This window comes from Colletes gigas, unplaced genomic scaffold, assembly GCF_013123115.1.
Source record: "Colletes gigas isolate AHSC1104 unplaced genomic scaffold, ASM1312311v1 Colletes_gigas_Sc00001, whole genome shotgun sequence".
Taxonomy (NCBI): domain Eukaryota; kingdom Metazoa; phylum Arthropoda; class Insecta; order Hymenoptera; family Colletidae; genus Colletes; species Colletes gigas.
This window is the reverse complement of record NW_025106630.1, coordinates 12,811,317-12,955,495: the sequence shown is the minus strand read 5'-3', so window position 1 is coordinate 12,955,495 and position 144,179 is coordinate 12,811,317. Positions and strand designations below refer to the sequence as shown.

The 144,179-nt window shown below is 43.7% G+C and overlaps 5 protein-coding genes across 13 annotated transcripts in view; 2 read left to right on the top strand and 3 right to left on the bottom strand.

Annotated features, from left to right (window-relative positions):
- LOC122397741 (proteoglycan Cow) overlaps nt 1–27,351 on the top strand; it is a 42,188-nt gene extending 14,837 nt beyond the window's left edge. For 3 of the 6 annotated variants that reach the window (XM_043397108.1, XM_043397153.1, XM_043397127.1), the window contains 9 exons: nt 10,021–10,078; nt 13,154–13,256; nt 13,365–13,496; nt 17,765–17,910; nt 19,612–19,769; nt 23,359–23,578; nt 23,991–24,150; nt 24,671–24,897; nt 25,118–27,351. In XM_043397108.1, coding sequence (XP_043253043.1) covers nt 10,021–10,078; nt 13,154–13,256; nt 13,365–13,496; nt 17,765–17,910; nt 19,612–19,769; nt 23,359–23,578; nt 23,991–24,150; nt 24,671–24,897; nt 25,118–25,248 — 1,335 coding nt within the window. In that variant the 3' untranslated portion in view covers nt 25,249–27,351. Of the gene's footprint in view, nt 1–3,956; nt 4,695–5,250; nt 5,414–10,020; nt 10,079–13,153; nt 13,257–13,364; nt 13,497–17,764; nt 17,911–19,611; nt 19,770–23,358; nt 23,579–23,990; nt 24,151–24,670; nt 24,898–25,117 lie in introns of those variants that run through there. The other 3 variants (XM_043397136.1, XM_043397144.1, XM_043397117.1) reach the window with 3 other exon arrangements.
- Nucleotides 27,352–27,485: 134 nt separating this feature from the next.
- LOC122397770 (alcohol dehydrogenase class-3) lies at nt 27,486–30,908 on the bottom strand. The gene is made up of 7 exons (XM_043397164.1): nt 30,752–30,908; nt 30,276–30,519; nt 29,931–30,151; nt 29,639–29,855; nt 29,203–29,333; nt 28,830–29,104; nt 27,486–28,746 (listed from the first exon to the last, which is right to left on the bottom strand). Exons 1-7 carry the CDS (start codon nt 30,770–30,772, stop codon nt 28,722–28,724), a joined length of 1,134 nt encoding a protein of 377 aa, XP_043253099.1. The 5' UTR covers nt 30,773–30,908; the 3' UTR covers nt 27,486–28,721.
- Nucleotides 30,909–32,234: 1,326 nt separating this feature from the next.
- On the top strand, nt 32,235–36,701 carry LOC122398029. Of its 3 annotated transcripts, XM_043397637.1 has the most exons (8): nt 32,235–32,603; nt 32,774–32,825; nt 33,052–33,098; nt 33,185–33,218; nt 33,679–33,785; nt 33,877–33,989; nt 34,059–34,222; nt 35,419–36,701. In XM_043397637.1, exons 1-8 carry the CDS (start codon nt 32,548–32,550, stop codon nt 35,425–35,427), a joined length of 582 nt encoding a protein of 193 aa, XP_043253572.1. In that variant the 5' UTR covers nt 32,235–32,547; the 3' UTR covers nt 35,428–36,701. The 3 variants fall into 3 exon arrangements, with proteins under 3 accessions (XP_043253572.1, XP_043253563.1, XP_043253554.1); XM_043397628.1 differs by having other exon boundaries at nt 34,059–36,701; XM_043397619.1 differs by having other exon boundaries at nt 33,877–36,701.
- A 1,271-nt stretch (nt 36,702–37,972) lies between these two features.
- LOC122398021 (ubiquitin-conjugating enzyme E2 J1-like) lies at nt 37,973–40,273 on the bottom strand. Its single transcript, XM_043397605.1, has 5 exons — nt 39,719–40,273; nt 39,192–39,397; nt 38,875–39,065; nt 38,701–38,818; nt 37,973–38,597 (listed from the first exon to the last, which is right to left on the bottom strand). Exons 1-5 carry the CDS (start codon nt 39,753–39,755, stop codon nt 38,331–38,333), a joined length of 819 nt encoding a protein of 272 aa, XP_043253540.1. The 5' UTR covers nt 39,756–40,273; the 3' UTR covers nt 37,973–38,330.
- Nucleotides 40,274–54,912: 14,639 nt separating this feature from the next.
- Nucleotides 54,913–143,737, bottom strand: LOC122397446. Of its 2 annotated transcripts, XM_043396601.1 has the most exons (14): nt 141,399–143,737; nt 139,466–139,669; nt 108,916–109,040; nt 102,803–102,914; nt 94,978–95,123; nt 87,286–87,425; nt 81,548–81,719; nt 81,304–81,430; nt 80,975–81,055; nt 77,533–77,565; nt 63,376–63,460; nt 62,646–62,743; nt 61,948–62,163; nt 54,913–60,216 (listed from the first exon to the last, which is right to left on the bottom strand). In XM_043396601.1, the coding sequence occupies exons 1-13, from the start codon at nt 143,587–143,589 to the stop codon at nt 61,970–61,972; spliced, it is 3,708 nt and encodes a 1,235-aa protein (XP_043252536.1). In that variant the 5' UTR covers nt 143,590–143,737; the 3' UTR covers nt 54,913–60,216; nt 61,948–61,969. The 2 variants fall into 2 exon arrangements, with proteins under 2 accessions (XP_043252536.1, XP_043252541.1); XM_043396606.1 differs by lacking the exon at nt 77,533–77,565 and having other exon boundaries at nt 54,914–60,216; nt 141,399–143,735.
- Between the last annotated feature and the right edge of the window lie 442 nt (nt 143,738–144,179).

Below are 144,179 nucleotides of genomic sequence, written 5' to 3'. Positions count from 1 at the left end.
GTAGATTGTAGCAGGTCGCCTGGTAGGCGCTGCTTTCAGACTATAAAAGCTGATTTCAACGGCGAAATCGAATCCCGGTACCGGCCTCTCCGATGGAATTCAACGGGGCAACGTTTTCTGGCCGTCGCAAAGCTAAAACCCTATTTTCCGTGTGTCGGCAAAAGGGTTTTATCGTGCCCTTTCACAAGGCCGCGTCCGAAAGGAGAGTTTCCCGATAATGGATCGGCTCGGCTCGGCCAATTGGCCGGTGGCCGGACCAATGTATCAGAACTTTATTCAGCCACAAGCTGCGCGACGCACGAAAGTAAGGCTAACACGTTCGAGCCAAAAAATAATCTCTGCGATTGTTGAATGGTTTTATCGACATTAAACGCATATACACCCATCTAAGTACACGGCCCACACTCTCCTCTCTACTCTTCTGCCGACATTCGTCAGTAATTCCAGCATGTCGATGACACTGATTGATTAGCCAGTCTCCCGTCAGCCAAACTCCGCCACTACTGTCCATCAAGCCACGATAATATTTCTATGGGGATGTCGGTAAAAATTAAAAGGCGACCGTCTGCATGAATCGGGAGCATCGCGGGAAGAAGCATCGAATAAATGAACTCTTGTGAAATAAAACTTGTCGATCGAGTCGGAATTGTATACCGTTTAATAGATTTCGGGTACTGGCAAAATTGTGTGAAACGTTCCTTGGTCGAGTTATCTCGCTTACCCACAAGCGGGAACGTTATTCCCACTTGTAATTTCGTGTAAATCAGGTTTTCGTGTCTCCGGTGCTCGAGCTACGCTCGGAATTATCGTCTCGTGCTCTCTGAAGCGGGATTAGCTCGAAACGCGAGCGCCTCGATGTCTAAGCACGAAGAGGAACCGCCGCGTGGCGTAGGGTGGCGTAGGGTGGCGTAGGGTGGCGTGGGGTGGCGTGGACTGTAAAGTTCGAGCAGAACGAAGATCAAAACTCACGTTGGAAATTGACATTTTCAACGTTGAGAGAAGAACGGTCTCAGCGCAAAAAGCTCAAAGGTTTCCTTTACCAAATCGACGCGACACCCCACCATAATGAAATTAATTTCTCGACTGTCTCTGTAATTGATGTTTCGAGTCTGGTCTCTGATCGAGTTGCTCTGACTCGAACGAGATAGAAAAGAGTCAAGATTTATTCGTTCAAGTATGTACCTACTCTTTTTCGATGGTACAGAGAGCGTCGAGAGGACTATAATAATTGTGAGCGTTTACTCGCGCGACCTGGAGGAAATTAAGTTGTTGCTATCTCCGGATCATAGTGGTAGATTCGTACATTTCTAGCGCAGAAATTTTTTACGGTCTCGTTCGTTGCAGCACTTTGCTTGATGCTCGAACCGCATTAAGGGGACGCGAACGAATAGCTCGTCGGCTCGGTGTCTCGTTATTTATTTATTAAACGGCAGAAACGTCGAGCCAAGTCGACTGGCTCGGCCCAAAGTAAAATCGAGAACAATATCGATGGAAGTTTACCCGTTCCTTTCCATCCGTGTCTTCTGCGCGGAGAAACAAGCCAGGTAAGAAGAGAGAGTGGAAGGTAGAGAGCAAGTAGGCCAATGAACGATTACTCTCGACAACATTCTTCACGAAATTCATGGACCCGACGTACGGCCAAACGGAGACGTTTGAAACAACCGTATTGTAAAATTATTATTGAAAACCGTATTGAAAATATAGAGTTACGAGCGCGAGCACGAGCGTTTTAGTAAATTTTATAGAAGCTTGGGATTCGCGAATGCTTGGAACATTTCGGTTTAAACTGCTCTCCGATCCGTTAGAAAATTCTTTTTGCGCGTGTTTGGTTGCCGTTGTTACGGTTTCCGATTGTTGTTTGGTTTCCCGCAGTCGTCGATAGGGCCTCGATCCTCGTCAATTGTTTCCGTATTTCGGTTCCGTTCTTCTTCCCTTGTTTCACCGGATCGGGTTTCTACCTACGCGTTCTTCGAATTACTACTTCCTCCTTCGAAGCGGAATCTTGATTCGATATCTCGCCGACTCTGCTCGGCAGTTTAATTTTTCGCACCAACAGCGATTCCATTCCGGTTCCCGACGATCTTTCTCGACGTTAACCATCGAACGACATTTTAATCATTCTAATTGCAGGACGTTTTAAGGAAAAGTGTGTGTGTTGTTCGTAGAAAATGTCGTTGAGTCGAGAGACGACTGTTTTCGGGTCGCGAGAGATTAAGAATATCCGGGACACTCGCTGACAGCGTCCCTTTAGTGCTTTCTATGTTCTGCTGGAACCCGATGCCTTCGTTTGCTCGCCTAATAGCGTGTCCTACATCTTCAATGTTGTCGCTTATACTTATCTTTTTCTTAAAGGGGTCGAATATGAGCGAACGATAGAAAATTAATGGTATAGTTTTTCTCATGATTCGGCGACGCGATAAAACACGGTTCGATTTAACATTATTTGAAGAATCATCTACGCGAACGATTAAAACTTTTCCCCCGAAAGTAGAATTGTAAATTCTTTTCTTTTCATCGATAAAGGCGATATCGTGTAGTTTTGATTAATTACTATTGACTACGTGCTTGCAACGGAACCGAGGAAAGCTACCGTTTCTCTCGATTCATAGTAACCGTTCACCTTAATAACGTTCGATCGTCGAAAGAATAGGATTGCAGGAAAGCGCGTTTTACAGTCCGATTATTCGACTAATAGCGAAACTAGCTCGTACGGATAGTGGGGGAATGGTGTGGACCAAGGGGGTTAGGATGGAAGTCGTTATCATCCTCATTCCCGTCGTCGGATGCTTCTTATCTTCCCAGTGGAAGCTGGTCTTCCCGTTTGTTCTGGTAATAGGTAGTCCGACCTGGCTCGGAATACTACTTGTGCTCGCCCTACTTGTACCTACCTGTCTACTCTTCCCGACCACTTTGCCTCTCTTTTTGCATTAAACGCACCGCGATGTCTACGTATACGCGCCTACGTATTCAATACAACTATTCTATTTACTTAATTTCTTTTTTTTTTTGTTTCTTCATGTTGAATCATGTTTTCGCTTTGACGCGTATATCTTGGGGATCTTGGAAACTCGTGTAACATCAAAGCGTACTGTACAATAAATGAAAAATCGCCGAGTATGAGTGAACCGCGGGGGTAGATAGCGTAGTGAAATCCAGAATTCACGGAAATCCCAGGAGTAATCAAAGAGACTCGATCCCGTTTTGCGAACAGTACAAACGAACGACGTGGATGAAATTTAAACGGGCCACTTGGCGCAGATTTCGAGCAGAACGTCTTGGACGTTCGACACACAGATACCTTATCATTGTAATTAAAGAAAAAAAAAAAACCTTAAAGCTATACGAAATCTACGAGACTAGATTATTATGCTATAAGGTAATTGTTACCTTAACCTTTTGGAAAGGTCCAAAGTGGATTCGTTGAACGCGAGAGAATCGTGTCCAATAAGAAGACGATCGATCCTTCCGTACATACAGACGCCGCACGGTCTTGTTGTAACAGGCACAGACGTCTGGGACAAGAATGTCTATCTACATGGAGAATTCGGTAACGACGCTGGTTCTCCCTTTCTAATCGCAAGCGCGGTTAGAAGCTACGATCCGGATATCGACAGGCCGATATAAATGGGTTTGCTAGAACGGAATTGCGAAATTGTAGGGAGCAAAGGTGAAAATATAGCTTCGTGCATACGTGTGCACGTATGCCCCTAAGTTCGTTACAGCGATCGGTTGTTGTTTATTGCTGAAAAGTTTCGCCAGAAATTGGTACAATAGTGGTATCAAAGTCTGTTGACAATTTCTCGCTATACGACGAAGGTATCTTGTTTTGATAAAAATCTCGATCGTAGCGATTTTCTCAGTTTTATTAATCATCATTTTAAACTGTGAAACTATCGTTCGATCAGCCGCAAACCGATCCATCGATAGGCTGAAGAGATTTCAAAGTTATATTTGGAACGATTATTGCACCAAGATAGACTTTACGGCGAGTAATTAGAAGCACTTCAATTTTCAAGCAGATGCATCGATCGAAAACATCGACAGAGGGTGCAGCCTGTTTGCTTTCGACGGTGCATCGACCTATTATGCGGTAATTTCGTATTCGATGAATCGGTAACTTTGCCCCTTGAGACTACCTTTGTTTCCAAAACTATGGTTATATCTCGTTGAATATCGTGTAATAATGATTCAACGAGGAAAGTTTCATCGTGACAAAAATATAACTGTAGGGTGAAGGTAGCAGCCGTGTGTTTAGGGAGATTTTCAGGGAACGTTGGAAAAGATTTCGATTCTAGTACCGTAACGAAAGAAATGAAAATACATATATTATGCGTCGATTGGAGAACTAGCGAGGCACTGTTGGTGCGTCACTGTTTTTGATGTCGCATAGGCAAATTGATGTAGGTCGGTTGGCAGTGTGTAGCCGTGCAGAGGCATACAGTCTCGTGTCGGTGACCTAAAAGGGAAAAGGGAGAAGGTAACGGCGACAAGGGAGGAAAGAGGTATTTCCATTTGGCAGAGTGCAATCGAGACGGAAAATCGCCGCGGCGAAGGCCCTCCATTTCCGGATGAGTTTAGCTCGGTGCGGCCTGGTGGTGACTATCGAGAATTGATTTGTCCCAGGAAAACACACGTATTTTCAGCGTTCCGACACGACGCGGGGCAAAACCACCGCAGGCGATTCACATAGGCAGGTGCGTATCCCTGTGGAAAATATATCCAACGCCCTTCGTGCATCTTTTCTGTTCCCGTGCAAACGGATCAACCGAATTGAACGTCCTAACGCTTTTATTTTCTTTTCTTTTTAATTGCAAGTAGCAGCGTGAACTTTGGTTTCGAAACGATGCCAAGAAGATATAGAAACGAATAAAATTTTGCGTCGCGAACAAAGTGCTTTATTCCTTTCAAATAGTCTATAAATCGTCGTCTATACATACATGTTTAATAGGGAGGAGAGCACGGTGCGTCGAGGAACACGTAGATCGTTGAGGCGTAACACCGTTTCATATTTCACTATCGAGAGGTCGATCGATCCGAGTTTGGTCCGTTCTTATTTACAGAATCCCGAAGTACGCCTCTGTGAAAGGTGTGCACGTACCATGTACGTGCAGTTTTCAAGCGCGACGCGTACTCGGAACCGTAAAACATGTCTCAGATTCGTTGCAGCAATTGTAGACGATGAACGCACGCTTCGTGGCTACTGTGTGTCTTTACAGTTTGCGTGGATAACGTTTATCTCTCATATTTAAGATCGTTGCGATGTAAAGGATTCGGAATAAACGAAGCATGTTTTTCATCCCTTGGGACTAGATGGAAACATCGTCGAATTTCAGATCGCATTCCGGTACGCGCGTGTGCAACATCTGTGGCGGAGCATAAAACATAGTCGGCGTTCCTTGGTCGTCGAGAAGAGGTATGCGATAAAGCATAGCGTGCAGGTGTATTTTAGCTTGGCATGGCGGAGAGTTACGTGTACCGAGGCACACCGTGGTGGTCGCTTTATCATCATCGCGTACTTGCGTGTCCACCGATCGCGAACCGAACAATTAACACGTTGTAGCCTCGCGCGATTCGAAACGATTTTTAATAGAATAATTCCCGTACGCGTCCACGTTTACAACAATAGAGAGATACGGATCCATTTGCCCTACAACTACTTGGTCCGTTAAATTCATCCATCGAGAATCAGATTATTGCGATTTGTCGCCAAGTAGGTCGCGTTTCGCATCGGCGAAACTGCTTTTCGAGCCCAGGTGCCCCGAAACTTTTACAACCGAACGATACGGACGGAACAACTTTTATCGCCATTATCGGGGATGGATCGGCGGTATCGGTCACCTTCGATTCTTGGTACGCGTAAAAATAAAACGTGACAAAGTGTCACATTATTATAATAGGGGTTGTCGACGGCGAACGTGGTGTCAGACTCCGGTTTCGATCGATTTTCCAATTCTGCTAAAATAACAACGGCTTTCGCTCTTAATTGACAATCGGCTGACTCGCTCTCGCGGCTCGTCGCGTACCTCGGGATTTCAAAAGCTTTCATTTCTTTTCAATTTTCTTATTTTCTATATCGTTTAATTTTCGATCAACGATGATCGATCGCGTAAAGAATTTACGTGTTGTCGATTCTCGCGTTGAAGAAACGACCGAGACATACCCGAGACATTTTCTCACCTCGAGGCTCCGGATCAACAGATTCAGAGTCCTCGATGCTCGAATCGTTAATCGTTTATGTTGCTCGAGTATTTTTTAATCTGTATTTTCAAGGTAATTTAAACGTAAAGTTACAGCGATGCATTTTTCTGGTCGTTTCTAGTTTCGAAAGGGATAAACAGTCGGCACAAACCTATTAATAAACATGATCTTTCAAGGCGTGGCGAGGCGAAAATTATAACCAAGCATTTACATCAGTTAACCTCGCGGTAGCGCGAGGTACGTGTAAATTATGGATAATGTGCATCCAGTACATTAGCTCGTTCCGACGCAATTAACTTGTCGAGAAACCCGCATTTTATCTTTGCGGCCGCGGAGCTCCACCTAATTTCTTTCTTCTCGTTCCTTTCAATTTTCCCTCTATTCCGTTCTTCTTTCCTGTTTCTGTCTCGTCGATATCTTTACACTTATCTTCGAATCGCTATAATAGAAAGACGCGTATTCGTTAGCGGTGCAGTATTCAGCATTCAACGAGACTGTTCTGCTTCTTGGTTCTTTTCTACCAATATAAATCTAAAATTCTAATAAAAGTATTTAGCCCCCTGAATAATGAACTCGCCTAGCTAGCCCCGTTTCGCCGTCCGTAATCCACGAGTTTCGAGGGAGTGTGAGCGTTACACGCGATTCCTTCGTTCGTATTAATTTTCTACCGGTTAATTTCTTTATCGTTCGACCGTGGTTGACCCAGTTTCCGTTCCAGCGAAAACAATATCGGTCGCGAACACATTATTTTAACGGTGGCCGCCGTGCGTTTGCAGGCCGATTAATGACCGGTGTCATAAAATTCATAAGCGTGTTATTGATATAAATTTTTTTCTATCGAGAATTGTTGAATGCAGTCTCGAAGAGAGAATTGCAGAGATACAAACAAGACTTGGAGGCAATCGTTTTGAGGGGTTTTTAAACATAATTGAACTTTGTTCGATTTGTCATATTTTCTGCCAGCCTTGGTAAAGAACTTTTAAATCGCAAAAGAATAACTTTCGTGGTATGTACCTTTCCGATTGTTCGCGAGAAAATTCTTCGAGGAAGAGTCATAAAAGGAGGCCTTGGATGTTTAAAGACGCGGGAAACTCAATTTTCTTCCAAGTATCGTGGGAAAGGAACAACGGCGACCGAAAAATCCCCTGCACCCTTGTTTTCGCCGCAGGAAAATAAGACGATCGAGATTTAATTTTCTTCTAGTTCCTCCTTTTCTTCGTCGACGAAATTCCATTTTCTTAAAAACGATCGGACGCAAAAACAATTTTTTTTACTTGCGCTCTACGTCATGAAACTTGATGATAATTTGTTCGAGCTAAGTTAAAAAATACTCGACGTTCTTCGAATCTTTCCCGTACGATTTATTTTCTGTTTGATCCACGGTATATTACGTCAGTATTACGTCAGGTCGAGTCCGACAGGTTAAGTCACATTTTTTTTCTATTTAATCAGATGCCCACAGGGACGTAAAGAGCTATTTCTAGACGCCACGCTGCGTCGCGCCGCGCCGCGGCGTATACAAAGTAGGCAAAGATCTTTGAACGTTGAAAGCAAGTCGAACGTGCATTCGTTCGCGCGAAAGGGTTCGATAAAATCGATGCAACACCCGTACGATAGTTTGATAAATATCTACCTATCTGTCGAATTAAATCTCTCCTCGACTCTTATTCTATTCGACGAACGCTCGATCCATTTACATACTTTCTTTCCAAATTCCTTATTCATCGTTGATTCTTGTATCGCCGGAAGAGAAGATTTAGTTGTTTTTTTTCCACCTAGAATATCATTGAATCGCCTTGAACGCAAACTACTAAGGGCTTCACCCGTGGACATCACCACGGATATAGTCCCATCGGATAGTTTTGGAAAAAGTAAAGTCTCGGCGGGGATGCAGGTATACTAGTCAGAGTATCCGGCCGATTGTAGGTGACGGTTAAGGCTTTGGCTACGTTTCAAAACTATTACAGACACAAAACTCCTGTTCTCCCTTCCTCCGAGAGGACGTTCGTTCGTTGGGTATGCAACCGATTAATCTAAATTCTCTCTCCCTTCTTGGAATTCATAGTCAGGCCGATATCGAACGATCAGATTTAGCTCGATCGATTCGGATCTCTGCGAGATGCGCGCACCAGACGGAACTAGGTCACGACGTTTCATTCTTTAATGCACATGCATATACATACATAGGTATATCTGGGCATGCCTCTTCTGCTGCATCGATTTCGGAGAATTTACGAATTTCTTAATTTACTGTGCGATCGATTGCTGTAAAAGTTACACGAGGTGTCTTTGGTACCATGTCGAACGATTTCAAAACATAGTGGTAAAAAGTTCGCTTAACGCGTTCCCATTGTTTCCAACGATGCAAGGAAATGACCACCTTTTCGAACGTTATGAATTTTGTCTATCACGCGGCAGGAATATTTACTGGAAATTTTATTCCGTGAAGTAGCTGTTTGCCTGCGGAAGAAAATTGCGCGTTTGCGGTTCAGAATCCAAGTTCGAAACAAGTAACTGCGGCGGCAGCAACTAAAGGTTGCTTAATTGCCCAAGTTCGTGGCCTAGTTCGCGCCTGCGCACGCCCTTTCTTCGGGGTTTAGTTCTCGCGCGACGACGCTCGAATTTCGATTCGAGGAAACTAAGTAAAAACGAGACCCGCGCAACCATTTTTAGTGACAATAATTGACAACGATATTCGACAGCTCGTGGCAGTCGCTCACCACCGGTCCAATTTGACAATGATAAAGTCGAGAAACATGCAATGTCTGAGAAAAGGAACTCGTATCGACGAGACCGATGGAAGAACGCTTCGCCGGGCTAGAGGCCGAATAAACGGATCCATATCGTTTATCAGGCCGGTAAAAATGTCTCGTAGATCCAAGTATACGGGGGCACGTGAAATTACGCGATACGGTCATTTGACCGTTCACGAAACGAGTCGTAAGTCGCTCGACTACTCGCCAGTTTAAAACTGAAACGCGATCGATAGTAGAGATTTTAGCCAGTATCTCCATAGGTATTTTCGATATTATCCTCGAATCGTTGAAAACTGGCACGTGAACTATCACGCGAGCTGCGCACCCTTCGCCTTCTCGTCTAGTAAGGTACCCGTTGTTACCTGCACCTACGTTGTCGGTCACGATGACCTCGGCCTGAACTTGAAGCTGTTCTCCGTTCCTCCGCTCTTTTTAACCGTGCAACCCTGAATTTTATGCACGTGACGAGCGATCGTTCATCACGTCACGATTCCGCGCGGTCGTGCGATCGCGTTTAAGGTTGCTGCTGCGCCGTCTGACAATGACTATTTTGCCGCAAAACGAGCCTCGAGCATGAATTTCGTGACAGGTTGTAACCTTCGATGCCGCGTTCTCTTCGGAATATGTATGTCTATCGGGGGAAAATCGGTTCGCGTCCGTTTCCATCGAGCGAAACGAGATCCATCCTTGCCAGCTTTTGCTTTTCGTTATTTTTCTTGACTCGATGTCTTTCTAACAAAATTCAGTCGATTTTTTATCTTTCTTTAGTAACAGATCGGTCAAATAATTCCTTCGTGGTCATAATTTGATATGTCTCTGTAACCTGACACGTGCATCACCGAGTCTTTTAATGGCTTCACCGATTCTATCGCAAGTATAATGCTTATCGTGTACGGTTGCAAAAGAAATGTCCTAAAAATTCATTCGGTTACATAATCATCTTGGAAAGATGTTTTAAAATATGTATCAATGAGTATAATCAAGACCAGAACAATAACATGGAACAAGAGCTTCTTGTCTAATTCTAGTTTGATAATTCAACAGGAAATTCGTGTTTTTGTTGCAGGATGACACGCGGATAATGAAAGTGGGCGATAAGAAAAGATGGATACACGACCCGAATAGTAAGTTGCCGTATTAAAAGTACTCTAATTACCTACATAATTTTCGTTGTTTAAAAATTAATAGTGACGAATACGTTACAGTACTCTCTACTACACGGTGCTGTAATACTATTTTAATCGATGATAATAATTTAGACATACAAAAAAACAAAAGCAAAAATAATTTGAATCGGTCCACTGAAACCGAAAATAATCGTGTTATTCGTGATCGAGTACGCGATACACCCTGCCTTCTGTACGCTAACCCTGTCAGATATCGGACGTGTCTTAAAAATCGTCAGAGCGACACGGATCCAATTCGCTCGCTTGGCGTGAAACCTAACGCGAAAACTGTCAGCTCGCGTTATTATTCCCTGCTGTCCTCTTACCAAGAGATACGCAAACTTCCAGCGAACAAATTATCCTCTGTCGGAAAGTTTTCTCGATTCGTTCGTAGTCCAGTCGAATTCGATGGGACTGTTGGTTGCATCGTTCGAATTTCATCAGCAAATGTTTCGCGAAATTCGAAATTCGGAAGCTCGACTGCCCCCTTAAATTACACCCTCGAAAGCCTATTAACCCTATAAATTATTGGTCTATCTTAGCGTGAAATACACGGTGACCCATACACCACCATCGTGTACCATCATCCTTCTAGCCATTCCGATCGGTTCGAAACGGCATTGCGATATTGATTACAACGTACATATATTATACCAGTGACAATTACGACGTACAATTTACAATGCATCCAAAGTAGGCGCACACTTCTGCATGAATTAGACGCACTCGAATCGTGATATACCTCGACGATCGACCATGCATTTCGGGGATTGTATGATCGATGACGCTAATGGCGAAGATGCTCGATAACGTGGCCAAACAACGTGGAATAGCGATAACCTATCGCTACAATAACGCGCAGCTTTGTTCGAGGCGGTGAAGGAGCTGCACACGGTGAATGATACCGATGAGCTATCATGAATCACGTACCTACACGGTGCATATAGAATATCCTGCATACAGGATGGGAATCGATTCTATTATATCCTATTATTATTGTGGTTGTTGTTGTTGTTGAACATTTTTATTCACAAGTACGGTGTACGCCTGAATTGCGAACAAGCGACACTAAAACAGGTTACTCGATCAAAGGGAAATTCATTTTTAAGCTTCATTCATTATTTAATCTGTATAACGTAACGTTACCTGTATGTATACAAACGGCCACGTATAATAACAATAGCAGGTACGTAAAATCGATTATCCATGCAGAAATAATCACGGAACTGTCAGTGGTCACGCTTGTACACGCGGGACGCTTGTTACAGCGATCGTAATTTTTACCAGGCAGCGTCGCATCATCGGGAGGAATATGTATAACGCGTCTGGTCAGGTAGTCAGAGCGCAGTACAAAGGGTTAACCCACAGCTATTATTATGACCACCCTCGAATCACCGACAGGCTTCCGCGGTTATTTATGCTGAAAGGGGGCAAAGTAATTGCGGCCAACGTACCGACGCGACGATTCCCTCCCTCTTTCGTCCGGCGATTCAATTTAACGCGAACGCACGGTCGTTACGTACGAACGAATTTTCTTCTTTTCCCCTTTTCCCCTTTTCTCTTTCCTTTTCTTTTAGAACGTAATACGAATCGTACGAATTATAGACAGTTTTTTTTTACGAAGAAAACCATAGGAAATATTAAACGTGCACAGAGTTTTGAAACCCGACAATGCAATGTTTTAGTACGATTTTCAATCGGGTGTAATCTGATTTTAAGAATGAAGTAAATTGTTGTTGAAAAAAAAGAGAATCATTTATAGATTTATAGATTTTCAGTATAGCAGAAGGAATCGGTTAATTAACCGAGATCAACGGAACGAACGTATTTATTTCTGGATAACATTCGTGTCTGGCGGAGCCGAATATGTATTTATGGAATTTGGCACAACGCAACATTGTGTATATTAAACGGACGAACGTGGAAACATATTGTTCAGAATTGCGACGGAAAAAAAAGCACAATGTATACTTTTCACAGGGCTTTTCAGCGTAAATGACAGAACGCGTTGATATTACGTTTCCGGGGAATTTATGCTCTTTTTCCGCCGATAAATCCACTCTCGGTCCGCTCACCAAAGGTGCTGCAATGGTTTTTAGCGTGGAAAATCTGGGTCGTGGAATTTGCGACCACGTTGAGAATTCGGAAACATTCGATTGCAAACGATTCGCGGAATCGACGTGGTTCAGAAACGTATAATAAACTATCTTTCGAACGATGATGCGTAGATAACGGGTGGGGAATCGCGGTGGAACGTTAGGACGATTCCTTATCGGTTTTACACGTCAAAGGGCAATCGCGATATTCTCTCGATCGCGACGCCAGATGCGAAAGGACGCCTCGACCGGCCACGCTCGGATTCGGGGTTAATGGAGAAGATAGAAATTCGATCGAATGCGGTATGCTTCGAAACGACCAATATCGCTTGTCGACTGTTTCCACGCGAATGCAATTGCACCGGGCATTCAATGCTCGACGGCTCGCCGCATCGGTACATCAAAGAAACGAATCATTGCGCTCGGAGAAAATTCAAATTGCCAACTATGCAACTAAATTTCCTCGTTTTCTTAACGAACAGCCAACTTTAACACCTTCGCAACGTTCAAATTTACTTCCTGCTCGAAAGTAAACTCCGATCTCTAAACTCGGTTTGTTCGATCAATCTCTGGTAAAATTACTCTACGAGATCTAACGTTGCATCGATAGAGCTAATTTACTTTTCACTTTCGTACCTCTATCGGAACGTTTTCGCATTTCTTCAACCAATACTCTTTCGTTATTTTAATTTTACGTAATTCTTAATACTTTGTCCGCTGCGTGATATTTGGAAATACGCCCGCCTGGATAAGGTCGTTGCTCTCCGGCGATGGTGTGCCCATACCTCGAGTTTTCATGAAAATTTATGTTAGATTGAAACCATGCATGCCTCTATTCTAGTAAAATTTTCATGCGCCACCGGTGCAAGTTTTGCGAATAACGAGACTTTGATCAGCTTAGTTGTTCCGTTTATTCTTCTTTGTTTGTTTGTTTCAGGCGAACTTTGTCGGCCACTAAATTGCAAGAAAAAGGAACTGTGCCTACTCGAGGACACTTTCACAGCCGTTTGCGTCTCGAAGAAAGAACTTCACAAATCAGGGTGAGTGCTCGGGATGATCAGAACGATCCTGGTCGAAACTTCTCACCTGGTCGTCAGTCGGCGACGTCGCTCGCATCGTATTCCTATTTGTTCGTTACTATTTTTCAGCGACATAGTGATCCCGAAATCCCGGGCAGTTCAACAGAACCGACGAATAAGAACGGAAACTTCGGTCGACTCGGAGGACGACGATGCTTTTTTCGATTCCGAGGACGATGACGAGGATCAAGACGAGCCGAAGTAAGTGTTGGTCGCTTTCGTTAAAGTACCTTGGACATTATAGTAGAATGGCCATTTTCCGATCTGACTATTTATCAGCGTTGGTCGTAATATTTTATCAAAAATTCCATAAATATCGATACAGGATGCTGCCACTAACCGACTGAGAAGTTTATATTGTAACCAGCTATTTTGTAGAATCGTATAAAATCAGGCTAGTCGACGTATCGATTGCTCAGCTGATTTTATTACAATTTCGTTGGACTTACGTACATACACACGTACCATATACATATATGTATATGTATATATTTTCCAGTTTTTCTTTGCATATCTCTTTAACCCCTTCCCGTACTTTAACGAGTCTGACTCGTGATGAATATTTTCGCCCAAACCAAAACATCACGAGCCAGACTCGCGAACAGAAAGTCGACCCAAATGTAAACATCACGAGACAGGCTCGCGGACAGCAAATTACGATCGTGATTGAGTTTTAATTCTTATCAGTACGCCGCAAGAGTTGGTCACGATTCTTATAATCTCTGTTAGCATCAGTCTGGTCTGTTTACCGCGCTTTGTTTGGCCCACATTTGGGCCCGGATTTCGTCGAGCTAAATGACTCGGGAACGGATTAAGGAATCCGTGGACCGACACGCGGTATTCCAGTGCCTAACGGTTCATCCACATCCCCGCATTACAAATTGAAGAGAAACTCATTCTATAATATACTCGTCCATCGTACTGTAAGATAGTTGCGATTCTTTTAGAAAAATTTTAAAGAAATTTTATCACCGTACTGTCCGCCAACTATCGAGTTTGTTGATACAGTTTCGATAGCTACCAGTTTAGTATCGGTCCTTCTAACAGACTAGCGAGCACTCGCTTGCAACGTTCCCAATATCGGAATAACTTTTAATTTTGTTCACGAACCACAAACAGTTACTTACCGTAATTTAATCAGGGTATTTATTCTATTTAACGAAAATATTTTCTCGACGGATAGCCGGTTAGCGCGGCCGTCGAGTGAGTCGAGTAATTCGGTTTAAATTGGTTATTCTGTGGCGTTTCTCACCGTGACTCGCGAATACGATTGTAAAATGAAAAAAATGTTTCGAGGGGCAAGTATCGAAGCGAGTCCCGCAGGGAAAAGTAGACGCGGCCTGTTTTTGTTCTTCACGAGACATTAACCGAGAATTATTGGTTTCGCTGTTCACCGCACATCGAACGCGTTCTCTCTCCCGGGAGATAAACTAAAAGGTTAGTTTTATAGGTCACGTTTTCACGGATACGTGCCTCTTAAATTTCAATGCGATCATCGAAACGACGAGAAAAATAAATGAGCTTCGTTTAAAAGTTTTCCGCGGCACGAGAACCGGTGCGGCGCGGCGGATTTGAGTATCTTAAACACGCAGAAAAACAAGAATTGTCTCGTTGTCTGAATCAGTTAATTATCAGATTCGGAATAAAATTATTTAGTCTCGTGGAGCAAGTATAATGCCATTGTTGTACATCGCATAGTTCCGGTAGCTTGAAAAGGTAAGAAGGATAATAATACGCATACGAGCGAAGGGTAAAAAAATGAATTTCGTACGACACCGTGGGGAAAAAGACAAAACTAGAGGGGATGCATGCGTTTACTTTAGCGGCGACGCTAAGTCAAACAGGAGTTACTCTCGAGGCTGGGAAGGATGTAGGAAGGTTCGAGCAGTCGCGGCGCGCCACGGAGGAAGAATATTCCGCGGGGATAACAGCTCGAGACGGAAGACGAACGAAGAGAGAAAGGGCCGAGAGAAAAGAGGTGAGCGTCGCCAGCGAAACATTTCTTCCTACTTAAATTTGCACGAGCGAGCAGAGCAAAGAGGGTTTTCCATCCGCCTTCTTTCCGCTTCTTTTTTCTCTCTGTCGGTTGCTCTCACTCGCTCACTCGCTCACTCGTCCGTCCGTCCGTTCGTTCGTTCGGTCGGTCGCTTCTCTTCTATTTCAAACTTCCCTTCTGAAAATTCTACACGAAATGTTGTCACAAGGATTACGTCGAACAAGAAACAGTCTAATTGCGAACCAATCTTCCGACGAGCGACACGCATCAAACCTGGATTGTTCCGAACCACATCTACGACTATTCGAATATTTATAGATATACATATTTTTATAATGTAGCCTGTTCATCTATCCATGATAAATATTATATTTTATAAGGTGATATAAATTTGCAAAATCGTGGACAGGAAAAGTCGAAAGATATGGGCGGCGGACAAATGGAGAAAAGAGTATCTACTCGGGGAATCTTTAGTCGATAACCAGCTAGGTAATGCGATGATGGAAGAGCTTCGAGGCTCCGACGAGCATTTTGTCGCCAGTTTCTAGCCCCTTGTGGAAAGAGGGGTCCTGACCCGTCTTTATTGCCGAGTAAGCTTCGCTCTCGAGTTCTATCTTCACCCTGTGTCCCCCTTTTTTCGTCTTCCCTTCGATGCGGCAGACGCGGCTGTCGCGGCGTCTGCTTTTCTCGACTTGGTTTCTCTTCGTCGCAGCTGAATTGGCAAATCGTTGAAACAAACGGCATGTAAAATTTCATTCGGCGTTCGAAATTCGCGGCCAAGCTACGTCATTGATGTTAAATTTCTTGTTTCGTCGGAACGGAGTCGTAATTTTCTCTCGTTCCCGTTCTCCAGGACGTCGAGAAAAAAAAGTACGAGCTGGTACGTTGGTTGATCATCGTTACTCCGCGACTGATTAACAAATAACGGGTGTATATCAAACAGCCGACAGTGCATTAACTTGTGTAAGCGCGGGGATACGAAGCACGGCCGCAAAGTACATCCGAGACCGCAGTCTATTGCAGCCGGAATTGCATGCGGCGGCATTCATTTTGGCGTCCAGTTAGAGGATACACAACGCTTCGGGGCAGCCTAATTCCGCAACCCGGCGAGCGTCGTTGCTCGAAATACGCGCGTATAGAGGATAGCAAAGGGCAGCAAGAAATCCAATCCGATAGACTAATTCGTCTATCGAGGTTGCTACACGCCGATGCGTTTCCGCGTGCAAGTACATAGCCCGGGGAAATGAGCTGGACGTTAATCCTGTCCTCTACTGCCGGCTTAATTCGCATTTCGATGGAAATTGTTGCTTGTGCGTCTCGTTCGACCGCCTTGCCTCGCCTCGCCTCGCCTCGGTCCACCTACCGTTGATGCGTTTCGTAAATTATTCCATCAACAACTTTCCATCCTCTTAAACTCTTTATTAACTTTTTACTTTTTTATCCGAGCTAAGTACATTAATTGATCACTATACATTTCCCACTATTCCTCTGCCGTCGGTCTTTGCTCCAGCGAAACGGTTACAATGATATACGTTTTCAGAAAATCGTATTCCTTACTCTTGCCGCGGTGTAATTTAATAGCCGAATCGGGCGATCGAAAGTCGAAAGTTTCCACGAGTCACTGGAAATTGTATAGGAGGGTTTGAACGAGGATCGAGGAAAATCGAGAGAGTCGGGGAATTACATTTCGCATTCATGAAATTCCGTCGAGTCCGCGTAAATCAAAAGTTCCGGGCAAGCCTTCGAAAAACTCTTGGACAGAATCGTTGGTGTATACCGGAGTTACGCGTCCCGTTGTATAACAGTGCCGATAGTGTGCGTTCGTTTTTGTTCGGTTCGTTTCAACGATTCTAGACTCTTGGCTCTGTCGTCGGTCTGGCGAATCAACAGTTGCAGGACGAACCATCGCGAAACAGGAATTATGAGCGGTTCTAGAGGAACGCGAAACTGCTACTAAAGAACCTTTGCCGTTCGTAGAAGGGTCCCCTTGTGAATTCGGCCACAATGCCGCCGGTAGCTGGTGCTTGGAGAATTTGCGGTCGTCGGCAAACGTGTAATTAATTTAAACCGAGTAACGCGGTAATTAAGCTAGTTTAACTCCTTGATCAAGACGAAGCTGGTCTCCGTATAAGTATGTGTATACCTTTGGCTTCTTAAGTAATATATAGTTATTGGAAATTTAATAACACTTAAACATTATCAGATCTTGTTTAGAGTTCTGACAAACTAATATGGAATCAAAGATGAAATAATTGAAAATATTTAAAATCCGGGATAAGCGTTAAGACGACGCGTTTAAATATTTTAAATTGTACGGTTTGTGGCTGGCGATCGGTATTTAATATAGGTATCGTTTAGTAAATATGTATAAATAAGAGAAATGGTAAAGTCGATGCGTTTACTCGCGAACGAATATGCATTTCGTCGTAGAACGGTTTCACGTAACGACGCGAACTCGTCCCTTTTGTTGCAGATGTCAAGAATGTCCTGTGGTGAAGCCGACGTTCCTTTGTGGAAGCGATAATCGTACGTACAGTTCGTTGTGCCGGCTGGTATACCACAATTGTATCCACCATACATTGATGAGCATTGCCTGCAAAGGTTTCTGCCCATGCAAAGGTAAAGATCTCCAAAAATCTTCTTCAACGTATGCATGGATTTCTGTGCACAACCGTTGTCGAAGAAAATATTGCAGTTAACCCGTAGAGTGTATGCCATCGGATTGTTAATATTTCCGAGTGAAACGGTGCTTCTATTAATTTAATTAAATGGTGCGTAAGGATAGAGTCGTAACGGAGATACATATGTAGATATCCTGTCGGCCCGAATCTCTAATATTTTGACAGACGCGAGTCGGCACTGTGGCTCTGATTGGCTCATAGAAGACGATAACCAATGGTTACCGGTAAATAGGATTCCAGCGACAATCGTGTCCGACAGTCCAGGCGGATTCGCGTCGACAGGAAATCTGTCCTCTGCTACTACCACACCCTAACGCTACTCAATTACACTAATCGAATTAATGTTTGCTTTGCAATATTTGAAACGCTTCTTAAATACTCGATACGCTTCTGTTTTACTCGATTCTCCGTTCGTTAGCAAATATCAATATAGTCGAAGGAAACTTGATTTATTATTCGGAAAACTGGCTCGATTTAACGTTCGAATGAACGGTAAAACGGGTTTCCATCGACCCCGGACCCCTCCCCTCCCTTTTCGTCAATCTTCCACTCTTTCCTCGTGTTCTTTTTCGCAAACGAAAACGATCCCGAGATATTTTTCAACCGTCTGAAATTCGTCAGTCAGCGGATACGTTTAATTGCGGTAACGAACCGTTCCTAATCTCAACTTTGCCCAGACATTTTCTGATTTTACACATGGCGTTAATTCGTTAGTTTATTCATAGGCGGCAGCGCGTAGTCTGTTTAACAATGGACCCGTGTTTGCGTCTCTCCGCTTGGACTTGGGGACAAGCGTATCCACCATGAATATTCATAATTGACTGTTAGAACAATAATGCCGCTGTTGAAGCATACGAAGCCGCGCGCGACCGCGTCAGTCTCGTGGAATTCACACCGGGGACAGAATAATCGAAGCTCAAGGAACCCTATGTTAGGAGAATCATCCTCGACCGTTTAACAAATACATAACTTATTTGGGTAATTTTTAAAAGTCGCTGCAATCCCCGATAACTTTGGCTAATTTACGCTTTGAGGAAAAGCCTAATCGATTCGGTGAACAAAGTAGAATATTTCTGGGTAATGTCACCACGCATTCGAAAACCACGTTCGACCTCGAGTTACGCTACATCGTGGATCCCAACCAAGTGAAATATCTATATGCACTTTTTTGTTTACTTTTTTTTTTTTAACGAATCTAAAGCAAACCGTTACTCGCTAATCACAGTCCAAATAAACGTCGATCGATTAATACATCGTGGGTAGTGAAGCTTAAAATATTTGAAAACGGACGTGTAAACGTTCACGATCGAATTTTGTTGTCGCGTTTGTTTAAAAATCATTTAAATGTCTGTCTGCGCGGCGCGACCAAATGCAAATGCTAATTTCGGTCAGTTTGTTTATACGCGGTTAATGAGTTGCCGTTTCGTTGCTCGCGTTTCCTCTATTTTTCGACGATTTTAAACTTGCAGTTGTTTCGACTTTTCATTTCTTTTCAAGTAAACGTTTTCTTTTTTTTTCGTTACTTGCCTAGTATTGTTAGTAGTTACTATGTTACGAGCTTCATGATATCCCAGAATGTGTACATATGTATGTGTAACGATAGATAACGCATTAACAGACTGTGAAATGGGTTTTTCAGCGGCCGATCTGCGGGCGTACAACAAGAAAATGCAAATAGAACGACAAAAGTCCAAGATGGGTGAAATGATGCGGAATCGCGATATTACGCTTACCCCGCGTGATTTCAATTACGACAATCATCATTACCAATACCTGAAATACACCAAACGTGCCAAGGTAGGTCCGGCAATTTCTTACCAACTGTTTGATGGAATCGTTTCTACGAATGGTGACGGAACTTGTTGGCGGTCGAGGTTAATTTGTAAGGGGATGGCCGGGATTCGTGGTAAAGTGCAGAAGACTTTCGCCTTTGACATACTGCCACGTGTACCTACATGGCGGCTGGTCGGCCAACGTCTTACAAATTAGATTCGGTGATCAGTGATTTTTCTGACAGATAACTCGCATGCGATCTAGCTAAACTGTCGAGTTCCTTGTATCTCTGCAAAGTTGTTGGAAAAGTGACTTTGGGCGACAAGTGGTTCAAGTAATAACGAAGGATCAAGGGATCCATTTAGCGGCGCAATGACGCAATAACGCGCGCTTACACCAAACCAATAAACAACCGTAACAACTATCGTCCTGGATCGTTATTACGCGCGATATATTCTGTGGCGAGAATATTAGTCAATTAGGCGGTAATTATGATGTATAGTCGTCTCGAAACACGACGCGATATCTTCTAACAACAAGACCGTGCGTTGTACCTACGAATTATAGTATAAGTTAAACGATAAGCATTTCTGTTGATCGTGCTCGAACCTAGTTTTTCTTCGTGACGTAACAACTTGTCCGAGATGCCTGTACATACGAGGTGTTGTATAGAACCGATGACCTTGTAATTTAAGGTTGAAGGTGGACTGAGCCATGGAGTCGCTCGATAAAACACCGCCGGTGAACTCGGTGCTCGGACTCTTGGTTGTTCAGATCAAAAACAAACTAAATTTATTTAGTCGATCACCCTCTGATCCCGTTCGCCCTCACGAATTTATCCTATTTCCGTGTTTCCGTCACATCGCAACCCACCGCGTGGTCTTTTCATTAATCCCTTCGTGCCTCGAAAGAAATAAATCGTCGTGGATCGTTTTATCGGAACAACGAGAAACGTTGAACAAACTACCAAAATCTTGGACGTGTTGTTTTATTTTTAAAAAACGAATTTAATCTCTTGAAATACTTTGATCGAATATTACAAACCAACACGCAAATGTCGTGTCGTTTAAAGCGAATGAAACGTGTATCTTTCTAAACACAAGGTCTAGATGGTTATTTCATTCGTTACCAGTTGCTCGACGTATCAAATATGTATTTATTTCTCAAAGCGTGTACGTATAATATGTGTCAGGGGGTCAGAGGTAAGCGAAAGGTGGAGGTTACCGCGCGAGTGAACGAAATATAAAGGAAAAAGGGAGAAGGGCAAACAGGATATCGATAAATAAAAGTTACGAACTAGAGGAACGTGTCTACGTCGGCCGTGGGTAGTTGCGTATACAGGGAGCTGTCTGAAATTCCCTGCCACGGAAGCTACCACCCTCGCCTGGAATTGGAAATTAGTGTGTTGTGTCGGTAAATCATAACTTTCCGCGGGAATAGTTTCCACCCCCAACATACAACATACAACGTCGCTAACAGGCATTAGCTTATGCTTCGAGTCAAATGGACGACGGTATTACTTAACACTGCGCCGACGATTGTTGCGGCGCGGGGCCTGTCTTCCCTAATCGATCGTTCGATGGTGTTAGTTTTTTCTCTTAGTTGCCAGGATTGATCGTTGCTTGTATTGTTCTTTCTGAAAATGGTCTCGAACTTGATTTCGCACGGATCTCGAACAACGTTCAGGAGGAAGTCGGTGTCTCGTTAAAAGTTCCGTTTAACTCCACGGCAAAGCCAGTTTTCAACGGGTGCGCCGCAAACGACATCGTACCTTGAAACTTTTTCGAGACACTGTTTGCCTGAAATTGAATTTTACCGTACGATCGTCATCGATCGATGTCGCCGACTTGAAACTTTACCGAATCAACATACACATCTGCATAGCACGTAGTCGATCGATGTCGCCTGTCTATTCATTTCTATCAATTGAAACTTTTTGTGAACGACGCTTTTGAAAATTCTTTCCTTTATGGAACAACAGCTTTTACCGCGTCGTCCGTACAACGAAACCAAATGTACGTATGTTTCCGACGGCCGATTATTTCCAAGTATACATATACGAACAATCTTTGTCGCTTGTTCCGAAAGCTTTGCGGATAATCGCGCCAGTCGCATTCCGTCGACGTTTTCAACGAGAATTATATTAAAAGCTCTAACGTGTTACGGTTCGTCTGAAAAAGCGATGCATCCGCGCGCATTCATCAACGACAAAGCCGGACGATTAATTAAATGTTCACAGGGCACGCGTTAAATTTGCTGGCCTCGAGCTTGATCGTCGGACTGTGCCGCACGCGGTCCGTGGTGTGGGCCCGGATTTCGAAACGAAACGAAAAGGATTACTCGATGCATCAATCATCGGTTATAAGCCGGATTTCCTGGACTGCGGATGCTCGCGATTCCATGGAAGATCATCGAGGAAAATTATCGACCGATACACCGGTATCGCCGAACTCTCTAGTAATTATCGGACTAATTTTACATCATCGACAGGGGATTATTAAATACGAATACCCGTACAATTTCGCTTAATCGTGTGCAAATCCGGCAAACAATATAAATTATTACCTACTCGGTCATAGAAAAAACTAGCATTTCTCAACGTGCACCGAGTAACTTTTCGATTTAAACGTTCACGCACAGGAGCTTCTAATTGTTATTTCTCCAACTCGATTCTGATTAGATTTACGTATCTACGCGTAAAAAATTTAACAGAAACTACGATAAAACCTACCTACTTACTCTTACTTAACTTACTCTTTGCTATCGCAATATTCCATGTATCTACTAGGTCTACTAAGATCTTAGAGGTATGGCTGGCAGGCAGGCAGGCAGGGAAGCAGGCAGGTCCCTCGTTTTAACAACTGTTTATCTCACATATTATTTGAAACAACTGAAAAGAACAATAACCGAGTTACGATTTAAATCGTACACGCAGTTGGGTTGAAAGTCGGGGTATTGGTCGTTGCGAGGACGTAAAAAGTATCCTTCGATGCCGGCGGTCTGCTTCTCATTGGTCGACCAAAACTCCCACGTCGATGGCTCGTATTTTCGAGTAGCCCAGACGAGGCGTCTTTCTCATCGATCCGACGGAAAGCGTCGCCAGACGACGAGGAGCCGTAATATCGTTACGGTCGGCTGCAACCCTCGCAAGACACGACCACCACGTACACGAGTACTTACATACCGTGACTAAAGGCTGATCCATCTTTTCATTTAAATTCCAAGTGGCTCGATCGATGCAGTCATTTTTCTCCGCGCTTAGAATTCAACGTAAACCGGTTAAATCGGCTCGATTCGATATCGAAGCATATCTTTCAACGGACAGTACGTTTAAAATCGCACGTGTCCCGAACCAAACTAAAACGACAATTGGAAATACAGCTTATTAATAAAAATCTTTTAAACACGTTCGTCGCCTTGGCAAACTACGAACGAAAACGTATTGGTTTCGGCCGAATTGTTTTTCAGCCCTCTTACATACCCACCTTATTATCTACCTCGTTGTATTGTAATTTTTTGCAAAATATTTCATGTCAAGGTTTTTTATAGTGCGATTGCCAACCGACGAAGCATTCACGCATTTGTTGCTCACGCGTTTCATTTGTTTCTTCAGGCACTAGCCGCTGGAAGCAAATACGACGACAAACATTTGACGAGCAACGAAATCATAGAAAAGACGCCGTCACCGTTGAAGTCAATGTATAACTCTCAGTCATCGCGGAACTCCGATTGTCCGCCGTCCTCGAAACCCGCAATGGCAAATCGTTTGTTGGACTGGTTTTCCGTCGTGATGGCAGATTCCAAGCATCGCCGTTCGCATCCTAAAGCAAAAGGTACAAAAGCATAACGCGGTGTAACTTTTATAAATTTCGAGTCTACGCAAACTCATCGAGCCCGATTTTATAGTTCGCCTTATAGTTGTCGCGTTTGTCACTGTATCGGAAAACTCTTCGTCGGATAATCGAAACATATTGGACAGCTAAATATTCTATAAACTTGTCCGTCCGTTTATGTACTAAAATTTATCGAAAACGATTCATGATGCTTTGCGCGAATCCCTTGTCGATACATACGCGCGTATACGTATAGTAAATAAGATGCTAGAATACCGAAGTATGCAGGTTTACCCCCCGGTGTACACGGTGTTCCGAGCCAGGGAAATTTATATTTCATTCGGTTCTGTTCGCCCGAAGACGACGACGGGGCGGCCATTGGGATTCATATTTCGCATGCGGCCGTTTCCAGGTCACTTCCCTATCGGTTGCCAGACCGAGGTCAGGTGGATGTTCGGACATTTGGACAACGACAACGATGGCCGGCTCTCTCTTTCCGAGCTGTACGGACTCGAGCACGATCAGAACGAGCCGTGTCTGAAACCGTTCCTGGACGGTTGCGACACCAACGGGTGAGCGAGTTTCGTGCCTGATCCGAGTTGTCTGCCCTTTATAATCTCCACTTGTCACATCGCGAATCAATTTTCGAACTCTCCGCTCTCTTTCTCTCTCTCTCATACACGCGTGCCTTCCGACCAAGTAGCTAGAAACTTTAATTTCAAGTCTATTGCTTTTTGCGTACAAGAGCAGAAAATAATAAATGTCTGTTGGGTTCAAAGAATAAAGAATTGCGTACAAATACAGAAACTTATCATAATCATAATTTATTAACGATCGTTTTCGTTACATAAAATAGAATGCGTAAAATATTGATTCGTATCTAATTATCGAGACACGCAATCGTATTCTAGATGGAGGTCTTGAAAGCATGTGGAGAACAAGTCAATATAGTTTCATAGAATCACGAAACTACGAGAACGAAAAAGCTGCACGTTACGGAGTCGAAGCAAATAACGTATCGCCCCAAAATGATCTACTCTCTTTCTAGTACGAAGCTTTCTCTTCAACTATCGCTGGTTCCCGTGTTTTCAGAGACATATTTGTGAGCGGTACCGAATGGTGCGGATGCTTTTCAAAGGCTGAACGTCCCTGTGCCGCCGTACGCAAACGATCATCCCCCGACGTTGCACCTGTCTGCGACTCCCGAGGATATTATCGAAGTACTCAGTGCCATCGTAATCTTGGACTCTGTTGGTGCGTCGATCCGCATGGCGTGGAGTTTGCTGGTACCAGAACACGCGGCAGCAAGCCAGATTGCGGTAAATGTCATCCGTTAGTTGCAACGTAGTTCTTGAGTAATTATTTTACTCGTCTATGCCAAATTAAAAGATATCTCGGCGATGGAACAATATCGATAGAAATTACACCAGCGACTCGTCAATATTCCGAGCTTTATTCTCATTAGCGTCGTTCGTTTAATCTTGCAACCGTTTTCGTATCTGTTCGCCGGTATCCATCAACGAAACGTTAATGTTTCAGACGCAATTGTAAACAAGATCAGCAACGAAGGACTGAAGACGAATAGCGTGGACCTGGACGACGACGAAGACGGCGGTACAGACTCTGCACAGGATCTCGAAGGCTCTGCCGACCAGCCCTTAGATTTTTAGATTTCTTAGGATCAGTTTGTTACACAGCAACAACAGTGGCGGTGGCAGTAACCGGAAGCAGCACTTGAACGTGATATCGAACAGTCGGACAAGGAAGTTTACTTGGTCCGAACGAACATAAGAAAGCTTGTCCGGTCATCCGTTTGTTTCGGGTGTCGTCGTTGTGATTCGAGGTGTCTTTGGTGAATCAGGCCGGCTAAGACTGCGAACCGCGCGTGCGAGCCTAATATCAGTTCGAAGAGCAACGAAAAAAGCATGTCGATCGATAGTCGTGCTAGCAACGGATACCCTGGCATCGAAATTGCACGTGGAGCAACTTTTATCGCGTTCACTTTGCCGCGATGAGAAATCACAACCGAGCACGGTTGTTGTTCGACGACCGGTTGTAACATTAACCCGGGAATAATTACCTCTTAAGAGCTAATTTGGCATACTATTCGTTCGCGTTATTCGTCGTACCTTTCAAACAGACGAACAATTAATAATAAACGTTTCTGTTTGATCATCAGTGTCTGAAAAAGTAAAATGTCCGAATCGTCGATCTATCGAAAATGGAAACTGTGTGCCAAACGGGTTAAAGAGCCATCGAATCGGAGAATCTTCCAGCCAGGAAACAAGGAAAGTCAAACACAGTGCAATAACCAAGGGGCTACTTCGTGCAATAGCGATCCCGTGCAATGTTACGTCTTGATCTAAGCGCGAAGACCTTGAAGAGATGTATGCGTTCGATGTAAATCACAGAGGTAGAATACCAGTGGCCCTTCACCCTCTACAGGAACGTTTATTTACCCTACGTGCCCTTCGAGGTACCTCCATGCACAACTCGTTCTATAAATAATACAATTATACACTATTTATGCGTATACAAAACTAGAAAAAAAGAGAACGAGAAGAAACGGTTTCGAGGAATTAAAAAAAATTGCGGTGCAATAGGAACAAGAGAAGCTCATCCTCCATCAGGTAAAATTCATCTCAATTCCACACGACGCGTACAAGTTACGATATCTTTAAAGAGAAGATGAACTAATTAGAAAAAGAATTCTCAATATAATTGATTTTTAATCGCGTGAGATTAACGATGTCTCAAATTGTAATGTCTGAGCATTTATATATGTATATATATATCACCATATGACTGGATATATGACGGATATACATATATATATAATATGTACACACCCACACACACACACACACACACACACACACACACACACACACACACACACACACACACACACACACGTGCCCGCGCTCTTAAAGTTTACGATTACGATAATACGACGGACAAAAATATGCTGGCTGAGAGAGAAAACCCACCTTGTGCTGATCGTCAGCAAAAACGAGTGAAACCCGTCAACGCACTCTTAGAGTGGTGCACGCTTGAAGACGTAGAGGTCAGAAGTATTTGCATAACCTCCCCGTGTCACACGAGAATAGTTTTAAACGAATCCCCCTTACGCAACATCTTCGTTGTTACACGGTAAAATATACAAAGTGTTTCATAAAATCCAGGCATCGTTTAAAAAGTAATTTCGAACTAGAAAAATAACGGGCAAAGTTGTCCAATGGTTCGTCCTATTCCTTTCAACTTTACCATCCTGCCTGTTGTACTTTTGGATAAGAGGAAAATTCAAGAGAGAGAACACACTGATTTAGAAGGATAAGCTTACACGCACTATTTCCAACAATAGAACGAATCGGAACGATTCATTCAGCACTATGAAAGTGCCTTCGAACGATTAATAAAATAATAAAAATCGCTATGAAACATTAGTTACAAATACCCGAATAGAACGAGCTATTTTACCTCTCAGCTTGAAAACAGAGTTCCTAAAACCAAAACCAACGGTGTATCTCTGAAACAAGATCAAATAGGACATGTCTCTACAGAATCTTTCTTCATTATTTTTGTACACAGAACTCTGTCCCAGAATTATGCCCGCATTTTATGAAACACGCTACTGCGTACAACCGAATAGATTTTCATCGCTTATTTATTTTCTTCGCGCTGGACTATTCTACTTGTTCTTCTCAAATTTTTTTTTTTCTCTCGTAGCCATCTTGCGTTGCGAGGTCTAGTGTAAAATATACTTGCATAAAACAATGACCTATTTCATACTCGCTAACTACTAAGCAGCAGTTCAATCACGACGATGGAAGAAATTGTACATTATTTCGCGTCATGAATCGTACTCGACGGTTTCGTTCCTTACACCGATATAAAACATATTTTCGGATATACGATATATGTTATACGCGTTACAAGTTGTTTTTTTTTTTTTATCTCATTTGGTAATTATAACCCGATTTTATGGTTAAAGTAACGTTTACCGAAGCTTACTCTCCGATCCACGGTACGGATCGAACAAAGGAGCGTTTTTGATATTCAACGGGCACGTCGTGATTAGTCTGCGTTTACTTGTAATTATAAGCATTTTTACTTACGACTTTTACTTAAAGAGTGTGTGGTACACCGTAGGTAATAGAGTATAACATGTAATCCGTAGAAAAAATGATCGGTGTGACTACGCGAATATGCCATAGCAATTAGAAAACACTTTACGTAAGAATAGCCAGTGCAAATTGTACATGCATTCGTATTTTAAAAAAAATGAACGCATGCCAGTTAAGTTTTTAAACCTAGGCTATCTCACTTCGACACACATTTTTCTATGAATTTTTGACCGTTCAGTATCCCTGGTGTATTACCGTTAATTAGACACGAGTATATCCGAAATTTCGGTACTTATTCTTATCGAGCAGCAAGATTTATTATATCCCTCAGTGAATACTATCATCGATGATATATATCGAATAGGAAAACACAGCGGGTAATCTGTCCAAGAACGATATATTGTGTTTTAACGAGCAATATAGTACGCCACATTATTTTAAAACGTCAGAGTATAAATAAGAATTGGTAGAAATTTTCAAACCCCGTCTACGATGGATTAATTAAATAACTCACGCAAATTCTTTCCTACATTGCGCGCAATTTCGAATCCGCCTGAATTTATTATTACACCGTTCACCTAGATTAACGAACATAACTTGGAAGAAAAAAAAAAAATATGCATAGTTTTATCGAAACGTCGTATCGCATATTGTATATACATAATTATATACAATGGGAAAATCATCGTCCATGATCTTCGCAACGTGATGATTTTTGTAAGGTATGCACCTGGTCGAAACGTAAAGAATTTTTACTTCATTCCAGAGCTACTATTGATATTTCACCAAATTGGTATTGTGCATGTGGCTGTAAGAATTCTTTATGAATAAAGATTGTTGTAGAAATCTGCGCGTCGCAGTTATTTGGAACCTCTTTATTCGCAAGTACGCGAAACTATCGCTAAGAAGAAATATATTACCTTTATTCGAAAAATGTATTACAAGAAACAGTAGTTGGCACATATAAAATACAAATTGTATAAAAATTGACACGAAACAACGTTACACGATCCCTCTTAATATTTGAGTACAGTACGCAAGCTATAAGGGAAGAAAATCAGATTTTTACAAAAAAATAATATTAATATTTTACGTTAGTTACAATTGCGTCGTTAAGTACTTACCAGTCTCCCGAGTGTAACAAGTCAAATCCATCGTTAATCTTATCGAAGGGAAGAGTGTGTGTAACGAATTCATCAAGAATCAATGTTTTCGACATGTACTCCTTTACTAATTTAGGTACGCTTTCCTTGGATTTCCAACCGCCAAATGCGGTTCCCTTCCAAACTCGTCCTGTCACCAGCTGGAACGGACGAGTACTAATTTCTTGACCCGCTGCAGCTACACCCACTATAACGGACATACCCCATCCTTTATGACAGGATTCCAACGCAGCTCTCTAAACATAAAACATTATATTCCACGAATTAAACGTTTTTGTAATCGTTTATAATTCAGATAACCATACATTATCTTTTAAGAGAACAGAAAACTTACCATAGTGTTTACATTGCCCACACATTCGAAAGTATAATCTAGTCCACCATCCGTCAATTCTATTAAAACTTGTTGAACGGGTTTGTCGTAATCCTTAGGATTAACAAACTCTGTGCACCCAAAAACTTTGGCTATAAAAAAAATGGTAAATAGCGTTTATAGGCAATGTTTTTTGATCGAGAAGAACCATACATACATACGGTCATTTATGCGAGCATGGTTAGTTCTCAGAATTGAACGGAGATAAGGAAAGAGGATAAGTGCGAGTGAGATACAATAGCCGGCACCCGAAACCATATACATATACAATGTATCGATAACGACCGGCGTCAAGTTACACTCGACACGCTCGATGTTCGAAGCCGCTTGGCTTCTAAGAATTACTAGGGACAACTCTGGTCATTTATGTGGTCACTACTGTACAGTCTAATTTTACCTTTCTCAAATTTACTTGGATTTACATCTATTCCAATAATACGCCCAGCACCAGCTTTCTTACAACCAAATGCAACTGCTAGCCCGACTGCGCCCAGCCCCCATATAGCACAAGTGCTTCCAGGTTCTACTTTGGCGGTATTAAGGGCAGCACCATACCCAGTAGATACTCCACATCCCAGCAAGCATACCTTATCAAACGGTGCAGCAGGATCGATCTGAAATCACGAATGCATATACATTACACACGTTTTATACACGCGTGCACGCACACCCTATAAAGCGAAAAGTACCTTTGCAAGAGAAATATCTGCCACCACTGTATATTCAGAGAAAGTAGAACAACCCATGAAATGGGCAATCGTTTGGCCTTTACAAGTAAACCTGGAAGTACCATCAGGCATTACCCCCTTCCCTTGCGTTTCACGAATTTTGCTACACAAATTTGTCTTTGGAGATTTACAGAATTTACAATCCTTGCATTGAGGAATGTATAATGGGATTACATGGTCACCTGCAAATACAAATGTATAAACACTTTAGATACTACATGTTTGGCCCCTACAGCACTGATCTTTGGCAGAATAAAAAATAAAATTATTGAGAAAAAGATCTATTGTAATACGTATTGTAAATACCAGGTTGAAATTCGGTGACTCCTTCTCCAATACTTTCAACAATACCACTGCCTTCATGACCAAGAATACATGGAAAGATTCCTTCTGGATCTAACCCGTTTAAGGTATAAGCATCTGTATGACACAAAGCAACAGCAACAATTTTTATTCTTACTTCATGAGCCTTTGGTGGTGCAACTTGAACCTCCTCAAGCGACAAAGGTTGCTTTTCTTTCCATGCTACAGCAGCTTTGCAATTAATTACCTACAATGTACAAAATTATAGTTAAATTTTATTTAACCATATAATTCATTAGCCAAGTACATAATCTTTATTATTGATTTTATTATGGAGTTCTTATGATAGGATGAAAGTAACGTAATTCCTTACAAAACGTGTAAGGCAACTCGAAGATGACCTCAATGTAATCTCAATGAAAAATTTATTACGCATTCACATATTAAGGAAATTTACGATGAAATAAATAAACTAATACCTTTCCAGCAGTGTCCGACATGATTAAATGTTAAGAATAGTTAATCCACGATGTAGAACAGAGTACCTACAAATCTAAATGTCGAATTCGATAACGGTTAATGGTTTTCTTTCTCCACGTCGGCAGACGGACACGATACAATCGTGATAAACCAACGAACTCCAGCCTCGGGGTTACGATTTACGATCACGTGTTACAAACAACGCGAAAACGCATATGCCGGCACTCTTCGATTTAGAAGCGCGTTTCTATTTCATTTCTATTGTCTATGCTCGTATCACGTACGAATATCGGAGATCGTATACGTTACCATCGCATTATGGATTAGAAGTAATAGCTTTAGAAAATATTGTAGAACGAAGTGTAGGTTTAAGTGACCATTTAGTCTATAGCTCATTCCTAAGTTTTCTAAGAAAGTATCGTATAAAGGACAGTGTCGGGTGCGTCGATTCGCTTCCCCTTCGATTGGACTTGCCAAGAGGCAACGAAGTTGAACCTTTTGACCAGTTACTTGGTTCGCGTGTCGCATATCTCGTCCCTTGCGTCGATCATTGCTGATCGACATCGCGTTGCATATCCCACAATATACCTTCACCCCTTTTTAATAACATTGCTTCCTTCTATCTCTCTAGTTTAGTAATCTAGCTAAGCTTAGCTAAAAGGGAGATCGATGGAACTTCGATTCCATCTATGTCCCTTTGGGTCTCCACTCCGCAGCAACCTCCTCGTGGTGAGACCCGGGTAATATTATTTAACGTTTAATTAATAATCGTATCGCTCTTAGTTGGGTGATGCAATTATTAATTAAAAACTAAATAATATTAGCAAATTGGCTGCGATCCGCCTTGCATAGGTTATCATGAATATAGAGCTTCTTCGTTAGGTTAGTTTTGGTTCTCATTGATTCATCAAAGATTCTAGAGTATTGTCACAGACAAGGTATACAGGTAGATCTTTCACCCAATGGATTCTTTTGACCCATTTTTATGGGGTCTCGAAACCCCATTACCATTTTCGTGTCATTCGAAACACTACAGCTGTTTGCCTATCAATACTAATTCAGTGAATAGTTTCTCAACTGACCGCCATCCATGAGAAGAGGACGCTAAAATCTTCTCCGAATTTTCAGGTCGGTATGGCAGTCAGATTGGGCCATGAAAGTCCATATGGTGTAGGGTCTCTCGTATATACCTCGTCTGTGGTGGTACCATAATAAAAAAAATTTCAAAAATTTTTTTTAGCGGAAATTCGTATGCCATTAACATGATTGCGTCTAAACTTTACATTTAAGTCTTATGTCCTGTACGTGCACGCTGTAACAATCTAAATAGGAGAACGAATTGCTACAGAAATAAATTAATATTGTCATTTCCCGCTGTTTTTCAATAACCGCATCAATTTATTACACAGAATCAAATGTTATTTATTTGACATACTAACTTTACATAACAAAATAATTGGAATATTGGAAAAAAGAATAACGTGCACGTTACCGTGCCCCACCACTCCGTTAGACGCTAAGGAAGTTCGTCGTTACTAACGTCGATTTCGATGCACTCGATTATGCCAGATCTGGCCACACTAGTGACACTGCATCAGTGCATGCGAGTATGCAACTGACAGACGCTCCGTGCGCTCGTATTCGACAACGATGAGTCACGTTTGATATTTCTGCAGTTTTGTGCGGAGGGCCGCCTTTTTGACTATTATCTTTCACGTATCACGTGGAGTTAAATACTGATATTTGAACGCCTATATCAGTTAGATGACGGCGGTACGCCGTGTGTTAACAGGTCATGGGGGCCTGTTTCGGCCGCTGCATTTCCAAAGTTACAGACTCCTTGTCGTACAGGTTAGACATATCCGAATTGTTTTGAAATAAGGGTTTCCCAAGAAATCCTGTATTCGTATTCACACGCTACACTCCTGCTATTCCGAGAAATTTCACGTAACATATTTATGCTTTCTCCGCGTTATATGTACGTCTTTTGTTTTCTGACGCTGAACACCTTTAAATTTAAGGTTTTACCAAAGGCACACCAGCATGTCTTTCCAAGGAGACGAACAAGTTGAGGTATATAAAAACTTCATCATACGAACAATGACATCAGTAACAAATAAAATGTCTTATAGCTTGTAATAACAATATACAGAGGATGATTTTTTAAGAAGGCTTGGTGCAATTACCCATAAATCTAAAGATGATCAAGTTCCATGTCCTTTCTAAAAAATCATTCCATGTAATTTTTTGTTTATCAATGCAGTGGAGGGATAATTATAACTTATCCATTTCTTTGTAGTTTATGGATGACAAAGGAGATGCAGACCAATCTAGAGGATCAAAAACGTAAGGAATTGAGTTGAGCTTTTGGGCAGTGTTTCACTTTTTTTATTGTATTAATTATACGCTTCATTGTTATGCTTCCTGGATAGCCTGTTATCGTTTCTCTCCTTAAATCGATTCAAGGTAAATGGATTAGATTATCAGGATTTTTATATATTATTTTATTGCGAATAGTAAGTCTATCTGCATAATGTAAATTATTCTCAATTGCAATATACCACTTCCAAGATTTCTTGTTGGTACAGTTAACTACAGTAGTGGCTACTTAAGTGTCCGCGGTTATCTCCGCTGGCATCAATTCTTGGAAGCCAAGCGGCTTCGAACATCGAGCGTGTCGAGCGTAACTTGACACCAGTCGTTATCGATATATTGCGTATATGGTTTCGGGTGCCGGCTATTGTATCTCACTCGCACTTATCCTCTTTCCTTATCTCCGTTGAGTTCTGAGAAGTAACCATGCCCAGGACCGCGGTCGGTCCCGAGCGCGGACAATTAAGTGGGCACTACTACTGTATATTGGATAAAATTCATGTAATCTTTATGACAATTGTATTCAGCAATTGTACTTGTAATGTATTTGTAGAAGAAACATGGAGTTCCTGTAACATTGGAATTGTTGGAAGATGGGGGTTGGTCAAAGGGTACTAATAAATATGCCAGATTAAAGTCTAGGAACAATGCTTCTACAAGGTACGATGATTACCTCGAGTAATGTGATATGTTTATAAATATCAACTCTGTAATAAAAAAAAAACACACACACATTGAAATAATTTATTAGTTCTGGGTTGGATACACCGCTTCAAGTTCTTGATGCAAGGACATTAATGAAACAACAAGCATGCGTTTCCTCTACTCCCGGGTCTTCGTTAGATCTAGAATGGGAACACGAAGGTAATTGGTCCGAAACTACGTTCTACGAACATAAAGGGAACGCGATAGAAGAGTATTGGTATTTTTTAGGATTAGCTGTACCAGTTGTGGATGATGAAATTGCGGAGAGTAACGATGGTTCTATGACCCAAACGTCGGTGAACAATAGTCAGCCCTCTAGTTTGACGGCATCTCCTTGGTCTAGGGTGTCTACACCAAATAGTTTAGAATGGGATCCGGTTGAAGCAGATATGGTATGTGTTGATTTAGAGACTGAACAGTTATTGACTGAGATAGAAAGATTAACAGATAGAGCATTACAAGAGACAGGCGAATGGACTAGTACTAGCTGATAAATAATGTATTTACAATTAACAGGATTGTTTGTATTTTTGTATTATAAAGAAAGGGTACACAACGGAATTAAAAGAGTATGAAATACTTTTAGAAGACAAAGAAAAAGATTCTACTGTTTCAATATTTGTATTGTTGAAACAATATGAAGATATATTTATATTGTTTCAAAGAATATATACATACGTGTATAACTTAGCATAATTAACATTTTAATAGGAAGGTATATTACTGAGAATACCTTTCATAAATTTATTATAGAAGAAAATGCCAATGATTCAAACGAAGAATTTTTTATATTATAACATATGTATATAAGTCTTACAGAAGTAAAAAACGGATATACTTTTGTTACTCAGTTCTGAACGAAACATTTGCAATGTTGCACATTTTTAAACCGTTTCTTTCTCTTAATGCATTTTTCATTCTACCCTAATTATGTCCTTTCAAAGTATTTCACGAAAAATTTTTTATTCTCAACTATCTATATTCTCATTTTATATAACTTCCGCAGGACAATAACTTTCTTCCTATTAATGATCATTATGTTCCATTTTGTCATTTTATTCCAGAAGTTCATACTTTGCTCCAAGATTACAAGTTTGATATTAAAATTTATGTACTTTGAAAGACACTGATCTCATCTTCTTTTGTAGAAACATTAATTCATAGTATTATAACGTATTATTTTAATCTTTTGAAGCACATAAATAGCGCATATATAATAAAATTTCTTTCACGAATTTTTTTATTTTTTTCCATGAGAATAGTATAAAGAAATTTTATATAAATGGCCAGCTGTGCTTCAAACGGTTAAATACATGCATATCATGTATGCGACAGTGTAAATTCTTATGTTTGTAAAGTCTACTGTTCACGATTTAACTTAGATAGGGGAAAAAGTTAAAAGAAAAAAAAAAAAAAAGAAAATTAATTAAAATGCATCAGGTGCTATCAATGCAATATATTTTTTGCAAACGGAATTTTAAAAAAGCGGCTTCTTTTGGGGGAAAAATTTCTTTCAGAGCTTAGTATATCTTAAATTAATTGTATTTTATAAAAGAAAGATTATCACATAGTCTATTTGTAAATCTAGTCACAGTGAAATCTCTCGAATCTCTGGAAGATTGAAACAAGGAAGCAAACAGAACACGAGGTGGTGCTGGTGTAATGTTAATGTTAATACATATTTGAGTGTACAAAACATGTTTCTACTGTGGTTAAATTATTACGAGGTAATTAGGTTACAAGTTTAGATAGACTGTCGATTAATGAAGTAAATGAATTTTAAGACCGAAATAGGCTGCCTTACAATAGATACAAAAACAAAAAAAAAATATGAAATTCATAACTGCTAACATGCTGTTTGAAACTTTGATTGCATTACATTCGCGGGTATACCTCCGTTATAATTGCATAATTAAATTTAAGATTATTACCTTATGAATAATTTTCGAGTGAATCAAAATGTATGCGGCAGTAGCGCAGGTAGTTAATGATAATGAAGATAATAATAATGGCGCAGCATGTTAATAACGCCGTGCCATAGCTACGTATACAATTTATAGATTCCGTCTATCGTCATCGTTTATTTTACACTCCGAAAATTCATTCGCGTCTGTCGGAAATATTAAATGCCGAAACATTAAATTTTAATTGCATGATAAACGCACAGAAATATTAGTTGTGCAAAACGTATGTGGTTTGACATTATAATACCTATGTTACTAATTTAAGTATAACACGTGTCCTGTACGTACATAAATAGTTTCATATGTATTGTTCGGTTTGAAAATAATGAAAAAGGTGCTTGAAACAAGAACAACAAAAAATTATAAAACGCTTGCAATCTGTCTCTATATCAAAGATAAAAGATGGATACAATATTTATTGTATAACAGTCAAGTAATGTTGGCATTAATGTCGTAGTTCTGGTTGGAAATTTATCAACTTTGATCTTAAAATGCCTTTTTATTTATTTCGATTTAATAGCATATAAAATAAAGTATTTAAATTGATCGTCAAATATTTATTTAACAAATGTTTATGCTAAAAGCGTTTATTCGAAAATTTTAAGTGCTCTGAAATAATAGGGACCAAAAGTGTTTTCAGTATTAAGTCTCCTCATGGCTACTACTTTCTACCACAATGATCATTTTGCGTAAGTTACACTCATGTGTCTAACTTTGCTTGATTAACCAGCTACTTTAAATTAATTATATGGCTGATTTTTATAATCGATTCGACGTATTAATGGCATTATATGGATAATTAAATTGTAAGGATAATTTTAAATTATTGTATCAATCTTGAAATTGTAAACAAAATTTATCATTGTTGGCTTTAAAAATATCTTTATCTGCGCCTAGCATTAATAATCTAAATGACATTGTTTATATTTTATGTACAGACGTTCATTGTCATTGTCAATTTGCAATATGTAAAAATGAACACTATACATTATTTGCTTACGTATTAAACACAGATATTATCATTGTACCAGTTATCCCTTTATTTAGCAACAATTTTATATACGATCACGGTAATAAATTTCGTTAATATTATTAAATAATAATAATAATAATATTACGCACCTTGCGACGTACAGATTTTTATCTATGATTCAGATCATTAACGGACATTCTAGAAATATATCGATCTATCGTTTAATCGACTTTTAACGAGTATAAAGAAGTTGAACGTGAAAGTGATAACATTATTATGCGTGTATTAATACTAATATGTTTTAATAAACAGTTGATTTATTACATTTCTACATGCATGCAAAAACCAATAGAAAAGATATTTGTACTTTCTGCATACATGAATGTCTCTTTGTATGTTTGATTAACACCGTGTGAATTGTAAGTGTGTGTAGGTTAAAAGAACATCGCACACAGGTGTAATGAAATTGGTTCCATATGGTCCCGTGGTAATGATACAAAGTTTTAATTAGTTATTGATAATATTTTCTTACGTCGATGGTGCAATCGTTTCTTCCTAACCTTTGTTCAAACCTGAGTACATATCGAAATTTAATATAGGTGCCTCCATTTAAGTACATACATATGCATTTATTAATGTACCTTTTTAATTACGAGATTAAACATTCCGTAAATATTGTATCAATTCAATGTACAGAATACATTTAAAAAATGTTGTTCGCGACGAAAGAATTTATTAATTTATATTAATAAAATTAGTGGTATTATGTTTGTATTGCAATTACACACGGGGATTTTTTTACACTGGTGTATATTTTACTTTTCATGTGCACAGTTTTGCGAAATACAACATAATGAATTGATCATGTAACTTATATTAAATTTTTATGTTATATACAGTTCTATTGTAAGAATTATCTACAATTACATAAACGATTAGAGAAAAAATACGCGAGTATTTCAAGACCATAGCAACATAAAATTAAAACATATTTTGACAGAAGCTGGTTCTTTGTTATGTTATGAAATAAATTTTGCTTCATATTTGGCAGTTTTTGCAAATATAGTTGATGTTTGTGAAAGCAATACGATTTTATGTTATATTGGGTTAATTGATATGGAACTATAAAATAATAATTATTATAAAAGTAATTGAATACAAATGAAGTACATATACATATATATACTAAATGCAAGCAGTAACATTTATAATACTAAAGATTAACAGTGTGAGTATATGTATAATATATATATATATATATATATATATATATAAAAAAAAATCTCAAAGACTAGTGAATACAGCCGATGAAAAATAATAACAATGGAATTAAGATTTTGAATTTACATTGTTTCCAAGTAACAAAAACAATTTTTACAGTAAAATGAATATCCTCTGTAGGATCAAGGTAGATATGTACTAAAGTGGATATATCAGTGCAGTCATATCTCTGCCATATATTGTGTTTTTATGGAAATCAGATTATTGTTAGCGTGTATAAATCTGTTGTTTTTCTCTATGTTTAAAAAAGCTATCCGTAAAATGTGTTACATTTAGATTAATTTAAACAAGAAACAGTCGTCTCAAAACAAGTAGAATTATCGCTGACACCAAGGAAGCAATAAGAATGTTCCAGAATAAATCGTTAGAAAATGACATTGTCTCTATTTGTTGGTTTAGTATTATGTCTGATTGTTGCCGATCTTGATTCTCGGTACAAGTTGTGTCAATGGTCATACGTCGCCTCAATTCATCGACTGAAATACCGTCTTCGTTATCCATGAGAAATGTCTCGGATGTCGGTGAATCGTCGGCCTGAAAATATGATTTCTTGAACAGCCTTACACGTCATAATTAAGCAAATTTACGGCTATTACGGTCACTGTATTTGTTGCATTATCATTCCGATACCATAATTCGATTATAAAATTACCTTTAAGGCAATCGTATTTAACATAGTTTGTTCCTCTTCCGTGATAGGTTTTTTGACTGTAGTTTTGGATAACAAGTTGACAACCTTTCCACAAGTGTCACACTGCCAATTCAATGATCTGCAATGAAAGAATCTTTTCCAGAGTCTATACAATTTACAACTTATATAAATTACTTTTTTGCTAGTTTCTGCCTTTCTTCTTTACTATAATCTAAAGAACCAATTGTCCCGTTTCCTGGTGTTGGCATGAAAGCAATCAAGGCCAACAGAGCTGTTCTAATACTCCAAGAGGGCTGCCATGTTTCAGGATGATGTCCAGAAATACTGAGGCATATCTTTGTGTTGATTTCAAACCGACCATTTGGCTGGAAAAATGTGTTGTATACTTGCAAATTTTCTTAATGCAAATGCAAAAGTAGATGTTTATCTGGCATTATGCTAGATCATTGAAAAACAGATATTAAAATATGTTTTAAGTTATAATCACTTACCGTTAACAATATAATATTTGGGGGTTTCATAGGATATTCTGGTGGCAACAAGATTCTGCCATGATAAACACCACCTTCAAAATCTGTGGAAGGTGGTCCTTGTACTGTAAAATGCCATTCAAACAGATTGTCTTCCAATGGTGATGCATAATATTCCTCGGTTGCTTCATAAAGCTCCTGAGCCTCTCTCATTAATCTTTTCACAGCTGGAATTTTGTTAAATGACATTTGATGATCGATATAAGTCTAACATAATATTGTTTGCACCGATAAAAGGCAATTATCAAATTAGAATTAATATTTTTGATTAACTATAAGTGATTGATTTATTTAAACGTTACATATTGGAAGAGACTGCTTGGAGATATGTAGCGCGAGATAACGTATACTTAACGTTCAAAGATAATGGTTTTCAATAAATGGAAAAGAAGGAAAACTCGTAAAAATATTGCAAGTCTACTGTGTGTTGTTGGCGGAATCCTGGCATGATCGAACGTATAGAATTTCGTTTTCTGGGACCGACTTACCGGGACTTTTCGCATTGTACTTTCCTTCGAATGACATTTTCGGGAGCGTGTCGGTCGAGGTTAAAAACTGGAATAAAAATAGTACTCGAGCTGAGTGGTATCGCCTTTGTCATACGGCCTCGATGTACCGACGTAGCCAATCGTAGTGCATTCTTCACATTTTTCTTCGCTGCATCCTGACCATCCGAAAAGGAATAGTTGCACAGCGTAACGACGTTTAAATTGATTAAAGTTAATTTTGACGTGGCCTAATAGGTGCGGCGTTATACGTTTGTACAAAAAATAACGTGAAAATGGCCGCGCTTATCGCGTGCTCGCGCTCGCGCGCATAGGACAGTTCGGTCCCTTAAAGTTTGTTCGTAAATGCGTACAGATATGCTCGACGTCTCCAGAATTTTCCAAAACGGGTCAACGATGGATGTCATCGTTCAACGAGACGCTATTTAGCGGTCACGTTGATCACGTCCATCCAGAGATGCCAGACGGTGCACCGGGTGCACCTCATTCCACTTTCTCACACTATGCCAGATCACGCGTACGTGAGCTCGGACGAGTTTCGGAGAATCGACAAAGGTAAACTGACACATGTCCTCTTTCTCCTATTCCTATGTATGAGCGTACATACGTATATTATTACCACGAGTTTTCAAAATCAAGATACTTTGAGATTGAAAGTAAATAAATTAAAACGAGAGTACACTCTTTGCCAGTATCGTGCACGCTGTAGCATTTTTCAATAAGAAGTGTTCGTATTTTTATAATATGAACAAAACAGAAGAATTAATTGTTACAGAAATTAATTAAAGTATAAATTAAAGTATAGGTCGGATTATAAATTTTAAAAGGATATAGACGAATATTTTTTCAGGTACAAACATAGCCTTTTATTTTAGAACAGTAACTTGAGTTAACAGGTAACGTCATAAAACTGTTTTACCCAGTTATACCTCTTTTTACCTGAAGTATAAGGTAAAAAATACGACGTATAAGGTACGACTACATATACTTTTGTATTTTCCTACAGACCTCCGCTGGCCTCTGCTGACCGCTGCTAACCACACCCGATACTTCTGACAACGCATAACGAATCCTACGGGCTACTGACAACGTCCCCCGGCTTCTACTACCTTCCGCTGGCCTTTGCCGACCACCGTTTATATTTCTGACAACGTATAACGATTACAACTTGCTATTGCTTGCCCCTACAGGTCTCTGCTTGCCACTGTTTGGCACTGCTGGCCTCCACAGGTCTCCGCTGGCCTCCGCTGGCCTCTGCTGGTCTCCGCAGGCCTCCGCAAGCTTCCGCTGGCCTCCGCTGACCACTGCTGATGCTTCCGACAACGTATAACGATTACTGCTTGTCCCTGCTGGTCTCCGCTTGCCCCTGCATGCCTCTGCTAACCACTGCTGGCCCCTGCTGGCTCCTGCTGGCCCCTGCTGACCACTGCTGACCACTCCTGTTACTACTGACAACGTATAACGATTACAACTTGCTATTACTTGCCCCTGTTGGTCTCTGCTTGCCACTGTTTGCCACTGTTGGCCTCCGCTAGCCTCCACAGGCCTCTGCTGGCCTCCGCTAGCCTCCGCAGGCCTCTGCTGGCCCCGGCTGGCCACGGCTGGCCTCCGCTGGCTTCCGCTGGCCACCGTTGGCCTCTGCTGACCACTGCTGATCACCCCTGATACTTTCGACAACGTATAATGATTCCTGCTTGCCCCAGCTGGTCTCCGCTTGCCTCTGCATGCCTCTGCTTGCCTCTGCAGGCCTCTGCATGCCTCTGCAGGCCTCTGCATGCCCCTGCATGCCTCTACTATCCCCTGCTGTCCCCTGCTGACCACCCCTGATACTTTCGACAACGTATAATAATTCCTGCTTGCCCCAGTTGGTCTCCGCTTGCCTCTGCATGCCTCTACTATCCTCTGCTGTCCCCTCCTGACCACTGCTGACCACCCCTGATACTTCCGACAACGTATAATGATTCCTGCTTGCCCCAGTTAGTCTCTACTTGCCTCTGCATGCCTCTACTATCCCCTGCTGTCCCCTCCTGACCACTGCTGACCACCCCTGATACTTTCGACAACGTATAATGATTCGTGCTTGCCCCAGTTGTTCTCCGCTTGCCTCTGCATGCCTCTGCAGGCCTCTGCTCTCCCCTGCTTGCCACTGCTGGCCTCCGCTGGCCTCTGCTGATCACCCCTGATACTTCCGACAACGTATAATGATTCCTGCTTGCCCCAGCTGGTCTCCGCTTGACTCTGCATGCCTCTGCTTGCCTCTGCATGCCTCTGCTTGCCTCCGCATGCCTCTGCATGCCTCTGCATGTCTCTACTATCTCCTGCTGTCCCCTCCTGACCACTGCTGACCACCCCTGATACTTTCGACAACGTATAATGATTCCTGCTTGCCCCAGTTGGTCTCTGCTTGCCTCTGCATGTCTCTGCATGCCTTTACTATCCCCTCCTGACCACTGCTGACCACCCCTGATACTTTCGATAACGTATAATGATTCGCGCTTGCCCCAGTTGGTCTCCGCTTGCCTCTGCATGCCTCTGCATGCCTCTACTATCCTCTGCTGTCCCCTCCTGACCACTGCTGACCACTCCTGATACTTCCGACATCGTATAATGATTCCTGCTTGTCCCAGCTAGTGTCCGCTTGCCTCTGCATGCCTCTGCAGGCCTCTGCAGGCCTCTGCTCTCCCCTGCTTGCCACTGCTGGCCTCTGCTGGCCTCCGCTGGCCTCTGCTGACCACCCCTGATACTTCCGACAACGTATAATGATTTGCGCTTGCCCCAGTTGGTCTCCGCTTGCCTCTGCATGCCTCTGCATGCCTCTACTATCCTCTGCTGTCCCCTCCTGACCACTGCTGACCACCCCTGATACTTCCGACAACGTATAATAATTCCTGCGTGACCCTGTTGGTCTCTGCTTGCCTCTGCATGCTTCTACTATCCCCTGCTGTCCCCTGCTGACCATCCCTGATACTTTCGATAACGTATAATGATTCGCGCTTGCCCCAACTGGTCTCCGCTTGCCTCTGCATGCCTCTGCATGCCTCTACTATCCCCTGCTGTCCCCTCCTGACCACTGCTGACCAACCCTGATACTTTCGACAACGTATAATGATTCGTGCTTGCCCCAGTTGTTCTCCGCTTGCCTCTGCATGCCTCTGCAGGCCTCTGCTCTCCCCTGCTTGCCACTGCTGGCCTCCGCTGGCCTCTGCTGATCACCCCTGATACTTCCGACAACGTATAATGATTCCTGCTTGCCCCAGCTGGTCTCCGCTTGACTCTGCATGCCTCTGCTTGCCTCTGCTTGCCTCTGCATGCCTCTGCTTGCCTCCGCATGCCTCTGCATGCCTCTGCATGTCTCTACTATCTCCTGCTGTCCCCTCCTGACCACTGCTGACCACCCCTGATACTTTCGACAACGTATAATGATTCCTGCTTGCCCCAGTTGGTCTCTGCTTGCCTCTGCATGTCTCTGCATGCCTTTACTATCCCCTCCTGACCACTGCTGACCACCCCTGATACTTTCGATAACGTATAATGATTCGCGCTTGCCCCAGTTGGTCTCCGCTTGCCTCTGCATGCCTCTGCATGCCTCTACTATCCTCTGCTGTCCCCTCCTGACCACTGCTGACCACTGCTGACCACCCCTGATATTCTCGATAACGTATAATGATTCCCGCTTGCCCCAGTTGGTCTCTGCTTGCCTCTGCATGTCTCTGCATGCCTTTACTATCCCCTGCTGTCCCCTGCTGACCACCCCTGATACTTCCGACAACGTATAATGATTTCTGCTTGTTCCAGCTGGTCTCCGCTTGCCTCTGCATGCCTCTGCAGGCCTCTACTATCTCCTGCTGTTCTCTGGTGACCACTGCTGACCACCCCTGATACTTCCGACAACGTGTAATGGTTCCTGCTTGCCCCAGTTGGTCTCCGCTTGCCTCTGGATGCCTCTGGATGCCTCTACTATCCCCTGCTGTCCCCTGCTGACCCCTGCTGACCTCTGCTGACCCCTGCTGACCCCTGCTGACCCCTGCTGGCCCCTGCTGGCCCCTGCTGACCACTGCTGACCACCCCTGATACTTCCGACAACGTACAATGATTCTTTCTTGCCCCAGCTGGTCTTCGCTTGCCTCTGCATGCCTCTGCATGCCTCTGGATGCCTCTACTATCCCCTGCTGTCTCCTGCTGACCCCTGCTGACCCCTGCTGACCACTGCTGACCACTGCTGACCTTTGTTATCAACTTCTGACATGATGTATAAGTATTCAAGCCTTGTATAATGTGAATTTATGGCAATAAATGATATAATTTAACAGAATTCTGTGTTCTCATCATTTTTACCTTCCTTTTCCTCTCCAAATCATTGCCTTAGTTTTAAGAGACCGTTTTTCCGATTAAAATTGGATTCGCAAAGTGTCCAGCTCTCGTACTTGCTGCCAAAATTAAAAATTAACTTTTAAATTTTTTTTCTCTAACCGTCACTCTCGTACCTGTTGGCAAAATCGAGAATTCATTTTTTTCGTCAAAAAATTTTTGCTCGAAAATTTTGCCGATTTCCGAAAAAGTCCTGAAACAGCTGGAAAGTCCTGAAACAGATTGAAAGTCCTGAAACAACGAAAAAGGCCTGAAACACCGAAAAAACCTGAAACAGCTGGAAAGTCCTGAAACAGCTAAAAAGTCCTGGAACAACGAAAAAGGCCTGAAACAGCTGGAAAGTCCTGAAACAGCTAAAAGGTCCTGGAACAACGAAAAAGGCCTGAAACAGCTGGAAAGTCCTGAAACAGCTAAAAAGTCCTGAAACACCGAAAAAGGCCTGAAACAGCTGGAAAGTCCTGAAACAGCTAAAAAGTCCTGAAACAACGAAAAGGCCTGAAACAGCTGGAAAGTCCTGAAACAGCTAAAAAGTCCTGAAACAGCTGTTTCAGGCCTTTCCAGCTGTTTCAGGACTTTCCAGCTGTTTCAGTACTTAGAAAGGGGTTCAGGGAAATCAAGCAAGGAGTTTCTGGGAGTCTTATAACTAAGGTAATGATTTGAAGAGGAAAAGAAAGGTAAGAAATGATGAGAAGACATAGAATTCTTTGTAATTATATCATTTATTGCAATAGATTTACATTATACAATGTTTTAATACATATATATCATGGCAGAAGTTGTTAGGGGGTCAGGGGTGGTCAGCAATGGTCAGCAGTGGTCAGCAGGGGACAGCAGGGGATAGTAGAGGCCTGCAGAGGCATGCAGAGGCATGCAGAGGCAAGCGAAGACCAGCTGGGGCAAGCAGGAATCATTATACGTTGTCGGAAGTATCAGGGGTGGTCAGCAGTGGTCAGCAGGGGTCAGCAGGGGTCAGCAGGGGACAGCAGGGGACAGCAGGGGACAGCAGGGGATAGTAGAGGCATGCAGAGGCATCCAGAGGCAAGCGGAGACCAGCTGGGGCAAGCAGGAATCATTATACGTTGTCGAAAGTATCAGGGGTGGTCAGCAGTTATCAGGAGGGGACAGCAGAGGATAGTAGAGGCATGCAGAGGCATGCAGAGGCAAGCGGTGACCAACTGGGGCAAGCGGGAATCATTATACGTTGTCGGAAGTATCAGGGGTGGTCAGCAGGGGACAGCAGGGGATAGTAAAGGCATGCAGAGACATGCAGAGGCAAGCAGAGACCAACTGGGGCAAGCGGGAATCATTATACGTTATCGAAAGTATCAGGGGTGGTCAGCAGTGGTCAGGAGGGGACAGCAGAGGATAGTAGAGGCATGCAGAGGCAAGCGGAGACCAGCGGAGACTAGCTGGGGCAAGCAGGAATCATTATACGTTGTCGAAAGTATCAGGGGTGGTCAGCAGTTGTCAGGAGGGGACAGCAGAGGATAGTAGAGGCATGCAGAGGCAAGCGGAGACCAGCGGAGACTAGCTGGGGCAAGCAGGAATCATTATACGTTGTCGAAAGTATCAGGGGTGGTCAGCAGTTGTCAGGAGGGGACAGCAGAGGATAGTAGAGGCATGCAGAGGCATGCAGAGGCAAGCGGTGACCAACTGGGGCAAGCGGGAATCATTATACGTTATCGAAAGTATCAGGGGTGGTCAGCAGGGGACAGCAGGGGATAGTAAAGGCATGCAGAGACATGCAGAGGCAAGCGGAGACCAACTGGGGCAAGCGCGAATCATTATACGTTGTCGGAAGTATCAGGGGTGGTCAGCAGGGGACAGCAGGGGATAGTAAAGGCATGCAGAGACATGCAGAGGCAAGCAGAGACCAACTGGGGCAAGCGGGAATCATTATACGTTATCGAAAGTATCAGTGGTGGTCAGCAGTGGTCAGGAGGGGACAGCAGAGGATAGTAGAGGCATGCAGAGGCAAGCGGAGACCAGCGGAGACTAGCTGGGGCAAGCAGGAATCATTATACGTTGTCGAAAGTATCAGGGGTGGTCAGCAGTGGTCAGGAGGGGACAGCAGAGGATAGTAGAGGCATGCAGAGGCATGCAGAGGCAAGCAGAGACCAGCTGGGGCAAGCGGGAATCATTATACGTTGTCGAAAGTATCAGGGGTGGTCAGCAGTTGTCAGGGGGGGACAGCAGAGGATAGTAGAGGCATGCAGAGGCATGCAGAGACCTGCAGGGGCAAGCAATAGCAAGTTGTAATCGTTATACGTTGTCAGAAGTAACAGGAGTGGTCAGCAGTGGCCAGTAGAGGCCAGGGGAAACAGGCAGAAGTCGTTAGTAATGGTTATACGTTGTCAGAAGTATAAGCGGTGGTCAGGAGAGGCCAAGAGACGCTGGGCAGTCGAGACTTGGAATCGTATGCCGTCGACGTGAGGACTTTATCTTTCCATACGAATTATGAACTTTGTTATTTGTAGAAGCTGCCATTTCATTAAATGTAGGTTAAGTATGCGAATTTAATGGAAATATAATCGGCTATATTGAATTTTAACGATATGTCAATTGAATGTCATTATCTCCGAGCTGGCGATTACGTTGAATCGAATCAGTGTTCTTGAGGTTGCAGCAATTAATATGAAACGACAAGATGGTACTCGTGCGATCAAGTTATTCGACGAATGCTAGGTTCCGCTTGATCTGCAAGATCCAATTACAGGTAGTACACATAGAGAGACAGACAACCGCGGGAAATTAATACCACAGTCGATTACATAAAGCATGCTTCCGCAAGTTGATTGTTCATTATCAATAGTATGCAATTAAGTGATTTCTAGAGAATCCTCGCGTATACTATTACTAAATTTTGAAGAAAAGTATGACGTTTAGTCATACACGAGTACCTACCTACGTTCCTCTCAATGGAGGCGTAGAAACACTTAATTCTTTTTCTCAAACGATCAAAGGACGGAAAGAAACGCGCATGTTCGTGGAAATTATAGACTTTATTTTTAGAATATTCTGAATATCATAAAACAACGTAAACATTCACAACAAATGGGAATAGGGTGTTATTTATAATAGTAATAATAATAATGTCATTACGTTATCGTAATAATTAATTGTTATGAATATGTCGTCATGACGTATTTATAATTATGTATAAGTAAGATCTTTTATTTAATTTTAGCAATTATCCACCTGTACCTTCATCGTTTTACTGATAATAATCATAATAATAATAGTGATGGCCGTATTTAATGATAATGATAATAATCTTAATGGTAATAATAATAATAATAACAACGATAATAATAATAATAATGGCGATGATGACGATGACGATGACGATGACGGCGATGATGATGATGATGATGATAGTAGTAATAATAATAATAATCGTAATGTTTCTATACGCATGTTTGTCATGTATATGTATATATAAACAAATATAATTATGCTTATCTCGTAAGAAGGGATAGAGTTCACAATGGCGCTAAACAATGTATGCAATGCAATTTCGCTTTCATTTTTTTTGTAGTTGTTGTCGTCGTTTCCTTTCGTCAGAATTAATCTCATTTCGATAGAGTCGTACAGTCGAAGATCTTAAGAGTAAGATTTCTCGTAATAGTAAATAGATAAATAGTAAACGTGCGTATGTACAGTTTTATCGTTGAATGCCATTCTTCGAATGCCGCAAATATGAGTTCGATTACGGTTCATGCAGTGTTCTTTTGTGCACGTTCGACGGACACACCTCACGATCGTGTTCGATTTTCAATAATTCAAGTTATTATCATTACATTTAATCCCGTATTAAATGTTCGTTCAAACTATTAAATATTCTGTTACGTTTAATCGACGCTTCGTGTTCCAGAGTTTATCTTTCGACGAGTGCTATCGACGTTAAAAAGATCGTTCACGGGAGCACACGTAAGGGCCTTACAATACCGACAATCGTTTCAACGCTTCTTCCGTACTCGGGGCTCCACGTGTTCGTGCGAACCATACTTGGGTAAATTTCATTTCAAACGAAAATAAGAAATAATTACTTGAAATAACATTTCAATTTTCGTTTCCTGGAATAACCGAAACATTGACTTATTCGAGGTAATGGGTGCCACGAGTAAGCTCCGAAATAACAGTGTTCTCGTTTACGTAACGCATCAATTACTCGCTTGTATAAAAATTTATTCACAATATCGACAAGTTAATAAGTAGCTCGAAATCGTACGTATCGAAATGGTTTCTTATTAAAGTTTGCTCGGCAACTTATTGTACGTTTTACGACAAAGATTATTTATCGATGTTATTTCGTGAGATAATATAGCTCGATTGTATTTAAACAATGAAACAAGACATGTTATTTAAAATAGTATTCACTTTTTCTCTGAATTCGGTATTCGTTGGCTTTATTTGTGGTTTCGTGAACGAGTGTATCCGTCGAACGACCTACGGCGTACAACTGACAAGAGAAACGAAGTCTAAGGCTACGGTTTCCTTGGAAAAAATTGATTAAAATTCTCCGTGCTTGGCCGACGTTTTGCCACGATACATTTTCCTCGTCATCGATTCGCCCACGCTTTCGTTAACTCCTTTCGTTTCCGTCGTGTCCTTCTAATTAACGTGTTAGCTAGCGTCGGATTAATGTGACCACAGACGCGTTCTGGAATCGATGTATCTGCCCTGCGCGAACACTTTCTCCAGATAGTTGTATCAGAAATATTTGACAATTGGACAGATACATACGGAAGCAAGGAAACCTTTTCCGAAATACCGATAACTGACGTAAGATAATCGCACCAGTAGTCGATACAGTGCGTCAGTAATGGACAATTGATCGCTTTTCTCAAACTGCAGTACCGCGGTACTTTGTTCCTTTGACTTATTCGATACGCGAAGGTCTGAATAACGATAACGTCGTTAGAAATGCTAAACAACCGTTTGATATTTCTCTTTCTCGTTCAATGGATTGAACAAGTGTCGAGAACATTGCCAGATGTGAGAAATTGGCCCGTCAAAGTGTTAATTACACAGCCGCTGGCTCGTATTCGAGTCGAAGGTCGTTTCGGTTGAAGAAACATGAACATTGGGTGGAAATAATTCCGTTGCAAGTATCCCTAATGCAGATTGATGGCCGAACCGTGGCAATACCGTACTAGCGAATGTCGATGCATTGGACTCAAGACGGCCGTTGTCTTCTCTCTCGGATCTTTTCCCAAGCGTCTACCATCGAAACGAAAAAGTTGCCAACTACTGAAACGATTCTTAGGATCAGGAAGAAATTAGACAATATTTTTCAATCGCATTTTTATATTATCTTAACCACACAATAAGATAAAGAACTTTGATCGTTTTGATATGTCCATCCATTCGGAGGCAAAGAGAATGCAGTGACTTTCTTAGGGGCGGAGAGGGGTGAGGGGCGAAAAAAAAAGTTTTTATCCATTACTGGTGCTCGTACCTTACTTTTGATTACTTTTTTCTTTCGTTGAGGGGGCACGTTTCCGTTCTCGTTGTACCGAAATTGGGAGTCTCGAAAAATCTCTGGTCACACTATGGAAAGCGGTTTTCATTGCACACGCGGGTAACGAAAGAGCCCACGACGCTCTAGCGCTCTCCATTTCCTCTTCTCGTTTCAAATTTTTCATTTTCTTATCGTTTTGCAATTCGATATGTACATACGATTACCGATATAAATGTACGGCGGATCACAAATCGCGGATAGCAAGCAGTCAATGACATTTAACGATAATTACAAAACAATGGCGACGATATGGTATATAAATATACACACACACGCGTATGGTTAGCGAAGGCACACGATAATCGGTAGCAACAGGTACATAAAAGTGGTTTTCTCGTGACCGATTCGATCGATCGTCGTCCCTCCGTCTGTGTTTTTGTTCTCAGAAATTTTTTAATTGTGCGCTTCGTGGAACGGTGACGTAAATATCTCATCGTCGATCGGCATCTTTAGCCGATCGTTCGGCCCGAATATTCCATCTGTTGTATTATATACAAGAATTATGCCCCGAGAGAGAGAAGATACTGAATATTCGAGGTCGCTTCCCCTATTGCGAATCGCTCTTTCGAGGAACAGAAGATGGAACAGAGGGGAACGGAGGGGGACAGTCGTTTGGTGACCCAGAGCAGCCAATGTGTCTTGTCTCGCGTCAACTCGACGAGAACGAACGATCGATCGATCGATCGATCGATCGAAGTCGTCGGTGAAACGCAACGAACGCATCCATGCGGCAAAAACTTTCTCTCGAAATTGCAAAGCCACGAAGAACCATTCGTTTTCTTTTTATTTTCGCGTAGCGAATCGTAAGATCGTTCGTATTCGTCCGACGACGGGAGCGAGTTTCCCCCCTCCCTCTCGAGAGAAGATTACTTTCAAAATTTCACGGCAGAAGCTCCCGTCGTACGTACATAGGTTCGTTTCTATACACATTCTACCATATCCTGGGGAAAATTTTAATGGGAGATTTTAGAAGCTAAAATAAGACGAAAATCAAGGATACTGATTTGTCGATCGAGGCTTCGTTAAAAAGTTATAGAATTTTTCTCTCGAAAGTACGTAGGATTTTGGGGGTATGTCTATTCATCAAAAATGATTGTAATTGACCACCGCAACCGAGAATAATTTGAAATTTTTTAATTTAATTTTAACGAAGCGTCGGTCAACAAATTGATATTCTTGATATTCGACTTACTTTGGCCTCTAGAATCTCCCATTAAAATTTTTCCCAGGGATGTAGAATTAGTTTGTGGTCTCGTGTGTGCCTTATTGCGTGCGTTCGCTTCCCTGCGTGTGCGTGTATATACGTATACAAATAGATGAAAATGCACGCAACTTAACTCGGTATGTATACCTACTATATGCGTATATACATGTATATAACCGCCTATAAGTCGTCGCAAAAAATGTGTTCCGGGAACGCGCGCCATTTTCTATCGAGTCGTACGCGCCGACCGTCGAGTATTGCTTGTCGATTAATCGAAAGAGGTTCGATGGGTATTGAAATCCTAGATTCTCAGAGTTTCGGTGAATGGAATCCTCGGGGGGTTAAAAAAGTTATTAAAACATATAAATATAAAAAAAGTCTTTACAAGTTCGAACATTATAAATTTCGGTGCCGTTGGTCGTCAATTCGTATCGACAACTTGCTACAATGTTCTATCAGTACAAGTTAATATTCATTGTAAATTCTACAAACTATTCTCGCGCGGGACATTTTTGTTACGATTGGTACACAGCATCGAACGAAAGTATTGGCTCAGAACAGTCCTTAGGATATAAATGCTTATGATCGTGAAAAGTTTTCTTTGTAAATCTTTATTTTATAATATTCTAGTCTACCGTACGAGAGGGTAAAACAGATAAACCGATCGAAACGTGTAATTATTTAGAAAGAATGCTTGGGCATCCCCACTGTAAAGTTCAAACAGGAATCCAATCGACTTTGTTATAAGCATTTGCGACCCAAAAAGTCATTGCTGTACCGACGCCTTCGTCCAGTACCGTACAATTCCTCGAGAATCGATAATAGAATCGAAGTTCCCTTCGATTTAATTGTCATCGAAAGTCTAGGCGTAGCATCGTAGACGCGTACGACCTCGGGTGGTGGCGCCACAAATCGCGGGACAACATCGGACAGAAATATAAAGTGATACAAAGAGAGATAGAGAAAAAGAGTGCGTGTCTGAAAAATGTAGATAAAATGGTAAAATCCTCAATAGCCGTTCTTGTTCGCATCACGGAGGGACAAAGTATCTCGAACGAGTTTCGTAACAATCTAAGAAATCGCTAGTCCACCGTTAGCTGCTCGATATTCCCGATCGATCGAGTTCTGATCGATACGACGCGCGTAGAATTATTTTACGCGGTAGCGTTGATACGTGCATCGCGATCTAGGGACTTTACGCGCGGAGAAATCGGTTATTCCCCTTACCCTTTTGCCGGGAAAACCATCACGCGTCGTTTCATTTTCTCACCGCGTTATAAAAACGAAACGTTTTAACGTCGTTTTCGTTCGTGAATAAGTTACTAGCTTCGTAGATGTTTTTACGATCGGTAGTAGAAGGAGAAGCGTGTCGTCCACGCGTTCGATGTGTTTTAAACGTTCTGAACGCGACGTACACATCACCTAGCCGCGTAACGTAATCGTGCACGTTCGATCGCGCGTTTTTCAGTTACACATCAACGCACGTTGTTCTCTTTCTTTCTCGTGCACGATAAAGACTCGATAAGCGCGGGGAAAGGAATCGATACGGGAATCGAGACAGACGGTTTCGGTGGACGCGCACGTAAGTCTAAGAGAAAGGCTTTGGGGGTTCACCCCAATCGTAAGCTTAACGATATACACGCTTCTACATTATAATACAGTTCTCGTTTCCTCCGGGGCGAACTTTGCGTCGCCGAATGCGATGCAACGCTTTTCGATATCGGTTCGATACTATCGAATCGTTCGAGAACAGAGACGGGCAAAGTCACGTTCTAATATTAGACAAGGAATAAAAAACACCTTGAATCGAATACCCAACAGTTATCGGAGGCCAGCTTTCTCGTTGGCCTTTAACGCGAAGTATAATTTCATTTTACAAATCAGACTGCAATGTTTATCGAACGAATAACGGAAGTGGTTTTATCTTCTGCTCGTTACCCGACATTTTCTAATCTAGACGATAAATTTGTCCGTCTCTGCGCGGAAATAAGTAACAAGAATCGAGAGGTTCGTTGGATTTCGCGTGTTCATTTCTTTATCAATGGAATTTTAGTTCGTTCGAAGCATCGATCGCGTCGGCATAGAACACATGGATCTGTCGTTACGAAAAGGGGAACGGTACGCGTGTAACGAAAGACGAGAGTGTCGTCCATTTTTCTTTTTGTTTTTTAAACGTTCGATTTTTCAGTACATACGCCTTCGATGGTAAAAGGACACGAGCTTCGAGGACGATCCTGTATCCTGTATCCTGTCCAACGAGACGTTTCTCTTTCCGTTGATAACAAAAGAAACAAAATAATTGTAATCGACGATACACACGCGACAGAAAAGTTCTACGATTATAATCGCGTTCGTTCCTATCGCAATGAAGGCAACGATTGCACTTCGCCCCAGAAAGATCGATGCAAACGACCAGCACTGATATTTCGTTACAGGATCGATCCTTTCCACGGATCGATAACTCGTTAATGATCCGCGACGATTCGAGCCCGGTCGATAAGGTTCCCAAATGACTTACCGACGATCGATCATGATTTTTCACCTATCTAAAGAGATTCTACAACACGATATATGTAGGATCAAGACACACGCACAAATATGTACAATGTTAAGAGGCGGCTGCATAAAAACGTACGCTGGGACACGGTTTGCGTTCAGGAGATCGTATCAACGTCTGTCCTTCTGTTTTCTTTTCCATTATCTTATCGCAGAGCCGGGCAAAACTTCTATTCGCATAATGCATAACCAACAAGACCGCGTATACCAATTTATTCGATCAAACAGTTTAATTTTTATCCGTTCGTTGTGGAATATTTTATTCTACGATTGAAATTTTTATTTGTATTATTCGTTACTCGAAGCGTCTACGCGCATAAAAATTTTGCCCGTCTCTGCGTTATGCAAAACAAAAGATCATAATGGCGAAGATGATAATGATCGCGATCTAACGTCTGCTCCTTTCCGACTGTTCGACAACGATTCGAGTACTATGTTCCGTGAACGATTAACATTTTTAACATATATGTACATATTACAACTTAAATGCAAATTAATTTAAACGAAAATACGCCAAAAATTTTGATGTTTTGCTGTCTGTAAATACTTTGAACAAAATGGAACAATGTTATTTAAGACTGCAAATGTTTTTTTGGAGAAAAATAAGTTTGACGTGCCTGTTACAGCGTCGAATGTCAAGTTCCGTCATTTTTGGCGAACCTGACGCGACCAGATGAGAAATAAAAATCTGTTTAATACTTTTCGAATTTATTACGCGAACCGCGCGTCGTAAAATAGGCGAAGCAGATTTATCTGGCTGACGAATGAAGAAAGAAACAATGATATTGAAGTTTCTACAGCAGAAGACATCCGACAATCCCGATTACGTCCTGAATCACCATGATCGTGTCGCCGTCGTCGTAACGCAGTTGAAACGACCATCACAATAGTGAACAGTGGCAAAAGATAGTACGCGTAATTGTATTATCCATACCAACGGTTCTCGTCGCGCACCGAAAAACTCACTCACGCACTTACGTAAGTACTTTGTTTTTCATTTTCTTTTTTTACTCGCGTTCGATAGTGACGATGTGACAATAGTAAATAGCATCGGTAAACGCCGTTAATGGTAACGATAATAATCGAATAGGAATAATAATAATAACAACGATAATAATCAATAATAAAATAATTAAGAATAACCGTTATCTCGCGATGACCATAATAATAATAATAATAATAATAATAATAATAATAATGATAATAATAATAGTAATGATAATAGTTAATTAACACTATATTATATATATTTATATATTTATAATATGTATTATTTATAGATGTATATTATATTATGTATTTCATTATTATTTAACACATTCTTTTGTACAAGTAAATCAATTAAGAATAAGTACAACTTGGTAGCAAAGAGAGATAGAATTATTATTCACTGTATATCTTTATCATAGTGAGAAGAGAGAGATATATATATATAATATTTTTTTTGTGTATGTATATATATATATATACACACATATGTATATATATATGTATATATATATATTTATATATATATCTTATTTAATTCATTTCATTTTATAATAATATTCTTTCATTATCTTTATTATGTTTCAGACCGTAATTCTTACACTGCCGCCGATGATTGGCTGACGGAAGTGGCCTTTGACTACCTCCCGTTTTCATTTTCTTTTCTTTTTCATTTCTCGCGCGTGGTCCCCCCCCTCCCCTGTTTCCCGTTTAACCGTTACCTCCACGTGGTCTTTTTTTCTTTTCTTTTGTACCCCCGCCCAACCCCTCTGAGTCCGTGACATTCCCAATTCCGACTTCCGCGCTAATGTGCGTCCATCGTCGCGAATCCCCGTCGCGCCCACTTCCGCTGTTCATCGATTCTTAAGAGAGAGGAGGTAGAAAAAACAGCGAAAACGACGAGAAAGGCCCGCGACGCGATCGCGGCGCCATTTTATTACTAGAAATATTACACGATAAGCAGCGAGGCGGACTCTCGATTCACGATCGTCCGTCGAGACGCGCCGTCGCCGTGGAAATCGACGCGCCGGAAACGCGACGATGAACGGAGGGCAACGCGAAAACAAACGCGGTAGTTTCCGGGATGGGGGTGGACGCCGCGAGATATTCGGGGGTGGGAAAAATATACACAGACGCGCGGGTAAACAAAGAAACTCGGTGGAACAAAGTAAACGCGCGTTACGGAGGATTTTAGACATCAGAACGCCGTAAAAAAACGCGGGAAAACACAGCAACCCCTTGCAGGCTGCAATTTCGTCCGAACCTGCTCGTTGCAACCTGCGAGGGAGGTACGGTGGAACGTAGGTACACGCAGGGGACAAACAATTCCTTGAAAATAGGGCGTACGTTACGCTCCGACACACTTTTTTATTTTTTTAAATAAATAATAACCCACTAAGGGGAACGTGATTCGTTAACCACCATTCCACAGTAAAATGAAGTTGATATACGTCCTTTCTCCAAGAAACTGTTCGCTTAATATTCATATGGCGAGGGTAACTTCGTTGCAACCTGCGAGGGAATACTGCATACATAGTCGAACTCGATTATAACGATCAACAAAATTTCCTTGTTAAAACTATTACTCACTGATTAGCGGCGAGTTAGGTTAATCGTTCAAATTGTCAAGAACTCGTTAAAGACACAGATTCAAGAAATGTTGATATTGGGAGAAAGAATATATTTACACGTGGGCATATTATTTATATCAATATGCTTGTTTAAACTACGATACGCTTAATATTAAACACGATCAATACCTTTGCATTAAACGCAATATATTCGTAATTAAGAAGAATATTAGTAATAAATACGATGTAAATTAGTCTTTTTATTTGCGAGATCCCTTTCAAGATATCACGAGTTTCCCCGAGCACTGTAAAAACGAGTGATTTGATAAGAATACGCGTGCATTAGAATCAATATGGCTTTTCTTGCTCGTTACAGCCGCGACTTCGATACGTCCGTGCTCGTTATAACCAAGTTCGACTGTACGTGAAAATAATAGACGGTACTTTTTCGCCGGGGGGAGTAAACATACGTGTTACAGGGGTGTTTTGTTTTTGCAAAGGACGAAGGGATCGATGGGGTTGTTAGGGAGGCTCTTTGAAACGCTTTAGAACATCCCGAACGGTCGTGTACTCGCGTCGAATAGGTCCCGATTTTGGGCAACGACCTTTCAACTAAACGTTGACCTAACGCACGGAGGCCTACGGAGAACGTCGAGCGCGCAGCGCCACGAAAATGGCAGGAAAAATCTATTTCTTCTTTTTGCTAAAAAAAATTAATACCACGCGTGCCGTACGTCTTTCCATATATTCTAACTAAAATTTTTGAAAATACATCTCGATCACGCGCTACCTTGTAATAAAAAAATAATACCATGTATATTACGCCCTTGATATACATATATTTAAAAATTTCTAGAGACGACGTACTACTGCTTCTTCGTTAAATACAGTTTATAAGAGAAATAATACCGAATGGTTTTCAATTCGAACCGAGCACACCAACGACGCCATTCTACAGAGTGGTAATAAAGTTTCAAAAATTACCCCGCCGTTCAACGACTCGAGGGGCTCTACGGAGAACAAAGTGACCGCGAAGAACCGAAAAATGATCGTAGTTTGGCACTGACACCCGTCAACACGAACTAAACACGTTCACGGGACCGAAAGGAAGCGGCAATTGAGAAGTCACGTGTTTCGGATCGAGACTCGACGCCAAAAATCGCGGCGCGTCGAGCGTAGGATCGCGTTCGAAATGCTTCGAATTCCATCGAGATTTCATCTCGCTTTAACTCGCGACGCATTAAAAAAACAAAAAATAAAATAAAAGAAGGAATAAAATAAACTTAAAAATAAAGGATAAAAAAGAAAAAAAGAAGAAGATACGACCAATGTCCGATTATTCGTCTTATAGTCGTTTCGTTCGCATTCTCGCGTAAACCGGTCCCGTTTCCGGGACCGCAAAGGCTCCACTTCCGGCGCCAGGCGCGAGCAGCTCGCGGCTGTGACCCATACTTATGTCGGATAGTAGCAAGAACACACATTAAAATCATAGAAGATCAACGTTATTAGACGTGTTACGCAAAATGGCTGTCCGTTTGGTTTTTCCTTTCTCGTTTTTACTCCCTCGAACTCGTCGTTCGAGGAATTCACAGACCATGGACAATTCGTTCGCCCCCCTTCTCGCCTAAAAAAACTTCTTTTTTTCCTTGGACAATATTCCTTTCGTATTTTTTTTTTTTTTATTCTTTTTTACTTTCTCTTCGTTATATTCTCTACTAGCCGCGCGGACGATCCCACGCGGCCATATTTGGTCGAGCGTTGTCCCATTAATTTTTTATTTTCTGGTCTCTGTGCGTACCTCCTTTGAAAATCGGTTTTCTCAGTTCCCACAATAAACTTCTGCGACTGGCTGGAGCAAGGGTTTACGCATCACACGTCCAAAAGGAGCACACATGTCATGGGTTTACTGATATACGTATAATATGCGTTATAGATCCTTCGTTCGTGCGCGATCGAGGCCCGCGAAGCCTCCGCGAGAGATTCCCTTGTGTCTCGTCGAGCGTTCCGTTTCCTTTCGACTTTTCGAAATCGCCGCCACCCGTCTCCACCCTCGTTTCAATAACTTTTTAATACGCGATCCGACAATCATTTTTATTTCGCGTGCATTCAAGGGCGCGTTTCGACGACTGTTATTTTCCAATTTTTTAAACGATTGGTAATCAAAGTCCAACGCGCAACGATACCATTAGACTAAAATAAATCGAACGATATTCGAGATTAAAAATTTTCGATTAAAATTACACGGTCGTTCGAATTAATGACGGAATACCGAAGCAAGTGGGAGGATTCTCGATTTATTCTGTATTCTTTGACAGCAAATTACGAAAAGGAGGATCGCTTTCGTGCCAATTTCACTTGGACGATGTCCAATCACCGACTTCCATGCACGTTTTCAAGAATTATTCCCCGATCTTTGGAAAATCCGACCGAAAGTCTGCACTGCGACATTTTCAAACTGCTGAGTGGTGAAATGTGTTCCGTCTTAAATACACGTGAAACGAGAGATATGTACCGCAATTACAACTATAAAGAAAATCCGTCTTTTGTTCGATCAATAGCGAAACGAGCAATATTCTCCCCAGTTCTTGCAATGATTTCCACCGGCCATGCTTGTTTCAAATACACGTACGGGACTTTGGTTTAAAACGACGCGCGAAGCAAGTTAAAATAGACGAAGTTAAAACCAGGAGGGTGATCGAGAATGATTTAATAAGAGAGTCGAACGAACCTCTCCTGTGCGGAACTAGGAAAAATTTCCAGGACGTTGCGTTTTGTTCTAGTAGATCTTAAGACATTGACAACCGATCGAAGTGTTTATAATAGAAGTTTAGCAGTAACTTTGGTCATCGAACTAACAAAATCTTTCCCCTTTTTCAAAATCGATTCGTAGAGACTATAGGACGCTAACGAACGATTAAACAAAGTCCGTGGGACGGGTGGTCCAGCGAATCGCGTAATCGTACCGATGATTCGTTTAAATTTCACGAATCACGTATGAAACGACGCGCTCGACGTGCATTCGTGCGAACGGGCGTGCGCGTGCACGCATTCTGCGGCGAGAAACACCGTATCGTATTAATATTAATAATAATAACGATAATAATAATAATAGTAATAATAATATTAATCAATTAATAATATATTTATCGTATATGCGTATATTAAATAAATTCTCCGATATAACTTACGGCTTAACCCTAAGCTTATCTCGACTTAAGATTTAAGTAACCCCACCCTGTCGCGGGGATGCCCTTGCACCACCCAGGGCGGACTCCTTAAGAACCTAGTAAATCCTAAAACCGGAAGCTCCGCCGTACCGACAGGCCAGCTGCCTTTTTATTTTATTTACCTCTTTTTTTTTTTTTTATTTTCATTTCACCTTTGTTTCCGTTTCCTTACTCCTTCTCGTGCTTCATGTTTTTTTCTTTTAATTATTTTCGTTAAATCTTTGCTTCTCTATTCTTCGATTTGTTCGCCTCGCGGCGCTCGAGGAAACGAGAGATATCGTCGAACGGCGTCGTTGCCGATCGAGGACGACGACGGGGACGATTCGTCCTCGATACCCGGAAACCCGAAACGCGACGTACGTCGTCGACTCCGCGTACCCCAGGTCCGTGTCTACGCGCGATCAACATTCGAACCACCGCGGATCCATCCGTTGTCTCGCGTGTGCCAGCGAACCGGAAACGGAACCGGAACCGGAACCGGGCCGCGCGTACACACGGACGATTCGCGTATTTAAATAATAATCTCTCCTCTGTCGTCATTGTTCCCAAGCTAGCGTTCTCTAAATTGCGATCCAACGCGAGGAGGGGTCCGCCGCGCGTAACGCCGGGGCACCAGGTCACGCGAGTCGTCGTCGTCGTCATCGTCGTCGTCGTCGTCGTTGGATGGGAGAAAGAGGACGAAAGAGACGAGGGCACGACGGCCGTGAAGCGCCTCCCGCGAGGCGAACAATCCCCGTTTGGTGCGCGCGAAACGCGCTCTGAACGGTATCAGACCGGCGACGGACCGTCTCCATCGTCGCCGGGGACGCGAGTCGCGACACCGGACACGCGAACGACGACAACCGTCCCCGTGGCTCCCGCGTCGATGGACGTGGCAGTCCTCTCCGGGTTCCAGATCCTCCACGCGGCCGCGACGATTCCTTCCTGGCTCGACGAACAGTGCACTAGTGATAACAACCGGGGGGGAGAGACGAGCAATGGTTTGGATCTTATGGTGGTGGCGGCGGCGACAGCATCGGGATCTTACGATCCATCCTTGCCACCTGAAAGAAACGTTCAACGGAGCCTCGTCTTTATTCCCTTACTCTTTTCTCGCTGACACTTTGTCGACACCGTGCACCGCCATCGCAACTGGATTCTATAGCTCGAATATTTAGAATCAAGCCCCATCATTTTCAACGACATGTACTTTAAGAAAGTGAGATTCTAGAATGCCCCCTTAAATTGCATTGGGGCAGTCGATACAGTGCAACGTGATACGGTAGTGATTCTTAAAACTAACACCTGGACGTGATAGATATTTAGCTACTGAATCGAACCCGGTACCCGGTTTTCTAATAACGTATAAGCGAGAGAAGAGGCTGGTGCAGCTGGATCCTCCACCACAGGGACCATTACTAAGTAGTCGAGCTATATATCCGTTCGTTCATCGTTGACGAAGAAAGGGGCACGTCGAGACCGATTTACGAGTCTTTGGAAGACTTCGTTGGGAAGTTTTTGCTGCGCGCGGACTCGCGCCTGCGAGCGTTTCCAATAGCTGGTCTGACAATAAACGGTCGCAAACTACTTTGACTCTAATTCTATCGAGGACAGTTACCGTGAAGACAACAATACCGTTCGAACTTTGGGGAACGTTAGGAAGTTTGGCAGACACTCTCCGAGTTTATGGACCGGGAACGGGAGACGCGACGATAGACTCTGAATTGGCTATCTCGAATAAGCAACATCGAATTTACGCAATTTACACGGTCTCGAATTCCTCGATTCGAATGTACGCGAATGATATTATTTTTTTGCACCGCCACGATCAATGATAATTTAAAAATTCAACGACCAAGTTACCGGATGCCCGGTCGACAAAGTGTCCCGATCAACGTGCAACACAACACGAAGCTGTGAATCCACGTGTCTCTCTTGGAGTTAGTCGTGAAGCAGAGGCCATGTTAGTCTTCACTTTGTACAAAACAGTCCCGAATCGAAACCAAGTCTCGTGCGTTACGTGCGTGAAGCTAAGCATCGGTGTCGAGCAGGTTTCGTTGTGATTTATTCGATACACGATCACTCGTGGAAACGTTTCTGTTTGGAAATCCAACACATGAGAAAACTTGTCAAGTATAAAAACATCGGCCCTTTCAATATTCGTTACGAGCTCATTGAGGTATAAGCGGTGGCCATTTTCATCGAATAGAAACACGGAGACAATTATTTGTACGCAATGGAATCTAGAGTAGCAACACGCGAAGCACTGTTATAACGTGTTTCTATTTAACATGATTCATAAATTTCCTTCCATTTACAGTATTTGAAAACGACCACATATTTATTAAGTCCACGGGAAAATTCTAATCGTTCACCATACGATTACTTCAGGTCTTCCTCCATGAAGATGGGGAAGAAATTATTTAACTGAATTAAATATTAATACCTTTTGTTTATAAAACGGTGAGGATTTTCCAATGGGCCTAATACGAGCTTGAAACGAAGATTGAAGACAGACTGACGTTTCTCGATTTTATGCATCGATTTAATCTTTCGCGATGCTTGTAACAAAATGACGATTGCTCTGTCAGCTGGAAACACTTTCAGCTGGTTTTGCTCGCGGCCCGCGTTGGCGAACGATCCTCGTGGCGAAGATCGTTAGCCAGTCGTGGATCCCTTTGTCAGGATGCACGCGGGGCCGTGGATCCTGATCCATGTAGAAATCGGAGAGAGATCGATCGTGAGAGGGAGCAATCTCCCCGAGTCAGGATCATCCACGTGGGTGTGATGTGTACCTTGATTGGACGAGTGTGAGGCTCACGATTGCGGTTGCGGTGTGTTGTGGTCTCGCTTGTCTCCCGCAGGAGTCGGCGGCTTTATCACGGGCTTCTCCTCGTTTACCGGCGTGGGCGGGGCGTCCTTTCTTGGCGGCATCCTTTCGTTTATGGCGTCCAGACCCTTTGCCTCTGCGAACGAGGTGATTTTGTGGTTCGGCGAGAAGCCTTGGAGAGCTGGAAAAAAATAATCCCAGATCAGTGGGAGAAATTTCCTCCTCGCTTTTGTATTTTTCTCCCGATTAACCCCTTCCTGTGGCATTTACCTCGACGAAATCCGGGCCCAAACGGTAGGCGTAAACGCGCGGTAAACAAACCAGACTGATGCTAACAGAGATTATAAGAATCGTGACCCACTATTGTAGCGTACTGATAGGAACTAAAACTCGGTCATGACCGTGATTTGCTGTTCGCGAGTCTGGCCTGTGGTATTTATGTTTGGGCCAAAATCGAGTCGGACTCGTTAAACGCGTGCTGGTGACAAATTGTCAGCCACGAGTGGTGCTCGAAGTGGGCTAAATTTCGTTCGAATAACAGGCAACCCATAAGACCAACCGTAGTGATTTATTCGATCGAAATTTGGATTTTTACGAGTTACGAAATTTTATCCAGCTTCTCCCTGGGATTCCAAGATGCCAGAGAAATTTAGATGAGCTCACCGTTTTTTAGGGACGTCTTGCCACCAGATAACGCACCAAGTGGCAAAGCTCCGGTCGGTGTCAGTCCTTTCAGCTGCAACACGCTCTCGCTCTCCTCCCTGGAAGAACGATCAAATAATAATAACTGTCACGAGTTCAGTGATACTAAAGTTGCCCCATTGCTCGAGGCTTTCGAGCCTAAGCGGCGTCCTTTTCGAAAAGCATCGCGACGTTCTCGCGTGAATCGAAGCTAATTTCATCAGGTTTGATGATGCACCGATACACAGGACCATGGGGTCGGATAACACATTGACACTGTGTATAACGTGACCCCTTGATGCAGCTGACTGCCACAGAAACGTTGGAACGCTTTACCGGAAGGACCCCGGCTCTATACCCGAGAGCCACAAGCAGTATCAACAGAAACAGAATTAATTGCAGTACCTCGATTCGCAATGAGAATGATCGAAACCCTAAACTCGATTACTGTCTGCAAACAAAGTCGAATGGGATTGTACGAATTTCTTTTTTCGCAAATTGCGTTTTGAACAGTATTTTAAATTTTAAAGAAAGAGCTATATCGGTTTCGTTTTATTACAATTTATATATCGTTATCGAGGAGTTACGAACGCTCGGAATAACTTTGCTTTATAATAATCTTATACTTGGGAGAGTTTCCGGGAGGAAATAACGCGACTTTGGCGAACGGAAGTTTCGGTGAAACAGTAATAAAGAAGGATAGTTTACTGACCGCAGGACGGAGAAGACGCGCGCCATCTTGCCAATGGCTCTGATCTTGTTTCTGATAACCTCCTTGCGTAGATTGGCTGCTGCACCTAGAAAATCGAGGGCGTCGATTTAGAACAACCGGGTTTATCGAACGTTGAACAGACGCTCCCCCAGTGATCGACGAAATCGCGAAGGCAATTCTAAACGATAAAGGATGAAACGCCACGGATATCTCTATTGGTTCGAGTAGCGAGTACCAAACGAAGGAACAACTTTAAATGATTCGTAAAGATGGAATCGAATGATTCTTGTTGGCCTTCGCGAGATCGCGATCACGGATTCGTCCTACGATCCACGGTCGTAGGATGAATCGATCTCGGTGGTAACTACGTTATTCATATCACAGCTTAACCGGTGATTATGTTATTAAAAAAATAAATAATAATAATCACTCGTTATCGTCGGGTCTCACGGCAAACAACAACGGCAAAACTACAGCCAAAAACTCGGTGCACGCGACGAGCGTGTGCGTATTAGTCTCGATGTACAGCGATCGACATTTTCTTTGGTCGTGTCTCGTTTCCGGTCGCGAGTCGACGAAAGTTTCCGTCAGACTTCGCGCTCGAAACGTGGAAAGGAAAACCGTCGACGTTCGGTGAATCGTCACTATTATTCTTTTTACCAATCGGACGTATTATTGCGTCGATACGAACTAGTCTTTGTTTGCTTCGAATCTCTTGACTATCCAATTTTGCTCCTCCCAATACGAAATCATTTCTTTTAAAACACGTTCTTTATAGAATTATTGCCATTACTTTTGGGAATTATTTACAGAGGAATTGGATGGTCGAAAGAACGAATCGACTTGCTCGAATCGACTAACATAATACGTCCAAGTCTGATCAACATTTATACAAATCACTTCCATTGCTCTTATGTATATCTTTTATGTTACGATCGTTATTCCGATGGAACTTTGAATAACGAAGCGAAACCGGAAGAGGGATAAAATTATACGAATTAACAACAATTGAAATTTAAAAAGAAATCCCGTAGGTTTCGTTCCGGGTTCCATCGAGATCAACTTCCGGCGCGAAGAGACGAAGAACGCGAGGAAATACCTTTTCCGTGCACCGGCTGTCCCAGAAGTACGCGGTCATAATGTATTATAGGAAACGATACGAAAATGTTTTCTTTATTATTATTTTAGTTATCTATTTACATATTAAAAATACTTGATTGATAACAGATGTCAATGAACTCGTTTCACCACAAAATGACTCTGCAAATTCCTTAAGAGCATAGCAGACTAAAAACTTAAAACGTACAGAAACAACGCGTGGGTTTTCGGGACACCCTGTGCACACGAGTATCGTATATTTATATATGCATATAGAGAGAGTATGTGCACGAGGATAATAGCACAAGCTCATTGCATACAAAATGCACGCAGCTTACGTACCGCGTGTGCGCGTGCACGTGTAAACGAAAAGCCGTGTAAACGTGCGTACGTGTAATATGCGTCTACGTGCAGGCCACCGGGCTGCATATCCGGGTGGGTGTAATAGAAGGGGGGCAGGTGGGGTGTTTTGTTATGCAAAAACACGAGATGCAAGAGAAAGAGGTCGCATGCACATGCAGGGGCTGAGCGCGAGATACGTACGCACCATCGGTCACTGCGGCGCTTTACCGCTACTTGCCTACTTTCTCGTTCGTATTTTTTTTTTTTTTTTTACTCTTTCGGATCATTTTTTTATTTATGCTTTCTGTTCTAACCAGTGACCCACGCCTGCACGCCGCGATTACCCGCGAAGCTCGATTTTTACTCGAATACAGAGCGGTTCACAGCAATTTTTTTTATACAGCAACACCCGAGGGCTCGAAAACTGTTTCAATACACTTCAAAACTCTTTGTACTTTACTATTCCGATAGAATTTAGCGTATCTTCAAAGATTTCTACAAAAAACAGTCAACCAGTAGAATCTTACGACCGTAGGATGCATACGTCATTGACGATGTTTTAAACGTTCACCCGAGCGCGTGATAAATTGTAAAAGAAAGGCGACACCTCGTTAAAATAAAGTTCGTCAAGTTACTTGGTTACTCTTTGCTCCGGAAAGAAATGTTTCGTTTCCTCTTGCACGCGTTTATCGCGTTGTACGAAAATGTGAAAATACATGGCTGGTTTCGACAAGGTGTTTGCAAATTTTTTCGCGGAGGTTGTAGAAGTCAAACTTGCTGAGAACCGAGCTGAAAACCGATCTAGAAAAATATGAATCGTTTCTAAAGCGAACAGCCACGGGTCAAGGAGCTATAGTAATCGACTAAATGCGAGAATAAAGAGCCTGATGGACGACGTCTTGATTTTGCAGGGCAGAAAAAGGAAGCCTTTGGAATACTGTATCACAGTGGTCATATTTACCGGAACTCGCAGAGTTTTGCTAAATATCGAGAGTGGGGGAGATTAGAGACAATTAACGCGACCTTTTTTTCGAACCGAAGGCAACCAAACTGGTAAATTCGTGCTGCGTATCTTTCGCCGTCGAACAATGGACGTTCCGTACACGTCGGGCTTAAATTTTCATTTCAATGGACGTAACGTTATTAGTCGTACTAGCGGGGTGGTCTAACAATTCGGGTTTCTCGCTTTAAGGACATATCACACGGGTCGACGTACGTGAAAATATAGTTCCGGTGTCGTCGGGTTTCCGCTTCCCTAACCATTCGCGAGATAAATTTGCGGACGTCGGGGGTTGCGACGCTACAGCAAATTGGGCAATTCGTCACTTTCAGGGAAACGCAACGCTCGTTCTCGGTGCTTTGTTTAGAAATCTACGACGGAATCAGCGAACGAATCGACTCGTGGAACCGTTCGAAGGCTACCCCATCGTTAACAACGAAGATCAGCGACGGGATCGAGCATTTTTTCGTTTGCAATCTTACCAATCTTCTAATGATCGAGTCGATTCTTTCGTTGACTCCATCGAAAAGTAACGATGGGATACGATCAAGCATCGATGATACTTAAACTTTGATCAAAAGAACACTAACTAAGAATTAAAACGTTTATATTGAATAATCTATGCCTGTTTGTACGATATTATAATACTTCATACTGAGAGAAACAAAATGCACGAGAAAACCCTTTACAATTGTAAGATAAAATTGCACAACATTGCAGCACAATGTATTTAACGATATTTTAAACTGATATCGATTCGGTATCGTCCCCATCGCTACCGTGTCTCACTGATCCTATCAGTTTTAAATAAACAAACTCTAATCGACAAATACCGATAAATTCTTCTCAATCGTAATTAACCGACGCGACCGGGGCAGATGTGTCAATTCCGCGTTGCGTTTTAATTTCACGCGAACGAGACGGCGGGACGAAATTTATTTTCTCGGCTATCCTGCGACGTGAATTTTTTTCCTGAATCGAGGGAATTCCGTATCACCGATTTGCCCGAAGGAATTCAGCGAATTCGCCGCGCGAACGAATATTTATCGAAACCTTTCTTTTCTTGGATCTCCGACCACGCGGTTTCCGGAATATTAAACATTTCAATCTAGCAGGGGGTTTATTCGAACGTGATTTCCAGACGTTCGAATTGTTCGATAATTCAGTGAAATTAAAATCCTGAAAGGCGAAAGCACCAGCGGTGGACAATTCGAGAATTTTCACAATAGTGTCTCCATCCAATTTAAAAATGTTTATTCTATATTTGCTTCCCCAAAAATTGTTCACCGCTGCTGCGATTCTCTCGATCTCCAGGAACACACAAATGAGCGACAAAAAGAATCCCGTGGGACGGAGGGGAAAAGGGAAATTCAGATTTTCGGCCGAGCGGGTGTATGTAAACACTTATCGATCATCCTTTGCATCCTGCGGTTCTCACGAGAAGGACGATGCGGCACATACAACGACGTACGTCACTACTAATTTATACAACAGATCAAGCCTTTGCTCTCTAGACATTTACGTGTCAGCGCATGATTACGCACTCGAGGCCTGTCGCAATGGCATTTTCGAACGCGTCGAGGTCTCCGCAATTTCCAGCGAAACGTCGATACAAACAAAAAAAATCCACACGAAATAATAGACGAAAGAAACGCTACCTCGATCTGTGAAAACGATTCTAAATGTCCGATGCATGCTCTTTATTAAACGATTGTACGAGGAGCTTGTACACTGTGTCGATCGTGGAAGCTTTCCCAAGATCGCGAAACGCCATCGGAGAAACGATCGATCAAGCTTGCGTATGCGTAAGGTAGATGCGCGGAAGATCGTTCGAATCTCGAGGTTTGTACTTTTATTCCGGGGTATTTTTGCACAACACTCGATTCGCCAAAGAAACGAAGACTGTATAGGAAGGTTATTTCGGTATTTAATCATGGCGCCATTGCGACAGCCTTCTACCGAGCTAACATTTATCGTAAGGTGGTCGAGCCTGGCACCGAGTTCCAGAAACGAAGATCCATCGTACAACGATTCTGGAGAAGGAATCAGGCAGAATCACGGATTCGAAGTATCCGGGACACGGAAGTTTCGACGGATCTGTGCTCAAAACATTGTTGCACAGGGCTAACTAGTGCTCTATCGCTGTTTCAGAAGCGTTTCTAGGAGGCGCAGTTCGCCCTTCGAGCCGAAAAGAGACTAAAACTTGGCAAGAAAAATAGTTAAAAAAGGTTTCGAATCGCGCGAACCGGTAGAAAATCGAGATGCATCTGTCTCTCGAGTGGTTAGTCGGCTCGAAGCGTCGAATTCAGAGTGAGTGAAAAATCGTTTTGAATACAGGTCGCGTTCTCCGAATGGATCTTCGTGTCTTTCGATTCCTTCGATGCCCTCTCACGCGGTTGTCGACGATAGGAAGCTTCGCGTACCCAATGGTACTTCCTTTTTACGTTTCACAAAAAAGTAAAAAAAAAAAAACTCTATAGAAAAAGTCGACGCTTGAATTGTCCATACGAAGCGTTTTATTTTGACAAACGTCGAGCGTTCTCGACAGGAACCATTGGGTGCTAGACGTGTTCCTATTTCGTTCTGCGTGATCGATTCGCGGAGGATCGGCTCGAGGAGACCTGACTGTCCCGGGGAAAACGGAAGATCGATCAGAAGCGTTCGTTTGGCAAGGCTTTGCAGTCTTCCATCATCGTCTCGAGGTTAGACCAAAAATTGTCATCTTCGATGGTGGATCTGTTATCGCGAATTCTCAAGATTCCTCCATGCACCGACGCAGATTGACTCTGGCTACGAAGGAACGCGAAAATAGGCGAGCGGATTACGAGCTTCCAGGTGAAGGTTCGCGAGGTCAGGTCTTCTCGAACGCCTGGATCTTCCACGGTCGAGATCTATGCGCACTTTCAACAGAAATGAACTCACCGTACGCGATGGTAGGTGGGGTCGTATTCGGACCAGACCGTCGGGTTACCATCGGGTTACCATGGCGGCCATGGTGCCCATGGTCGGTTTACCGATGGTGAGCGTGGACGTAAGTAAAAGGACAGAAGTAACCAACAATGTGAGAGCAGCGTCAATGCGGCCGAAGAGAAGAGATAGAGAGAGGCGGTGATGTATATACATATTTTTTTTGATTTTCAAATTATTTTTTTTCGATCAGTCGCACGGACAGTCCGACGTAGGAGATTCGAATCGTACGTTAGACAGATTTTGTTTGTTTTGGCAGTTTTAGTTTCGGATGGTTGATATAGTGGTGGTTGGTTGGTGGTTGGCGAAGGTGGTTGTAGAATGTGGCGTAAAGAAAAGAACACATAGAACAGACAAGAAAAAGAGTGCACAGCGTAAGTGGCGTCCAAGTCAGAAGCGTGTGCGTTAGAATTTTTGGAAATTGTTGCGCAAGGCGGTCCTTGGACGCGTTTAAAAATTTATCAAAGAGGAACTGTTCTATTAGTTTCTTGTTGTAGAAAATATTTTATCACCGAGTCTCGGAGGAGCAGGAAAACATAAGTGTTGCGTACTAAGGAACGCCTTGTATTTCTTTCTCTCTCGTACAGACTGGGCCAAAGGTCGCGAGGTCACGTGGAAAAAGAGGACGATTAACCCCTTGTACGAAATTTTTTTTTTCGAGAAGGACGACTTGAACAGATTGACTCCGTGGTGAAATTTGATTTTCCACTTCGATTCGAGTCGGAACGAACGACCACTCCTATTTGGCCCACCCTGTACGCAATGATTTTCAATTGCAAATCAGTATCTCCGGGGTCGAATCTACGGCGCAAAAGACGAAAAGAATGTTATATGGACCGTAGGATCTTCCAGGCCCTGGTTCTCGAGTTACGACGAATCGAAGAAACTGTTCGCTGTGTCGCGATACTGTGCGATTCTATGTTTCGTAAATGCGTTCTGATTAAGTATGGAACTGGGTTCTGTAAATCTAGCGTAAACGAGTTTATTCGCTATAATGAACAAATATATAGAGAAAAAGTAAGCTGTACATGATTTTTAAAAGAAATTTTAATGTAAGGATCTTGTTCATATTTGAATTTGTTTAGTCTTGATACTATATTTTATATAAATACTGTACCACGACAAAAATATCAGATTAAATTGGAACACCTCACAGCGAGCACCCTCTTTTAGGCCACCATAACTCGAAAACTAAAACCTGCACAACCTGGGTTCATACAATATTTTTTTATGAATTTTCCCTCTAGATTCACCTCTCGAGGTACTCAAAGGCAGTCAAGAACTTTGTACACAGTAGAACTTCCATTATCCGAGTGTCCATTTTTCTGAAGCTCAAGAGATCTAGATTTCCAGTATTCTCATAATTTCTACATATTCTTCGCTAAAATACGCGTCGTTTGCCTGTTGAAACATTAAAATCGTCCAATCCGTTCAGGAGTTATGATTTTTTAAAGATACGCATGAAATTTCAGTGAAACATATCAACGGTATGGTCAGACATATTTTCGGTAATTTTTTTCTCGAAAATGGCTAGGAATTCGGGGGTATGTCTATTCACCAAAAATGATTGTAATTGACCCCTACACACGAAAATAATATTTTCAAAACGATTTGAAATTTTTTAATTTCGTCGAAAATTTCACCACCTATTCGAATTTTTTTCTGGAAAGTGGGTAGGAATTCAGGGGTATATGTATTGACCAAAAATGCTTGTAATTGACCTCTGCAATTAAAAATAATTTTTCCAGAACGATTTGAAACTTTTCAATTTCGCCGAAAAATTTAGGCACCTACCCCCTGTCGATTTTTCTTTAAAATTCGTTTTTCATTTTTAATTAATTTGTTTGACATCCTACAGAAAAGTTGTCTAATACTTTTTTGTAGGTACCCATGAGCTCTACTTCAGAAAAAAATTTCATTGAAATATATTCACTATTGTAGGAGTTATGGCTGTTTGAAAATTGGACCACTTTTATGTGGTTTTTCTCATTTTACGGGGTCAAGGAACAACTTTTCGAATATTTTTACAATTTCTACATATTCTCCACAAAAATACGCGTAGTTTGCTTTTTTAAACATTGAAATCGTCCTATCCGTTCAGAAGTTATGACGTTTTAAAGATACGCATGAAATTTTCAGGGGACATTTCTGGCCATACATTATGCTTTCGGTAATGAATTTTTTTCTCGAAAATGGTTAGGATTTCAGGGGTATGTCTATTCACCAAAAATGATTGTAATTGACCCCTAAACACGAAAATAATTTTTTCAGAACGATTTGAAATTTTTATTTTTCGCCGAAAAATTTGTCCACCTGCCCAATTAATTTCTGTAGGTATCCAATCACCTCCTAATTTTCAGACTGTTATGGCAGTCAGATTGGGCCATGAAAGTCCATAAGATGTATAATTCGTCTATGGTAATACTTTTAATAGCAATGCTCGAACGTTTTCTCGTGTCGCAGAGCATTCGCGGCGCCGTTAAAAAACGTTCTCTCGATCAGAGGCGCAAAAAGAGCGTAAAACTCCATCGTTCTCGCGTTAATTCAGAAAATGGAAGTTCTTCTGCGTGTTTGCGGCCCGTCTGTCGAGGATATCCGGCGCGGGAACCGTCGTTCTCGTCGCCCCGTAAATTTTTCCATCCAGGAATCCCCGATCGTTTCGCGCGAAAATAATTCCCCAAGTACCCGGTGCGTGAATCGAAACCGTTCGGGGGTCCAAAAAACATTCGTGCTTCGCAGAATGTCGAGCGAATTATTTCCATCAGCCCCGGGATACACGGCTGTTTCATCGCGGAACACGGTCGCGGTGCAAGTGGCCACTGACACAGAAATATTCGGACCGCTGGCGTAATAATGGTAAACGCGGTCACGGAGTTTCCGGATTTTACGATTTCGCGGAAAACGCGGAGAGAGACAACACACACAGAGAAAGAGAGAGACAGAGAGAGGCGTGCTTCAGCGGTATTCCGACGCGAAATTATCGCTCGAAGGATTTATCGAACGCCGCGAACAGAATTATACCGGAGATCCTCGATCAGGGCCGCGGATAAAACATGGATGATCGAATTTCATTAGTCGATATTAAAACGGTGATCGCTGAAAGCATAAGAAGGTGATTCGTTAGTGGGATACGTGGGCGGTCTGCGTTCTCGTAGACTCGGTGGCTGACCCCTCTTTTCGATCGACAAAATATTCGTTGAACGAATCTGGCGATCGACGCTCTTCTTGTCTTCGTCTTCCTTAGAACTTTTGATATCCGAAAGATCGTTCGTTTTTTCAAGATCGCTCACGGACCGCGGACGATGCAAATCTAGTCTACGAATCCAGTTGAATTTTCGATAATTTAATACTTATTTTCGAGACTTGAGAATTAATTTTAGTTTCAGAGTGAAAAGTGTTAATAACACAGAGTTGAGATTAGTTTGAATAGAAAGAGACACCGGTTACAATCATATTTATGTACGCTTCTCGATCCCGTGGGTCGACAATTTTTATTCCAGCCGCGACTCGTCGATGATTAATTTATGCGCGACGCGTCGCGAGATTAGATTTGCATTTCCCGGTGGTGGCGTTCATGGAAAAGGAAAAAAAAAAAAAAAAATGCATCTTATCGGGAGGCAAGATAGATCGTTTCGACTTCCGATGGTACGCAGACCGCCCCTCGATAACTTCGTGATTACTTTCAGCGCGTCAAACGATTTTTTCTCTTCTCGTCTCGTTCTTTAAACTAAATCGCGACGGTATCTAAAACGAGGGGAAAGTAATCTCGATAGCACGAGTATCAGGAGGTCACGCCAGACATTCGAAACGTGTTCTCCGCGCGGTAATTAACCGCCACGCAGACGCTACCTGGAAAAACTGATTAAGAAAAACCTTTTGATTAATAAAAAATTGTCGGTCGATCGTACGAGAGTCGCCCTGATTCTCGTTTCGAGGCGCGCGCGCGCGCGCGCGCCAACGAGGTCTCTTTTCTCGACTCGAGACGAGATTAACGTTAACGTCGAGAGGCGTTACGTATCGACATAATGTCCCGGGCGTTTGCTGCGAGATCAGGCGAACTCTCCGACGATCACCGTGCGAAACACCGATCGATCAGTTCGATTAAGTTTAATCCTAGGATCTACTTGACACTAGCATGCGCGAACAAAATAACGCGTCGCCGCCGAAAGGAGAGGATCGGCCGCGACGCTTTTGAAAAATAGGCGAGTTCGTAAAAAGAACGCGAACGAAAAGAAGTAAAAAAGTTGGTAGTAAAGTAACGTAAAACGATTAAGAAACGAGCAAACCAGGGAAGACAGTCGGAAACAGAGTTCAGGTGGCAACGTAACACCGAAGGACAAGTCCGCCGAGAGGAATTTCAGAGGGTACGAGACGGATGGGCAAAACTCTTATCCGAACGTGGTTCGTCGAAGAAAAATAAACATTTCGATCGAGTAAACGTCGCTGATAAATTTCTGTGTCGTTCTCTCATCGACTATCGTTCGAATAAAATTTTGCCACAACTCTGGTACAAAGCATTACGTTTTCGACTTATTTTTGTGCGTTGTATCGCGTCCTGGGATACACGCTGTATGTAGAATTTAGCATTTTTCGAGAATTATGAGATTTCGGTACCCCCTGCACACCCCTCTCAGGGGCCCCGCTAAGGGAGCAGGCGTGGTTGTATGAAAGAAACGACGAAGACACGATATAGATATATGTATGTCGAATGTCGACGCGACGATGGGTGTAACGGGTGTTTGACGTTCATCAGGAACAAGGTACAGTGTTCTTGGTGTATGATTCTCTTGCTACAGGGTTGCTGATACTAAATGCAATCTCTCTAGGAAGACACGTGTGGTTGTTTCGACTGGCGTTCGGATCATGGGAGGACGAGGGTGATTAATTTCTTACTGCTAATTTTCATTTCGAGTTTGAGAAACTACCGCGCGGAACGATCGGAAAAATGGCGAGCTTATGTTCGATGCAGAAGACACAAGGTATCCATGCATCGAAGCTTTCACCTCGTCTCCTTTCACGCGAACGCAGCCACGGGGAAAAGCGTGCAAGGGCTGAAAGGGGGAGCACGGGTGGTTGTCGTGGGAGGATTCGGAGAGGATCGGTGGTCGAATCGCTAGTCGAGACGTCGTTCTGTCCGAAGATGTCGCGTTGCCCTCGCGATTCGAGGAACGCGAACTGGAACGTCGCAGTCTATTTGAACGAACGAAAAAGGGTAAATAGAAATAATAAAAATACACATAGAAAAGGGAGGTGTAAAAGTTCCAAGGCGACTGAAAGGTAGGAAAGTGGCTCGACGCCATTGGCTGTTTTCTTTGCTCCTGGGCTGCGCGGGAAATGTCTCCGGCGAGGCAACGACCATTACGTTTCATCCGGTTTCTATCTTCGAAAGACTTTGTACGGTTCCTCGGAATTTTATGGCTCGATCTTTGATTTCGATTCGAGCCAAGTTGTTCGTCCAAATTAAATTCACCCTTTCGAAAGACGACGAATAAAAAATTCTGTTTCGTAGGATCTCTAAAAAAATGAAGTTCGAGTGTTTGAGGAGCAAAGTGTGACGACGCTGGGGGGTGGTAATCGCGGCGCGAGGACGCCGAAAGAGTAACAGTTTGATCCGACAACGGGGTTGAAAGGATGCCCCTGGCGTTCGAACGTGGGAGGGAGGGGGGGTTTGTGATCGATGCATCGCGGCCTTCCTCTGGTAATCTCAGGGAAACCCGGTGCGTTCGATCGATCCGGACACGTTTTCCCCGGGAGAGAGAAACGCACACCGCGGAAAGACAGAGTCGACGTTGGCTCTCGGGACCGACAGTGGAAAACAATCGACCGGCTACCCTGGCCTGTTCGCGGTGGAAGATTAACCGTGTTTCGCCCGGATTACCCGTACATCCGTCAACGCCTGATCCGTGGATTGTTCATAGAGGAACGTATTGTCGTTGGTCGGGCATCGATCGCAGGGAATACGAGCGTCCCCTGCACCTAATTCGGGGGTTTTCCCCAGCCGACCCGACCGATCGGCCCACCGAGAGCTTCACGAAACTCGAGAAAGAGGATCGCGTTTCGTAATTGGTTTTCGATGAGTTCGATCGACGCGCCAACTCGATTACCGCAACTTCCGCCCGGCAGAAACAACTTTTCCAGACGCCTTTTACTTTCGCGACGCGCGAACAAAACGCGCCTTAACCCCTTCACGATCGTCCAAGTCTGATTTTAAAAACGATGTTTGTTTTCCATCAAATTATACGTTCGATGCAACAAAAACTTGGAAACATCTTTCTTGGTTGACCCGACAAATTTTAGCGTTGGGGGGGGGGTTAAACATTTTCCACGAGAGTGAATTCGACATCTACGTTGCAATATTATTTGTTCTTACGATATTGTTATACAAGTGGAAACTAAATTTTAGAAGATCTATCTACGAGAAGAGTGTACGAAAATTAAACAAGAAATTCTAAATACATGTGCAATGTTTGAACCGACTAAAATTAATACTTATCAAATTTCTACGACCATGCATTATCCAAATTATCCTTTCGTAATTACTGGTGGAGGGGGATGCTTTCTACCGAGTTTTAGTTGAAACGCGCTTCGCTCGCATGAAATATTCACGAAGCACCTCCTCCCCGATTTTGATGAAGCTTTGCAAGTTCGCAGCCCGGTCATAAATAAAGGATGTGTACATTTTTCTAACCGCGACGGTTAAAAATTTAGAGTACTCTCCAACTGTCCACCTCTCGAGAAGAATGTTTTCCAATTAAATTCGATATTCGAAAGACCAATCGTTGCTCTACTCGCTGGACGCGATCAGACGGGCGGCTAGAGTCGCGATTTTCGCCCGTAAATCCGGAAATGGGTGTCGGTGCGCCATTTTATGCGGACGTCGTGCGACGCTACGTTGGCCAAGCTGTTTAGAGTCGCGGTATCCTCGAACGGGGTCGTAAAACGCGCGGATAAAACAAACTGTTCTCGAGAAACTGCTGGGCCACGGTTACTTAAAGCCCTGCTTGAAAGCTGTAACTCTCGAGAACCTTTTTAATCTAAATGGAAAAGTAGTAACGCGCCACCGGAGAGAGACCTCGGGCCAATTAAAAAGCACTGTTTAGTTTCGAGAATAAAAAGTTTACGCTTGCTGGCGATATATTCCAAATACTGTCATTCTTGGAACCGAGAGAAACGTGAGAAAATTTTGAATGAATTATTCGATCGGTCTCGCCTCGAATTCTCGATGGGATACGCGAAGATCTATCCTCCGATGGTTGCGTGAAATCGTCACGACGCAGAGACGCTATTTGCCCGAGGTTCTATGGCGTTGGTGTATCAGTTGGTCGATCTGGTCGCCACTGACAGAGCCGTCGGTCAATGGGCAGCGAAAACCAGGCGGGGATCGGAGGCGCGAAACGAGGAGAGGAGATGGCGTTTTTGACGAGGGTGACTGGTGAGCGATCGTGTTAAACGCAGCGTGTCAGTAGATACGAGGGGGCGGGGGTAGGGTGGCGGTGGTAAACCAGGCGTTAAAAAGAAAAAAAACAGGCGGTCGAACGAAACAGAACGTTGTAACACAAAGGGGCAAAACCAAGTAAAAGAACACAAAACGAAAGACAGAAAAAGAGAACACCCGTTAAGGAGAGCGTGTTCTCCGATTAATCGTGATCTCAATTCAAAGACTCAACGGTTACAGAGCACGCGCAAAAAGGAACAAGAAGTAGATGAACAAGTAGACACTGTATATACACAGGGTGTCCCGCTCGAGCCATTCAATCGTCCTCTATAGTTGCAACGACGCGAAACGACGCCCCAAAGGGGTGAATACGATCGAATTTTCTTTTCCCTTTCCAACGCGAACAACCAGGTTTCTTTCGTTTCGCGAGCTGCTAGCGCGATATGACGTTAAAACGGCGTTGAAAAATTAGAAATAAAATCGAGTTCGACGAGGGAACGACACGACCGCCACGTTTCTCAGATTTTGGACTGGAAGATTTACCAGAAAACACGAAAGAGTTTGTATCGGGGGAGCCCGAAGAATTTATTTCAGAAATCGACAGAGGAATATTAATATTTCTAGGGACTATCGGTTGAAGAATTTCCCTGGAAAATCGTTTTTAAAATTCTTCCAAGGCGAGACAGTTCGTATCGTGGCAACGCAGAGTGTAAATCGGGCCTGTTTCGAGTCGGACACCTCGCGTACACGTATACACGGAGTCATGTAAGTAGTTATACAGGAACAAAGAGACAAAACAAGTGAGAAAACTATGGCCTGCGCGGAACGCTCGTCGCGAGGCCGTTCTGCTGGCGTCGGCTCGTTACTTTGCTTTTCTACCTCCCCGTCTGGTTCTCGTAACTCCCATCGAGGATCGTTCGAGCGACTCTTCTCTATCTTACGAAATCGAGATTCGAAACGGGCCGCGAAGGTGCGAATCGTTGCTCGTCGATCGATGGCGTTTCGCGAACGACATCGAAGATCGACGAACGAAGGATAATTGTACAGCAGAACGGACCACGTGGACGTGTTCGCGCGCGCACGAGAAAGAAAACACAGAAAAACACGATTCAAAAGTTACTTTCGTACGTATATGTATACATGCACTGCGTCATATATGTATACATATAGCAGGCGCGACGCGAGCGCAGAGAGGCACCCGCGTCGATCACTATGCGGATTTAAAACTCTGATGGGTTACTTGTGGCTTTGTTCAAAATAAAAAAAAAAAGAAATTCTTGCGTCAAGTAAGTCGTCGGCTCTCTCGGGGACTTACCATTCTTTTTTTGGACAACGACTTTGGCTGCGACTTTACGGGGAGTTGCGTATGCCGAACAACGGAGTTTTGAGTGGTAGTAGTAGTAGTAGTAGTAGTAGTAGAAGTAGTAGTAGTAGAAGTAGTAGAGGTAGTAGTAGCATAGTGTCGTGCCGAGATAGGAGGAGTCCAAGGCCAGTGTGATTGATACAAATATAATAGAGAAGGAGTACGATAAAAGACAGTCAGTGCAACTTCCGTGGGCTTGAGGGGGGTGGGTTTCTTTTTTTTTTAAGGGCGGGTACCTAGTTGGGGGGGCTGAGGGGTGCTATGGTTCCGCGGCGATTCGCGAAATCAACGATCAGGGCCGAAATGGAGAATGGATCTATCGTTTCTTTCGCGACTCGCGTGACACCCTGGGCTTCTTTGGAGGCATTTTGGGGGTTGGTTTCTGGACCGTTTCCACGGACCCACGGGGGTGGTTGCTTCCCCAACGATTGGTCCTTTCGATATTTTTTCACTTCTTTGAATTGTCTTCTTCTCTGTTGCCTGATGTTTAACCCCGAGACGTTAACGTAAGCAAATCGAGCAATATATGTAGATCCAAATTCGGTTTCACTTTCACAAAGTTTGATGTGACGTTTTTGTAAGACCATCCCAGCGAGGGTCGAGGAAACGTTCGTCGCGCGCTGAAACGGATCCGTGAGCGTGTATCGAGGGTAAAGGGTCGCTACACCGAAGAAACGGAATAAAAAAGTACGGTGCAGAAGAGTACAAGTGGGCCAAGTGGGCTTGGGATGGACGTGACACGAGAGAAAGTAAAATTGACTTCGGAAACTCGGACAATGGTACACACACACGCACGCACAACACACACAGTCGAGCGGAATAAATCGGAGAAACGAAAGTAAATACAGAGAAAATATTCTGAAATAACACCGAGAAGTAATGTTGCGACCGGTCTGACGTCGAGTCGCGTGGAATCGACGTCGGGCCGATCGTTGCATGCGTGATTCACGTGTCCGCGGCATCCAAGATGGCGTCGAAGGCGTTTTTGCTCTGTATCTTATATTCGTTCGCGTCGATCGAGCCAGAATAGAATCGGGTCTTTCGTGTTTTCGAACGCCTAGGCACTTGGGAATACTGGGCGCCATCTTGACGCGCGCCGAACGAAGGTGAAAAAATATATCTTCTATGTATGTACTATGATCGCAACGATGCAGAAAATGAGTCTACCGGTGACAACGTCAAGAATTCAGGCAGTGTGCCATCCAAGTACGAAAAGTATACGTATATTTATATATACATATGTATATATATATATATATATATATATATAAATATATGTGTTATAAATATATAGATTCAGTCGAGGAGAGGAAATAAAGATATAAATGTAGAAGGGATGAAATAAAGAGCTAGAATAAGACACAGAGACAGAGAGGAAATAAAGAAAAAAATTAGAAAAGATCCGCTCGTACCTCGATGCGAGTACGAAACACGAAAACATGGACGGAAGACAGTGAGAATGTGAGAGAAATGGAAAAACGCGCCGTGTGATTCGATCGTGTGTGACAAAGAAAAGAGTATGATTTAGGGTGTAAATTATTATCTATATTTTGTTGTTTTTTCGTTCCCCGCTCGAGATTTGGGAAAATGATCGTACGGAGAGAAACGAACGAAAGAGGTGAGTAAAAGAAATCGTTCAATACAAGAGAGAAACTCGACACACTGACACTATCTATGAAACAGCTTAAAGAAAAATAGAAATCAATGATAATCAATGAAGCTCTTAATAATGTGACGATTAGAAGAGTCGAGTGGCGCTTCTTACCATCTGTCCGTGCAGCGGGTGAAAATGGAAACAGAAATAGAATTCAAAATCTTCCTGCGATGGTCGAGACATTTCGGGACTTTTTGGGACGCTTTTTTTTTCTCTTTTTCAATGTTTAATTCCCGGGGTCGAGGGGTCGGCGGGGCTTTGGAGTCTCGTCGAACGTGCGTACGCGGGATTCCGTCGATTTTTTTCCCCCGCAATTTCCCGAGAAAGGGGTGAAAATTTTGAAAGAGGCGCGCGAATGGTGAACGACTCGAGAGAAATTTAGGATATTCGCGGGTCGAGGCGTGGCTGCAAAGCTGACGCGAGTTTAATTCAACGATAAATTAATTATTATCGCGTCGAGCGTTACGAGGAACAAAACGAGAGCACGTTTTTGCGAAATTTCGGCTCGTAGAATAGTTTTGTCTCGCGAGATTTCTGAGTCGAAGCTAGAAATGTCCGGCGGACGATCGCCTGTTTCGTAAATTTCTTACGGAAGAATTTAAATTCGAATTCCTCGATACGACTTTCTATCCGAGAATCGAGTTCAGCCGGTCGATGATCTTCGTTCGAGCGCCCCGTGTAATTTGTTTGCTTGTCAGACAACCCGACGCCGCGGAACGTAATTTAATTTCCAAAGGGGAAAAGAACGTTCCTCGCGGCGACGAAACAAAACAGAGATCGGAAACGAAACGAAAATGTTTACGGAATGGACGCAAGCCCGATTCGTCGTACGGATCTTTGCAGCCACGCGATCGATCTTCCCTTTTCGAGCGAACGCGACGATTCAAAAACTCCCTGGCACGCGATTAATGTACGTTTCCGGGTCGTTAAATTGGCCGTGAGTTTCTTTTTGGACGGAGAATCGAATCCTCGCGTTCGCGTACAACGTGAGTCGATTAATTCGTCTTAAACTAAATATGTAACACCTGGGGAACGGTTGCTGTATCTTGCCGATCTTTTGCGGGCGAAAACAAATTTCAGGAACGAGGAGACTCTTCGATGGTGACTTGTTGTATCAAAGATATAGGGAAACTAAAGTTAGAATATGTTCGAAACCATTTAATTTTGATCACAACTGCTGGCTAAATAAATTTCTCTTAGACGGGTTTCTGGAATTTATTTTCGTTGAGAAACGATCAACGAGAAAGAAATGGCTTTCCCTGGGCGTTACATATGGCCTCTCTTAAATCGTGTCTAGAGCAGGTTCGACATCGCCGAGGAAAATAAGTATCAAAGGCTAAGACACGTGTGAAAAATAAAGGCTGACGATTTCGTTGGTCTCCATCTCTATATTGTAACGTTCTGACCCGTACACTTTGTGAAAAGTTATAATAACGAGCTCGATTAAACTAGAAATGTGGAAGTACCGGTTCAAAAATTTTTACCGTACTGCCTATCGCGAATAAAAATAATGATTATCGACGAGAGCTTGGCAACAAAATTCAAAAAGCATCGATGAAATACTCGGACGCAAGCATCAAAGGTACACAGAAAAAGAACACTCTGATCACGATGTAAGAGGGACCAGTCGATTTGGAGGGGTTGAAAAAAAAAAAAATTAAAGAAAGAAAGTAGAATCTCTGCAAGAAATTTGATCGTATTATAGAAGAACGACGAGAGTGAAGTAACAGTGGACATTACCTTCTTCGAGCCCGTCGTCGCCGTCGCTCATAAGCTCGTCGTCCGAGCAAATGTTCAGCACGTTCACCAGCATCTCCGTGACTGCAACACGAAATCAAAAATATGACTGTACACTCGTTCTTTACTGAAATTCACCCCTGAGCGGGCTCTCAAATTCGACAGAATTATTAAATGGTAAATGGGAATCAACTGGGTTAAGAAAAAGTCAAAGTAGACGTTGCTGCACAATCTTTAACTTGCACGATTGTTATTTAATTTAAATTGCGTTATTGATACGTTAGAATATTACTGAATACTGTAATCGATGATCAGGATGTTAAGTAGCTCACCTTTTTCACCTACAAACGGGAGAGACCACGTGAAAACGTCCATGAAGTTGGGTAGCCAGTAAGGATGTGGCGAACAGTTGAACTGCCTGATGTTCATCACGTTGTTTTCGTACTTCAGCACGGCTGCCTGCGATCAGAATCAAATATCCTCATAATCATAAGTGAACGAGAAATCCAGGGACCCGCTATTTCTCCGCTATTATGTTTGCAAAGAATAAATGAAATTTGTTAGACCTTTGCTCACCTTGTTATTATAAACGTCGAGATAGTTGGGCGCGCTGAAGATGGTAATTAGCGATGGGAAGCCCGTCACCTGGGATTTCCGGTACATACGATACCCTGCATCCTGCGCCTCGTGTGCCCTTATGATGCTGAGAAGGTTGTTGTTCTGCAGAAAGTCGCAGCACGCCGCGTAACTGCGAAAACAACCGACGGGGCTCGATTAGTTTTCGCGTACGCGTTGCTACGTATTCCGCGAACAACGCTCGGAATCCTCTCGAATCGAGTGGCTTCCGTTGTTGCGTTTCTTCCCGGGTAACGCTCGAATTAATTTAAATTCAACGTAATGCCAGGCCACGTTCGTTCGCCCTTAAATTGAACAGATGGCGACGAAACTTTTTGGTTGATCCGAAAGTTTCGCGTTTTGGGGGCCTCCTTAATTAAAACTTCGAGTTTGAATTATAATAATTGATATTTTCATATGAAATTTTTACAAAAAGTAGTTCGAGAAACGTACTTTCGAAAACATGAAATATTTGTCAGAAAAAGTTTCACAGTTACGTCGAAAAAAATTCTTGAAAATTGCTTTTATTTTCGTCACGGTGGTTTCCCTTAAGTTCGAGGATCCCTGAGTTGCTTGGAAGCCAACGATAGGGGATGCTTTCTGTCGAAACGTCGCGAAGGACAGCGAGAAATTACGGAGTCGAATGGCAAAGTGCAGTCGCGAAATGGCGAGACACGCTCGTAACGTTCAAGAGATCTTTTGCCAATGCGCCCGCTGGCCTAGTAGCAATTCCGTAATGGTCGCTAAGCTATAAAGAAAATGTTCGGGACGCCTTGCCGCCCTTCTTTCATCCACCGTCCCGAAAGACGGACTCGTAAAACCCTCAGCGAGAACTGTCTACCCCTGGTACGGCTCTCGAAACCTTTTTTATTACTTCCTCGTAAACGCAGTGACCTCCATTCCGAAACCAGGGGTTGCGGGCAACCCCGATGGGAGCGTTTCAACGTTCAAGGGTCTCGTATCGATTCTTACGTTTTAACGCCCGTTCTGGCAATCGAACGTCCACGTGCTCAAAAATATTAACACCTTCCTACTTAAGGGGGACCTTAAATTGTAAACCGCCAAACAATTCGAATTTTTAGACAAACAGAACCGGCTGATCAAGATGCAAGAAGTTGCATAGTTTTTTTATAAAAAAAAATAACAAAGTTTTAAAATTACTTTCCTTCGACGTTTCGATTTGAGAATTGAAAGTCCTGGCAATAAAAGTTTACGAACAAAGCGTTTGTGAATTAATAGATCGACCACTGTTTTATAACAGAAAGATTCGTTTGCCTGTCGCCCCGCTGCTCGAAAATTAACAAAGGAGCTCGCATCGATAAATCCGCGTTCCCGTCGTTGGTACAAACGACAAAATGTTTTACTCGCAACATTCCATATTTGCGTGAATTGATTTGTCCCGTTGAATATGCGTCCCTGTCACGGCACATCAGCCCGGCCATTAACGTTTCGCGTCACTGGGAAACAGAGAAACATTTTATTCGAACAATATATAACCAAGAAGACCAACGAGCAGCAATTTGTTCGTGACGTTTATTCGATGGGACGATTAAACATCCAATAGAAAACATTTTCGTTCCTTTTTGCTCGACGCGTCCGGCGAAACTAAATGAAAAGACGCGCGGGATTAATCAGCTATTAACGCTGGGATTTACAGAACGCGTCAAGTTGATTAATTTTTAGCTATATCGAGTTTTGTCGACGCAGCGATAGGAAATCCTAATTAGCGTTAAAATAAATATTAAATATATTACGGAATAATAACTGCGTTGGGGTTCGTTAGAGTTGAACAGAAAGTAAATATATTTGTTTGGAACGGGTCAAATTTGATCACTGTATATTCTTAAAAATTTGCTTGTACTTCGCTTGTAATTTGTAGAAGAATAGTGCATGCTACTTTTGCGATGAATTTTTCGCTTTCACGTAGTAATAAGGTTGTAGGAATGGAATGGCGCCAGGACTTTCGGGCCGCCCTGTTTCGGGGGTTTACGAAATCCGACGTGAAACGCGAGAGGCTTTGTCGGGGAAGATAGCTCGCTTGCTTTCGATTCCACGCAACAGAAGCTATCTGTCGGCCGTCAAATTCAATACGGAGCAATCGCGCCGCGGGAAAATATTGCGCGCGTTTTATCGCGTCGTCCCGACACGATGATTTATCGTTCGCTCGGTATACACTGGAAACGCATTTAATTTTAGCTGAAAGCAGCCTCAAGACGCCGTCGAGATACACGGCGAATTTTAACGGGAAAATTATTGCCTCCTCCCCCTGAACGCAAAACGCGGGACAAATTTATGTTGTTGCGCGCGATAGATAGATCTTCGACATCGACAATTGAAATATAGATTAATTTATTAGAGGATTCGGAAGCTGTCCACTGGTGATTTCCCAGGACAATAAACACAAATTTCTACGTTTTAAAATGTAAACACGAAAGGGTGTTGCATAGAAAAAGTGGTTAAAATTATAACCTACGATCCAAACGATTAAAAAGGGCGTAAAAAAATTGTTTCGAGCGATTCACACCACGGTGTTTCCAGTAAAGCTGTTTCCAGGAGGTTTTTTCCTCCCCTGAATCGGTGGTTTGGCCCGTGGTGCGTCGGTGGAAAAAGATAACGTTGAACGTACGTGAAATTTGTTGGAAGGTTGGCCGGAAGCCCGTTGCAAGGGAGGCTTAAAACGCTCTCGAGAATTTTGCTCGCGTTGCCGCACGCGAGGTTGCACGCGAAAACTCGTGATAACTCTCTCGTGGAGTAATTTTATCCGGGCGATCGAACGCGATAACAGAAGTACGGGCCGAGCATTTAGAAATTATAATGCGACCGATAAATCATCGTCATCCGACCGCGGGTCGTCTCGCCGGAATCGATTCCGACCGAGGAACCTGCAAACGCGGACAGATCAATTCTCTTTTACATTAATTATCCCAATTACTCTCTGGAAAACACTCCACAGAGTCAGCTAACAATTGCACCTCGAAACTAGGGACTATCCTCACCGGAGGAGTTACAATTTTCATAGATTCCTTCGTGGATGAGCGTTTTGGAGAGAATGGAAAATTATTTTACCGCGTCGAACGGCGCGAAAGAGCCTCGATGTTTGAATGATAAATGGAACGAGGAACGGAAACGCAAACGCGGGATAAATTTTCGTAATCGACGCGTAAAGAGCCCCCGTTTGCAAATTAAAATCCGTTAATGGATATCCGGGCTAAGCTACGGGTGAAAATTTTAATTATTCGCGAATAAAACACGACTTTGCCTCCGATTTCCGGATTCGCATTTTTCCGTTGATTGCCGTTCGATTGCTTTTTTTTTACGGTGGTCGTTTCCAAGGTGCTGGCTCGAAGGTTGTCGCGACGCCGGGCGTCTAGGGCGTCGATGTCGAGTTCGTGTAAACAAATTAAGCAGCAGACGTCAGACGACCGACCTTTTTCGCGCGCCTATAACTGACCTGGCCAAGGACCGTGAGAAACGCTCGCGCGCAGGTAAAGGCAAGGTCGAACGCGACCATTAGGCGCCGTTCACACCGGGACGATGATTAATGCGGCTGCTCGAGACCCGCCATGTTGCTGATACAATGAAGCCTTTGGAGACTACGCGATACTGACCAGCCTGCCATAGCCACGATAGTGATTGATGCCACGTTTATGTCAGCGAGGGAAACATTTTTAGGTGCGCGCATAAATTCGACTCGATTTACTGCCAACTCCTCGTTTCTCACGCCTGGGAATTTACGTCGTATAAATATCTTCGAGCGCGCGATAATTCCATTTCCTAGCGTAGACACTTTGCATTCCAACTTTTGGGAATGGGTTGAAATTCTTTTTATTACGGTATACCTAGTCTAAATATCACTAGATATATAATTTCTTTTATCGAATAGTTACTTATATCAATATTTGTGGACGGAACTTATTTATTTAGGAGCCTGAGAAATAATATTTTCCAACCGTACGTCCACTGGAGTTTGCTGTTCTGAACGCGTGACAATTAGGTGTAAATAATAGACAGGTACGGTCTGCGCGACAAGTTCACCGTGCAGTCAACGTCCCAAGATAAATAAACAATTGGTTCGTGTATATAGCCGGTGGTTAGTACGAACCTGACCGTAGCCTTGCGTTAATTAACAATAAACGGATGCCTAGATCAAGGCGACGCCAGGTTTCAGTAGTACGGGTCAGCGCATGGCCGGACGAAATTGATTCGCTAACGAAGAATAATTTCGAACGAATTTAGGCAAAACGCAATCTCTCTCTTCATTAGCCCGGCTAATTATCCACGGAATCATATTGGATTACGGAATCGTTCCCCGTAAACAACGTTAATTAGCGACCACGTAATTGTTGGATTTTTTAGTAGTCGAGCAAACCCGTGCTTCGTACTACTGTGTGTCCCTCGTTCTGACATTTTTCTATCGAACGAAGGCTTTCGGAAACGATGTAAAATTCGTAATCGCGATCAAACGATCTCTACTTTCTTCCAGTGGCTGAATAATCACGTACCGATTCGATAACGAATACACGAGAGGCAAAACTAATAAATTAGAGGTGATTTTTCCCCAATTTCTTTAACGAACATTCGATTTGGAAAAAAAGCGTTTCGCAGGGATATCGATTCGAGCCGAAAGAAAGAAACCGTTCGCCCCGAAGTGCCATTTATTCCGTTCAAACGAATGTAGTAAACGCGAAAAGCATTCTCCTTTCGCCGTTTTCCAGCATATTTTCGCGATTCATTTTCGACAGCGCGCCAGCCACGGGATCGTTCGTTTATTTTCCAACAAATCACGGGCGCGCGGATTTTTTCCCATTTTCGCGTCCGTCGAGGCGTTTATCGCGTTCATCCAACTAATATTTTCAGCACCTGGGATCGTCTATTTCTCCCGATAACGGGCTGAATTTCATATCGCGAGCCCGTTCGATCCCAACGACGGGACCTCCCCTCGTCCGGAGAGACAAAATAACGTAGCGTTAAAAAAATATTAGCCAAATTGGCGAGATTGCAGGGGCGTGGCTGTTCCTAATCAACGCCAAAAGGCGCAGGGATCCTCTTTGTTCTCGATGGGGACGAGGGGGGGAAAAAAAATATTTTCGTCTCTCCGCGAGATATTTCACCCCCTCGCGTTTCCGTTTCACTTTCAGCTGCACCCTGCGTCCTTTTCCCTCTCGCTCGTTACCCCATTCAACGAGTAATTACCCGGTCGTTTGTCCCGCCGAACGCTCGAACGCGAAAACCAAACGAGCCAACTTCGGGACAAATTTCGCCGGAAGTGCGCCCTCCGTTCGCGTCCCCGCCGGCTAACACTCCACCCTTTCCTTTCCGCCATCCGGCAAAATTTTAATAACAATCCTCGCGGAGGCTTTGAACCGTCCCTCTTCGCGAGACACTTTCGAACGACCTCGATAAAAGTTTCACGATCTTTTTTCCCGTTTGGAAATTCATCCCACGAAAGGACTCGATTCTACGGACTGTGAAGGGACTTTTGAACCTTCTCTGATCAAACGTTCCAAAGCAACAAGGTTTATGGTGCTTGGGGACTTTATAAAATGAATATTGAAAGCTTGGTAACCACTGTCTCGTGTCGTACATGATGATATACACTTATAATTTTGTGTAATAATATTCGTAACATTCTCAACTTGATGCCTCGACTAAACAGGTTGGATCTGCAGGACTGAAGATACGGGGAGGGTGTTTCTCACCTGTAAAAGTAGGAACAACCCCTGACGCTATTGTGGGAGAAGTGCTCGGCGTTCTTCTCGTTCCCGAAGTCCTCCAGAGGATCCGACCACAGAAGATCGCACATGGGCCCGAACGCAGGTGGCTCTTTGAACCTGTCCAGCTGCAACAACAAGATTAACATCGAATTTTAAATATAATAAATATATCCAGAAAACCCGGAATTAATCGCTCTTTAATAGCCCGCAAAAAGAAGACACAAAGAAACATGTATTTTTCTTGCCTACAAAGTAGAGTGGCCCCGTAAGTAGTGAGTTTTCCTGAAAGGTTTGAAACCGTTGGTCGTTGGAGGGAGGTTTTTTTCCTCCGATTATGGAACCAGGCAACCAAGCTACTTATTTACTCGAAAGACACACAAGCCAGATTCGCTGGCAGAGTGGTGTCTCCGCGGCATAAAGCACTTGCGAACTCTGTCCTAGATTTGTTTCCCGTGCTCTGTCGAACCGCTCGACGGAATTAAAGGAAAATCAGAGGAGCCTCGGGATGAAACTTCCATCCCGGGGTTTACAGCGTGCCAGGAAAACGACGCAAAGGCGCGTCCCGACAGAGAAACTTTTAAATATTTGAGCCGCCTAGCTCGATCGGGGCGGTTCAATTTCGCAGTGTTCGACGAGCAGTTCGGAACTACAGCCCTCCAAGAAATTCATTTTAGATACCCCCCACCTCACGCTCTACGGGGCAGCGAGACTTGGGGATCGATCGGATTTCGTTGCAACAATTTACATAAAATCGAGCTTCGCATCTTTCGAATAATCGAAGTACAAAACATTGCGATTACATTTCCCGAAAACGATTTGTAATTTGTTCGCGGTTGGCTCGTAGCCCAGAAGAGAGCTAATCAGCCTGTTTGCGCGTGCCATCGGCTGCTTTGTTCTACGAGATCAACATTTGCAATTTAGAAGAGACCCGACTAGGGAAATTAGAGCGAGAGAATCGTCTATATTATGATACAGAGTCACCGAAGTCGAAGCTTCCCCGTTCGTTCTCGCGTCGATTGCTTCTCAGCCGACACGGAAACGGCTTCGATAATCGACCCGTAATCCGCTAAGATTGACGCGAGAGCGAGAAAAAATATACCGAGTGTCCCGACGCGACCGGGGAAAAGATAAATCGTTTTCGATGCACTCGAAAACTGTCGATCAAGTATCGATAATCAGATTTAAGGCATAAGTACCTACTTCTAATTAAAATCGTGTTTAAAGAAAGGATGTAATTTCATTGTTTTTTTTTTTTTTTTTTTTAAATCATTTTAGAGTCGTTTTCCCAGTCGAGGAGAACACCTTGTACGTTTCGAGGGGGAAACGTTTCCAATAATTATCTCTGGCGTAATTACCCAACTGTGACGGGCTGACTTAACATTGACGTATTGGCGTTGTCTCTGTTCGTCGCGGTACAGAGAGCCCCGTGGACTGCAAGTTTTGATCACAACGGGGCAACGCTAATTATGTTGAATGGCATTAGTTCACCGACACACGGTACACGGAGTACCGCCTCCTAAACAGCCAGAACAGGGAATGCAGTTTACACTGTAACGAGCAGTTTGCACCTAATAACGCCAGACGTAATATCATCGGCATTATTGCCTCGGCCAAAGTGGCCGCGTCGTTTTCCCCACCGAATCCATGCGAAATTCGAAACGCCCGAACCCCGTTGCTTCTAATCCACTGATTTTCGCGAGCCGTTGAAAATTATCCTTCGAAGACCATTATTGACGGAGACAATTCTTTTATTATCCAAACACTGTTATTTGTATCAGAAAAATTGTGCACGAGAAGGTTGTTAAGGGATGCTCTTTAAACATTCGGGGAAAGTCGCGAGCAAAAGCTGTCTCGCGAACGAAACTGAAATTTTTATTCGCTATTCATGAATGAAATTTCCTCGAGCCTGTTAGGAACTTTCCCGCCATCTATCTGGCAATTTTTCGTAACGGGAATTGAATTTAATATAAAGTACTTCGTCCCCGAGTCGACGAGAAATTTTTGAGCAAATGTGGTTGCGATATGGGGGAAAAGCTTCTTTACAAACTGCGTCGCACGGAGGGGAAAAAGCTACAATTCGCGTGGGATGAAAAGTTCTGACACGCTCGCGAGAGGGCAAATAAGCCGGGGAAGGTTACCGCGAGAAGTTTTAACACGTTCACTGTCGTTCGAATTCGAGAAAATCGAAATTAGGAATCCCAATATTTATATTAAAACACGCTTGGTTGGGTCCACGTATATACTGTAATATTTATTCAATCAGAAAATTTCTTAGAAGTGGGAAAGAGGTGTGCTAGTCGACGTGTTATCAAAATTTCTGGACAAGTCTGACTAAAATCGATGTATTGTCTATTTAAAACTTCAATAGATTTATCAAGTACATAGTATATTTATTATCAAACTATTGAGATGAATTATCGTGGATGAAATTCAACGATTTAATAATAATAAATTTCCTATAACCTTCGAACATGCGTTATTAAAAATAAATATCTAAAAATTGCTCGTTCGATAAAGATCCTCGCGTCACTGATACTATCTACAACTTTCTACTCTGTATAAGAAATGCTAACAATGTAAATCGATTGATACCAGAGAACGTCTGACTACAGACTGCCTACTACTACTACTGATATTTATCACCCTATCGCTTGCAACTCTTTTCTAATTTTCCTATAATCTTCGACGTTGTATCCCTGGCAATAAATTTACCGGGAAATTATTTATTACTCGAGTCGACAACGTTAGAAAAGATCACGAAGGATAGACTCGTTGCTCGCGAGCAGCATGTGTCGCACCTTTTACGTTCTTATCATTTTACTGCGACGCATTTAACGGGCATATTAATTGCTCGTTAACTGTGCTCGTTACGCTGTAAACGATTGCTGCACAATCTCCAGCACAAAGAAACACGTATGTATGGCGCACCATGCGCGCTGATATCGTTGTGCTTAATTAACTTCGCTGATTGCGACGGAGAATCGAGTTTCGCCTCTGGATTCGAATTAAATCTTGCGAACCAGCCCCTGCAGGATTCAACGTAGACGCGGGTTCGTTCGACAGAGGGATCAAAAATATTTTTTCTAATTCATTTTCTCGAACGAGTATCACGTAAAATACATTTTTACTCGGCAAATTCTAACGAAAGGGGGAAACACGAGATTTTAATCGGACACGATTCGAATTCCGTGGACAATTCTAGTTAAAATGAATAAATGATATGTATTCTTGTTCTGTTTCTCAAAAGTTTACACCGAGTCTGAGCTCCGGATCCAACGTTATTAAAGAGAGATGGAGTATGCAAATTCCAGGACGAATAATTTTGTTATTATCATATCGATTCGCGAATACACGGCACAAGGGGCAAAATATTTAATGCTCGGTACTGGGGCAACAATAGTAACGAGAAGATTAAAAGTAACTCTCGATGGAATTAACAAGACGAAGAATTCTTTTCCACACGGGCTCGGACCACCCCTTTGTTCGTCTAATAATACAGCTCTATGCATAAACGAACGTTCCTCGCCGTCTAACAAACGCGGCCGTCCCGCTTACGGTTAATTTCCTTTCAACCGGCGGAAGTTCTCCCATTAAATAATACTTGGAGTCAGTCGAGCAGGATATTCCCTCTTCCAATCCGACCAGGGTTTTGCGTCTCCGCGAATTAAATTATTACGAGCACGGCTTTCGCACTGGACATTCGCGTCTCCTGAATATTTCAACTCCAATTCGCGTTAAAACAGAAATTTCGTGTGTACGTCGCTTTCGAAACTAGCGAGCCCAGGATCAGAGGCAACGCGTTAAAAACAACGAAATACAAATAAATGTAAAACAACAGAATTTCACTGGTATAAAGATCCCTGGACATTAGGATATTCTGTTTTATTTTTAACGAGTCCTTGATCTGGAAATTACGCCTGGTCGTATTTATCGGTTGATAAATGAAGGTTTTAAAATACGCAATAGCTTCCGGGGTAACGGGCTTAATAAAACAGAGAAATGCACGAGAGCCCAGGGATTCAGCAAATTGACTTAATTCAGACCCATCGTCCGTACTTGTTATGCTGATTCGTTGAGCTAATTAGACCGCTTAATTTTCGCGAGCTGCTCGAAGCACCGTGGTTGGCTCCTGGGCGAGGCTTGGCCGGGAATTTCGGCCGTATCAACGTGTTAGACGCGTTTAACCATGGTTGGGATTGCTTCAATTACGTTCGAACAGTTTTCCCTCACGACCTTGCTTTCACAGATTTTCCAAGACATCGAGAACTCGACGAAGACGAAACGCGTGATTGAAGCAATAAGAGTCGTTAATAGTTAAATCGTCGAGATCTATCCGATACTAGAAAATATACAGAGCTGTTTTTTAAACCTTTCTCGAATCCCTATTCCGCTCGAGACATTTTCCAGCCAAACAAAGGGGAAGATCTACCAGTCTCGAGGAAAAATTGCTGGAGATCATCGTCTGCTCTTTTCACGAAGTCGAATAAGGAAAAATAGAGCGCAGTGTGTCAGTTTTCGAAGGTCGACAGGGGAGGGTGGAGGGGGAGGAAGGAAAGGGCTGTTGTATCCCCTTGGCTCGCCATTTGCTATTCATATCGGTTGCTCGCGGTCGCAAAACCCGTCTTTTACATACGAGCAGGCGGAATAATACATAACAGAGGGCGAGGGTACGTATCTATGGGGCTCTGATAAATATTGCATATTTGTCAGTCGCCTCTCCGACGCCGGAATTTCTAGCATATTTCGCGCAGACCCGCCTCCCCTCCTGGACCTTCGGTTTCGTCGAGGGTGGCACCGCTCGATCACCGATAGAAAATAAACGATCCTCGTTATTGCGCGAATTTGAATCGATTTCGAGGGAAAGTGAGAAAGGAACCGAAGGGTTTGGGTATTTATCATGGAAAATGCGGCTGGTCGAACCCACATGCTATACATCCTGTATTACTGACTTAGAAATCTAAATACCGTGAAACGATGCTCACGATAATACACATCGACCCTTAACGAAACATTTGAAGAGAATTTCGCGAGTCGAGGCTGCAGTAGAATCGAAACGTCGATGCAAATTATCGCGAATACCCGACAAATATTTCCGACTCGTCGAACTTCACCCAGTTTCAGCCCTTTTTACTTCTTTCTATGGATTTTCCGCGTGCCGCTGCTCCCTCCCCCCGACTCTCTGTTTCCTTTCTTCCACCCCCCTCAGTCGCCTTATTTTCCACGATTGTTGCAGCTGAAAAGAGGAACTCGATGAAGGGGAACCAAGCTGGAAGAAGAGGGTTAACCACTCCTCGGTCTCCCACGAGAAATACCTCGTAATCTGCCGGTACAGATGCAGTTTCCTTCGTTTCGTTTTCTTTTTTCCAACCCCCTCTCCAACCCCCCTACGACGGGTTTCCCTGCGTCACTCTTTTTTCGCCTCCGAGCGTTCTACCATTTCCATTGTTCCCTGCTTTTCATCCGCTTTGGTTCGTTGACGAACAACTGGAAATCGAAACGGTGGGGGAGGATTGCCCGCGTTTATTACGAGATTGAACGAAAAGCGACTCTTCGACGCGTCATTTTTTCCCGCCCAAGTTTTCTTTCTGCCCTCCATTTTTTTAATTCGACTCCCGATTCGTAATCGAGCAAAAACGAAACTCGAATTTTCACCCGGAGTCGAAAGAACGTATTTACATTTGGTCAGCCATATCGCACGGACCGTATTGATTAAAAAAATATGACAACAAATTTTTTGTCAGAGGACCGAAGAGACGGGTATACGGTTTTGAAAAAAATTTTAGATACAGTTGCCAAAAGTATGTCCAGTCGATCCAAAAACATGGAAACGTTGGTACTTAATGGATCCAAATACACGTTCGTGTATGAACGTTTAAAAACAGAACGTAATAATATAATGGGTTGTTCGGAATTTCGTTTTTCTTCTCCGTGAAAAGTATCAATTATAATAAATGAATATTTTGTTAAATTATATACTGGCCATTACTGATGCAAGTGATTTTTGACATCGCCTTTATATTATATAAAGAATTTACGACGTGCCAGCGAGCAGAAGGGGTGGAAGGTGAAAAATAAGGAGAGAGACAACCTCGAAACGGTCGAAAGGGAACTTTTCGCGTAGTTGTTCGGTCACGTGCGCCGCGGGAGTAAAATAAAAACTGCACATCCGTTTCCCTGCATTCAGTGCACGGGGCACACGTTTTATAAGCGTCGTTTAAAACTTGTCTCGAGGGAGAGCTTTCCTACGCGGGTTCTGCTCGCGTTCGCGGAACCGACTGAACTTGAATTCGCTCGGGAAATTCATTATTGCAACGGGGAGCATTCCGCCAGGAGCAGTCGCCATTGCTTTTGGCGTTCGGCCGAGATCTCGACCAACTACATTATTTCTCACTCCTCCTTCGAATATCATTTTTTCGGAATTTCTGCGTTTTGATTAGACATTAGAAATACATTTGGGGGATGACGAGAGTAATTCTCGTGCTTGTCACGAAACGTGGAAAATGTAAGAAAATGGGAAGAATAAATCCCCCCCCCCCGTCAGCAAAAAAGGAGAATCAGTGAAATCCTGTCGGCAAATTTTACCGTCACAGGGAGGGTAATCGATAGTCTAATTAATTAACGCGATTCTTTGTCAGCTCGACAAAGGGGGTTGGAAATGGTTCGCGGGGCAGAGCCTTGGACCGCGGCGGGCGGGTCCTTTCATATTTATCGGCGGCAAGGTGCAGCGAATTAAAGCCGCAGAGTAAGGAATTCCGATCGCGTTCCGCGGTGCCTCTTCTCGCTGAGCGACGTCGAAATCCGATGCTTTATTTCCGAGCGATTTTATCCACGGCATTTCGAAGGCGCCTTGATATGGAAATTCGTTGCGTCGGAGCGATATTGGTGATCCTTTGAGACGCAAAGGCCCGTAAAATCGCTCCCATACGACTTCCACCGTGGCGTCTCGCGCAACAGCTAGTTCGAGCAACTTCCTACAAACGATGATCAACGTTGTCCAAATACCATCGAGACTAAGCGGGGCATAACTGAACCAATAATCACAAATTTTGTATTAATGTTAAACGTTAATGACACTCGCTGCTCTTACAGCGATTTCGATGAAAAATTGATGGAAATTTTTCGAATCGAAAGCCACGAGCGTCGAGAGTCCGATGACAAAAGTACAAACAGGATTCTCCGGGCCAAACGTTTCGTCGTCCTCGATGGAATCTCTCGTCTCAGGTCGAGTGAAATAAAAATACACGGAATGCCTGAGCTCGACCGTGAACAACGAAGGATCCTCCACGCGTTTCCTTACCGCGAACCGAGTTTTAACTTGGCGAAATTCTGCTTGTCTCGCCCCGTTCGAGAAGTTTGTGCAAAAGCGTGCACGAAGCATGCACATCGCGAAAGTATTCAGACGCTTCAGGAACTTTAAACAATAAAAACATGCACGTTAAAGTCGAGCTCTGCATTGAGATGCTCGTAGAAATTCTAAGTAATGCCTTTGGAACGATCATTGTCTACGTTTTATCCAGAAGGACAAGTTTTTTGAACCCTTAACTGTAATTTATTTTATTTCTACTTAATATTCCGTGCCATTAGCGACTTACGAGCGTAAATTTTGCTGCTTTACCGCGTTTGGCACGCGATGGGGCCAAAGTGTGGTGTCTCTGTTGAAGAAAACGTGTCACTTACTTTGCGTATGTCTTCTAAATTGTGTATTTCCGGCGAGAGTCCACCGTGAACGCAGAGGAACTGTTGGTTCATGAGGGCCGCGAGCGGCAGACAGTCGAAGGCGTCCATACACGCGTCGTACACCCTCTCCGAGTATTTTATTTTACCTGAAAGCAAGCGACAACAGTGTGAAAAGAAGGCTATCGGGCGGGAAACACGACTGCCTCCGTCCACCGACACACGCTGCGGAAAATAAACTTGATATTCTTTTTTTCATACGCAATTCTATCGCGGACACGCTCTTTGTATCGGCAAGAAACGAACGCGAGGAAAAAACATGTAACGACAACAACGAGGAGAAAAGTTGTCTACGGACTCTGTTTCTCGCTTTGTTCCGTTTATCGCGCTAGCCTTACGTACGTATTTACGGTACGAGCTACGAGTAAACACTACCTTGAATCGATCGTTTCCTCGACTGTGATGGGATTTAGGCTCGGGGCGCACGAGCCTCGAAACGACGTCCTTGTAATTGAAAACAACCAAACAGACATAGGAACGCATTGTTTACAATTGTAGGACATTCGTCGTCGCGTAGCAGCAGACTCTGATCCACGAAAGAAATTTTTATTTCCCATTCGAGGATAAAAATATTGCCGCGAACATCACGTCGTCCCCAGGAGTTCCAGTTGAGAGCAAAGGGTTAATAAACGACGAGTTTTTCTAGGACACCCTAATATTTCCAGAGAGAAGAAGTCAAGCGTCGTCCCAGATTCCCGGCCTGTAGCCTGACACTTTTTAATGACCATACGTAGACTCTTGTTACCGGGCGTACAAAAGCTCCGGAGAACGGCCGGTCCTTTCCAGGAGTCGGAAGGAACGATGGAGAGAGCGAATAAAGGGAAAAGGGGCTCCAGAGGGTAACGAACAAGGACCGCGGGTGTGCGTGAATCTCGTAAAAAGGAACGAAGAACGACGGAGACCGTTTCGAGGAGCGCGTGTCCACCGAGAATAATAAATCCTCCCATCGAGAAATTCTTTGCTTATTCGAGACGGGGAAATGTACAGTCCCGGTTTCGTGAAATATGGGAGTTTGAATCATGATCGTTGCCCCTTTGGGACTCGAGCATACTTATGTCTGATCGATAATAAAGACCAGGGGGAAATTTGTTCGAAATTGTGGTATTGCGGTATCTTTTATCCGAGCATCGATTCGAAATTTTTAATACTTGGGGGTAAAGGATGCCTCGAAATTCACGTAAGAAGTGATTTTGGTAGGAAACAGGTTTTTAACGAAGGTAAATAAAGTTCGTTGGTTCGTGGAGGAGTGTAGGGCGAAACGGTCGACGTTCTCGAATAGAGGGCGGACCCTCGAAAGACGCGGAAAGTCTTATATCCGGAAGACCGTCGAGTGGACAGTCGGAATGACGAAGTGCTGTTGCCGGCGGGAACGGGCCGTTCTCCTCTCTCGGACTTCCCCGACTGACGAACAAGAAGCATTCCCTGTCAATAAAACGAGGTCCGCGAGTTCTCCGGGACGGACAGCCTGAAGAAGATTTGTCGACGGTGAAAATGGACGGATCGCTGGTCGAACCTGTCACTCGAGGCCCCCATCGAGATCTCGCGAATGAACATCTCAGTCCGAGCGGGAAGTTTGCGCTACAGCTTTACCGCGAGAGAATTATTTTTCCTTTTCACTGTCCAATTTTTCACACGCTTGAAAATCGATGGAATTTCATTAGGTAAGCTTGGGCTGCGATTATAAAATGTTCTAAGAGATTTTGGAGACTAGGATGACAAAGGAGAAATTTCTTTTAACACTAAATCTATCGCGATGGATAAAATGATCGTTTTTAAAATTTCGTTTGGTGTTTCTAATATAGAATGTTATTTTAGAGACATCTAACTTCACGATTTTCCTCACAGTATACGTGTGTGCAAAGAATTTTTCAATATTCGCTTCTATTCTTATTGTTTGTTTGCTGAGAAACATATGTACTCTGTCTTGATCTATATATACGTCTGGTTAGCTTTCCAGTATAAAAGGAAATATATAGGGAGAGAATCTACAGTTTCCACTATCTTAGAACCGTCTACAGACGAACATTAAAAATAGTTAAACTTTACACGCGTGCAGTTCCGAAACTACTAGTGTTTTATTAATAATTGAGCAACTGTTAGAAGCGGCAAACCTTCCCCTTTAAGATGCTTTTTGGTTTTTGACGATCCGACTTTTCGTTTTCGAGATATCGTAATTTATGTAAAGGGGTAATTTTTTTAATTCGACTATCGCTGTCTTCGTCTGACGCGTCGCGCCGGACCTCTTTGTCTCGCACGTGACTCGTGACCGAGTGGCCGAGTGACCTAGTTCCCACGCGTCACGTGCCGGTCAACGACCTTGACAAGGCCGTAGTAAGAAAGTAAACAAACGCTTCGGACCCCCATTTTCTCCGTAACTAGCCACCGCATCGACTTTAAACTAAAATCGCTATATCTCCGGAACTAATTACGCTATCGACTTGTACGACCATTCATTTTAAAGGGCATTTCATCCTCTATCAGATGACTATACCAACTACTATAATTTTCTCTCTCTTCTATGTTTGTTTTGCAATTTAAAATTCGAAACACAACTTTCCATACATATAATAGAAAATTCAAGTAAGAATGGGAAACATTGACCTAATAACCCTACCTAAAATGGCCACTCGAGCATAGTTTGAACGTACCAAGCGTGTAAAGTTCAAGTTAGTAGAGAGTAAGTATATTCGAATTAAAAAGTAAATCGGAAGGAAGAATGTGATTCTATATTGGGACGTACGACATAAAAATGTCCCTTTATCGAGAGGATCTGGGAAGAGGCGAAGTTTCCGAAATACGAACGTGGAGTTTCAGGACCTTGGGGTCAGATACGAACAGGGTTAAAGGTCAGACCTCGCCCGTACTGCGTAGAACTCGACTATCCCGAGGGATATTGCCTCTCTCGCTGTCTACATCGAACTTGTCCCTCACCGAAATTCTGCCAGTAATATCTCGAATTTGTCAGCAAATATTTGAGCCATGTTAAACTACATCAACAGTTATGCTATCCGGTAAGACGTACTAATTAATTGGATCTCTACTCGAGCTTAATATTCCCTTTATTTTCCTTGCGCGGGTGCAGATCAATTTGGCGACATCATTTTTATTTGGTATTCGAAAATCGGGAAATTTTTTGTTTTCACCAAGACTGAACGTTTCGATGCACGTTAATTGACAACGAAGAGGAAACTAGTTGACTGTCTGCGTATTATAATTCGTCCTCTCTCGAGCGTGGAATCGGGCTAAGTGTAAACTCGATTGTAAATTGGTATAGCTGCGGGGATGCAATTAAAATCCTCTGCCCCTTTGATGTTCTCGGGATCCAGCGTTTCGCGAACTGCTGGGATTAACGATTGAAAACACCCTGACGTATAGAATTAGGCGCGAGGTTCAACGAATAATTAAAACACGCGTGTCGGGTCTCCGACCTACGCTGCGACTTTCGTCGAAATTCCGCGTCCCGTAATTTATGTTTGGCGCTGAATATTTTAGATGGTACAGGGAGGAAGATGAATCTGAAATTTATGTACTGGGCGTCGCACCGCAACTTGGCCGTCTCGAATATCTAATTTTCTACGGGATAAAACAACAGAGGGAAATTCTACTGTTTGGAAATGGGAATATTTCACGACTCGCAAAAGAAACAGAAAATTCTATTCACGTTCTGCTGGTGAATCTAACTCCTTGCTCGAGGCTATTAAATGGTTCCTCGATTACTATCGACTGGAAGTTGTTCGCCGTTCGCTAATCACGAATAAATAAATTTCAAGAACGCCGGAAATGCAAGTAAATTAACAATTATGCGAGAACCGAGCGGACATACACCGAGCAAGGCAATTGAGGTTAACCGTGTTCACGTTGACACACGAGTACGCACAGTTTTCCCCGTTTAATTTTCCTTTATCCAGGTCCAATCTGCAGTTCCGTTTTCCATTCTTTCGGGATTTGCATATCACTCGTGCTCGCCAGCCTCCTCCTCCGATACTCCTCGCCGATAAGGCTCGACGCTGAAAACGTGCCACTCGAAAAATCCTAACACGCGATTTTGAATTTCGAACTCTGCTCTTGGGGTACCGCGGATATCACGAACCATCCCACAAAATTATCAAACGCTGGGGTCTGCTAAATAAATATTTCTATTACATACGAACGGGTTATTCGAACTTGTGCAAACGAAATGAAAAGAATCTCGATTTTGTGGAACGCGAAACCGACGAAAAAATTCATAATTCTGGCGACAGAAGCTACACGCATGCTGGGTGTTGGAATATTTTTAGGGCTGACCGTGCTCGTGCCTGTTTATTTTTCAATTAATTCTGCGTCGTTTTGCGCCGGATGTTTTTGCGGTACGCGATAGTCGGCCTCCCCGTTCGCGGACGAACAATCGTTTTTGGCGACGAGGTCTGTTTCAAAACGACACGCTGACCCTCTGGCCGTTCGCCAGCGGCTTTTTGCTCGCGCCGTTGCGAAGTCCTACGAATAATGCGTGCCCGGAGCTTAACACGCCCGGGAAACGGAGCTGTCGCCTCGAATTCGAGCGAGGAATTGAAATTCCTGGACGCCGGGAATCAAGGAACCGACCAGCAACCGATAAATAACAAGAGCTTTGTGTTTTCACGGTGATGCGTACAAATTACTAAACGATAGGAGCCATTGAAAATATTTTATAATATGCGAATCACATGTTTCGAGTTCGAACTAGACTTCCTTCCTCATCCTTCGTTTCTTTTAAAAAATCCTTGAATCGGAATAAAAGAAAACTTGACCCGCAGGTTTCGAAGGCTCGTCGCTGAAAGCTGAGCGAAATATCGTTTTTCTTTTTATGCGCTGCATACCCGTCGCGTAAAAGACGTTACAACGCGCAATTAACGAAGCTCGAAGCGACTGTCTTTAATTATTACGCTCGTTTCCTGTGTCGCGCGGGCCATTCGCTCGAAAGCTACGAACAGCTTTGTTCCTGAATCGACACGGAATAACGAGATCGCGTAACGCGTTTGGAGAAATTGGACCGAGCCTGGTCGCAAGATTGTATGGACAAAAGGGCTCAATCTACGGTTTTTAAGCTTCTCGGAAATGGGATTTCATTGGTACGGGTTGCGTAATGGGATACGCGGGCGGAACTTCTTTCCCTGTGCTCGTGAGGCAATCGTGCAAATACGGGGGAGGAAAACTTTTATACCAGGGTCCCTTTTTATACGCTTTCCCAGCTGCTCTATGGCCGAAACAAATTCTACTGATCGTCCAAGGCCACTCCACCATCTCCCCCATAACGAAGTTAGGTTTACCTAACACCAATTTTGTCCTCGTCTAGCTTTTTACACACGCTTTTATCATTTAACACGTTCACTGTCTAACATTCTGCGAGTCCAACATTTGCTTCGGTACTTATTTTTACTCAGCTCGAGAAAATATCATCAAAGTGTTAATATCCGCAATATTCGTTTATTTAAAAATACGATGATCATATTTCTGTCTTTCTTGAAGTCGATAAACTTGGTCTAATGTTCTCTTTTTTTTTTTTACCGCTGGAAACAGTTCTGGAACTGTCATACTGTTTACAGCCTGGGGATGTTTCTTTCGTCCGCGACGTCGAATCGTTCGGTTTTTACAGTTTTCTTTGCCCGCGGGAACAAAACAATGTTGCAGGAAGGATGGGGTAACAAGCGCCATGTTGTTTTTCGCCAAAAACTGCTGGACGTTCCGTGTTTGCGGAAGCGTTGCAGCGGAGCAGCAAGTAATCTCCTCGCAACCTTGTTCGGCCAACAATTTTTCGCGAAAAACAACGGCTCCTAACTATTCTCCCTTCTTTCGTGAGAAAAAAAACTTAAAAAAACTCTACGTTGCTGCTGATAAACTCAAAAATAAAAAATCACGCGTCTGTTCCTAACTATACTACTTTCTTTTATAAGAGAACATTTTTTAAAATCTAAAAAAATTTTAATCTGTAATGTCCCCGGACGGTTTAATAAAAATCACCGTTGCATCGAGTTCGGGATTTTCGCGGGTATTATTTGTTCCTTTTCGTATCCAATCCACTTTCCCGTGTCACGAACCGATAAGAAATCTCGCCGTGAACGAGATCCATTCAAACACAAATTCCATCTCTGTCCCGAGATCGAGAGTCCGCGCGGAATCAGCGATATCTCGAGACTCTGCGTGGCGCAGTCGAGCCAGCCCGCGGAAAACCGTATCGATCCCGGAAAATTGTCCGATACTGGGTCAAGCTGCGTGTATTTACGAGGCTCGCGTTAACCCGACGTCGCTAGGTTTACGATTTTAACGTTGCCGGCGTTCCAACCACGTCCCGCGAGAGATGCTCCAACCCGGAAACGTACAGGTCTATTAGTTTTTGTTGTGGTTGTCGCGCGTGTTACAGCAGGTGGTTGAAATTTCTTCCCCTTCCGGTAAGGATGCCCTCTGTTCACAGAATTAACGACCATCTACCGTTCCTGGCGCGTTACCAATTCTTGTAAGCGCATTTCGAACACGCGCGGATGAATACATGTATGTATATCGGGTTTGTTCCTTTGGGATCTCTTTGGGTCTCATTTGGAAATCTTATATGTATAATACTTCTCTATAATACTTAGAGAAAAAAGAGTCTAGGGAACAAAGATGGAGGGAGAGGACGGCGAATAACTCGACAAATAAATTCCCAGACGGAATGAATCATGAAAATTGTTCTGTCCGCATCGAGAGAGAAGCCAACCGCGTACCGTTGCTAATTACGGACGCTTGTTGGGAATATTGTTCAACGAGGAAACTCGAGAGCCGAATTTACCGAATTTACGTTGCGTTATTACGGCTCGCGAACGAATTGTTTCGTCACCGACCAATGCGACAGTCGTGGACGTTAGGAACATTCGTTGGCTTCTTCGTCGATTAGGGGAACTCGCGAGAGTACTGTCAAACGACGACATTGATTAAAAGTTTGCGCAAACGTTCGTCGGTCCAACCACCATCAGTTCTTCCAGTTCGAAGACAAGCTTTCTACTTCGTCGTATTAGTATTATAGTTTCGTTCGTTGATTCTAAATTATTTATTTCTCTTCCCGGTGTCTTTTGTTTCTATATTAAACACCTCAAAGCTAAGAACAGAATTGATTTCAAAGGTTACAGAAGAACAAATCGATAGAAATCGTATGTAATAATAAACTCTTATTTCTTGCAAAGTCTGTCGTTTGGATAATAAATACCGCACGGTTTTTCTACGAAAAGACGGCGCTATAGAAAATTCCTTTTGTGAAAGAAAAATGATAAAAAGGAGATTTGCCCCCGAATGGAAGATCGTATCTGGAAGTGGAGAAAAGAACACCACGGAATTGTAATGAATGGACGGAAAACAAAGGGTTGCACGATACTCGACCTCCCAGCAAAAGGAAATACGCTCGCTAATAGAATATTGCATTTTTACCCAGTGGCGCGAAAAGCGACGGGCGTATATTGCCGGGCGAAATAATAGAAAATTAAAGGAAATGCTGAGCGCATTGTTTTCGAAACGAGAAACGAACGTTCGAATCGAATTTTCCGGCTGAAAATCGCCGGTACGCGCGATTGTAATTTTTTCGAAAATTTCGGCGCGAGCTCGCCAGGGGGGAAAATGGCGTCCTGAAAACACCGGGTCATCGAAAATCGATCGTGTTCATTGTTTGACATTTTCTCGAGGCTGCGGCGCGTTTCGAATTCGGGAAAATCGGTCGACGAACGATGGACGGGGGTTCTAAAATTGTTCGAAGATGGAAATCCTCGTTGGTCGTGGGAGTACTTACATTCTTGCTTAAATGTGAAGTATTCCGTGAGATGACGGCACTCGTGGTTACCTCTGAGGAGGAAGAGTGTGGTTGGATGGCACAGTTTCAGTGCCCACAGGTACAATACGCACTGCAACAGAAAAAGTAACGATTCTCCTTTATTTCGAACTCGACAGCCCCCACCCCTGTTGCTTTTATTCTATTCTATATTTGCAAAGAATTCGATTTACCTCGAATTAGAAAAAATTGAAACTTTTCGAATCGTGGTATCGCGTAACATTGTTCGAAATTACAGTTCGTTTGTCGGTATTTCCGTAAAACAGGATCGCTGCAACGATTCGACGAATTTGATTTTACAAATGTGCAAGAATTCGACAAATACTCGATTCGACAATTAAAATTCGCTTTTTGATGTTTGTAATTCATTTTACAGAATATAATTCGTCTCCACGAAGGGTACGATATCGATTCTTCGAAAGATGTCCGTGATGCAAACAAATAATTACACTTAATTGTTTCGAAAAAATACGGATTCTTTGTTAAATAGATATAAAACATATCGTACAAAGAACGGATTAAAAATTGAATCGTTGAATCAAGTTTTGTTTTCAACGTCTCCCCAATGTTTCTGAGGTTAAGTGGCCTAATCTGCACAGAAAGATTCTAATTTGTACCAACGAGCGTGCAATAAAAGAAGATTCGTTCGTTGAAGGTTACGAGAAAATTCATGGTCCGCGAAGTCGAAATTTTTACGACTTCAACCGGTTGCTTCGTTTTCCTGGGAAAATCCTTTTTGCAAACGCAACGCGTGTCGGTTCGAGCTTGAATTCAAACGCGTATATTACTGTTTCGTTGAAACATTATTTATCTTCCTGTCTCTTCGACTCTTTTCCCTCTTTCATTCTGTCGTTTACTCTCTCTCTCTCTCTCTCTCTCTCGCTAATAATTTATAACGTCTCATGTATTAAATTCACCGCGTCGGAACAGCCACGCTCGTGACTCGTATTACGATCTAAATGCGACGCGTCATACTCTCGCGATCCCGCTTAAAACGACACATTTTACTCTCCTCGGGATCTCTGCGGACGGATTTAAAACTCCAAACGTCGCTTCGCGTCCGAATTAACTTTTCGAGCCTATCGGAAATATCGTTTTAACGCGAACGAAATTTATTTGGGACGTTTCGAGCTGAAAAATGGTCATAAAATTGTATTATTATTTATTAATATTGTATTAATATCGCTTCTATCATCGTTTGTTACGTTCGTCGAGGTTTTAATTTTATAGGTCTTCGAAAGCAGTCGTTTTCGTAACCAGTTTCTCGAAAATTGAGCGTGAAATCGATCATCGGTTCGGTGACTCTGGTCGCCAAAAGTCGCCGTAGCTTTCCGACACGTTGAAAAGAAGCATTATTCGCTTTATTTCGAGCGTAATTAATTGTCGTGACCAGGCGGACGCGAGATTAACAGTACTGGCATACACCGGGGGAACAAAAGCGCCTACGCGAAACCGTCGTTTAGGTTTCAACGCGATCGGTGGGCGAGCAATTAATCTCTGGTCCTCGAGAAGCGTCGCTGAAGTTGACCCGTCGACGACAAAGGTGACCGTTTTGGCAGAGTAGCTTCCTCCCCCTCTCCATTCTTCGATCTCGAGACACTGTTGTCTATCTTTCGAAATTTTGGGCGCCCATACGCCATTGTTCGATAGTTATCTGCCATTGAAATTGAACATCTTCCGGTTGAAGTGGCCAGAACAAAATCTATCGCTGCTGAAACTCTTTCTCGAAGAACGTTTCCTATTTTCCAACGAGAGCAAACAGTTGACCAATAAAGACAGACTCAGCTGGCTCGTCTCGTTGGACAAAGTACAATTAATATTTGCGATTGTATCTCGACGGGATATAAATAAACGCAAATAATAATTTTTCTCGTGTTTTCATTGATCTCCAGCGTCGGTGGGAAGAGCAACGAACGTCCTCTGGCCTAATTAAGCGGCCCCAGCGACAGCTCGACGAGGTAATAATTTATTAACGAAAAAGCGCAGCCACGATGCACGCGTTGCGGCGGTAAACAATCGTTAAAACTTGGCTGCGTTCGCCGGAATCGATATCGAACGCGGCAGGAGGGGCAGGGGAGCCCATCTTTTATTCATTGCGTATACATTAACGGTTTGTTTCGAGCGCGAGGTATAATGCTCGCGTATCCTAGCCGGGGAACAATCGTATAAGTGGCTATGAATGCGCTGTACGTGCGAGAGCACGTGTCGCCGATGTTGTTCCGCGTACCAGACCCGATAATGAGTCATGTGAAAACTCGTTTTACGTTTTATCGTGCCCAGACGCCGCTGGATGATGCTCGAAATCACCGCGCCGTGACTCTCGTGGCTGGCGAAAACTTTCGAATCCGCGAAACTATCGCGACGCGTCCAAGACAATGACGTTGGTTGCATAATTCCCAAGTCGAGATAACGCGATTGCCACGGTCCCCGTGTCGGTCGAGTGCGATAGTTGTTCAGGAACTTTGATTAACCCGTGATCCCGGAATTTCTACAATAATTACGAATAGCAGACGTTCGCGTGGAATACGAGAGCGTCGTTCGACGTGCAGAGACAGACGACTGTCGAGGAAATGTTGTTTATTTAAAAGGTGAAGACGATTTTTATACCGATATCGTGGTCCAAAGGAGCGTGTGATTGTTCTCGACTACGTTACATTACGTATACGTTTCTTATCGAACGGGGTCTCGTAGAAAGCAAATTGGCCGCGACTTCCAGTCTCGTAAAATCCGATTATCCATGGAATTTGTTCAACTGCCAATAACCATGGAATTCGAGTTCTACAATTTGCTCCGGAGCGTAATTACCGACCACTCGATTCCCAAAGGAATCAATCCGAAGTTTCCACGATCTTTTCATTTTCCGTAGAATTCGATACCACTTTGCTTCCAACCATTATCCATAGAGCCGTCGCGGGAGAACTCAATTTCCACGATACTATTTGTGTCGTAGAAAACTTAATTACTATTCTTCTTCGACACTGGTCTCGCAAAGGAATCGTAGAAATCCAATTTCCAGCTACGAGAAAGTGTCTTTTAAGATTGTATTGATTTTTCAGCCGCAAGTACGAATATTGATTTTGTCACAGATTTTTTACACTTCTTTTTCAAAGTTCCATCATTTTATAATAAATAATTATTGTTAAAAATCCGTACGTGCCATCTAGTTGTAAGCTAGTGTCTTATTAGTTTAAGAAAATCGCAGGAGGCCCTCTCACCACGCAGATTTTTCATACTAAATGTTTACTTTAAGAATCATTGTTGCACGATCGCGGCCAGACTTATGGTTGCTCCGTCGACGGGGATCCACGGAACATGCTCGTTCTCGTTTTATTGGCCGCCACGTTTTGCGAACAACGCGGCGGTAAAACACAGAAATAAGAACAGCATTAATGCGCGTACAACGCCGGCTCCTTTGCTTCGTACACGCCTCGTACGACGCGCGTAATTAGGCGAGCCACGTGCCCTCGGAAAATCGAGGAAATACGTGACGCTGGGAATTTCATTCGCGCGGAAGAAACGATCCTAGGCGAAAATTTCCTCCCAAACGTCGCTCTAAGATTGTACCATAATAACGGGGCTCGTCTATTAAACGATGTTTTAATCAATAGCGTCGTATTCGGGTCCAAAAACACACGACGCGAACCCTTTCTTTCAAATAAAATAAAAAGAAATTCTATCAAAGCTGCCTTTCTTCGTGCGTCGGTCACAATTTAGGATTAATTTATGCGAAATAATGGCCGAGTTTCGCCATAATTAACAGTACCAACCGCGGGGATTAAGCACACGTTGGAGATTTGGTTAATAAACAGCCTCGCGGAAAGGGGTTCAGCTCGAACAATGGACACCGCGTAGACGCGCTGTTCTGGTTTGCAACAGAGGCCTAGGATAAGGAATTTCGGATGATTTTCGAGCATAACGGGCATAATGCCGCTTAACTGTGAGCCTGATTCATTGGCTTGGCAAACGGTCGTGCGGCGTGTCACTCATCCGGGCGACGACGTCGTGGGCGGCGGTTACTCATCGTGCCAGATTCCCCCCCACGACCGACCAACTATCGTTTCAATTAAAAATTCAGCCCCACCTGACACGGACAACTTGGTCGTTTCGTGTTAAGAACTTTGCTAGTAAAGTAACGTGTATTATTATCGATTGTTCATTTATCATATCAGGGAACAGAATTGTAGCATTAAAAGAGCATCGAACAATTCATAATAATATATGGTATACTTAAATATAAATTTTTTGCCCTTCGTGTTACGAAGAGATCACGAGGTCGAGAACATTTTGCTTTTCGTACGAGTAGTGGTTTCGACATTTTTGCCGACGATTATTGTTTAATCATTCTTTAGAGTCTATATTAAATTAATTCCACTATGTTAATCCATTCGGCTGTCCATGTTTCAGGGCTCCTCTCTGCGTCACGGTCGTTCGATTGGCCCTTTGTGGAGCCAACGGAGCGTTCCTCCCTTCCGCTCCGTCGTCCTATAATTACACGCGAACTTGTGCTCGGTATCGCAACGAAATCCCAGCCATTGTTTTCAGACTGCACGTTCCGTCCATTATTTTGCCTTTCGAGCACTGTTCGAATTCAGCCACGAAGAAAATTTCAATTCCTTACGTTTACATATTTCTGAAGTTACGTTCTACAAGCATCATGCTTGATCAACTTCGAAATATCGATAATGTTACGACGGATGCGAGGGAATATTAACACTAAACGACGCTTCACCGTATCTCTATTCCTACCATGTTTGAATTATATGCATAGAATATTGTAATAAACTTGAAATTTGCAAACTACGTCGAGATTTGTTGGTTTTCATTGGATAGGAATCCGATTCCCATAACGTTCTCCCAATCTTGCTCCCGCGAAGGAAAAATAAAATCGTTCCACCGCGTCCTGATAATCGCAGCGTCGTTTCCTCGAGATAATACACCGCGGCCGAGTACAGTAAAAAACGAACCGGAAACCATGTATTTTCTCGAGGGTTCGGGTTTCGTTCGGTAGCCGGAAATAACGCTTCCCCGAGCAAACGACGATAAACCCGCCGAAAGATTGACCCGCCGGGAACTTCGACCCCTCCAATTTATTATATTTTCGTGGTCCTTCCGCGTGTCATAACCGTTCTGCTGATTCGTTCTCCGCTTTCTGTTCGCCGTTCCCCTAAATCGTCCACTACGCGACTCATTCCGAACGATTTGTCCAACGAGCAACCGGTAATCGTTTGCATTAGAATCATAAGTAGAATAGTAAGCTCGTCAACTATCGAACGAATCGAACATCAAAGCGTTGAATCTTCGCTTCGTCTGGGGAAAACCTGAAGATCCGAGCGAGAACTGTTCGCGAGACGGAAGAGAAACGGAGAGCGCATTAATTGGGAATTAAACGGCGCGGGTCGCTAATTAGCGAGTCTGATAATTCACCGAGCACACACCTTTCTAACTAGTCTCCGTTGCTTCGAACATCTTCTCCGGATTAAAATTTCGAGCAACGAAGTGAACGTTTCGAGGTTTCGGATAGCCTCCAACTGAATTTAAATAAAGAAATCGTATCTTTCGTATCCTCCAGGCGTCGACTTTTGCAAAGTTCGAGGTTTAAAATTTATTATAATTTCGCATCCATAGGAAGGCAGTTTCCGCGAATTCCCGATTTTACAAAGTTCGCGTTCAGGCTTCGCGAATTTTGACCTGTCAAGTTGCACTTCCGCGCCGGTGTACTTATGCAAATTCCAATTTACGCTGTGTCGACGTTCCGCCAAGAGTACTGGAAAATAGTGTTACGTAATACTTGGAATTTACAGGTAGTTCCCCGGTTTGGGTACCGAGAATCGAAAGGAATTAATTCCTCGAGGCGAGAACTGCTCGTAAATAATTTTGTGTTAGACGAAAGGAAGGTGCAGGAGACGCCATGGAAGATTCTGTTTCGAGTAGTCGGAATCGCGAAAGAAACAGAAATTATTATCAATTATACAAAACATTGTCGAGATGGCCACGTTCGGAAGTAGATTTACAATGAAATATAATCGTAACAAAATTTGAATAGAATCGGTGTAAAAATGAAATTTCGAACTCACCTCGATACTGAAATAACCCCTGTCTACGTAATCGCCGAGGAAGAGATATTTTGTCGAGGAGGGCGGTCCGCCCACTTCGAATAACTTCATCAGGTCGTAGAATTGCCCGTGAATGTCACCGCATACTGAAACATAAAGGAGAACGTAACTCTTAGATTGATGTTCTCGTAACTCGAACCATCGTATCCCTTCTTTACGAGTGCTTGAAAATCTCTCGCGCTGGAGAAACCAAAAAGGTCAAAGGGACCTAAATTTTCTATTAAATAAAACGAACTAGACATTTTTCGGGGTTTGGTGTGTCTCTCGCAGAAACCTCGAGCTAAATTCTCGTCAAAGGGGGCACACTTTTGTCAAATTTGAGAAAGAAAGGACGTTGGGCGGGCGGATGAAAGAATATCTCGCGAGTCTCGTTTCATGGACGCTCGATCGCGATAATACCAAAGCGTCGTTGGAATCGTGAATAATTTCTATTCAACGTGGGGTCGAAGCGAACGATAATAAAGCCGAAGGCGCGAGAAATAACGATGCGCGAATCCATATAATCAAACCGGAGGGTGGAACGAGCCCCTTTGATCTCCGCCCCGTGTAATCCATTCACGGCTCAAGTTACGTTTTCATCGCGGTCCCGCGTCGCGAATAATCCACGCCATCGGGAATATCGCCCGGGAGAATTGCTCGGCTAAATGAATGCGTGGGAAGGTAAATAAAACCGAGCCAGGGACAACCTGCTAACTTCCTACGAGTTTCAGCCGGCAAAACTATCGGAAACACGAAACGTTTGCTGGCCGCTGGGAAACGCTTAACGCTTCCTAGATGACGGACAAACGAGTTACGCGGAACCGTACACTCGCGGCGAAAATTATACATCGAATCGACCCGTCATTAATTTCTCATCGATACCGTTTCGTAACTTTATATTCAAATTTTAATTCATTTCTCTCTGGTATTTTGAAAAATCAATCTGCAATCAGATCCTGACGAATATAAAAACATTCTCCATTACGGATCGCTGTAAATGAAATAAATAATTCCAAAGAAAATTTCCACGGATACCAGGTGGCCGATAATTAAATATCGTGCTATTCCGAGGGAATTCCTTCGTGGCTGTCGACACTGGCTCGAGCAGGAGATTGCACGTGAACGAGAGAGAGAGAGAAAAAAAAAAGTGAAATAAAATGCATACGGTGCCGGAGCGAAAAACAATAAGCGGGCAGATTCGACGCGAAAAAGGTAAACGTACAAGAGGGTAATTAAATAGAGGGTGTGCACACATAACGCGCCGATAGCTACGAACGATCAGGTATGAAAAGACGATAAAGGAAGGGGAAAATGTCCGTGACTGGTCCGGCCTATCATGCTGGCCGTGGAATGCAGATACATATATCGGATGCCGATGCGGCGTTAATTGGGCGCTGGGGGACTGTCATCGATATTTTACGCTTTTCCGACGCCGTTGCATCGTCGATCCGCTCTCTGGAAAACGACAGCCTTCGAAACCGAACGTTTCGCGCACAGACTCTGCCACTGTCAGAATTAGGAAACCGTAAATGGGCTGGAATCCCTAAAAATTTCTAACGCTCGATACTTGTTTCGACATATTTTCTCCCTCGAATCCCAACAATATCTTGGTCTTCTCATCCGTGACCCATGCTTCGAAGAAATAAATCGAACCGCAAGAGACGTATTTCTAAAGACGTATTCCGTCCAAGTGCTTCGTGTATGAAAAGAAGCTCCTCCGCTGTGTCTGCCGTTCCCCTTTTATTTCTCGTAAAAGTTTCGACACGCGTTTTCAAACGCTTACCAAACAATCTTTTCACGGTCGCTTAGCAAATTTTCTTATTTTTGCCATAAGAAACTAGCGGTTCCGTAGTCTGAGAAAAATTACTCGATTGAGAAACGCTACGGGTGGCTCCTAATTACAATTTTTCGACTCAACAGTTGTTTCGAGCAATAAAATTCAAGCTCGACCCTTTCGAGGGGATCCCCCATTCTGCGTCGTAAATATCCCCAGCTGGCAGAAACCGCGACACGTTCTGTTCAAATTCAGATAACACGAGGGCTAATAAATTTCCTAGGCAAGACTCGAATCCCGTTTTGCTTTCCGAGCCGTTTACAGCCGCGCATTATGTGCCTCGACAATTCTGTTTATGCCATCACGGCTTAAGTATCGCCGTCCATATCGGTCTCCACTCCCCCTCGATGCTCTGCATAATTCAGCAACACGTGGCAACTTTCGTTCCATGTGGATTCGAGGATTGAATTCCGTCCAAGGCTCGGTTTCCCTCCTTTCGAGATGTCTGACCAGGCGCGCGACCAGACTACTTACTCGCGGATCAGAAACACGTTTCAAGAGTCTCCACCTCGAAATTTCTCAACACCCTAAATTTTAAGGCTTCGTAAAACGTTGCAGCAAAGTCTGAGATCGAACGTATCGTACAATAGTCCGGGCGAAAAAATTTTAATAAACATCTGATTTAATTTTCTGGACCCACTGGTGGTTTCAAGTGATATTCGTCACGATAAATATCGAAGCTCGACGAATGTATCGACTTCGAGTTCTTATTAATTGTGGGATTAACTTTTCGACATTATCGGAAAATGATTCCGACGGAATTATACTCTTCCCTCGAATAAATACTATTTCAGGTAATACCCGTTATTAACCACGGCCGTCGATCGATAGGTCGGCTTTCCAGTTGGCCAGCTCTTGGGAAAATTGATAAATCGTTCCCTTTCTGCGCGAAAATCGAGCTCGCGAGAAAATTCTATCGCGCCGTAAGCTTTCCTCGAGCGAGCGTCAAAGCGAAATCGAATATCGTTCTGAAAAATCGAGCGAGAAAGGTTCAAAGGACGCGTGGGCGAGATTCCCATTTCGCTTCGGAATTCTTCACGAATACAGGAATTAATATCTTGGCGATTCCAAGAAATCGACAATTTTTATTTTTAATACCTTTGGAGCTACGAAAGTGTCTTCGAATCGGATGTTCTCGTCGAACGTGTCGCGCTTATCGAATCTCTGCAGACTGAGCGAGTCGTCCTTGGTAAAATTTCGCTTGTTCGTTTATTCTTGCCACAGTGTCTCTTTGAAGGAACGTCGGACGTAATTTGTAACGGAGACGAGGCTTCGAGAGTCGGGGTTAATTTGTAGACTGGGATTCTTTGAGACCCGGCACGTGACGTGACGTTGCTTTGTTGGTTTCGCCGGGAACAACGTTCGATCGTCGACTAGAGAGCGTGGCCAAGACGTTTCGGTTGATTAGCGGATCGATCGTTTTCCTCCTTTGTCGAGTTATCCCCCCACTCGAACGAATAATACAGTCTCGTCATAGTCGCGACCACGTCTCTGGAATACATTTTCCACGACCCTTCGTGATCCATGACTCTGACTTCTTACCTTTGACATAGCTTCTACTTAAACTCGAGTAATCTAAATTCGATTATTTTTGTGCTTCGATGAAATTTCTACTCTCGCGAAACACGCTGCTCGTTCCAAATTCAACGACAGCGGTCCCGGAATGCAAAATTCGATTTTATACCGTTTGTCTGCGCTCCGCGAATGCACGGGATTCCGAAAACCAATTAACAACCGTATGTTCGACGGAATATTAATTCTCGCTGAATCGGCTTACAAAAATTCGACGACGCGACCGAGCGTGAATCGTCGATCGCATTTCGCTGAAAGCTGCTACTTAGAGATCGATTAAACTAAGTATAATAATGCGGGATTCTCGATGAAATCCAACGACTACACGCTGGAGACCAAACATTTCAACGCCCGAGTAATTATAATCGTGAAATCGTGCTAATATTAACTCAACGTTGCACGAAATAATTCAAATTGCGGAACACTTTCTGGGTCTTGATTAATTTCATTTTACAGACGCGATAAAACGTTCATTGAATTTACTTCGTTTAAAAAACAACGAATTGCTTGTAGTAGCTTTAAATATATACCGAGAATTGGAGTAGAAACGAAAATACAGTGGAACTTTGTTACACGAACCACTGAAATAACGATGTCACGACTGCGGAGGTAAAACCATAATGATATTAATTTACGTTCCCTTGGAATTACGTTCGTACTAGCCATACGTAACGCGGACAAATTTCAGAAATATTAAAGCGAGACCTTTTAAAACAAACATCAATTTAAAAACTCATTAATGAAAAGACTTTCAACCGGGGCAAATATAAATTCCGGGCTGGCGTTACGGTTTCGAAATTACTGGGAAATAAATTTTATTTAATACCGGTGTTAAGGCCAGATTTATGGAATTAATGGGACCCAGCGTTGCGCCAGCGAAACCTAAAATTACGGCAAGATCGAAAAAATCTTCCAGCGAAGACGGATGGAGGCGTGCCCTTCGGAAGCGTCTCGGGGACAGTAATTAGAATCGATTTTGTAATTGGAATTAGTCGAGCGAACAGAAGCCACTCGTGCCTTTCAAGTGTCCGGGGGAACCTTACCAACAGAATTTTTTCCATTCCAGAAGCGATCGAATGTTCGGAGGCTCCGGGGTCGTTGGACTCGCTTTGAGAACCACGAACGTCTGAATATTTTTCATCCCCTGGTCGGGGCGCCGGTTAATTCGTACCAGAGTTCGTAAACTCGAACAATAAATCCGTTGAATCGGGCGACGAGCGAAGAAATTCTCGTCCGGGGAGAGAAAAGAGAGGCAGAATCGCAGGTTCCCGTACAAATGGACGCCGAACGGGGCACAAAGGGCGCGAGCAAAATGTGCATTCGCGGTCTGTTACGCGCGTGTGCGTGTAATTACTACGTTCTTGGTTCACGCAGCTCCCCTGGGATCGGCAGCACGCATAATTAACGCGACGCGGAACGCAAGCCTACGTGCGTATTCAGAATACTGCAGGATCGTTTGAAATATGCAGCGTGGACGGCCGGAACCCTGCTGCAATTAGTCAGCCTGTAATCTCATCTACGACTATGCTTCCAGACATTCGTGCGACGCACGGAAATTAGGAAATTTCCAAAATATAAAGAACACACGGTGTCGTAAATTTTGTGTAAGGAACTACAACTGTGTTAAGAAGCGCGAATAAATGGATAAGGTGCGCGGTTCCGTGTTATATGTATACAGGGTGTTTCAGAGGGAAGCAGGCGCGCGCTCGACGGCTATATAGGTCGTTCGTTAAACGAAGTAGCTCGTTGCAAGGCTGCTCGTCTCGGCTGTGAAACGGTGCATAAAAATGCACTTACTTAGCCGCATAAATCGATCCGCTCCGGTATGTTTACGCCGCTACATAGCGGTATATAAACCCGCCCGTTCGACCCTTCACGCGCCCCCGCGGCCACCAAAGCCGCCAACCAATGTCCCTGCAAGGAAAATATGACGCCGTATACGCGCCAGCGGGCGTGACAGATTTTCTGGAAGGAAACCGCCGTCGTCTTATTTTAAATCATCGCTTTTAAATAAACCGACACCGACGCCAGCCGACGATCGAAAGAAAGATCAGACTCGTGCAAGTAGTAGCGTACCGCGTTGGGTCAGCCATCTTCCATAACGGAGGAAAATGAATTGAAATTAAACCAGACATCCTACAATTTTACAATACGTTTCTCGCAACCCTGGACTAATCATTTCTCTCCCCGGAGTATACGCCCGACGAACGCGACACATTTTCCAGACGACAAATTGCTCTTCGTCGCGTTCCGGCGCAATCGTCCGAGCTTTGGATTTACATTCGTCCGAAAAACACGACAGACTCGCAAATCGCGAGCGCTCGTTTGCTATTTTTCCGGGATTTCTGAAATTCGCGTAGCCGATTTTTTCTTTCATAAATTATGATTGCAGCGGGAGAACCGATGAAGCTTCAATTACCCCGTTGCATCGAGAGACCCGTTTCACGGTAGATATACCGGTAACATTTTTTTTCCACGACCATTTTAGGTAAATAATTCGACCGTGGAATTGTTTTGTTCGAGCGGAATCTCGTGCACTTTCGTGTCTAGCATAACCGGGGAAGGGGTGGAAGTAATATTTTCAACCCCTTTCGTGTGCTCATCGAATATCGGTTTCGGGTAATTCTCACGCGTTAAATGGACAAATAATATTTTATCGAAACGTTCCAAGTAAAAGAGGAAAGCAAAGTTGCGTTTTGCCAATAAATTAATCGCGAGGATCCGCAAGGCCGCGTTTTACGGGATCCTGGGTTAAATCGTTGAGAGATTGGTCGAAACGTGGGCGAGTTCGAGAGATCGATAGCGTCTGGGCGCCGAGCGAGTCATCGCGTTCGCACTTTTTTCTGCTTTATTATCATTAGGGCGGTCGCGAGCGTGACTACAAATTGCACGGCCGAGCTCGTTAATCAGACCGACGTGGGAATAATTAATACGAATGGCTGGGCTTTTTAAACGATCGACGCCGTGCCGCGCCGAGCCGCGCCGCGCGGAAAAGGAGAACGATCGTGTTTCGCGATTTATCGTTAAATTGACGGCCCACGTCGATTATTTACGCTCCCGATGGTTTTTCAGTCCGCCTTTTACCGAGGAATTGACGAGCATCCGACTCGATTGAAAATGCGCCACGCGTGCGGTACCGATTCGATAAAGAAACTGCACAAAGAGTACACTTTCACGAAGGAATCGAACCACTCTGAAAATCCTGGCATTCTTTCGTACAGAATGGAAAATATATGTATATTCTATTATATGTATTATTTCGCGGTGGATTGCATATAAAATGGATGATTATTTAGAACCCGGTGCCCTCGATAAAATACCGTATTTATTCATATGACAAAAAACAGGAAGTCTATTTTCACGAAGAATCGATTACTGTGCGCTTTTATTTAACGCTCGATAACTCCTGCCAGAGGATAACTCCCTAAATAGCCAGAAAATATTCACGTAGTCTTCCTGAGTGTATTAATTAAAACAAAAATTTGAAAAGATTCTAAATAATACCGATTTTTGGATTCGACGTACGAGGAAACCGCGCCAATTCAAGTCGTCGTTCGAACGATGGGTTTTCGAGATAAAGATGGACACGCGTAAACAAGTGATTTTCCCTCGCTCGTCTCTGTCGACAAAGTTGAGAAACGAACGTCGGATATTCGCTCTCTGGCGATCGCGTGTGTCCGGAAACTGCGACGAATTGAAACTTCCCGGCGCGCGATTATCCGAATGATTGAAACGCGACTAAACGCAAAATTCCAGCTATATTTCCACCGTCGAGCGTTCCCGGATGATCGAGACCCGCAACGATTGAATATACATCATCCGGGATGCAGTGGCTCAGAAAGCCTTGCTCGAGCTCGCTGCAGGCCATGTTTGCCAGGCAAGCGCTGCCCATTTTCATTAATTTACCTAGTCGAAACTCTGGAAATCACCAAGAACCGTTTAATTCTCCTAACAAGTATTATCAAGTACCCAACTTCCATCGAATTTCCTATTTTTGCCGACAGAGACAGTCGCGAAATTACAGATATTACAAATCATTTCAGAACAGAGCTGACAAATGAACGAAAGAAACAAAAATTGATTCCTGATTTTACATTTCGTTGTTTGGTTCAGCGATCCGATTATAACGCAAGCTCTACGGAAACTATCTTCGCGCGATGGATGTTATAAGTCGGCGTCGAAGCGTTGTTAATACAATTGATTACGAGCGTCAGAGTTTACGATAAACGAGAGTGTCGAGTACCTCTGTTCCGTTTCCGTCCAACGCGCTCTTTGAGATCAAATCGGTCCGCCGCGTTTCGAAACGCATTCCGGACACGTTCCATCGTAACGGTGCATCGCGACGCTCTAAACATCCAGGTCACGGTGGCGCTGTTAACCCGTATATCCGTCGAAACCATTCCGCGATACGCTGACGGTGAAATTGACGCCCGACTGTGGCCATCACCGGGATGCCCCGGACAGATAAAGTTCGGAACCAGGAACACGAACAACCACCAAGCACAACCTCGCAGTCCCAACGATCGGGAGATTCCGTTCGGCGATGTTCCTTTCGACCAAAGCCAAAGATGTCTTCCTTGACCCGTCCAACCCCCTACCCAATCGTCCGTGAAAAACATTAACTCGTACAATTCTACGATAATATCCTTTCAGCGATTCTTATTAGAAAAAGAAACGATATTATCGGTTGTCGAACGATCGTTGGTACCGTGTCTGTCGCGGACCAGGGAATTTCCTCGAGATTCTTGGAGGATGCATCGCTAGCCGTCGTTTATCGTTATCGAGAGGCTGGGGGGGCAGAATATCGGTATGGCGACGGGGCGGCACGGAGACATAATCCAGATGCAAATTATCGTCTTCTAACATCGGTCCACGGCGCACTTAATCAGCTTGAGCACGGTAGCATCCTGAAGAGCCACTCCGGCTCCGCTATTAGTCGTGCAAGAGAAATTCCCAGGGCGGCTCTCACAATTAGCTTAAGCAACTTCTAAGCACAATGACTGTTTCTCGAGAGCCGAGCCCGGAGTTTCACGGACGTATTCTCCCATTTCTCTCACGTACTGACAACCCGGGGGCTCCATCTTCCCCATGGAGCCACCCCTCTGCACATTTCTCTCCGATCTTTCTAAGCAAATCATGAGAAAGGCTGCCTGCACCACACCCCGTAGCAAGCTCTGCTATCATAAAGACGCGATCGTCGCGAAACAACGGTGCCTCGAGCCAGTTCCAACGCACCCTCGCGGCCTGTTCTTGCTTTATTTATTACCGGTTTAAAGCACCCCTCGGTCCACGCGGATCGAAATCAGTGTTTCGTTCCGTTACAACCCCGAAGCCACCCCTACGGATCGCGTGCGTGCACGCACGCCCCCGGAGAGACATTACAGTGTAACAGTTTCGCACGCGATCGCGCGCTCGTGAGTACATTTAATTAAAACGGGGTCGCGGCTGGAGTAACGAACCTCCGGGTTGGTTAAAGGGGTTCTCTGTCCCGCTTCTGCCACGGCTACGGGGCTCTTTTCGTTCGTCGCGACATGCCAGAACCGAGGCCTGATTGCGACAGCCCCGAGTTCGGACCTAACGAGATAGGAATCTCGCTGTTTGCGATGCCTCGTCCCTTTCTTTCCCACTCCAACGGGAACCTCCTATCGGGTACAAAAACCCATCGCGTTCGAAGACGAGTCGAAAAATATTACGCGTCTTGTGCTACTTTCCCCGGATACGTGATTAGAAGAAAACGAGGTCACCGAGTATAGATAGGCAAAATCTCGAGAGCCGGTGAACGAAAGGGTTTCCAGACGGGTCTAGAAATTCTTTAAAGAGCCCTTTTTACGACGTTGGCCAGCAAATATTTCTGGCGGAATCTTGATGCCGCCGGTGGACGAGGGTGGACTCGATTTTTGATAACGATAACGATTATCGTTGGCCAGCGAAGAAAAGAACCCCGATAAAAGAAGTTCCTCGCGGGTCGAGTCGACGCCGGAAGTCGTGAAAACCAATTTTCCCGCTGCGAGCGAGACGAAAGGGTCAGCTGCGAGGTTCGGTGGCGACGCGATAGCCGGAACCGAGGTTACCGGAAGTCCAAGGAAATTAAAGTACCAGGGAGAAAGACCGTGGGTTGTAAATTTTAAACATTTTTCCACGATTCGTCATTTTCAATTTAAAGCTCTCGACGTTCAAGTTCCGTAGAAATCACCACGCGTACTAATGTTCGTAGCTTTGTAAAAGAGAGAATTTTCTGTTCCAATTATCTTCATCCGCGCTATATTTATTCGTACATCACTGTTTATTCTCTTTCATCGTTTAATTTTGTATCCCTTGAAGAGGACTGCAAACCAAACGGTCGGAACGTCGAGTTCTTGAGCACACAAATGCCGGTAGCTTGCTCTTATGGCCTAATGAAAGTACCTTTCTTAACAGTTATCGTTGGACGAAGCTGACACAAAATGTTCCGTTCCACTACTCCTGTTTTAGAACGACATTCTTTGGTAATTATTATTTAAATTATTCCGTTCAAGTTCCGAGAGTACAGAGTCTATTGTTGAGAGACACGATCGGGTCCTGGCAGGACTTCCACTTTGCCTAGATCGTATGAAATTAATATTCTCGAGCGTAGTTATATTAATTTCTTCAATAGCACGCGAGTCGGTAGATTGAACGCGCCACTACGCTCGGCTCGCACGAAATATTAATAACGTCTGTCGTTAAAGCGAACGACGGGGAGGGAATAGCGTTCGCGGGCGTGTACGCGAGCGTATTTCCCGTTTTTATCGTCAGGCTGTTTTTCACGCCACTCGATCCCGTACGATTTACGATTCGCGGGAGAAACGCGAGATTGCGCACGACCTGCCTGTAAATTTTCCGCGGGAGTTTCACGCCAGTTATGGCGAAAATGCAACCCAAATATCCGTCTTAATCCTCCTTTTGGTCGAACCTTGACACGTTTTTTCAAATCATCGATAGATATTGTAGAAAATGAAAGAATGCCAATTTGTTGATTAAGGCTTAGATCGAGCAATTGCATCGAGGAGGACCAGGAAACAAAATTAAACGTTTAAAGGAGACGTTAAACTGCATGTCCCGGGGTATTTATTTATCGAATTCCTCGGAATATAATACGATAGGAAAATATTCGCAATAATTTACGAGCGTTCCGAACGACGGTCGACGCCGTTCGGATTTATCGTCGCTCGTTAAAATTGCCCATAAAAGCTGGTACGAGAGACCGAGCACGGATTGCTTTTTTGGATTAAACGGGACGCAAGCAAGCTCGCGCGCCTCCCTCTGGCAAAAGCTTCGCGCGCATTCTATTCTCGGCGGAATATGGCTCCGTGCGTAATAATGCAACCCGAGATGCATTCCGTGCAACGAGTAACATTTGTCCCCGGAAAATGTGCTTTCCCTCCCCCAAGGGAAAGCGTGGGGCGGGAATAAAAGTCGGACGCAACTTCCTCCGCGCGAAACGGGCCGTAACTCGCGCTCCTTACGGGCCTTGGGTGCCTGGCTTCGTTGACGAAAGTAGTTTCGCGTTAATGGAAACTGGACCAGGGTGGCGTTACCCCTGCAATCCGCTTTAACGAGCCAATCTTTAACGTTGCACCAAATTTCAAATCACTGTGCACGAGCCCACTCCTATTGAAATCTTTTTGTTCGAGTTCCATTCAAATTGAGAATTTTTAGAATCATCCTTGTTCTTAATCTCGTGACCCGTGATCCAACAATATTAATTCTTTTTTATTTTTTTTTATAATATTAAGTATCGAGAAAAATCTGTGTCAGCGACATCGACGGGACCCCGGCGTTCTTCACGCTACTCGAATATTTCCCCAGTCCCTTCAGTCGCACGTCCGCCATCGTTTCACCTACTCCAAAACCTATTGTTCGTCCATTACAAACACCTGCGGTCGCGGGACGCCTCCAGCCCCGGAAAAAGCACACTATCGAACGCGTCCGCGATCTTCGAGCGTGCGCTTTTACCCCGTAGGGGTTTCGAGCGAGCGTAGACACCGCAAAGTGCCCTTTGCTCCTCGGTATTGTTAATGGATGACAAATGGACGGACGCGTGATTGATGCCAGCGGTCGCGTCCCTCGTGCAACGCGCGATACGATAAAGCGGAAGGCTCGCAGCCACCGGTGCGTCGTCTTCACGTCATCGGCATGCGTGTCAGGCTGGTTGAATGCGCTTCAACGCACGCACTGTTCCTCCCACGCGTTCAGAGGAAAACCCTGTTTGCGAACTATACCGTTCCCCGTGACCATAATCTAACGTGCACAACCCCTGGCTGAAAGTTTCCCATCGTACGCGTTGATACAAATTTCACGAAAGACTGTAGTGTTTTATGATTACAAAATGTTCTAAATAAATTAAAAACGAAATACTCTGACGACGCAGCAAGGATCGAACGATCCCACGGAAACGCGTTCAGACGTGTACCTGAACGCACGCGAATACTGGATGAGAAGATTAAGGGATGTAACTGCAGGCTTGCGGGAACCTGAACTGCAGCTGGTTTAGCGCAGATTATGCGAGCGTCCGTCTCTGATAGGATGATCTTAGTGTACAGGAGTCTGGATGTAACTTCTGATTGAAATGAATTTACGTCACGCGGTCGGAATATAAACGATATTTCGGTAATGAAATTTTTTTCTCGAAAATGGCTAGGATTACGGGGGTATGTCTATTCACTAAAAATGATTGTAATTGACCCCAGCAACGGAAAATAATTTTTTCAAAACGATTTGAAATTTTTTAATTTCGTCGAAAATTTCACCACCTATTCGAATTTTTTTCTGGAAAGTGAGTAGGAATTCAGTGGTATGTGTATTGACCAAAAATGATTGTAATTGACCCCTGCAACTAAAAATAACTTTTTTAGAACAATTTGAAAATTTTTAATTTTGTCGAAAAATTTCACACCTCGAATTTTTTTTCTCGAAAGTGGGTAGGATTTCGAGGGTATATCTAATGACCAAAAATGATTGAAATTGACCCCCGGAACCGAAAATAATTTTTCCAGAACGATTTGAAACTTTTCAATTTCGCCGAAAAATTTAGGCACCTACCCCCCCTGTCGATTTTTCTTTAAAATTTGTTTTTCATTTTTAATTCATTTGTTTGACGCTGTACGGAAATGTTGTCTAATACTTTTTTGTAGGTACCCATTAGCTCTACTTCAGAAAAAAATTTCATTGAAATATATTCACTATTGTAGGAGTTATGGCTGTTTGAAAATTGGACCACTTTTATGTGGTTTTTCTCACTTTACGGGGTCAAGGAACAACTTTTCGAATATTTTTACAATTTCTACATATTCTCCACAAAAATACGCGTAGTTTGCTTTTTTAAACATTGAGATCGTTCAATCCGTTCAGAAGTTATGACGTTTTAAAGATACGCATGAAATTTTCAGGGGATATTTCTGGCCATACATTATACTTTCGATAATGAATTTTTTTCTCGAGAATGGTTAGGATTTCGGGGGTATGTCTATTCACCGAAAATGTTTACAATTGACCCCCGGAACTAAAAATAATTTTTTTTAGAACGATTTGAAAATTTTTAATTTCGCTGAAAAATTTCAGTGAAACATCTCAATATATGGTCAGACATTGTATTTTCGGTGAGGAATTTTTTTCTCGAAAATGGTTAGGATTTCAGGGGTACGTCTATTCACCAAAAATGATTGTAATTGACCCTCGCAACCGAAAATAATTTTTTCAAAACGATTTGAAATTTTTTAAAATCACCATCGAATTTTCAGATTGTGCCAGTCGTATACCTTGTCTGTGATAGAACTACGAACGCAAGAATGATTCTAATTCACAGAGATAGCTCCGAAGTTGTAAGAGAGCCACAATGGTGGAATCCGGGGTCCCAAAACTCTGAATTTTCGACCAGTTGGGCGATTCTACGCGCAAACGCCAGGAAACCGTGAAAAGTTTTACAACTCACGCGATTTATGAAGGGCGTAATAACTTCGTACTCCGCCCATTAACGAGTTACTAGAGTTCTGGGAAGTTCGGAAGGTCAGACTATTATCTAAAGATTAGCCTGTTGCGGGCGTTTATTAAGGCGATTGTTAAGAATTATGAGCTGCTCGTTGCAATTCTTACCGACGATCAATTTTTCCAGAGCGTCGAGGATGGTTGGAAACGCGACGGAACATCGGAGGAAAGTAAAAGATCGACCACGTTATAAATAAATTGATCGAAAGAGTAACGTAATGCGCGGAGCCGGGTCGTCGATCGCGCTACGTTAAAAATTAACGAGCAACGGCTGAAAATCCTGTCGAACCGGGTTCCGGTCGGTCGTCAGCTGTTCGCGTGCACGTGGACATCTCCTCCACGTGGCGTTCGATGGTTGAATTCTCTTTAGAGTACCGTGTCTCGTTTCTAAAGTGCACCTAGTTTCCTGTTCCAATGATTCGCAAAGTTCGCGTTACACGAATAAGCGGACGAATTTGAAGAATTTAAAAGCCACGCGAAATGAAATTCGAGCCCTAAATAGGGGCTCGAAGAATAAGAAAATCACCCGGGGAAGGTGTTCAAAGGACGAGTCGGATATTCGAGTCTCCGATGGCAAAACGAATGATCGAGAATCCAATTACATCGCGTCCCAAAAGCCTCGCGAAGGATCTGGGGAGACACAGAAGCTCGAGGATACGTCTTCCCCGTGATTCTCCGTTGCTCTGCCATTCACAATGGCGTATTTTTCGCCGAGAAGCTGGTTTCCATCAAGAGGAAAGTCGAGAACGACCCCGCTCTGCCATTTCGTAGAGTCAACGTGGCCCTCGGGGCGACACCAACCCCTTTTACGTCTTTTCTTCCCGTGTGCCTCGAAATATCGTGTTATCATCCGGTCGCACACGTGCCCGGGCTCCTTCGGTTAATCGGTGAACACGCGAGGGTCACCTATCGGCCCTGGAAAGGTCCTCCGAGGGCAATTGCCGAGGGTTTCTCCGTTGGTGGAGGAACCAACGGGGTGGAACGCGTCCTGGTCGACTCCGAGATCGTCCTAATTCAGCAAATTGCGTACGTTTATCGCGAAAGAGGATCGGAATATTGGTTCCAGGTATTCCGAAATCGTCTCTGGAATGTCAGTTCGACCGAAAAGGGGTGAATCGGAGCTCGTGTTTCACGATATAAGCCGAATTAAAATTTAGGCAAGCGATTCCATGGATCGAAACAAGAACGACAAAATTGTGTTCAAAGTTAAAATACTTTTAAACTATAAATACGGAACGTATATGATCACGAACAGAATTTTTCCACGATGATTGACCCACTGTACATCCATTACCGCCTCCCTGTTTGCTAAAAACATTCGTTTTTAAACGACAGGGGAACGTAATGGCGGTCTGGAGGAGAACGTTTCGCGTCTTCATTTCGCCGTAGCATCAAAAGCCCTTCGAGGATGAAATGCGTTTCTTATTATGGATCATTATACGGCTGTTATGTTCTCGTGGGCTGAACACGGTGATTTATCTTTCGTCCGAGATTTCACGGCGAGGGTTGAAGCACGACGGTTTCAGAGGGTTGAGTAACGTCTTCGGGATACGAATACAAATGGCTTCGCGGACGAGACGTCCCCTGGCGCCTATAAATAATTGCTTTACAATCTAGTGGTTTCCAATTTCACTTTTCTCCCCTACCCCCCTCTTTGTTCGATCTCTTTCTTCCTGTAATTATTTATCGATCGCGGGCAGGCAAATTGACGCTGTCGGACGAAATCGTGGATCAAGAAAATCCGTGAAATATTATTTCGAATGAGCTCGAGTCCGAATTACATCCCATCGATTTACGTACACGAAAGTCCTTATTATAATATCGAAGAAATTACCAGTTACAGTTTCGGTCTATCATCGTTTCGGAAAGACGCGTTTGACGATTGCAATTAATTGTCACCGAGCAAATCTAGTTGATTCTGCAAATGTTTCTGCAAAAGCATTGGGTTCGAGCGAACGATTTTTCTTCGAAACGGTCGGGGAAATCTAGTTACCGTGCACAGTTTGCAACAGTGGAGCCCTGGACCACTTAGTAACAAATCACGGCGCTCGAGCGCAAATTCCCCTCCTCCTCGAAAACGTATATAGTTGGCTTACCAAAGTTCAGGGTTCGAGGATCGAGCATCCGCGGTAATGAAATTGGAGCGGTCCGCGTGGCTGGCTTTTAATTAAATGGCCGCGCGTGGACTTTGTGTTCTTTGTCCCCGTGGCTGCAGCCCGCGAACTTGAAGAACTATCGGATGCGTTGCAATTCCCCCGATTGTGCTTCGATTTATCACGCACACGCGCGATTCGCGGATGCTTTGCGATTAAATACGGATCGCGTTCTTTTATCATTTATCCGGCCTCGATTTTAAAATTGTGGAAGCAACACTTACCCCGTGTTATACGGCATGAATTGACACTGTATGAATTTGCGTATACGTACCTGCAACAGAATTGAAAAGTATGGTTCGAATCAAATCCTGTTGGTTACACTTCTAGAAAGTAAAACTAAATTCCAACGAATGATGTAACCGTTATCGTATGTTGGTAATTTTGGAGGACATATTAGAACCGTTAGAATGTACTGATTTTTATATTTTACATCAATCCTTCCGGAGATATCGACGCTGCGCTTTTGCGCGACAGACTTCCTTGCGCTGCGAGCGTTGAAATCACCAAAACTATTGCCAGGTGCGGCGCCGCGAATTTTTATTTTTTATTCTTCAGGCTTGCTAGAAAGGGCCTTAACAATTTCATCTTAACGACTCACAAATATATAAATAATTCCTCAACCCTCCCTTATCACACCTGGGGAGATGATTATGTTGAAAGATAGCTGAGTAAATATATCAAAAGAATAAAGAATACTTAAAAAAAATGCATTTGTATTACATTCTGGTTCGAATTAATCGGGGATGAACGCAGTTTTGGTAACCGGTAGGCAAACGTTAACCGGCGTATCGAGTTTAGTTTATAATTCTGACGGTAGTTCGGCGTAACATCGATTAGTTCATCGTCGCGTTGGTAACGGGTAAAGTATCTTGCCCGGCACGTTAATTAAAGCTGGAGTTTCTTCGTTGCGCGTTCCTCTATGCCTGTGCTCGCGTGGAAAACGATCCCTCCAATTATCGTCGATGAATGATGCGTTTCAGCGCCTTTTCTGGTGTCGTTCGCCCACCCTCGTCCCACGAGGAAAAAGAGATCAGAAACCAGAAAGGGAATAAACTTTCCACGATGACGGTTCCCGATATTTTCTTCCCCCGTTCACCCCCGTCACCGAAACTTTCACGTTCTCGCGAACTTCAATTAGCAATCGGTGCTCTGGAGATTTCCACCGAAACCGTCATTTTTCCCGCGATTGTTTCGAATTCGAGCCAAACGACGCGTTCGCGTCTGTTATCGATAGTTCTTCGTCGTTTCTTTTTATCTCGTTGGCTTTCCCTGCACCGCAATTTCCACGGCGCTCGCTTCATCTGCATCTTTCACGAGCACCAATTCGCTTCTGTTTCCGTTCTCCCTCCACCCTCGCTCCGGTTTCATTTTCCGCTTATCAAACATTGATCGAAACGAAGACAACGCGAACGTTCGATATCGAAACTTAAATTTCAAATTCGATTTTAAAGAAAATAGATCTAGATAGGACTCTTGAATTTTAACGAGTCGTTGAGTAGTTGAGGGGTCTGGTAATCAACGCGTTAAAGAGAAAACTAATAAATTTAAAAATTTACAATTATCCCTACACAGATTACTACCAACTTTCCACGTCCCCTGTTCTCCGTCGACGATACCAGAGTTCGTTTATCGAAAATTATTTCCGATAATAGACATTCCAGCGTAGTTCTCCGAAGGCTTAGGCGTTTTGCTCGAATCAAGCTGGCTTCTCCTGTTGGCGAGCCGGTCTAGAAACGAGGGCGCGAATGCACGAGCGAGTAGAGGGTCGGAGGGCACACGTTCGTTAGGAGATATTTATTTGTTCCGGGCAATTTTTCCCTAGCCAGCCGTATTTCCCCGAATCTCGTTTGCCATGGCCCGAACCGATGGCCCCGCGGATATCTGCATAGCGCGATAGCCGGCCTTTAATTTCCAGCGCACGTAACGTCGCGAGAACAGGCGAGAGAAGAGCTCGACCAACCCCCTGCTCGGGGGACCTAGTGCTTTCTTTCTTTCTTTCTTTCTTTCTTTCGCTACCCTCGCGAAACCTTATCTCTGGGCGGGCGTATCGCGGCGAACGATGGAATACATGCACCCTCGCGTGTCGTGTTACCGGCGTACAACGTAAAACCTCTCCGCTCGTTGCTACCAGGTTAAAAAGGGGCGACAGCCACGGAGGAAGGGGGTGGCGATATACACCGCCACTCAAAAGTTTAGAGCACTCGACGATCGTTACACGGATTGTTTTCGAAACGGTGGTACAGCTCGACAGGAGACCGAGACTGGTAGTTAAAATCTTCAAAATGGCGAACTAAATGTAAACTTATACCTGTTCTTGTCCTATAAAATAAATTGTTGGTTCACATTTCTTCTAATTTGTTCGGCTTATAGATTTGAAAAACGTTATGATCAAACTTCGGGCATCGATAAAATGTTTATACTCGAATAAAATTATACTCGATGGCCGTTTCGTACGCAAGGAATAGGTCAGCGTGTCCGGTGAAACGTATGTGGATGCACGGGAAACATTTATTTGATATATCGAACGACGTTCCGAACTTTTAAGAGGCAGTGTACATTAATATCGTGGCAACGGGGAACTTCTTACAGTACCTAGAGTGTTTCCCGTTGGGAGGGAATTTATTCCTCCCGTGGGAGCGAGTTATCACCACCGATGGTCGGCCAGTGGTCGTTGTATGTAATTAATAAGACACTCTGATCGATAAAAAGACGTTCGATAATGAAAAAAAGTATTAAAAATATTGGCAACGGGATCGATCTGTCCATTATTTATTTAAGAGAGTACCGAACCTGCGAACCGGTTTCGTTTGGCATCACGCCTATGATTTTACGATTCGATCGATCGATCAAGGTTCCTTCTTGCAATTTCTCTCTAATGGAACTTCGAGACCTCAAAATCCTAATTAGAATTCACAGTTCTACGGTCGAGGAAAACTCCAGCGCCGAAGTTACGCGTCTTCGAACGCAACGGAACAAGTTTCGATCTCGTTGTAAACTCGTTTCAACAATACCGATAACACGGGTCTACAAAATAAGGAGTTTCTCCTTATCTTTCTGGCGAACTACACCGACATTCTCAAACACGAGAAGAGCGTCGTAACATTCGCGAAGCAAGGAAAATAATTTCGACTCCGTGTTAAATAGCAGAGGTCAGGTATAAAAAAAAAAAGAGAGAGAGAAAAAAGCTCGAGGGAAATGTCAATGTCGCGCGACGCAGTGAAACGCGAAGTGTCTCTAAACGGCAGTCGCGATCCCGAGGCTCACGGATGCCTCGTCCTTCGAGCCGGGGAAAATTAAAACTAACGAGTTTAATGGTAATCGAGCGAAATGATCGCGGCGCGCATAATGGAACGCCGTCGCGCTGCAATTATTCTTAATCGTTGCTCCGAACGCACCCGGAAATCGTACGGCTGCTATTCAACGCCTGATTTAATAACAATTCGACGCACATTCTGCAGAAACATCGTACGACCAAGGTGCCATTAACTGCCATTAAGTACCATTGGGTTCCATGGAACGTCCCTGCATTTTATTCGAGAAAACATTTGCAATTTAAATTCGAGCAAAATTGAAACTTTGAATATTTTTGCAGCAATACGCCTGGAAAATACGTCGTTCGAAAGATAAAACACGGGAGAACGAAGTTAAAAAAATGTGGGATGCGGAAAGTTGCAGGGTTCGTATATATTAAAAAAAAAAAAAAAAAAAAAAGAGCTCAGGATGTAAGGTCGAGGTAAGGACGAGATTAAAAGAGGTAAGGTGAGCAACAATGGCTTTGGGTTTTCTTTTTTTTCCCACGAGATACCCATCGACACTTTTTGTTTCCTCGGCTTGATTGAACTGCTCGAGTAAAAATAAGTTGCCGTAGAAATGCGCCAATGAAACGTTAACAACTAAAACTCTAAGCTTTTTCTTTCGTTAATTTGCAAGAATGTTCATTAAAAGCACTCGTTTACCGAGTCTAGCAACAGTCAGGACTATCATAATTGATGGTTTGGTCGGGTCGGGAAGGCTCGTAATGAATTATTCCTCGTATGCTTCGCCGGAAGCAGGTCATTACGCTTTTTCGGACCGAGTTTTGTACGCCATAATCGTTTTTGAATAACATTATCATAAAATATACATTTTTCACGTGTCTCGAAACGCTGTAAAATACGATCTCCTCGGCGACGAGCAAGAAACTTAACCCAGACATTCGTACGGAATTAAAACGCGAATATGCACGTTATCGATCGTCGCTTTATCCAATTTTTTAGGACCCCCGTCGATCGCTTTCGAGCAATAAAAATAATGAAAAAATGAATCGACGATGAGGGAAAGGGACGTTAATTGGTTAATAAATGCGACTAGCGTGAAAATGGCGTCATTAATCTTCGCATCGTTACTCGTAAAAAACGCTGCTTTCCGAGCAACCTAATATTACGAGATACAACCAGATACGGGCAACAATTTAGTCGAATAGTAGATAACGAAACCGACCAACGTATAGCAATTTATTCAACGGCATCTGTTCCGTAGATCAGCGCCATTTTTGCTCGTTTCGTCGGGGAAATATTGCGCTCTATAATTCAAATTCTAATTTCTACAATAAATAAAGTTTAGTCGATCGACGGAAGTTTTAAATTTATTAAAAATTTTGATCGTGTACGCCTCTAAGAAGATCGTCGAGGTTCTGAAATGTTTCGCGTACATTTTTGGAAAGAGGTCGAAATCAATCGGAAAAGTATCGGTTAAATCGGTCGATCCGAAGGTCTTGCACTTTCCGTGCAGTCGAAGGAGAAGTTCGCCACGGCGAGAGTCGGGATTTATCGTGTCCTTAAGCCGGCAACCGACGGTCGTAAATAAGGATACGCGCAGGAAATGAAGTTCGACCGCGATGTCTTGAGCGGATCATCGCGCGATTTATCGCGCAATCGACGAGAGAAACGGGGGCGTTAATGCCTCGCGCGATTTCCGCGCTACTTCGCACGCGGTGAAACACGGACACTCCGAGGGTGTGAGCTTCCTGAAATTGAATCCCCAACAATTCCCTTCGTTTCCGCCCAGAAACTGCATCCACCAAACCGATACTCTTTCTCCCCTTGTTTTTGGTCATTTAACATCACTTTCTTTTAATCTCCTTGGTATAAATAGTGTTAATATAAACTGCACACCTTTGTCCTCGGGAGAAATTTACGAACGTTCATGATTTAAAATTTGCTCCACGGAAACAGCGATCCCGTGCTTCTGGGAAAATTGAATTTATGATTGCACGGGCGAAGAAAGGAACAATGGGGGGGAAAAATAGCGCGAAAGGGGGATTCGATTCCAATTATAATGGCTGTAATTTCACTCGGTCTGTTTCTCGGCTTGTTGCGACCGTCGCGTCGGCCTGATACGGGGGAACCGTTGTTAGGCGAATCAGATAGGCAAACAGAATCCTTCGAAATGCACTCCCTCGGGAATCGAATCCGCGGTCGTTCGCACGACTGATCGAAACGGGAACGGAAAATCGAAAGGGAATCGCGATAAGGGGGTCCTCGAATTGGATTGGCACGGAAGGCAACCCCGTGCTAAACCTCCGTGGCATATTGCCAGCACGTCGACTTCCGGGACACGCTTCCGTGTATTGGCTCCAACGAAAACTACCCACATTTTTATTCCAAATAAATGCCTGTTTTTTACGCAAACTGATTTATTTAATCAACAACGATCGAAGACAGCCAAGGATCTTCGAGTGCAATAAAATAAAAGGTCAAATCAAAGCCAAACTCGAGGATATTTTAGCAATACCAAATGCAATTTTGTAATGTGAGTTCTGAGAATAAAAAAATATCGATTTTGAAATTTTTACGAGATCCGCGCGTTCCACCCCTCGCGTCCTTGATCGTCGCGGGTCGACAAGGTCGCAGGACACGGCCAGGCCACGTGGCGAAGGGAACTCAACCTCGAGTCACGAACCTGAGAAACCAGACCCGCCAGATCGTATCGCTCGTTACGTCTGATCGCTTAATCGGTTACGTTTAATTAGTCGGGCGGCGAGGGAAGAGCAACGACGAGCGAGAGAGAGAGAGAGAAGTACATTGGGATTAGACTTTATTATCTAGCGGTATAATTCCAGATAATCGGGCCAAGTTAACGCTGATGGCGCAGAAACGTTAAATAGTGGTAGATCGCGACCGCGATTACCGATTTAACGACCGCCGCGCGTGGATTGCGCGTTCTTTTTTTTTTTTTCTCCTGTTTAGCCGGCGCACGGAAACGCTGGTATTAAGTTCCCTTTTCGCTGATTCCTCCGCGCGATTAAAAGTCCGCCGCGATACGTTATCGCCGCGAACCTGCGCACCTCGAGAACATCGATTTTCGAATTGTCCGTAGATTTAATTTTCAAATAATAATTAGTATAAACATACACTGATCCACGCACCTTTTACAGTCACTTGCCCATCGATCGAATGAATCGACGATGGTTCTAGCTCGCGAACGGAAGTAAAGTTTTTACTCGTCGAGAATAAAATCGAACGCGGAAGGAGCCGGTCTTGTTTTCTAAAAACATTTCGCTATTATTGCCTCGACGTTGGGAGGATCGGGTCGCCGTACGAACTGGGAAATCGTCGAAAAGCGCCGGGAACTTTTATTCCGTCGACGTTGGACGTTTTACTGCGCAATCGTTAAATATTAACGACTGAGAACGAACGGTTAGTTGCGCGACGGAACGTAAAACGCGGCCAGAGTCCGCGGTCCAATCGTACGCGTTCCCCGCGACTGTAACGCGGATCTTTTCGGTCCGTTGTGTTTTAACGGCTGCTTTGGGAAATTCATTCTTTCGCGTGGAATTATTCGGTCGTTACGACCCCCTCGACGCGTTCTAAAACGTTGAGCAAACATCGACTGCGGAACCTTAGACGCTGGCGAATGGCCAGTAATTAACGTTGCTTATTAACGAAACAGGCTTCCTAATTTTCTCAACGCGAAAAACAAAACAGTTCGAGAGCCTGATACGTCACAATATTGATCGAACCGTTCGTTCTCGTCACGGGGGGGATTGTGTTTGACCAGACCACGGGTCAAGCGTTAACCTTTTCGTTCATCGAGATTTACCCGGGCCCAAGAAGTGCGTTTCGGTTTTGAAAACGCGATTATCGCGCCAACGAATCGTCGCAAGAAAATTGGATCGCGTGCAACGTCGTGAAAATCCTTGCCAGAACTGTCGTTTGGAAACGTCGTTCCTGGGAACAGGAAGGCATTGTGAGAATGTCGAAACGGGGGAACAGGGAGCCAAGACAAACAGACTGGGCACCGAGGAGTCTCGCGAGACAAATGGGACGAACCGAGAAAACGCGCGGAACGCAACAGTCGCGACGTTCCTAAATAAATAAATAACTGTCGCGAGCTAGCTGAAATTGAATTGTTCCTCGAGGCTTCGTCGATTGCCTCGAGTCATCGGAATCTATTGTTTCGATGGCGGACGGAGGGACCACGGACCGTTAATTTCGAGCGTCGCGGTATCGCGACAAAACTCTGCCAGACACCGATTAAAATTACCCGACGAGAATGTCGGGACAACGTGCGAAGCCAAGACGGAGCGAAAAATGTAATTCAAGGTGTTGATTTTATTATTTTAACAGTGTCGCGAACCAGTTGTTGCGACGCAACCATCTTCGATGCGATCCAAGCTTCGTTCTCGGGTTTATTGTTTACAGACCTCGTCGCCTTGGCGAGCTTTAATCTCATTTTTATTGGAAACTTTGTACAGATATTTTATTTACCCTTTAAATAAAATAGTGGCGAAGATTGTGTTTGTATTTTTTCTTATTGGAGCAATGAAAAGGCAATAGAGTACGCAAAGACTTGTGGAATCGCGTAACGACTGCGTTGTCCGTGAATTCTCGGTGAATGGAAGATACGTATGGGTCGATTCGCGCGAAAAGCGCCCCGTCGATTAATCGGGAGGGCCGGGCCTTTCGGATGGCAAGGAACGGCGTGAGCAAACAGTTTCTATGCTCTGGGCATCGGAGGGGTTCGATTCCCCTATCGCGCTGCGAGCTCTTTGAAAAATCCAATAAACGAAGCTACGTATTCGGTATCGAGTATCGCGTATTACCCAGGAATGACAACGGAAAGGAACGATAAACCTTTGAGGCTTGTCGACAGCTTCGCTTCCCAGCCAACCCCCGCCGCGATATCGAGTTCTCTTTGAGCCACCGAAGTCTCCTGGGGATGGTCTGCGCGAGCACATTGTTTCATATATCGCGATAAGAGAGAAATTTGTATTCGTACCAGCACCCACCGGGGAATCGTTGCTATGCTATATTCCTCCCCCCACTCATTTTCAAACTCTTCCTTATGGCTCCCACCTATTCAGAAGCTGGTTCCGTATCGGGGAATAATCGAGCAGAACACTTTTCTCGGGACGCTATACATCGACCAGCTACGCGAATTTACGATCGTCGTCGTAGACCCGTACACCGGGTGTATTTTATATTCGAGGAAACCATCCACGATCAACATCGAGCTTTTATGTCCCTTCTATGTATCTTCCAGCATGCATTTTCATCCTGACACTGGCTGATTACCCGGTGTTGTCATCTGAGAAACTATGGATCCGATACTACTATCGATCGTTTTCGATTATTTCTTACCCTCGCCTCGAAGGGTGTTAGGAGTGTCTTACCCTCACACTATTTTCAAAACACCGTTTCTAAATCTCGAGTCTTTCTATTCTCGAATCTCGAGCGTTCAAACATTCTCAAACCTATCCTCCGACTATCTTAAACAGAAATTCTAACCGGGTATATCACGATCTCGTCTTAACAGGAGTTTCGGCAACCGATACTGCTGTTACCTCGCGAAAACGAGATGTAATTTCATCAGGACACGTTGGCAACAGTGCTGCTAATGTGGCTCGAGCCGCCGAGCGTATTAACCGAGCGTCGAATTTATCTCGTTATCGTATAATAAGACAATTAACAACTTCGCGGTTCGAGCTGACACGGACGTGTCTGAAGTAGCAATTCCGCCACGGTATGGTTTGCATCCGAAATAGAATATCTTCAAATATCTCTAATGGCAGTTAATTCCAATATCTGCTTGCACAGCGAAGACCTCGATAATTTCGAGCCATTTTGAAATTTCGGTCTCGGCCATTTGTATCGATTAGAATACGTAGTTTAACCACGGACGAAACATACGGGTAGACCTTACATTCAATGTTTATTCTTGGAATTAACAGAATTAGAAACAATTTTTATGAATTTTTACAATTTTTAAAGATTCTTTACCAAAATACGCGTTGTTTGCATTTCGAAACATTAAAATCCTGCAATCCGTTCAGGAGTTATCTCGGTAAAGAATTTTTTTTCTCGAGAATGGTTAGGATTTCGGGGGTATGTCTATTCACCGAAAATGTTTACAATTGACCCCCGGAACTAAAAATAATTTTTTTAGAATGATTTGAAAATTTTTAATTTCGCTGAAAAATTTCAATGAAACATCTCAATGTATGGTCAGACATTGTATTTTCGGTAAGGAATTTTTTTCTCGAAAATGGTTAGGATTTCAGGGGTATGTCTATTCACCAAAAATGATTGTAATCGACCCCCGCAGCTAAGAGTAATTTTTTTAGAACGATTTGAAAATTTTTAATTTTGCTGAGGAAAACTATGTTACATATACAGTTCAGGGGCATTCGCGTCGAAGAAACGATTGATGCAGTTCGCTAATACTCTGTTCGATCGATCGAAAGTGCGATTGAAATTCGAAAAGAAGGCAAGACAATGAGCATAAATTACTCAGGGTCGAATCAGCGAGAATGCGCCCCGTACAAGATAGTTACGCATTAAACTGTCGCGTTTATGCTGGCCGCGGCGAGGCTCAATTAATGTTCGACGAGAGTTATGCCGAAACTTTCGTCCCGTCTACCCCTAGGGAATTTTCTGAATAATTCAACGTCCGCGTCGCGACCGTCGTTGTTCCCCTGGCTGGTCCACGAGCCTTTCAACGACACGTACTTTCGGCCTTCGGGGGGTCTCAATTTTCCGGAAAGTGCATTAAGATAACACCCCGTCGGGGAAGAGGACTCGAGAAATTGGGTGAACGATGCAGGACGCTCGGGACCGTTAAGGAAGCACTCGGAAAACGTGGAATCCGGACGATTTTGACCACCACAAGGGGGGCTGGCTCCGCAATTTTACACTCGGTGTATCCCGGTTTACTCCCAGGAATGCACGCACGAGAAAATCTGGCAACCTCAACTTTCCCCGGTATTAATTTACAACGTATCAAATTTCTTCGCTCTTACCGGTGGAAAACCCCAGTGGTTTTCAAGCCACGAGGAAAAAAAAGGGCAGTTCATATTCCGCTTTCGAAACTCGCGTATTGTCAGAGAAAATTTAAATTTTTTCCCCCGGAGCGTAATATTATAATGTTACGAAATAAAGTTTCTTATCCGGAACCGTTCGAATTCGGTCGCATCGGTGCACGGACGACCGGACTTTTACGACTCGAGACGCAGGCTGGGACGAGGTCACCGGTAAAGCGGTCCCGCGAGCAACGAAATTTTATTCTCCGTTTCTCGAAACGCGATCCAAAAGATAATTTTACGGCCGACGGTTTACGGGCCAGCTTCTCGGTGGTCCGCGGCGAACGCTCGATAACAATTTTCATGATAGAAAGGAAATAGGATAATAAAGAGACTCGACGGTGAAACTGTCGGCGGACGGAACGTTATGTTTCGCAATTCCGTGGAATTGCTTGGAAAATTTTAACGGCGCCTCCGGGCATACCCTCGACGCCGCCCCTTTTTTGATTAGAGGCTCCCGTTGGCGAGCGAACCGCGAGCACGATATTGAAACGGTCAAAGCGACAGTCTGGAAAGAGGGAATTACCGTATTGCGTGCTCCTGGAAATAATTCCCGAAGAACCGGCGGCCTTTTCGTGCGAGCGGATCTCGTCTTTCGAAAGAATTTCCACCCAGAAAACCGAGGGCTTCGTTAATTCCTCCGCGAACAGTCGCTTCCGTCTCGGAAGGAAATTAATTCTCAACGTCGAGAGAAAATTTTCCGTCGAAAAATATTCAAAGTTCCGATCTAAATAATTTGTTTTCGCTTGCCTTCGTTATACATTCAAAATGGCGTTGAAACGAATGAAAAAATGACCTCGAAGGTCGATGGAAGTTGGGAACAACCCGGCGTATAACAACGTGGCGCACACGTGTCGCGGTGCATGGGGGGGAGAAAAGAGGGAACAACAGGCGGCTGGGCGAGAGAAATTGCGCACCACGGGGGCCGGGCGTCTGGTCGTCGAATGCGGATCTGCAACGAAACGGTCGAAGAAACGGGAAGGGAGAGAACGCGGGCGAGATGAATTACGAGCACAATGGACGGAGGCGGCGTGGCGTACGAGCGAGGTCGAACGAGAAAAACCGGGTCAGAGGGGGCGAGCACGGAAGAATGAGTGATTCGCGATCAGGCGAATCCCTTGTGTCGATTTTTCTCCGACGTTCTCGCGGGGGTTTCCGCGAAGAAAAGAACCGTAGTCGTTTTAACTTCCGTCGCGGGGGGGGGAGGGGGGCCTCTTGCTGCTTTTAACGATACACAGCCCGAGCCACTTGTGCGCTCGAGCGAGCGCAGTACTTTTCAAGGTGGAGAAAAATGTTCGAGCAATGCTCGTCGTAGCGTTTCGCGGTTTGGACGAAACGACGTCTGGTCGCCTCCGGTGGAAATACAACTAGAGGCAGTTGACCCAGAAGTCGATCGTTTAGGAGGGGATGATTAACGAAAAACTACCCTTGTATCGAAGATTGGAGAAACTTACGCGTTATTTGACTCTTTATGGGACGAATATTTTTCTCAAATATAGGGTTATCACACAAACTGTTTCTGATATTTCGGGTTTCTTTATAGGATCCAAAGTGAACGAAGACACAGGGTTTAATCGTCCGAGTCTCGAGCGTTTCATACGCGTCTTAGAGTTTCCTTCGGAGTGTTCCTCGAATCTTTCATCCAAGTTCCGGGCAAAGGAAAAGATCAGAGAAGGAGGAAGACGATTGTCGCGCGGAACGGGGAAACAGTAGTTGTACGTAACGGCGAACAACATTGGGAGATGAAGTTAAGAGGATCAACGGGAGGAAAGGGGACATCAATCCTCTCCAATAAAAGTTGCGTCGCCCGATCGACGGAAGGTAGATAATAACTGCGACGCCGTCCGTCGGAGGATAGCGCGAAAAGGTGGGGATGAAGGACAGAATCGAATCGATCCGTGTTATTGTGTTCTGGCGTGTATTGTGCACGGGAGAACAATCGCAGACACCGTGAAGACGACCGTGATAGAACTAATTGATGCGCGTAATTGAGGATTCGCGGTGGAAGGAAGGGTGTGTCGACCGGTCGTTATGGTTGTTGCAGACATTATAAGACGCCGTGTCTCGCTCGTCCAATTGCACCCTGTGCAACCATCCACTGTTTTCGTTTAATAATTTATTTATAATTGAACCTCGTGGAGTCCGAAATTCTCGTTCGAGCAGGTATTTATCCTTTCCTGCCTTGTTTCGTTTCCGCCTATTAAAAATTCCATTTTAAGCAGAAATGAAATTAAAAATAGAGGCAATGAATCACTTTGGGGTAGATTTTTTGCTCCTGGGGGGGGGGTCCACAACGGCCGACTTTTTGTAGATAGCCGCAGAAAATGATGCAGGGAGCCACATCTGGTCCGCGGGCCGCAGTTTCGCCCGTTCAACGTATGCTTGAATTACGTTTACTGTATTTCTCCGCTAATCCCAATATAGGTGATCGTTCGAGAGCAGATTTGATGTAAAAACCGCTAAAAAGCAAATATTCGGAAATGTAAAACTCTAGAGAGAATGCGTGTATCTATGTAAATATCGATGACTTTATTTTCGCGTAATTTACTCTTTATCGTTTTCTAGAATATCGCGGAAATACTCGAGCCGTTCAGCAAGCCTCGCGTAAGCGAATTACACGCGAATAAAGTCATTGACATTTGCATACAATGTGCTTGCACATGTTCCGACGCAGACTACTATGAAAATTAGCCGACGACAGGTGTTAGTCTCTGCATAAACAGCCACCGAACGGATGCGTTGAGATGCAAATGAACGTAATTTTCCGAAGAGGCAGCGAAGTTCGAGACGTCGTGAAACGACGAAATTCGCGAGTTTCGTGCGAGAAATGCTAACAAATAATATAGTAACTCTAAATATTCGATCGAATCGATGGGTTCCATAAACCCGGCGTTAGATTCGCGAAAAGAATTTTTCCGACTTTGAATTTTCCCCGACAAAGAGACGCGGAGAATTTTCGCTAATAAGGTTCGACGGCGTCAGCGATTCCAGGTCGAAATTGCGCGCGATAAACGCGACTGCTGCGAAAAATGGGAATAGAGGGCCAAGCGACGGATTCTTTTGCGTTGCAAAAATGTTCCAAGTGAATGTATCGAAATTAGTAAAAATTCGAAATGTAATTCGAGGAACTTCGATTAATCTCAGCGTTGCTTCGAGACGCGTGAGCGTAAGAGGGTAAGAAGAGAGGAAAAGAACACGATTTCCCGAACGTTCTCGCGAACGGGCTTTCGCGCTAGGATGGGAAAAGTGCATTACTAAGGATCACCGAGGACAGATAAAAAGCAGAGGACGAACGTGTCCCGGGAGAAGCTGCGAAACGGAAGCAGAAGGTCGAGCAGAACGGGGGAAAAACGGAAGCGAAAGGTCGAGTGCCGCGTGGAAAAACTGCGACAGTGGACCGAGCCATCAAACGCTGACGCGGAAAAAGGCGAAACGGCCACCTGAAGCGGAGTGGGTGCTCGAAGAAAGCGAGAAGGAAAAAAATAAGGGTCAGGACGGAAGCAGTCGGAGACTAAAAGCCAGAAAAATGGAAAATGGAAACGTCGAAGAATATTTTTCTAGCATCGATCCAGGATCATTCGATACAGAATCGAGAGAGACCTTGGGCTGTCGTTTCCATCGATGTGTGGGTGCTTTGTTCGCTGTTTCTACTTGTTTCAAAGTCGATTTTCTCGAAAATAAGCGCTCCGGACTCGGGAAAAGATTCCACGGGGGAAAGAGGTGGATGAAAGACGAAGTTAGCGTCGCGTTAAAACATAGAAACGCGGCAGAAGGGAAGTCGGGGGGTCGCGTGTAAGCGTTCGAGGCCTCGCGTTTCTACCTGGCCGAGAGTTTAAGGCCGGTCCACACGAGCGGAATCGATCCTCGTGTCCCTTATTGGATGAGGCGAAACGAACCGGTGAACCGTGCGTCCGTCAACCGTGCGGCGCTCGTGCTCGTTCACGGATACGGGACGACGTGTTCGATACTGCTTTCCGCCTTCGTGCGACCGTTCATGTAAACGCACACTGAAGGTGACGAATCGCTCTTTCGCCGCGGCGCGCTATACGTGGAAACTGTGTCAAGAGCTTTCCTACATTTTTCGCTCTAATGTGTTCCGATGTAATGTGTCCACTCGAGCGGCCCGCGCGAGTTGCTTTTCAAAAATGAACGTTCTTCCGCCTCTCTCACGCGGAAAATTGATTCGACGACGTATCGAGCTCGCGACGAAACTCGATACAAGCATCTCTTCTTATTCTTTTGTTTTATCGTTGGCCACAAAAATTCACTTAAGGGTTAAATAATATTTCCGGAATGAAATTGAGTCGTAACTGATCGGTTACAACATTCTGAAATTCGATAAATATAGAAGTGACGCAAGTCCACGATCGACGAAAACATATTTTTCTTTGGGCAACGTCTTCGTTCTTTAAACACCTGATAAATTTGTTTATCGTTGACCACCGGGAGCAAACGACGGGCAAGTTGGCGCTTATCAATATTTCTCGGTCGATCGAAATGCAAAACACTTTCTATCTCGTGCGGGAAGATAAACGAACTTTCGCGGCGCTATCGCACCGAACGGTTCGAATAAAACTAGCTGTTTGCAACGTGTGTTTATTTACTGGGGAAGGGAAAGGGTTGACTCACCGGTGACTGGAGCTTCGATTTCGATCATAGTCTTCTCCGAGCGCAGCAGGGCGGCCCCATCGTTGACTATACGAAGGGCCGCCGCCTCGTCGATCCTACCTTCGAGGATAAAGTGTTGTTTGAGGACTTCCGGCCGCGGCCGATCCGTCCGCGCGTCGAACACCTCTGCCAATGTCAATTTGTGCGATGGCGGGAAGGGGACATCTGCAAAGAAAACAAACGCTCGTTAGCGACGGAAAGAACCTCTCCAATGGCTGAACCTCGCAACGTCTAAAACGATTGCTACGATTTAAAAACAGCATTCGTATGGACGGTATGGAACGAATAAACGAATCCATAAAGTCTCAACGCGAAACGATCTTCCTAGCATTGAAAAAGAAAATGACAGAGATCGAAAGACGATAGCCTGGATGGCCCCCTGAACGTTTGGAGAGGTTTTCGAGGCGGGCCCAAACCAAAGTCGGCGACGTAAAGTTTCCCCAACAATGATAAATTCATGGTATAGTTAGCCGCGATTCGTTTTCTATGATTTATCGTCTAGCCACGATAGAAAAGTGGGATTGCGCGCGGTGCTCCCGATCCAATGTTCTCCACAGTTTGTCTTTCTTCCCCGGCCCTCCAGGCGCATGCAAACAGCCATTTAGAATGGGCCGCGATAAAGCGGCCAGCTATAAATCATCCTCGAAGAAAGAGAATCCCGCGCGGCGAACTTTCACGGTGTTACGTTCGCAAATGTATGCGAAGCATTAATTGGAGAGATACGACGCGAACGAATCGCGATAACATTGTCGCTACGCGCGCCGGAAACCGCCAGATCAATATTTAACGGGCCCCGTTTTCAATTCCGACTGCAAGTCGAACCGAAACTAATCCGTGCAAACGTTTCGTCGGACGATCGCGACAGGTTATCAGAGTCCACGATCATTTCGATGCTTCCAAGATCTTTCTAGATCCCGCACAGTGCATCGAAGAGGGTCAAAAGTAAATAATGCAATTCATAGAGACACGTTGTTAAATAGTATTAGTATATAAAACGAACGAATATTATTTTATTATATTCAATGGATCATATTGTTCGAGATGAGTATTCTTTATTTCGAATTTTCTTGTCTAACTTTGATTAGACTTTTCTAAAATACTCCTCGATACTCCTGACCATGGAGTTCACTGAAAATTGAACATTTCTATCCCTCCCAATTTCAGGGACGTCTCTTAGAACCCAGTGAAACGTGAAACACTGTTGCTGTCGAATTTCATCTCCGTTGCGATGTTCATTTTACGAATCATTATCCAGAAGAGCCTCTCAGCGTCGATTTTAATTGAAACATCGGGGACATTTGGAACAGAATTGCCACGATATAATAGTAATATTTTACCAACGGCTCAGTAATATTCATATAATTTATCAATTCAAAGGAACAAGGTATTCTTCGTCGAATACATTTTCGCGTATAATTCCGGTACACACGGAACAAGTGTCTTTGATAAAACAACAATCCTGTCGACAGCTTCGCATTAAAGCTCACGGTAAATTGTCAATCCGATAAGTAATTAATTATTGTACGAGCACATGTAATCCTGCCCATTTTATTATGCGTATTCTGGTACATTAATTATGCGTAATATATTTGCTCGTCGTTCAAACGAAACGTGAAAATGATCGGTTTACGTGGATTAAAATTCGTTTTTAAAAAGCGATGATACATGTTTGATGAACAATACCTCGTCCGCCTGATAAATTATGCGAACCTCTAAACGGCGAGTACGAAACAAACGCAATAGAAATAAATCTAAGTAAATCTACGCATCGAATTAAGATTTAAATTAAATTTTTTCGACGTATCAGTGGTCTCTCGCTAATGTTCGCTACTTTTTCCATCGATAATTTGCATCGTGAAAGAACCCCCGAAATTTGTAATGCGACGTCGATTACCTGGTCTGGGTCTACCAGCAAAGGTCAACATTGGCTGCCTCCGGACCGTTCTGCGTGGTTTCTCCGCCGCAGGACTCTGCGTGCACTTCTTCTTGGAGGCTAATTTCTGCAAGAAGTCTCTGAAATTGCTGACCATCTTCTCCCTGCTGTTGTCGGGCTCGAAAACGTCGTCGTTCTCCTCTGTGTCGCAAAACGAATCATCGTCAACCTTCGACTCCGCCAGCGATTTGGACTCGGTTGACTCGTAGCTGGCCAAAGAAGACTGTTCGGGCACCACTTCCTCAGAAATCAAAGAGTCTTCGCAACTCTTGGTTTCGAAGGAGGATCCCAGGTCCATGGACAGGTCGAACATGTTGGCAACTGTCGAGCTGTTGACGGATCTTCTCGAATCGTTATCGGATTCGTCCTTCTCCGAGCTTTTGCAAAGTTCATCCTTGCTGTCCGAGTTCGTTGTCAAGATAACCGGCGACGACGTGCAGTCTTCTTCTTCGTAGGCCTGTTCCACGCGTGATTTGTGGATCAGTATAGCCGCGGATGATTTCGATCTCTCTACTTTGAAACGCTTGCAACTCGAGCAGATTTCATCGAGTATATCCGCAGTCTCCGATTCGGAACGACTCTTCTTCCTCACGGAACTTTTGCTGTTGTTGTCGCATTTTTCCCGCCATTTGTCGAGAAGGCTTGTAAACTTGAGGTCCAGTTCCCTGTGCGTCTCTGGATCGATCTCTTTCCCAGAGTTTAACATCTCCTCCACGTTGACAGAGTTCGTATCGGTTGAGCAGGACTGATTCACCGATTCCTCCGAAAGCTTCAAGTTCTCCATGGACTTGTCCGAGAAGCACGAGCTCTGCTGATCGCAGGACTCGTCCATTTTCGAGCCATCGTTAGAATTCGATTCGCTGCGATCCCCGACTCCGTTGGCTTCCGAGACTTTTATCTCTCGAGTACTTTTGGATCGTTCGTCCTGCTCGTCTGCCATTTTCTCGAAAATTCTGGGGACCAAGGCCGACAGAGACTTGGACCTGTCGAATCTGAAGCGCTCGGGCGGCGAAGGATCCTTGTCCTGGTCTTCGTTCATCGGGGAAGTTTGCTCGCCTGTTTCGCAGATCTTGTGCCACTTGCCCAAAAGGCGACGAAACTTGAGGTCGAAGGACGGTGAAATCCAAACATCCTTCTTCCTCTTATCCACGTTCTCTTCCGAACCTGCTGGCTTCTCCGACTCGAGCTTCGAACAGTCGTTCGTTTCTTTATCCACGTTGTTGTTTCGCTCGCGAAGATCGTCGACCTCGTTCAAAGCATCCTGATCGTCCTTCTTGGAGCCAGACGCACCGATCTTGGACGAATCGTCGATGAGGGTCTGCAGGTAGTTCTCCAAAATCAAATTCTTCTGTTCAGGGGTCAGTATATCGTTAAAACTGATGTTTATGGCCTCCTTGAAGATCTCCTCGCCCCGTACGTTCTGTCTCGTCAACGCTATCCGATGTTTCTCCGTTCGGTTCCTCGACATGTTCACCTTCTTCAGGACCACGTACACCTCCGATAACTCGTAAAAGCTGCGCTCCAGCTGGGAGACGTCGTCCTCGGGCAAAGGGTTGCACTCCATCGAGTTCTCCAGGTCTTGGTGAGAGTCTTCGGAGTCTTGTTTCGACGAATTGCTCAGCAGATGGCTGCGAATCCTGTTCAGCGACCGATCGAAGATCGGGCTGATCTTCTCGGGAGAGTTCTCCGTGTCCGAATCCGAGTTCAAGGCACGTCGACGTTGGCGTTCCTCGTCCAGCATGGTTATCAGCTTGTGATTGTCGATAAGGTGTTTCCTAGGCAGAGGACTGCTGTTTCTCCTCTTCGAGCTGGACAGACACGTGTTGAATCGCAACTCCAACGCGCGTTTCAAGTTACTCATCCCGCTGCTCAAGTCCTCCTTGTTGAGGCTCTGTACGGTCAGCGGGGATTGGCTGACTGGCGTGCAAACGGGCGCCCTGGAATGCTGTGGCGTCTCCAGGTTCAGATTGTTCAGCTTTTCTATCATCCTCTGTATGGCAGGGCTGACCTCTCTTCCCGTTTCGAACATACTCGATCGAATTGGCGTCGCGAAGCTCTCTGAGAGTCGCAGCTGACACGAGTCGGAAGAACTCGAAGAATTCGACCTGGACATCGTCGTCGTCGGGTCCCGATAATTCTCGGTTTCATCCATCGTAACTATCGCGACGGTGCTCTATCTAAACGCTTCCGAATAGGGGTACGGTTTCAACGATCGCACTGTTAAATAAATAAAAGCTTGTCTCTTGATTTGCAATATCCACTGGGGTGATTTATTTTCGAGGAAAGTAAATTAGTATTTATATGTTTATCTATAAGCACTGTTCTTTACTTCTGTGTTACAAAGATACTTTTTTAAGCGAAATTATATAGGTTTCTACTCTTGTAACCGATGTCGAGGTAAATTAAACCGTGTGCCAGCATATGACCTTGTCCTATCGCAATTATCGCGTCCAACTGCAATGGAATTATAATTGTAAATTTTTTAAATGTGAAAAAAAAACTATATAATTATCGTGTAATTACAGTGCGATTACGTGTAATTTTGATCGTGTCAAATGTAATCAGATTACAGCTCTGGTTCAAGGTCGTATCGCTGGAACGGTTCAACTTGCTCTAGTATCAGCTACGAGAGATAAGAAAAAGAATGATTCCATTTATAAAATAATCGATGATCCTAAAACCCTGCTAAAAAAATAACTTAAGAAAAAAAGAAACATTTTTACATTATAAATAAATTCTATA

Coding starts and splice junctions, on each gene's coding strand:
- LOC122397770 (XM_043397164.1), bottom strand. CDS start 30,772: ATGTCGGACACTGCTGGAAAG. Junction 30,520..30,751: donor TGTCGGACACTGCTGGAAAG/GTATTAGTTTAT, acceptor TGTACATTGTAG/GTAATTAATTGCAAAGCTGC. Junction 29,856..29,930: donor CAGATATTTCTCTTGCAAAG/GTACTTTTCGCT, acceptor TCGTGATTTCAG/ATCGATCCTGCTGCACCGTT.
- LOC122398029 (XM_043397619.1), top strand. CDS start 32,548: ATGGGGGCCTGTTTCGGCCGCTGCATTTCCAAAGTTACAGACTCCTTG. Junction 32,604..32,773: donor ACAGACTCCTTGTCGTACAG/GTTAGACATATC, acceptor TTTAAATTTAAG/GTTTTACCAAAGGCACACCA. Junction 33,786..33,876: donor AGGAACAATGCTTCTACAAG/GTACGATGATTA, acceptor ATAATTTATTAG/TTCTGGGTTGGATACACCGC.
- LOC122398021 (XM_043397605.1), bottom strand. CDS start 39,755: ATGTCATTCGAAGGAAAGTACAATGCGAAAAGTCCCG. Junction 38,819..38,874: donor AGGCAGAAACTAGCAAAAAA/GTAATTTATATA, acceptor CTTTCATTGCAG/ATCATTGAATTGGCAGTGTG. Junction 38,598..38,700: donor TAAATACGATTGCCTTAAAG/GTAATTTTATAA, acceptor AGGCTGTTCAAG/AAATCATATTTTCAGGCCGA.
- LOC122397446 (XM_043396601.1), bottom strand. CDS start 143,589: ATGGATGAAACCGAGAATTATCGGGACCCGACGACGACGATGTCCAGG. Junction 81,056..81,303: donor CCCGTTTGTAGGTGAAAAAG/GTGAGCTACTTA, acceptor TTCGTGTTGCAG/TCACGGAGATGCTGGTGAAC. Junction 62,164..62,645: donor CAAGACGTCCCTAAAAAACG/GTGAGCTCATCT, acceptor ATTTTTTTCCAG/CTCTCCAAGGCTTCTCGCCG.